Raw genomic sequence first — 144179 nt, forward strand, 5'->3', positions numbered from 1 at the left:
TCTTCCACCCTAAAATTACTGATCTGCCAGTAAAACAATGTTTTGCAGTTACATCACTTTGATCAAACACAAACCTGACATTATCTGCTTGCTTAATTTCTGACTTTTTCCTCTGGCACATTGCAGGAAATCTAACCTAACCAGCATCCTATGAAGATATAAGATAAAAGTTCCTTCCTATCTACTTTGCAAGCATTTCAGAATATAAACGTCAGATTAATGATTCTTTCACTCTAATAGTGCAAACTGCATGACTTTTTAAATTAAAGCTAGTAGTCATCTGTGTATTCTTCTGTTCAAGATCTAGAAATCATTGTATCTATCATCAAAAGTTAAAAGCAAGTGGGGCCTCTTAAAGTGTTTGTTTTCACTGAACTGATCTCTGTTGTATGAAGGTGTAATGAAAAGAAGTCTACAAATACATGCATGATATGTTTCAATAGTCAGTATAATCAAGCAGCCTTTGCATTCTGAAACTCCTTGAAAAGGAGTTGAACTATCTGATTTCATAGTCTGTACTAACTGCTCTGAAGGCTTTTCGGTGTATTGTTCATCCTTGGCAATTCATAATGGAAGACATCGGTATGGACAGGTAGTCATTTTTATTTTCTGTGGATTTGTGAGCAAACTAGTGTCCAAGAGCTAACATTCAAGAATTCAAATGATGTAATGTGCTACTCTTCCTGTACCATGTACTTGTTTCTGTGGTAGCTACACAAACGTCTTCAAGCTAATAGGTTATTGCTGCAGCTGGGAAACTGGCAGGAACATTTTCATATGGCTTTGATTTTAACATCAGTGGCCGCAAAGAAATGGATTGTTAGGTGCCAATTTTTGCTTCCTCAGCTGAAAGATAAGCTAACATATTATTGACATAGCATAAATCTCAGTCTCAAGCAAGATGCATCAAAATTAGTTATTGAATCTCGGGAAATAAAAACACATTCTTCACTGTCATAGCAAGATAAATTACCTGAAGACAGAGCTGGCGTGCAGAGGCCACCTTGTCAGTTTCTATATTTCCACATTTCTCTGAACACCTTAAAGCTTTATTTTATTTTTAAAGCAGTTTTGGAATAATTTCTAATATCTGTCTCTCTTGAGTGGTGTTTTGTGGAGACAGTTAGCAGTCACCAACCAAAGGAATTTCAGATAAATCACAGAGGTATCAGCAGTGTTATTATTCATTTGTCAGTGAAAAATAAGTTCACTTCTGGGGCACATCCACCTGAGGTTGGTGGATGACGTGCTTGGTGCAGGTAGAGCTTACTCCTAGGCTTTATGTCTTCTAAAAATATTTCATTTGTGACAAGTGTATGATTTCTAAAATCATCTTCAGATACCAAAAGATATGAAACATCGAGAGTACATTCACTCCCAATATTAGTCTACCTGTTTATGAAATGAACTTCTCCAGGAGTTTCCCTCTGTGTGTGTTTTTAGAAGCCAGCCTGAAGCGAGGAGTCACACTGAGGATTTTTATTTCCTATCAGTTAGCCTGTACCACCTCATGATAGAAACAGAACGTTGTGAAGGGGAGAGATTGTTTGTGATCTCTACACCAACTCATAATTTAAATAAAATGTCGTGGCTTTATCCTTCTGCTCAAATACAGGACAAATGAATGAAATACAGTTCTTTTACAAAGAAATTTATGTTTTCTTTAATGCTTGTTGAAGGGATAGACGAAAGAAGTGGGAAGGACAAAAAAATCTACTTTTAGGTGCTTGCTTTCACAAAGTGGTCTGCAAACATTAGCAGTGCTGCCTATGGATACAACCTGTGGAACCCCTGTGGTGCTAACAACAGTATGAATAGATATCTCACTTGATATCCTGCAGAAAGGGCAGAGTTTTTTCAGAATGCATCCTCCAGAATGGCTAAAAGCAAGAACAAGAAAGGATTATTTTGTTTGCCTCAGTGGTCCTCATCCATACTTGCTGAATGCCCATCTCTGTCAGCCTTTACAGAGTTTCAAGTAGGTCTTCATGGAACAGCATGCAATAGCCCTTAGGATTAGTTTCAGATAATCAATTTAACTTCTCTTGACTGGTCTTAGAAATCATGCCTTACAAACCATGGTTTCTCACTATGACAGTCTGCTGCTAGAGCAAAATATCTTGTGCACATCACTTCCATAGCTGATATGTTATAGTAAGACAGAATTGCATTTCAGGAACAACTAGCATTTACCTTTGAAAATTTCAGCTTGGATTAATAATGTCTGCTTCAGAATGCATAGCTAGTTCCTGGGAAGGATGGCCACGATAACTCTGTTAAGATGAAAAGGGCACATAAGTAACCTGTGAATTGAAATGAGTGGGAAGTTTTTGCAGAGCTACCTTTAAGGTCAAGATGCTCCCAGAACTGATCTCTAAAATAACTGGATTTTCAATCTGTGTAATTCCTATAAACTCGTATCTCATATTGTTGATGAAGTTGTTTTCCACTTCATGAAAGTTAGAAGATCACGGCACGTTACCAGTATCAGAAAGACTGCTCTATGTCAATTCTGAGGTACTGTTCAATTCTTAACCTTCCCTCTTGATTAATTTTTTTGCTGCCAAGTTATCTAGCTCCTTGAAAGTGCCAGTAGCTGAAGAGAGATTTGAAAGCAATATACATATGGCACTGCTTTGAGATTTTGTCCTTTTCCAACATGGATCACTGCAGAGGTACTGAACCAGAATTTTGAAAATTTACATCTTTAGAGGATGAAGGGAGATTACAGGCACTTTCTGAGAGATCTGAGAATGCTCATTTTTTCCTATTGCTATGATTTATGAACCTTCTTATTCTTAACAGATGTGTCCAGTTACACACAGGAAAAGTTTGACTTGCAAAAAGCATTTCTGTTTTGAACTTTTTTTTAATGCTTCATATATTTGCATGCAGAATGTGGCCTCTATATGAAAAGTTGCTCGTATTTTATTTTAAACACAGTTTTGGCCTGGAGTTGTCACCACCACAGACCACTGTACATTTTGGTAGAATGCAAGAATAGCAATGAAATTACTGGATTTGATGTAGACTTCCGAAAGAAAGATCTCTATTCAGAGAGGGAACTGAGGGGTGAAGTTACAAATACTACATCATTTTCTGTTCTGCCATGTCAGCTGTCTGCCCTGCTGACCCAGTTGCAGCCTTCACCCTTTGACATTTGCCAAAGGGTTGTTAAGCTAGCCAAATAACTAGAAGACTTCCAATTGGACATCTCCAGAATATCATCACAGATGCAAATGATAAAGATACACTTGGGGAGCATTAATCAAAGTTGAACTTATTCGCTAATTAGAACTTTAAATGTCTCAGAGCAGGAAACTAGTAAGGAGGTTCAGTGTTCTGCTTGCTCATATGAAGAGCCTTACACTTCATATGCGTAATTTAACCCTTAAATTAAGTAATTAGCTATGTTACCTGTTGGTATGTATATGCAGAATGCATATGCATTGTAAATAATCTATGGCAGTGTAAGAAATACTAAGATCTGTGTGTTCACACATCAAAAAGGACTGAAATGGAAACAGCCTAAGGCAGCCCTCTAGTAAATTTATTCAGCAGGACTGCAATGACTCTTCAGGCATAAAAGTTTATCTGCAGTAAGCACTGCAGAACCAGAGAAGTGCATGTATTTAATATGAAGCCGTATCTTCACAGTTATCAACATACTTGTGTAGCTGACTTGTCTCCTTCTAATGAGCACTAGTATGTGACTTCAGTAGGCACAGTTAACATCATTTCTGTGTTCAGTTTTGGGCTTACTGTGTTCAGTTTTGGGCTCCTCGCTGCAGGAAAGATGTTGAGGTCCTGGAGCGTGTGCAGAGAAGGGCAACAAAACTGATGAGGGGTCTGGAGCACAAGTCTTATGAGGAGCGGCTGAGGGAGCTGGGATTGTTCAGTGTGGAGAAGAGGAGGCTCAGGGGAGCCCTCACTGCACTCTACAACTTCCTGAAGGGAGGTTGTGGTGAGGAGGGGTTTGGCCTCTTCTCCCAGGCAACGAGCAGGGCACGGGGTAATGGCTGCAAGATGTATCAGAGGAGGTTTAGATCAGACATAAGGAAGAACTTGTTCTCTCAGAGAGTGGTCAGGCACTGGAATGGCTGCTCGGAGAGGTGGTGGAGTCGCCGTCCCTGGCAGTGTTCAAGAGGCGTCTGGATGAGGAGCTGCGTGATGTGATTTAGTGCTGGTGGTGGCAGTGGTGATGAGGAGATGGTTGGACTGGTTGTAGGTCTTTCCCAACCTTGTGATTCTATGATTCTATGATCATGGATAGCTAACAGTTACTGTTGAATGATATAAATTTCATTTCTGTGTTTTTCTTGGAATCTGCTGTTTGAAAGTATACGCACAAAGAGCAAAACGCAGATGCTTGATTCTATTAAATGTTGAAGCAGAAGCAAATCTTGAAGTCACAAAAGCCTTCATCTTGTGCTGAGGACCATTAGCACTATACAACATGGATTAGACCAGAGTCCAGTCCTGTGTAAGTGCTAAGCTCCAGGGCGTTTTACAGAGGCAAAAATCCCTCCAATTGTACACTCATCTAGAGTCCATTAGAAAGAATCTCCCATAGTTGTCAGTGTTCTGGTGGTGGAGGATAGGAGATCCAAAGAGAAATGTGTAGAGTTAGTAGCAAGGAGTTGGCATAGTGACAGAAAGGAACAGGTGACAAGACAGACGTAACTGCTAACAGGCACAAAACCTAAAAGTACTGTTAATTTTGAGAGAAAAACACAGAGTTATCCTTTTTCATATATTCAGAAATAGACTTTGTTTACTTGGGAGCTCCGTTTTTATGAACTATAAATGAGCTCTAGGAAACACAGTTTGTGTGAGACTTTAGGCAAGAGTTGGGAAGGCAATAATTATGTATGAGAACTCAAGAGCTTTCTGATAGGATCAACTGAGAGTTGAAGGCAATGTTCCCTGTACTTATCTTTTTTCACATTTAAGAATAGCTCCTGCTTTCTGGAACAAACTGTCTTGTGAAGCCTTCGTGTGCTACTGAGGCACTGTTTCTGCTTAGGGTAATCACATGAACTTCCAAGACAAAAGGATATCTTCACTAATACTAGCAATAACTGCGTTAGAATTTTAAGTGAATGTAATTGTGCTTTTGTCCCAAGAATTTATCCAAGTCCATAAGTGATTTTTTTTCAGAGGTCTGTGCCTCCATCCTAATGTGCCAGGATTTTTCTTTCCAGTGGTAGGGCATCCTGGCTTTGTCAGTCAAATACAAACTCACAATTCAGCTAATGAAGTAAGGCAGTGAAGTGCAGCACCATTTTATTGCCATCCAAGACCATGCGTAATGTTATGTCTGTTGCTTTGGACAATTCCCTCAAACCCAGGGGCCCAACTGCACAGGCTTGCTGAAGACCCAGAAGCAATACAAGCAAAGCTGCACACTGTGCATACAGATACTATACAGCCTGGGGGGGCTATTTTAGACTGTGCATGTAAGTCATAAGGAATTAACTGAAACTGAGCCAGAACACAAATGCAGTGCTGTGTCTGACATGCGATATAAACATTACAGGAGATCGTACGCATCAGTTTACTACATTTATTGCAGCTTGATGTGCTGCCCCAGGGCACAAAAGAAAGGAAGATAATGTATATTGTGACTGCCTAAGATGTCCTTCTAAGCCTCAGTTAACTATCATAAAAAAACTAGTATTGGAGGTTTGGCATTATGGAGTGTGAGCAAATCATTAATGTTGTTGAGCATCTCAGAATTCTGCCCAGGGAGTAGCTTTCAAAATGGATAGGCTAGAAGCAACAGAAAGTAAGGAGCATGAGACTGCAGGAAAAATCCTACTCAAAAAACTTTTATGGCAGTAATCAAACAGTTTTAAGAGAAGGATGCAGTGTGGACTATGACCAACATAGTATTCAGGGTCTTTTCATTGCACAGCTAAAGAACTCTATGCTAAATCTGACAATGAAAGTGATCTGAGTATTTGTCATCACATTTATTTTAAGTGAGATTACACTGTCCTATAACTGGCCATTAAAAACTAACTAAAGTGGAAAGCTGACTCAGCTTCATATCTACCCAGGAGAAAATATTAAATACTAATTAGAAAAAAAAAGCAAAATTTGAGATTATATTAAGAGGTACTTCAATTTTTTGAGAGAACGTGTTCAAATAGTGTCAACAACTTTAAGGACACAAGATTTCTTAATAAATTCTGCAAATATACAGAAATCAAAAGGAATCTTTATAACATCAGTTTTCCAGCACTAAAATGTCTCCTGCTCAAAATCTGAGCTGAATGGTAGCACAGAAGACACAAAGCTGTGTTAGATGCTACCACCAAAATAGCCGTGGTGTTACAATAGGAGCATTTGTGCTTAGCACTGGTTTGCTAAGACGTTAGCTAAGAGTTTCCTGCTGCCTTCTGTGATATCCAGCCATGGGTGCCTAATAGGTCAATATGCCTGTTTCCCTTCTAATTCAGGATTCTCTCATAGGAAAATCATCAGCTGACTGCCAGTTAAAATTCCATTTTCCAGACACTTTTATAAAAATATATTGCTATCTCGATTGCACAAAAGACAATCTTTGACTAAACTGATTTATATTGTAAAAGGCATGTAGAAATTCAGCTGCATTAAAGAATGCAATCCCATTTTTGATCAAGGAAAGATATCGAGTTCTGCATCTGTGGATCAATACTGACCTCTTACTGCACTGTGCAGCTTCTTTATATGTGGAATAGTCTGTAGTGACTTACTGTAAAGTGTCTTGTGGTTTACTGTGGGCTGCTGGATCAGACTAACTAGTCTGAATGAGTATGAAAGAGTCAACATTTTTAACTGTTGCACCTTTTCTTTCTGATGAGAAAGGAATTGGAAATTTTTATCCAAACATAGAAAGGGGAAGCTTTAAGATAATGAGATTTCATTAAGCAAAGTTGCTATGTGAAAGACTGGAGTGATAAGGGGAAATGGAGCTTTGTTCCCCATCTGGCATGTAACTAAACAAAGTAGCTACTTCCCTGGATGTGCTCCTATGAATAGCAAATTATTGGGGTTTTTTTGTTACTCTTTTGCAGAAGTGGAAAGGTCTTTTAATAACAAAAAATATTTTTGGAGTAGGTCAAGTGAGGATCCAGTGACTTGACAGATAATTACTGAAGGCTTCTTATCTAGATCCACTTCTGCTATACCCTTCCTCTTATTTACTTTATGAAAAGTGCTTAGCCATTTCTGTTATCATTCTGAGGTAACCTTTGGTTAGTCTGCAAGAAGCAAAATGACAGCGCTTTTCAGGAATGACTTGGGAGGGCTAATTTCAAGTTAGGAAGAAACTGTGCCTTCTAGTCTGGATGTACTAAATGGTCTGCATGAGATAAAAATTAATGATGCTTTCACAGAGAGATTGGATGTCACTCTTTATTACTCTTTATTGAGCTAAAATCACAAGAATAATATTAATACAAACATTGCACTATTTGCAGTATGTGAAAGGAAAGACTTGTGTGCAAACTACGCTGTAGAGTATCACTTCTAACTACCAGAAAATGAAGACTGGGAAGAGGTAGAGGTTTGCCTAATATCTGTTAAGTCCATACTGAATTCAGCAAGGCAGTTGTAGAGTTATGTCAGTTCAAGAGAGCCTGGAAGCTGGTACGATCTCACACTTTCTCGTCCTTCTTTCTATCTCACAAAATATTGTACCCAGATGCAGATAACTCCTTAAAATCAAATTTATTTATTTATTTTTAAAATCTCCTTTCTTGCTGCATCTGATGCTTTATTTGATTTATTATAGGCATAACAATTTGTAAAAAAAAAAAAAAAAAAAAAAAAAAAAAAAAAAAACTGCTTCCAGCTAGACAAAGGGGATCTAGAATTATGTGACATCTTGGACACGTACCAAGATAGGACTACTTTCATTTTGCTTGTGCTTTTGTAACTAAAGATAGGTTAGTTCAAGAGATACTGAGCAAGACATTGAATTTTTGTCTCTGACGTATATAAATTGGCAATAGGTTTGCTAAATTAATTGCAGTTATTTCATTTGTATCACAGGTGGCGTGGGATATCTGGCACAGCAGATACATATCCACTCACAAAGGTTAAGACTGTTTTTCAAATGGTAAAGATAAGGAGTGGACACTTCTTCCTGATATTTAGATAAGGATGTGCCACAAAAGAGGCTGGAACAGACAATTCCACCAAAGACAGAGGAAATAAACATCGTAAATATGCTGCGCGCTTCAATATTGGCATCATTTTCGGACTTGTGTGAGGTGAAAATGAATGTTTTTGATCTTCTATCAAAGGTTCACCTTGAAAATACAGATGAAAGATAAACGTCATTAGTCCACTCTGATCTCACTTCAGTGCTCTTTTTTTCCTGTGAATGTGCCCATCAGATCGTCTCGTTTTTTATTTCTTATTTTTTAATCTCATTTTCTGTTTATCTGAATAGCTGCTAAATTCTTTGATCTATTTTTGTTGGACTTGCAAGGAACTTCAGAACTTCTGCTGAAGAGAGACAGAGAGAAGCAGTGTGTTTCACCTCTGCTTTTTGTTGCTTACATATGGATACTGGAACCCTGTGTGTAGAGAATAAATGATATAAGGTATAACTGAACTCGTAATCTATAGTTAGTGTTCTACTTCAAGAAGTCATATTTTTGAAACATTGAAAGATACAGAAACTTTTAAATTCCAGGGGGCTAATGAGAGATCACTGCGAGTGCTGAGAGGAAAGGAGAGAGAAAAGCCATACAGCTAGGGTCCCAAAAAGAATTTACACTAATTTAGAGCCCTCCTAATTTTTATTTTAGGCCCCTCCTTCTGTAAAACGTTTGTATTCCCAACCATGACAAAAAACAGTCATATAACAAGTAGCCTGGAAACCCAGGAATAGGTTTCATGAAGAAAATCCTATTTTACAAATGTGTTTTCTTCCTGACCTTCATTCAGTGTCGATGAGTATTAATTATTGGGTTTCTTAAGTTTTGTGTCGTTGCTTTAGGTGACACTTTGTGATACACTTCCTTTAGCCACTGCACTTCTAAGTGATCTAAAGCTTCTTAAAAAACCATCCCACAGTATTAGATAAATGTACCTAACAAGGAGACTGAATTAGTCTGAGGTACTTGTGCATGCAGTATGATAAAGCTCAAATAAACAGATTCCAGCTCTACTTCACATAGTAGATTTTCTTTGTGTGGGTATGAGTTTATATATGTGCTATTCTGAACCTAGGAACTTATAAATCCAAATATCTTAACCCTGTAATGATAGAAAAAGCGCTGAAATGTCTTTCTTCCATAAGGAATAATTAAAAACAACAACAACAACCAAAACCAACCAACCAAACAAAAAAAAAACCCACATTTCTAACTCTACAGCTTCCCTAATATCCCTAGAGACAAGTTCTTCATTAGCACTGATATTAATTTTCTAGCAGCTCTTGGAGAAAGCATATTTGTCTCAAAAATCTCATCACTGCAGTTCTAGTAGAGCATTCTCAAGCTGTCATTATTTTGACCCTAAAATAAATGATCGGTCTTGACAAGAAGCCCTGTAATCAGGAGCAAATTACAACAGTGACACTACTTAACTCTTGTGTGTCATTTCTGCCCCTTTCACCTCTTCCCCTAGCAACTAATATTCCCATAGTTTTCTTTGGCGTGCATGATAGACTATTCATTATTTTCTGTTCTGAAATCCCCTATAGATTTTGGGGAAAAGTCTCATTTGCACTGCATGAATGTAAAATGAGCCATCAGCAGATCCACAGTTATCATCCACAACCACTTGCATCTGTAGATTGAAATTTATAGTTCTGTATGTATTGTGCAGTATATTAAGGTCAAAAGAGCATTACTTTGGCCATTGTTACTGCCACAGAAAAGTTAGTATTCTAACATCTCAGAGTGTTGAAAAGCATTTCAGTGAATCACAGACAGGTTCTTTCATTGGATAAACCTTAAGTCTCTACAATGTTGTTTTTTTTAAAATTTTTTTTCAGTTTGAAAGATAAGTGCAACAAGTAAATGAATGAGCATGTAGGAAAAAAATGAAAATTGCCTATTTCTTTTAAGCCTGCTCATTCAAATTAACATAGGTAATTTACAACAGAGTGGATAGACATGCCCCAGCCGTAGTCCACACAAGCAAGAAACACATCCTCCTAATGTAATATCACAGCTGCAGCAGATGCTCAAGAAGAAACTGTGGGAACCAATTGTACCTAAAATAATCTTGGTATAGCCTCCTGTTTTCTGAGTGTCAGCAATAGATAGGCATCTTCAGCAAGAGGCACATCCTGATCACAGTGTGTACCAGGTAGCAAGCCTATGTTGAGTGCATCTAACCCATTAGCCACTGGCATCTCCAAGCTGGGCACAGAAGAGAAGACAAAGGATGACAAAAGGGAAGATGAGTGTAGTACAAGACAGCTTCACAGTGAGAAGGAGCTAGAGACAGGAGGTGCTACTGGGCAGCCATGGGAGCACTTCACTGATGTGAGAATTGGAATCTGTACAAAGTTTTTTTTAGCTTTGAATCTCTGCTCTCTGCCAGCTTGACTTCAGAGCTGATGCAAACGCAGGGTGGGTGGCAGCCCGAGAGGAGATGCCAAAGGCCACTGAATCCAGGGTTGTACTGCAACAAATGAGAACAGCAGGACTTAGGGCTTCCTGTTGAGCTGTGCATGAGCCAGATGGAAGCACGCAGGAAGCAAAATTCTTATTTGCCATTGTATGCTGACCCACTGCTTATCGTTTTTAGGGCTGTGGCATCTTGCAAGACAGTCTCATTTTTCAGCTCCCTTAAGGTGTAAAAATTCAAACTTCAGGCTGTTGCAGGTAAGCCCAGTCAGTAAATAATAATAGTGTTGTAGCTGAGTCAACCGATCTAATTATTTCTTATTGCTTGATAGGAAGTTCAGACATCCACAGCTACTTACACAAGACATCACCTTTTTATTATTGGGAAAAAACGAGATATCTCTGGGTGCAGTTCTTCTTTTAGATGTTCACATACCATCAAGTAATCCTGTAACTTGAAATAATAGTAAATATTGAGGTGTAAAATCCTCTATGTTCTTTTTATGCAGTCATGGCAGTAAGAGATGATACATATTTGAAATATATAAATTGTGCCAGGGGAGGCTGAGATGGGGTATTAGGAAGAATTGGTCGAGTACTCCAATAGGCTGTGCTGGTAGGGGCCCCATCCCTGGAGATATTTAAAAGACTTGTGGATGTGGTTCAGTGACAGGGCTTGGTAGGTCAAACCTATGATGTGATAGATGTGGTGATCTCAAAGGTCTTTTCCAACCTTGATGATTGTGTGATTCTGTGATGCGCCGATTCTATATACTCAGTTCATTTGTGCTCTTGATGACAGATCTAGCTCTACTTCATGAGAATTTAGAGTTTACTGTTGGCTCATGTAATACACATCAGTTGCAGAAATGGTGTGCACAGTATCAGTAACATCTATAGCCTCTGTGCTTGACCACATTGTTGTGCTGGTAGAAGCAAAATCGTATGTTTTTCTTTCCTCTATTGTGCAATCTAGAGTTAAGATCTAATACTGTAAAATGTTTGCCAATTAGTATTGTTGTCCTCTGTCCTTTTCTGTCTAAATTCTCTCTCCAAATCCAAGCTTTCTGTCCTTTGGAAGAATGCAGAGGTTGGCACTGGCAAGTGAGCCACGTGGGTGCCACCTATTGCCTTCCAGATGTCATAGGACTATTTTCTTTTACATGACTGTCTAACCTATAAGGTGCACACAGTGACAATGAGAAACACAGACTTTAACTGATGGATAATTTTTACATTTAGTATTTACTACACAAGCACAATGGGTGCCATCCTGCTCTTCTTACATTCTTACAAGTATGTATGTTCTCTGACCTCAAAGATTATAGACTGTCGTATAGTAGTGCTATCTTGAGCTAAGGAACGTTGCTAAGAATGCTGCCTTGGGCTTTTTTTTCCCCTTCACACCCTACGCCTCCTCTCAGTTTTGCTGGTGCTTCCCGACATCTTTCCAGCTTATCAGTGTCTTCCACCTAATGCAGTGCATAGATCTCAGTGTGATTCCTTAAATTTAATAGATTAATAAGGAGAGATAGAGAACCCATCTTGTTTTATCAGCAGGAATTCAGATATAACCACCTCAGAAAGGACATGCAAATAGTTATGTAGCTGTCACACTCTTCTTCAAATGCAGGTTGACTTTGTTCTTTTCTCAGAATTAGGCTTTTTTTCCCCTCTTCTTATAAACACAATTCATAATTGCAATAGCTAGAGAACAATCCTAAAAAAAACTTAGTTTATCTCCAGAGAGTTGATATAAAAAATTAGTAATTTTTGTAATTAACTTCCTTTGCACTTAGTGGTGTTATTTTCTGTTGAAGTTAGTTTGTCTTGGAATTTTTGTGCGTTTTACTTCTCTTCATTGCTGTTTACATTGCTCCAATCATCATTTGCATCTTAATTAATTAGGATTTATTTTGATATTTTAATTTAGATCAACCATTACAAAATCCATTACATTTGAGAATTAACGTCAAGTTAGTGAATAGGAACATCTGGGAAGAATATAAAGAACATATAAATTATCTGCTTGTTTGTCTTCCAGTTTTGAGAAGAGTGAAACTGCAGAAAGAATACTCAAAGCAAGGACTTTAAAGAGCCAGATACTCTTTGCTTTAAAAATATCAGCTCTGGATTTATTATTGAGATAATTGGAATTGGCAGGGGGGAAAAATTGCAAGGGATTGCCTTAATAGCAATGAATTAGCTGTTTTTCTGGGATAATAACAGCTCTTGCTGTAAACACATTGCACAGAAGGGAAGTGAATGTTTAAGGCGAACAGTTGGAAGGAGAATTAGATTCAGAAGAAAAAAAAAGTGATTTTTTTAATCCTTAGGAGCAGCATTGCTCTGGATAAGTATTGGCAGGCAATACAGAGTAGAACAGAAGGAACATGGTAGAGATTCATATTCATTTACCATGGCTCAAATTAGCACTCAAAGATTGAGAAGTGATGCTGAGGTGGATGACAATAGGTGGAGGAGACTTTGCACAGCTAAAATGTCTTACCAGCTCAGCATCCAGTCTATTTACATCCAGCATCCATTTACAATATGAAAATTAATCTATGCTGAAATGACCCCATTGTGAACAACTGTTGGTCACTGAAAGCATTAATATGCATTGACACATTTCTGCTAATTAGAAAGCAACAAATAACCTGTTTACTCCAGCAGAATATGGCATGTCTTAAATCTGTGCATAGAGGCAGAAAAGAAAAGGTTAAAACATAAATCCTGGTCTTGACTGCATGGAAAAAAAATTTCAGCATACATTATGGTGTGACTTTAGATGAATAATGAAGGCAGAAAAATCATGTGCTTGTGGCTTTAACTGCCATATTTTGTTTTGGCTTATGCTGTGTTATTTTCAGAGAGCTTTTGGTATGCACAGCTGTGTGCGTTGGCCTCAGTGGTAATGATGCTAGGATAACTGACAGAGTCCTGTGGGCAAAACTTTGGTTTTCCTAGATCTGATTGATAAGGAATAGCTATGGCTTCGTGCTATTGGAACAGATCTTATCTAAACGGTGTCTGCTGGGACATATGGAAGTATCACTTGAATGCAACGTTGTGACCACTGCCATCAAGTCAAAATCAATCAATTAGGTGAATATCATTGGTGTATGCCCTTCCAATCCGGCAGTTGTAACTTTGCTGTGTGTACCCACAGACTTGTGCCTGTGAATGAGCAGTGACCTTCTGCATGAGAAGGTGACAGCTGGACATTAGTAAGGTTCAGTGAATCCAAAGGGGAAAAGAAACCTCCCCGTTTCCTCTGGCAAATAAATGCCACCATACACTCTGCTGCATATCTGCTTGAAGCCAGCTTATCCAAGCTTCCCAGTGTATTATGCCTATTTCACTAGATCAGCCCCCGCTCTTGCTCTCAACACTGCAGCATAAAGAAAGTGTCAGTTGTCAGCCTTAACTTTCCTGATTATTTTTTTCTTCCCTGTGAGCAAGTCATTACAGTATGTCTGATTATTAGAAACAAGGAACAAACATTTCCCCTCTGTGAAGAACAGGAAGCAATGTTTGGAAAACAATCAAGTCAATTCTCCATGGAAAAAAGAAAAAAAAAAAAAAGATGTAGCAACGGGAAAGAGGCTTGACCTTTTCCCAGCTAAAGAAAAACAAGAAAGAAAACCATTTTCATCTGAAGAGGAAATCATCTTATATATTCACCCACAGTGACCTCTTTCTGAAGATGCTTTTGATTATACAGTATATTTAAATATCAAGTATATCTGCAAAAGGAAACCAAAACGTTAGGAGGTTTGGACTAAGTATTTTGCTTTCATCTTGTGAGATCCTTGTTTACATCTGCCTGCCATTGAACATTAAGTTTTCAGCTGAGCATGAAAAACTGCACAAGATGCTAAGAGAGGTCACACATGGATGTGCGCTGCCACCTGCTCACAGCTGTGGTTTACATGGGGGAGTCAGCCTGGGAAATAGCAATAGCCAAAGCAAAGCGACTGCTCCGACCGCAGCCCGGCTGTGATCCTGGAAGCATCAACACTTCTCTTCTCTGCTTTGAGTTTTTCCTTTTCTTCTGGATTTCTGTGCAGATTTTTTAAAAATCTAAAGGGAAAAAAAAAAAAATGAAGAGAGGAGAGACAAACATGCATGGCGCTGGCACGTGGCCTGTGCATTGAGTATCTTTATCTCTTACCGTTTGTGGTCACACATTTGTCTGTCTCCTGCTTCATCCTGTCACACTCTGCGCTCCCAGTTTTGTGTTGTATCGCATAGATCTCCCATTTAGACTTGTAATTAATCCTTCAGTGTGGGGCAGCATGTAGTTCTGCTGCCCCAGCAGCTAGGGAGCCACAATATTGTTCCCAGTATGGCCTAAAGGGAGGAAGTAATCGATGCCAATCTTTAACCGATGAACAATACTTCCCTGTGTGTCAGCTCAGACATGTGGTTTCTGCATCTGGGAAACTAAAAACAAGGGTCAAATGTTCCCACTTGCACCCTGCACAGCAGAAATTTGATGGAATTTTGCTCTGCTCTGTGCTACACGACAGCTGCACTGACCCTCTCAGTACTGTCATACCACCATGCTCAGCTCATGCTCTCTGGCTCCAGAACAAGTGTCACCAAAGTCTCAGAGCATCGCTTTTCAGAAGAAAATGCGAGTTTACCAATTTATGCAGCAGTGATATTGCCGAAGCTGATGGTTTTAGTATCAGTTTTGTCATTTGCTGTGTATTTCCCAACTCATTGACTGCAAATAGAAACTCAGGGAAGGGAGATTTTTTGATTGGTTTTGTTTCATTTTTTGGGGTCTTTTTTTTTTTCATCAGGCTGAGAGCTTGTTGATTACTGTGTGTAGAATAACCTTTCTGGCACATTTCTTTACAACTACTGGTTGCGTTGTAGCTGTGCTTCAGATTTTACTCCCTCTAAAACCAGACAGTCTGTCAAATGAGCTCAGCAAATAATATGTTTACTGAATTTCATGAAGTATTAGAAAGCTATTATTCAAAGGAATGTTCTCAATGGTCCATTCAGCTCTGGTCAAGGCTCTGCCTTATGGGCTGCTGTTGACTAAATTTGCAAATCCTCCTACACATGCAGCAAAATACCAAGGCAACACAAGAACAAGTTAACTTTATAAATCTCATCACCTTCTCACTTTTCTTGAAACAAATCTGCTGTTGTCTTACTTGCAACGTTCCCCTTGGCCTATAGTGAAGTTTATTCCCAGCATATGCTCTGATACCACAGAGATCTTAGCATTTTCAGTTTATTTGCAAAATTAACACACTTAAAGCAATCAGGCTTGCAAGTTGCTTCTAAATTTATTTTTTTTTTTTTTATTATTCAGAAATCTGGTGTCTTGAAGCTGATTTCTACAGTGCAAAGACCAAGTTCTCTTAGTTGTCATCTGACTTTCAGCCAGAGCAAAATACTGAAAACTGTATCACAGATAATAAGCTACACTTTTATCATGAACTGGGGGAGTATCCAAGTAAGCTATAATTAGCATTTGTTAATCATGGAAATGGCTTAATTTCTCTTTTTGCATTCTATCCGTGTGTTAGCAAGTATTATAGACTGGATTCCACATACTTTGCAGGTCTTTTCTTTTTTCACTCGTTCCATTTATGTAGTTAAGAGTTCTGTTCCCTCCCAGCTCTTTGGGCTTTTTGCTGGTAATGTCCTTGGCTCTGTACAGCACTGCTTCTCAGCAGCTATAAACATCAGCGTGTTATCCACGGCGTTTTTCTCCTAGAAACAAACTGCAGCATCATACCAGGCACTCTGAAGAAGAAAGTTCCATCCCAGATGAAAGTAAGACAGACATAAAATATCTTGAAAGCGCCATTGCTTGCATTTGATGTGTTAGAGTTTTGAAGGCTAGCAGTGAGATCTGGAGAGGAGGGTTCTATGTTTGTAAGATTTACTAGCAGTGTGAATGGAGGCAACGTAGCAACCAGCCAGCAAACCCCAGAGAAAAGGGTGTTTTGGGTGTTTTAGGACTTAATGCTTGTCATGGGGCAAAACACTTAGCTGATGGTGGAGGAGAGAAAGCTGTGCCCTAAAGACGCTGCACAGAATTTCGAAGGTGAATTTGACAGTGAACTGATAAGCCTGAGTGACAAGCTGCCTACTAATGCTGTCCACAGTGGCAGAGGGACTATCTGCAAAGATTTGAGGAAAAAGATAAAGATCTTCATTAAACTTCAGCTGCTGGCAAGAAAACCATGAGATGGTATCAGAGAGAGGCCAGTCAAAACAAACCAGAGGCCTGGTCTTTCAAACCAGTTTAGATAACGCAGACAATGAGGAACTGTTTGAAACAATGGTGAACTTTCAAATTGTTTTTATAGTTTGTCTTGTATTTTTCCCAGAAGAACACCATGATAACTTGATGAGAAAAGTGGTGCACAACAGCAAAACGTGCATACATTTATGCATGTCCAAAGAACAAGGGATATAAGGGAAATGAACTTGTATATATTTGGTGCTACCTCCTAAGCAGGGATGACCCATTTCTGGGAGTTATATCAAATGCATGTCCTGATTTCCCTTAGTTTGCTGTTGGTCTCCTTCAGACGTACAGCATATCTAAATCATGCTTTTTAACATCTTCTCGCTGTCGTGACTGAAGATGCTTTTATCATAGAAGCACGACTTCACCTTAGAAGTGTTTCGATTGCAGCTGTTTCCAGCATTTTTCTTGTTTCCCCTGTCTTTCCCCATCTTAGACTGTGGCCCTGCTTGTCGTACAACTGAATGCTCCTGTCCCACTGCGTCTGCTTCATTTACGTGAAATTGTTCACTGGAATTACAAAGTCACTCCTTCAGGGTCCCCTTCTTTTTCCAGAAGAGCAGGAGACTCAGAGGCGTTGCTGATCACTTCTGCCAAAGTGAGTGAAAGTTTTCAAGGAGAAGCTTTATGGCGCTCATTTTCCAGTTGCTGACTTGACTCACCATGCTCCATTAAGACAGTCTGGTGTACTAAGCAAGCCTCAGAAATGGAAAATTGTGTCTTAAAGTAATTTAGACCCGAAAAAAGAAGATTAATTCCTATAGGATATGTGCTGGCACAGTTCCAGGCAGCTGGGCTTGCACAAAGCGGCCTTTTTTTTTTATTATTTCATAGATTCTGGCCAAGTTTTGTCCCTCTCTACAGAAATTGCCCCTATTATCCTGGAAATAAAAGTTCAGAAATTGAGCCTGAGCTGATCTGGAGGAAACATAAAAAAGGTCTTTGCTGTTACTTACCATCCAGTGCATGGTTATGGTCTGTTAGGATTCACTGGGAGTACTCTGCAAGTTTTCTACGTGCAACAGTTGCACAACAGCGCACAAAACGGACTCAGAATTTCCTAATATTCCCCAGTTTCATGCCAGTGAATAACAAAAAGAACTATTAGTGTGGTTTTCTGGGATGCAAGGCTAGGCTTGTAGCATCATCACATTACTTTTGTAAATGTTGGAACAAAAGTGAGGCTGCCCTGTGTCCTAAACAGAGATGCTCATCTTGCATTAGAAATGTATTCTGCACCAAAGCTTATTTTAGGAAAAAAAATCTCCTTGTGTTGAGTAGTCATAAGACTGAAGGGGTGAAGGTTCATTTAATTTTCAGTTAATGCTTTGGCTGTTCAGGGGGTTTTCTGTTTTGTTTTGTTTTTCACCGAAGTCAACTTGATAATGTTTATAAAGCTAGCTTAGAAAGCCCAAACACTGATTTCTGCATGGCTGAATTATGGAAAAACAAGCAAAACTAATGTAAGCTGCAATAGATACGACCCACTGTCCGTCCTCGTTTGTTTGTTTTTAATAGCCTGTCTTGAAAGTGTCACTCTATTTTTAAACATACTTCTTTTTAGCAATGGACTTTTAATGATATCAAAAATTTTATATACAAGAACATCACTAATTTCATCCTCAAAATTATATGTATTGCAAGACCCTCCTAGTTCTATCTTTATTTGTAGGAAACATGATCAACTGGGATTTAGGAATTGAGAAGAGGTCAAGGAAACATACAGTAACAAAGAAGAAAAGATACATATCTGACATATGGCTCCTCTTATTGTACTAAGCATCTTGATTCTTGAGGAAAGCAGTTTACAGAAATAGGTGATACTTATGAAGAAAATATTTGGTAGCGTTTGGAAAAAGGGAAAAAAATTAGCAAGTATCAGGCTGAAAATTTTAGTCACAACGACGAAGTTGTCTCTTGCAGTTCCAGCATAGCAAGTCAGTACAGTAGGCAATAGTCACCATTTTACGGGCTGTGAAGCAAAGAGTCCAATGATCATAAGAATTGGACACATGCAGTTGCACATACCTATCTGCTCTTTAGATATTTGCATAGAGACATTTGGGGCACCTGAAGTGGAAGAGACCCAAGCACTTCTACTGGAGGTGAAACCCAAACCCACAACCCCATGGCATAGCCAGGTCTTTCTGTTAACGTTTTGTATAGACATGCAATTACCTTTTTAACTACATGCATCCCGCTTTGGGGCAGAAGAAAAATATTATGGAAAAATAACAATCTGCAAACAAATCTGGAAATCTGTTTCTAAATAAGAGAAACACTGTGCTCCAACTGAATCCTGATTTGAATGCTCTGTGTTAAGGACAGTTTCCAAAATTCAAATAAGAAACAAGTAATGAAATGTAATATTTAAAATGCTCTAGTTTTTCACTCCATCACATTTCATGAATGTTTTTGTTTTTTTTTTTTTGATGTGAGTGAAATGTTTGAGAGTGTGAGAAACTTTGTATGTTTGAAGTACGAGCTCTATCAAAGCCTCAGGAAGCAGGCACATCGGAAAGGAGATACTTCTCTGTGGCTGTAGATAAACGGCCTGACAGATTAGATGTCTGCACCTCTGATGCTGGGCATTAGCACTGGTATTGCTAACTCCTGAGACTCCACATACTTGTGTCTGTTCTCAGAGCTGCAAAAAAAAAGTCAGTACTAGAAAGCTGCTGTGCGTAGAGATGTAGGAGAAGTAACCCAAAGAAAAGTAGATAAAGGACATTTTTGTTGCCAAGAGCCAGGTGAAGTAAACAGGGCTTCGTTAACAACCTTCTGGTCCTTGGGGACCTTTGTTTTGCAATCCAGCAGTCTCCAAAATGCTGGCAGGTGTCATCAGTTCCAGAATTTGGCTCTGAATTAGACTGGCGTAATTGAAGATTAATGTTCTGTGCTGAAAATTAACAACTGCTTCACATCTATCAGAGACTGAATTGAAATCGTCTTGTATTTTTACAAGTAAATTAAAGCAGTCTAATGGAGTTGCAGCTTCAGGAATTGCAAGTATCCACCTGAACATCCTGCGATGATGGTTGATTTGAAGCCACACTGTCATACACAGGCATATCGTCATTACCCAATTCATTGTCTTTTAAAACTGTTGTCAGCTAAGTCAGGATTAAGTCACACAATTTCAGAAATAGTTAGCAATAATACCATTAGATATATGAAGCATTTTCTGATCAGAATTTTAAAAAATGTGCCGCCTTCAGGGAGAAATCAAACGGAATCCAGCAGTTTCTGTGTGTCATACATCTACTAGAATGAATCTAAATGACAAAGTAAGTAATCTACATTTTAAGAACTTTAGTGTTTAGTGTCATTTTCTCACTTGATTTGATGTGTCAGCTAGGATTCTGTCTTCAGTAAAACAGAAATAAGATGAACTACAGGGAAGGTTTTATGAAAAGGCAGCATCAAAGCTGATTCTCACTTCTGCCCTCTGTTTCTTTTCTCTCCTGTTGTGCGCTTTAGAAAGTTTTGCTCTCAGGATTCTTCACAGTGCTTACGAATACATTTTCTATATTTATTTCGTAACAGACAGGAAGAAAGCTTTCACTTTTCATACTCATTTTGACCACTCTGAAAAAAATTAATTACTCAGTGCTTTCCAACATTTGTGTGTTGTAAGAAAACTGACCCACAAAAAATTGAGCCTTCCTCGAGAAAATTGCCCAGTTTCCAAAGGCATTTCGCTCATTCATCTTCATCATAATTACATTTAGACTCAGATTGCTGCATTATTTATACCTCCTTTTTTGTCTTTCGTGGTTGTTTTTTTTTTTTTCTGCTTTGATTGTCTGCTTGGAATCAATTTCTTAATTAACTTATCCAGCTGGGAAGTATAGAGTATTCTGACTCTCAAATAAGCCCTATTGCATGCCTCAGCCAATGGTTACCACACTCCCCAGGATTGCTGCCATGAGTCTAGAAGGAGGTTTCTACCAGATTCAAAATGAGGAATGGCCTTTCGATAAAGCATCCAAGCAGATTAGACTTCCTGTTTTAGCTGGGAGTGCATTCCAAGCCAAAATGATTTGGAGATTTTTTATTTTCTTCTGAAAATATTTTGTTCTACTCGAAGCATATTACTTTGCACCTCAAAATTGCAGCTGTATGTAATATGTACTATGTCCAGTTTAGGGGTTTTTGAACTGATTATGAAAACTTAATGTCTGCAGAGTTTTCCTCAGGCAAAATAATAATAATAATTATTATTATATTGCATATTTGTATTAATTCAGGAGTAAAGGAAAGCATTAATGTCCTTTCTCACAAATCATATTGATAATTTCATATCCTTCCACACAGGATGCTGATAAATTGATTTAAATGAAAAACAACTCTGAATTGTATTTGCGAAGTGTGTGGAAATAATACTTGGATTGTTTGTTAAATGAAAAGTATTGTTAATATAACATGAACCACAGGTGGAAATTTCACATGTGGATAAGAGTATAATGTGTTTGCTTGTCTGTACTCTTGCAAGAGCCTTGGACAGCACTCACAGAATGTCTCTGAGGGGTAGATTTTTGATCTGCCATTAATGGAAAGATGTGTCACACCATGCCCAACCTAGAAATTCACTATTACCTACTGTAATTCCCTCTACTTCTGGGGAATTATTGCTTAATTTAGCAAGTACAGAAAGAATGTATTTGGGGATTATTAAACTGAAGAATCTTACGCTAATGTTCCTGTAAAGAATTTGCTATTAAAAAACGATTGGTATGAATGAGAATCAGAGCCCCATTAGGAATACATCGAAAACTAATGTAGGCATTTCAGGGTTTCCATTTTTGTGAATTCATCCCCAGGGATGTATTAAAACAATGTTAGTATTTAGGGAGGAGCTGGAAAAATTGAGAGAACCTAGATACAGCCTCATATTACCCAGTCTTCCTCTAGCTATCTTCTTTCTGATTATATTCCTGGCCCCTTCTTTCCTCATCATTCATGATTTGAGAGTTGTGTCACAGAACATAGCACACTGACTAGGCAATCTCTTAATATAGACAGAAGAAAATGCTGGAAGTTGAACATCTATGCACAAACTGGAGGAAACCACTCTTTCCTACTGGGAACTGAGATCTGTGAGCTTTGCCAAAGTGGTCCTTTGAATCCAGAGAATCCTAATGGTTAGAATACAGCTGTGAGTTGAGAGCAAGTGGACTGAAGTTATCTTCTATTAAATAGTATTTGAATCTGGATAACCTAGACCTAGGCATCCTAGATTCAGATAGGGTTGAATTCAATAGACTGAATCTTCTTTACAAGGGAAGGAGCCACTGCAATTCCTTCTGATGAACGTATTCCAACTGACTCTCAAAAAAACAGCACCCAGTAGAAAGCTTTGTGGGTTTTGAGATGCAGAGGAATTAAATTCTTATCTCTACTATCATCGTTGTCCTTATTAAAAAGACATATGTGGATCTGCAGTGCAGCAAGCACAACTCAATAGGAAGACTGAAGGCTTAAGTTTACGGAAATTTCTGTAAAAAGAAAAAGCTTTTTCTCCACAGAAAAATATTGAAGTTGCATAATACACGCTACATTTCAGTCCAGAAGGCTTGACCAGATCTTGGTGATATTTCTGTGCCATCTGAGAAACAAGAAGCAAAGCCTGGGAATGCAATGAATAACCACAGAAGTTTCCCTGGTTTGAGCAACTTTGTTATGAAATTGAAATGTTCTCAGGAATAGGGCAAAATCTAGCAAAACTAGAGAAATTGCTGCAACACAATCATGTTGTAGCTCCAAGACTTGAAGCTGCTACAATGGCCCCAGGGAAAGAGTTTAGGGGAGAGGAGATTAGAGCTGACCATGTGAGAAACTTGGTCCACCAGTGAAAGTCATCCAAAGGGCAGGACTTTTCCAGGCTTCTGTCATCATATAGTGGCGGGACAACTCATACAAACTTTTGGTTGAGGAAATTACCTTGGTCTTCTGAAATATCCACCCAGTACTTAAAATGTGTAATAGCCCGGACACTGAGCTCTACAAGTTATTGTGGTAAAACTAAATGACTATCAGATCACGTTTTTAGATTTACGCTTATGGAGTACATTTTTCTCTGGTGATCTGAAGTCACTCCTGACAAGGCACATTTGCATAGCTTTTGGCGTGACTTCTCCCCACTGAAAGGGAAAAATGATTTATTTTTCCTTGCTAATTACAGTATTAACTATACTTAAAATCAAGGAAAGGAAACAGGCTGAAGAACTGGCCCTAAACTACATGTGGAAGGTAGGATGCCAGGAAGCATGGCACATGGAACACATGGAAGTTCTGTTTTTTTAAGAAAGGCAGCGACTGTGAATGCTTGAGGACATCTCCACTGGGTGGTAAAGCTGACAGCAGAAAATCAAAGAAATCTTAGTGCTAAGGCAACAGTTTAACAGAAAATATATGTCAGCTCTCCATGCCCAATGCAGATTATCGCTCAGATAAGACTGTGATAGAGGTTAAGAGTTCTTTCCCAGTACAGTGTTGATACTGCAAAGCTTTAATCTGTTGTTCTTTAGCTTTTTGGATCTCTTGCTTCAGAACACAAACACTAACAATTTGACAAAAGCTGTGTTTGCACATTACGTCCACTTTCAATCTAGCATTTCAAGTTCAAGTTTAGACATACGAGCGCGCAAAGCAAAATGAAGTGGAAAGCTATGATTTTAATGGGGATTTAATCTCTTTTGTTCTTTGACCTTTTGTGGCTCTCAGAATACATCAACACTTCTGTCGCATGAATTGTCTTGTTGGCATAGAACGTGCTGATGCAGCCAAGCAGGCATTCAAGTGCGATGAGAAGTTTTAAGTTTTTACAGCATTTTGCACTCTATCTAGCAGTAAGTACTCCATGCACTGCCTTGCATGGTATAAATCCTGTGCATGAGCACAGGCCTCAGCTGAGATCCCTTGCACTGTGATCCCTGCAACTGGATGGAGAGAGCCTCAGTTGGAAAGCAACTGTAGGAAGCAGCTGCTCAGTGCATTGGTTCTGGGGGAACACCAAGCCTACTGAGCATCTTCTCTGTAAAAGGCCAAAGGCAGAATGATACTTGAGCAAGTGCTCAATCAGCATCTCATAACAAAACCTTTTCAAGTCTGATTAGTAAGAAAATAACATGCTGCATTTTTAGTGCATATAATGGACATTTTTTACAGCTTAATTGGCGTATTTTATTTCCCCTTTCCTTTTATGCTCCAAAGCCTGTTCAGCTAAGTGGAACATCTACAGCGTAAGTACTGTTCACCTACAGTGGAAATCTCCTAGGTAAAAGTATAGAAAAAACTGAGTCACTAGGAAAGGAACCCACCACAGAAGCAATAAGCTGGAGACAGCAGCCTCCATGTGTGGTTAGCTGTGTGATGACAAGTCTTATATTCCCTAAGGCCAGACTCTTCAAAAGAACTGCGCTTCTGGGATTTCTCATCACAGGCTGTATCCCACTCATGCCCTCCTCTCAAAAATTCAGCTATGACTTAATGATACACTCCAAATAAATGAGATTTCCTTCAGGCAGTTGTGAATCCAAGCTGCAATAGCTACTCTGGATAGCAACAGATATATCAGATGTAATAGGAACATTATATGGAAGAAAAAGCTCTGAAGATAAAAAGAGATTACTTTTGTATTAGGAAGCTAAGAGATAGAACCAGTGCTTCACATCATTGAAGATCACCAAATGAAAAGTAGATGAGTACTTACAGACTATAAAAAAGACCTGCAGCTTGTAAGATTCAAGTGCAATATAAAAGCACGTGTGTCATCTTGGGAGTTTTTCATTTAAGTGCATCAGATCCAGAGGGAGGAGGATAAGTCAAACCTATTGCATGGAATCAGCATAATTCAGGAGTATCCTGGCAGTAGAAACCTAGAGAGCTTTCTGAGTTCAGTAGTATTCATGTTATAGGCAGAGACCTGTGCAGGAGAGTTACCAATGTGATGGTGAAAAGAGGGAGCAGAATGAATCTGGGGAGAGATCTGCTACTGCCCTGTGGGTCTGAGCATCAAATCGATGATAAAACGCTTCAGGTTCTTTCCTCACGTGGTGAAATTCTTAAGGATAGATCTTGTCATGGTTAGCAGGATAAATTCTTTTATTCTCCTTCAGCACGGTGCTTTCATCAGGCAGCTCTAGCTCCCCTTTCCGTACCATCAGTTCCCATGTTTACTGCAGCTATGCCACAGCTGTCTTCAGAGCACCCTTCAGTCAGTTCTCATTTTCACTTTTTGACTGAATGTTTCTTTCTTCCAGACATCTTGAGGCATGAAAAAAATTACATGGCCAGAAATGACCCTGCCTTAGGAATGTGATATATGCACGTCCATCTGAAAATTAAGACGTATGACTTGCTGTTGTTTCGGAATTCCCAGGGCAGAGGAGCTTGCTGGGCTGCCAGCTTTTGCCATCTGTCAGGCATAGTTCTCACACTTCATGAGGCTGGCTTTCACACTGGTGCTATTTTTCTCAACAGTTAATAAATACTAACCAAATCTCAAAGTGTTTCACATAGCTAGCTGAAGAATACCTCCGATAAGGCGCTCTTGTGTAGCTTAATAGACATCCAAGGAATGCCATGACAGGTTTTCAATCGAAGGAAATACAGATAATGCTTCTTGGCAGTGAATTCTGAAACTGTGTGATTAAATAAGTGAATGTACTGTAGAAAGCCAAAAAAGAAAATATTAAAATAGAACTTCTTTTTTTTTTTTTGAGAAATTCAGCCACCTATTTCAAGATGTGATTTAATTAAGTAATTGAATCTTTACAGCTAGTGCTGAATACAGATAGAGCAGTGCAGCACAGTGGCAAATAAATAAATAAATAAATCTGGCTTTCATGTGCATTTCTTCTCTTCAAGAATCACAAAATTTGTGGAACAGCTTATGGAAAACTACCATTAGGTTCTAGAAGATTGCCATCCATTTTCATTCTTTTCTTTCACTGGAGACTGCTTTGTTGAACCATCTTCATATATAGGAAGACAAGGGATTCCCTTCTGTGTCACACCCATAGGTCATCCAGCAGTACATGTACAGTACAAAGGGTCCCTTTCCCTTAGATTGCTCAGAATTCAGAATTGCTGTATTAGGAATGTTATAGGATTCAGGCTTGCCTAGTCTTTATGAAGCCCATATATAGAGAGAGACTTGCTGTTCCCACAAGTCTCTCATGGCATCAAGTTCAAGCAGCCCAGCTCCTGATGTGTAAATAGCTTTATTTTCTCTCTTTGAAAGAGAAACCGGTTTCATTGGGTACTTCACAACTCCTGTATTGCAGGATTTGCTGAAGAATTGCACCTTCTATGCTCACCCAATTGCTCATCTTCATGATTTTGTAAGCCTGAATTACCAATATCTCCAACCTTCTCTTCTCCAAACTAAAGAAATCCGTCTCTCCTTACAAGACAGCCTTTTCAGTCGCTGATCATTTCACTTGCTCCTCTCTACTGACTTTGACTTTTGGAGAAGAGGAGAACAGGCTGCACACACAATCCAAGATGCAGTCTCTCCAAAGTTTAAATAGTGCCCAAGTCTTTATGTAACCAACACTGAAGCTCATCTGCCAGGTTTGACCTATTCCGTCTCATGAGGCTCTTCTAGAGTTCTTCACCATTTGTTGTTGTTCATACACTGTGAAAACTCATTTCTTTAACACTGTCATTTTGAAAGACAGTTCAGGTATTTTCTGACAGATCAAAAGGAGAAAGTTCTACACTACTTTAATTATTGATCACACGTGTTTATATTTGGCTAGGTTAGGTCTTCCCATAGAGATACAGATGGAACAGGTAGACAGACTTCAGCTAAATCTTGTAAATCCTGCTTGGAGCCCACAGATATTAGATTTTACATGCCAGTTCCACATCTGTTCTATGTTTAAGGCAACTCTCCATCTTATTTGTTTGTCACTCTCCATAGGTCTCCTTCTGACCTTTGGTTTCAGTCCTCCAGCCTCTGAGAACATTGATTAGTCTAAGCGAACTGAACTGTTTTATCCAGAATGGAGCAACTCAACAAAACCACAGTGAATGTACACAAATGTATTTGAGATTATTTAGCCTGAAGCATGTGGTAACGTGTACAAATAAATAACGTTTCCATAAAACAAATCAAATTACTTTGTGTGGGAAAGAGAATGTTTAAAAATGTTTCTGCATCTTTGTGTTTCTCATTAGTCTCTCTTGGACAAGAAAAATGTAAACTTCAGAGACTGAAAGTTCCTGGGCTACTTTAACTCTGTGTGAGTCTCCATGCCGCAGAGGTTTCACCATCCTTCTGCTACTCCTGTACTTTCTCACTGTCTATTATAAAGGTTAGCAGTCATTGACGAATGCTTTTCTTCTGGCATCATAAAAGGGCACGGCCTTTTCTGCTCAATGCCTGCGTGAATAGGCATTGTCAGCATGGCTAAAGAATACAGTAACAGCAATGGTGCAGGATCCAGCAGCTCCGCAGCCACAGTGAATCAGCTAAGTTAGTTACAAGTCTCACGAGGAAACAGCTAGAAAATTTTTCCACAGGAAGAACTTCATAACACTTCTTGGATTGTGTCGTGTCGGATTGTTTCTCTGAAGACACAGTTTCAAGGACACAGCTTTTTTTAAAAGTGTCTAATGATCCACGTACTTCTTTAATATGCAGTATAGTTCTGTTACTGCAATTCAGAGGTCTGAAAACAAAACGTGATGAACACACCGTTTTATTTTATATATTCGAGGGCATCAGGTGACAACAGCAGCAGTCGAACAATTCACAGTTTGTGATAATGCCTTTAGTGTCACTACAAGAGGACAAACAGGTTGAATGTAAAATGCACAAGTTTCAGACGGAACCTCTGCATCTAATGTAAAAACACCTCAGATTTGATAGCGCTGTTGTCTGGCTGTTTAGCTTAGATAGCTGTTTTTCTTTACAATTGTAAATAGAAAACTTTTTACATTGCCTGGATATGTTAGCATGGGAAGAGTTAATGCTTTGAGAACAAAAGATGCTTCCATTATAATGCTTTGTTTAAACTTTGACCTGTATATACCCACAACTGAACTTACACTTTCAAACAGCACAATTCTACATGTAAACAACAAATTGAATACTCACTCTGTGAGTAGAACTGAGCCTTTTATTACAAAAAAGCTAAGGTATGTATAAGTTACATATATTCATATATGTTCTTATTCACATACACAAACGTGCTTTAAAGCATTCCCAGAATTGCTACTGGAAGCTTGTCCCTTAATGTCCCCTAAGCATGTATTTGCACTTTTGAAACTGTGGAATTTATCTTTCTTTAATGTAGTACGTGATAGAATGTATGGGGAAAAAAAAAAGGAAGAGAAAAAGAAAGAGACATTTCTCCCACAGCGCTCCACAAAAGTTTTCATGTTCTCAGCTTCTGAAAAGTCTTAAGATTATAAACTTGCTGGCAAGCTCCTGAGGAATTTCAAGGCATCTGTGCCTGTGCTACTTATTTTAAGCTCCGTCTTCCAATGTTATGAAATCAGCGAACCCTCCTGATTTTCTTAGTTACTCCATTTTATGTGGTTCTGGCTTTCAGGGAGATTCAAGAATGACATAATCTTCTTTTCCCACCCACAGATTTTGGACTGTTGCCGTTGGTTACACCCTTCCGAGTAATGCGCAGCAGGAATATTTGTCTGGTCCCATATGCCCTTAAATGGAAGGCAGCCCAGCAGAAATGACTAAAACCTACTTCCTTGGCTCTCAGTTGATCCCTACCATAGGTAGATCAAGGCTTCTTCCTTTTCTTTCTGTCTGTCAGTATTACTTAGGCTTCTGTGCAGGAATGTCAGTCCAAGTTCATGCTGTTTTATAAGGAAATGGACTGATTTCTCAGTATATATATATATCCTACTGAGAGGAGAGCCCATGTCTTGAATGTAGTAGCAGTGAATAAACAAACTACACAAAGTGCTTCTTCTGTATTTTTTACTGAAGCATTTACCCAAGTACACTCAAAAAGTACAGAATTCTTCGTTTTTGAAAGAAGAAAAGAAAATGAGAGAACTGGGCTTGTGTGTACTCATACACACTCTACCAATCATTCCTTGTACCAAACTCAAGTACAAAGATATATAACAGTATAAACGTCAGGAAGAAAAGACTCTTCCTGGAGTTTTGATCAACGTTATTGGATTAGGAGCATTTTGCAATCCCACTGCCAGCCTCCTCGAGCCTCTCCTGACTGTCTGAAGACAAGAGTGTTGGCAGGACTTGGAAATGGGGCATTTTTATGCAATATAGACAGCAATGCTCCCAGCTACACATAAAATAATACTAAGACATGATTATAAGGTGAGAACATGATGCAGCATACAGCACACCTCCTGGAGTGTGCTCATACTCAGAATTTCAGAGAAAGAAGTATTCCTTGGCCCTTGGAAAGGGACAGCTTATCCTGTTGTGCATATTCACTCTGAGTTTATCAGTCCCTGCAGGAGTTCTGAGAAGACTTGATACAGACTTCCTTTGAAGCCTAGACATCATTCTGTCCTGCAGATTACCTCTTCTCCAGGCTGAAAAAACCCAGTTCTCTCAACCTCTCCTCACAGGAGAGATGCTCCACATCTCTGCGTGTGTTGTCTTAGAACCAGAAGAGGAAAAACTAGGAAAGTTCCAGTCAGGGTTCTTTCATGATCGACTGCAGTGCTGTACGTTTCCTTGGCCCTCTTTGAAGTTCAGTGCAGCTGAGAGTCACATCCTTCATTCTTACCAGTGTGTGATAATCCAATAGAAAAGCATCTAGCAGGAAGAAAACTGATATAGGCTAGAAAAAAGGACAGATTGATTGTAACAGTCATCAGAGTGAAATTTGTGATAAATGCAACAGGAGTACCATGTGAAATGGATCCAGAGGACTATTTCTCTCTCTAGGCTCAGTGAAAATGCAAGCTACACTAATACTTTTGTTTCTGCAATAGAAATTATCTGGCTAATATAACATTTTAAGAACGGGATAATATGAAAACCCTATAAAATTCTACTTTGGTGTCATTAAAAAGTCCAAGGCACTTAAAAACATGTCCTCTAAAAGCAATTGGTAAGTTCTAGGAAATTTTTGAATGTATCTGCCCTTTACTGACAGAATAAAATAAAAGATTATTTAGATGGCCAAGCTCTTCAAATTTTATTAAGAGTCTTTAACTCTGCCTCCAATTAGATCTATTTCTTCAATTGGTAATAGATGTTATGATAATAAGGAAGAAAATCTGTTTTAGCTGCAGTGGAATCGCAGTTATTTAAGATAACTTCACCCATCCATATTTACATTTCAGTTTCTAATAATGAAAAATGTTACACAAGCATTTCCAAAAATATCTTTAAATGCTCTGCATCCTATATTAGTGGTGGTGTTTTCTTTTTCACTATACATGAAGAATAGATGAAAGCATTTAACTTCTGCTATTATCTCATGGTAAAAAAAGGATAGATGTTTATTTAAAAAAAAAAAAGTAAGAACCTTTCTAAACAGATAGGTAGAAGATATATTTTGGGATAGACTATAGCAGTTGATATTTTGCTCCTTGAACAGAATATTTTCTGGAATAGATCCAGGCTGAGAATCTAAAGTGCTTGTCCAAGCTTCTCAAACAACCTTACTTATGGGAATATTTGGGCCAAGTCATCAGCTGGAATCAAAATCGTCAGTCTCAATTTAAAACCAGAGCTTGGGTTGCTGGCAAGAGCTAAACAAGCAGCAGAAAGATTTTCAGTTCTGATTTTAACAACGTTTGCGTCACTATTAGATCTGCCTTTTGATAACATTCTAATAAACTGTGTCAAGAATGTTGCAAAAACAAACATTATACTTAATTTAGCAGCATATTTACACGAAGCCAGAGCTAAATTTCTAAAAATGAAATGGTGGTGCTAAAGGATGAGTCTGTGAGTAACACTCAGTTAATCAATAAGCAGAAATATCAGATGACCCAGTCAGAAAACAAACCAACCTGCACTGGAAATGATACATTGTAAAAAATGACTCATGACAAAGTGTGTTCCACATCAGACAGGTGAAAACTGTATTTGTCAAATTAATTATTATTGTTAAAGCCATGTTTCCCTCTCTCTGATTCTAAATTTTCCTCGTGTCCAATGGAAATATAGCTTAAAAGAGAGAAGTTCAGTCCTCAGATTTCAGAAGACCAAAATAAAACAAAATAATCATTTGGAAATGTTGGAATTGTAGTGTTCTTAATCAAACAGATGAATTCCTGTATGTTACAGCATGCAGATGTGATGGCAATTTTCACTGATGTACGAAGTGACTAAAATCTCTTCCCATTTAAATCTGCAGTAAAACATTACTGACTTGAATGAGGGAATCCAGACTAATGTGCTGAAAATCTTGTTGCTGATTTTCAAATGGTTTAGTAGGAGTGCTCGTGGTGCATACTTATTTCTGTATCGTTTGTTGTATTATTTGACATTTTTTTTATTTCACTGACGACCTAGAAGTGCATTGCGTTGAGCTGCAGCTGATGTTTAAGTGATGCTTTTAAGCCACGTAAGGCTTCTTATTCAAAAATACATTTGGAAGTCTGGAAAAATAAAAGTTAAATAAATCTATGAAATAAATGAATTTTACTCTCGATTTTTGCCCCACACGAGTTATTTTAAGGACTGTCTCTCAGAAGCTCATTCATTCATGGGCAGTATTTTGGCTCCGTGTGCATTTATGTAAGTAAGAAGAATTTTGGACCTCCTTTCTATGACATCAATAAGCTTTTCAATTCCTTTTCTGCCTCCTTGGCTCTCCCAGTATACTTTGTCAAGGAACAAAGACTGAAGCAACTTCTCCCGTAAACGCTGGCTCCTCAGCACTGAAACTGCAGACTCAGGGAATCTGGAGGAGCACAAAGAAAATCATCAGTTTTGCCGTCGCTTTGAATTGCAATATTCACGTTGTGGTTTAGCAATCAGTTCTACGAATACAGACCGTGACTCAGCAAATGAAGTCCACACATGCCTAATCATGCATGAGTTAACTGTATCTTTTACACAAGTAAGATTACTCACACATTTTTAGACACATCCTGTAAGTCGTTACACACTTCTTGGGCTGCTGCTATTATTCCAGTAACTTAGCGTCCCTTGCTTTTTGATTATGATATGGCAACTCATTTGACAAAATTATTAACTTAAAGCTTACTCATTGATTCCTTGCAGTATTTTGAAGTCGAGATTGTCCTCACTTCTGTCAAAGAAACCTTTATTGGCTATGAAGGCCAAGTGCCTTTGATCGTGCCTTCTCTGCACTATGTGCGTCAAGTCAACGGCATCCTGATCACTGCATCTCAGAGCCAGTCCTTGCTGCACACAGGAATCCTCCTTCAGAGGTTTGAATCCACAGCAGTGTCTGTCTAGCCGGTTATAGATCTAAAACCAAGCACAGCAGAGCGCTGAGTGAGAACAGCATCAAAGTATTTGGGGCATGGTGCCACTGTCAGACATTGCTCACTAGCACAGCTGGCAAGAGAACAAGCCCAGAAGAAGCATAATTAAAGGCAGCAGTGAAATGGCATTAACGACCTGGTCCACAGATTTCTCATACTGTTAAAAGCAATTTGCTAGACTGTGTATTGTATCCGTTTTATAGCCATGATTTGTTATGTCAGTAGAAATTCTTTGAAAATAATGGAACAATGCCACTTTGTAACTAGAATAACAATTGGGGAGTTTTTACCAAAGGCTGTAGGGTTTTTTTTACATGTCGTCTGTGGGAGCACAATAGAAATAGCATAGCCTGACAGACACAAAAGGCCTCAATTTTCTATCAGACATGCAAATTTTTTGCTCTTTTTAAAGATGGGTAAGGGGCAGAAGGCACCAAATGCAGGAATGAAGAGGAGATTTGTAACCACAGAGAAGCCTCTGCAAGCTGCCCTGTGATGCATACTTTAATGACATCAAGGTCTGGACTGTTGTTTCCCATGGGAACACTCACTCAGTCATCACACAGCACTTAGCTGGAGGAATACATCTGGTCTAACTATAGCAGTGTAAATGCTAAGCATCTCTCCTGAGCTAGTCATTTCTGGTCCTCACGTAAACAATGACAAGAACTAAGCACTCCCTGAGCAAAGGATGCCATTTTAGGCTAACTGTTGAGCATGGAAAGATACATCACGCTTCACAGGTACTCCTATTTCCTGCTGATTAGATAACAGTATTGCCTGAACCCTGAGTGCATGACTGGCCTTAATTGCCTTAAACAGTCTCACCTGGAACCTTCACACATTGCCCATGGGCCCAGGAGCCCTATTTAAGCTCAGGCTCAGCACTTCAGTCCTCTTTTTGGCCTTGCTGGAGGTGCACGTGCTTCTTGTCCTGTTACTTGGTGTTACTGGGTAGCTGCATAGGGGTTCTGGCTTGATGACCCTGTGCCGTGTGCTAAACACTGCCAGGCCTGCTTTGTGGTTGCCCTCAACTCCAGCCTTGGTTTCTCCTGGGGACTAATCCTATTCTTACTCATAGGTGTTTTGGGAGCAGGAGTGAGGTAAGATGCATTTAGACTTCATGAATAAACTAACTGATAGTAATTCTTTTTTTCTGCCCTTCTTGTTCACTATATAGTGTTAACCTTTAAAACTGCTCTAGGCGTGAAAATAATACTGCTCATGTAAGCACAAAGCCTTCTAAAATTAGTCTTATTTTTTGGCACCTCAGTGAAATGAAGTACTGTGACTTCTGATGGAGAACTGGTAAATGTTTGAAAGGTCTCCTGTTATTGTTCATCAAATGAAAGCCTGAGAGCTCTTTTTTCGTCTGAAGCGTGTAGCACTGCTGCCACTGGTCTTGGTGGGAGTGTTTATTGTCAACTGAGAAAATCCTGGGAGAAGAACTAGATTTCTTCCTCTCTTTTCTGCTGCGCAGCAATGAGCAGGAACAAAAGACTCTGTTGCTTGCAGCATCCTACCTCATTTCCCATATAATTCGTTGTCCAAAAGTGAAGGAGCAGCTTCAAGACTCCTCTTGTACGTAACCCTATTTCATCCTCACCACATTTCATTGCGTGTGTTAAATAGACAAGTAGATTGTGTTCTTACAGATAGCCTTCTGCATGCACTGCAACATTACAGCGTTAGAACAGAGCAAGGTGATAATCTGGAACTGATATTGGAACCTTAACAGCTTGCTACTGATTTTTGATATATATTTATGTATGCACAAGAAAATTGAAGAAGTCATTTTTATTTTTTGTGTCCTTACTCCACCTGAGTTCTTGAAAAAGGCAAGCAAAGGCCAAAAACAAGCATTTGTCAGCCTGCTCCTATGGTTTACAGTATTTGAATCCAGAGATTAGGAACCTCTTTAAGAGCACCAAAGGCATTTCTTTGATAGAATTATGTTTAACCTTTCACTGTAGTACTAAATGATTTATGAAGCGCTTTTTTACAGCAGTGTTCTGTAGTTTAGCAGACTAGGCTTTAAACTATTAAGGCTTTTTTTTTCTTGAACCAATTTAAGATTATTACATCTGAGGGCCTCTTTAACTATCTTGAACAGTCTCAGACCATCATGGTGCTTATGCTCCTCAAGTTCTGAGATGTTAGACTATCTCCATAGCACAGCCCCTGTAAGCACATTACACAGGTACCTTAGTTCTTCAAATTCCCTTTCTATTTTCTGAATTATTCATTCTTATTCAATCTTATATGCACAGAGGATAAAAATCCCATCTTAGAATAGAATGGTTTTTTTAACTGCCCTCTCCTTCTAGAAAACAGGAATTCCCTTAAGAAGTTTAAAACCTTGTCCTAGAAGATCTTAAAATTAAAAAACAGCACAGAACTGCTAAGAATTTTTAAACTGTTCAACAAGAAAACATTGGCATGAGAAAATTAACTGATGTATTCTGCTTTATTTCTGTTTGGGGTATATTGTGTTATGTTTAGAACCAAAATAATCCACGTGTGACTTTATGCTACTTTCTAAGAGTTTCTTGCTCATAGTAGAACTAAAGATGGAGTCTTTAAACAACCAACAGTATATTTTCAGAGGAAAATTTCATGCTCTGTTTAACAAGACTGCAAAAATGCAAGCATAGGAAGCATTTGTTAATCCTATAACAGACTTGAGAAGGGCAGAGATAGGCTATTCATAAGGCAGAATGACTGTTATATTTCAAGAAATGAAATTCTATTAAAAAGTTGAATGATATGAGCGCTCAATCGCAGTGTATAAAACTAGTGCTAAGTTCAATTTTAAATACCAATAGCTTTATAGACGTCAGTAATTGCTGCAGGAGGCAGGCAGAGACAATTGGAAGCAATGCTAAGCGAGGTATAAAATCAGCTGCCAGCCATATATAGTTAGTTCAGCTCAGTCCTTATTAATAGAGAGAGTGTATTAATGTCTTGCTGCGTAACTGTATTCACATCATGATACCACAGGACAAAGCCCTAGTGTGGTGCTGCTTGGAAAGCAAATGCTGATGTGCAATACCTAACTGAAAAACAGCAGCTATGGTCATTAAGTCTAAACATTAAATCAATGGTAAATTTGTAAAAAGTCAGGAAATTTACTTCTACAGCTCTTGTCTTGACCCCAATTTCACCTGACCAAAGCTAAGCAGCTGAACCCTTTCTTATCATAAGTGCTTTACAGCTGTGAACACTATCAAGAACCATGTGCAGAGAAACACTGCCTGCCTCAGAGGTGAAGTAATACAAAACATCTCTAAGTGGGTCAGCCTGGTTTCTGATCTTTCCTTGACTACGAGTCATTTTGAACATTTTAATCAAATGTAACCAGGAGCAAGTTCAGATTGTGCATTTAAAAAAAAAAAAAGAAGAATTTTCTAAGATCCCACGTGTGTTTCTGTGATTTTTGAGGCAGATATGTGTTCATTAAATGTCGTACCTGCAGAAGAAAATCGAAGACTGCCATCTTGGACCACTCATGGTGATGGATTTCAGTGCAGCCCCACTCATCTTTGGGAACTTTACCATTCTGCCAGCATTTCCGCTTCAGTAGTTGCTGATATTTTCCCCAGGTTAGTCTCACTGAAGAGTGAGTATTGTTATCGGTCGGACTCAGGGAAGAATCCCAGAGAATAACAGGGCAGGCTTGACCAGCTGAAAAAGGAGAAATAGGTTGTAGTTATACTGGGATGCTGTCAGACTGACTTTAGACATTGCCTAAGCATCCACGATCACAGATGTGGCAGAAAAAATGTTGCCACAGGCTGATGACTGAACATCCTTTGGTTTATGTGGTCTTAATCCGCATCTAAAACCAGACACCAAAAGAATGGAAGAAGCACAGACAGATGCCTTCAGTGTACAGAAAGCTGTTTTTTCCACTTGGAGGAGATTAACATAGTAAGTCATACACTAAACCAAAGTATTACAAAGTGCACAGGTAGATTAATACCCTAATGCTGCTGTGAACCAACGGTGACGTTTCTGCAGTGAACTGATGATGATTTACAAGAGCTTGAAAACTTCTCTCAAAGTGCATTTTCCCATATAATGGGCATAAAAAGATTATAAATCCTATACTCAAAGTGGATTTATTCTGTTATTTTTAGTATTGTGGGCTTATAATGTGTGATTTCACAGTCCTGAAGTGATGTATGAGAATACTGTAGTGTTAGCTTAGCATGAATAAACACCTTGACAATTTTATTATATTTTTTTCAGAGACTGATAGAACATGAGAGCTGCTTTGTATAGCAACTATTTTGACTTTTTTTTCCCCTCTATATTGAGAGCGTTCCACTTTCCTTTGAAATCACTAAGTCGAGTGTATTAGCACTGCTGAATCCAAGTTTTATAGTATTTAGTGGGAACATACCACTGAAAAAGTTTAAAATAAGCTAAGAGATTTTTCGCCCCGTATCTAATAACAGGCATGTGTGTCCTCTAAGGAAAATTGGACAGTTTCACTGCCAATGCAATGCTCCTGTTGCTGCCTTAAGCAGTCAAGGACCAAGAACTGACTGTGGTTTATTAAAACTTGAAAATAAAATCTTGTTTTGCAGGAAGACCGAAATATGATGCCTTGTTACAGAGAATGGGAATCACTTGATTGCAAGCCAGTTATTTACTAGCAGGTGTTGAGATGTGTGCAAAGCTCTAGAATTCATTTATATCCAACTTGAAGGTCTTAAACCTACATGCCAAACGTGCAATTCATGCAGTCTAAACTATCTGTCCTCTGTATGTACTTGGACATAAAGATGTATCTGAAAAGAAGCTCTCCTTTCCTCATGCAGGCAACGTGCTCCATGGCACCTTCTTCAGAGGCAACCTGGATTGATGTCAGAACAGCGAGGTAGAAGGTGCCAATGTGAATCCTCCATCTGTAAGCAGTGAGGATGGTTGATGGATCTCCACACAGCACCTTCTTCTGACTGATCACAGTAAGTAAGAAATTTTCTTTGTCAATAATTAGCAGTGAATTATATGTGAAGATCCACCACTGTACTGCCAACAAAACAGAAGTGCACCAAAAGTAATGACTCCTATTTTACTGTGTTGGTCCATGATGCCAGAGGAGGATGTTGGTGGTACAGCAGTAGAACCTTCCCGCCAATATTTCTTTATATTCTGTTGCCATGTGACAGATGGCAGCAGAGGGGCAGTCTAACAAAATGGCATCTGATGTGGAAGTGCATATATAGCACAGGTGTGCCACTGAATTCCTCCGTGTGGGAAAAACAGCATCCACTGACATTTATCAGTGCTTGCTGAACACTCAGGAGATTAACAGTGGATGTGAGCATGGTGAGGGCTGGATGGTGTGCTTCAGCAATGGTGACTGTGGGTCACCTCTGCTGGTAAGATTTTGTTGAGTGCAACATGCAGGCTCCTGTTCATCGCCATTGAAAACACACAGCTAGTGATGGTGACTGTTGAAAAAGAGAGTTTTGTAGCTGAGAATTTGTTCTATCAAGTAATGGTATTGTGCTCTTTGTATCTGTTGTAGTGTCCATGGAAATAAATAGGAGGCATTACTTTTGGAATGATTTAGGATGTTAGACTCCATGCACAATCATGTCGCAGTGTCTGCTCCAGTAAGAGAGACTAAGTAGAGAAAAATAAACTCTTTTCCACCACCAGAATGTACTTGATCTTCTCTATGCCATAACATATGCATACGAGGTAGTCCTCAAATCAAGGCAAACTGTGGCTCTTTAACTCCCCTCCTTGATTAGATCCTTGATTTGTCCTTTTTGAACCCCAAAAGTGCCCTTTTACTACGATCAGCATCACGCATCAGCATGTTTCCTTTGATGGGAGAGGAACAGTGCCGAGCACTCCCGTAAAATCAAGCTCCTTTTCTACTGAGATGCCTGAATGAGTGTTTAGGAGTTTAATTTCCTAATTCCTAGCCATTTCCCAATCTCCCTCACTCTGTCTCCATCACTGTAGATACTTAAGTCAGGTCAGCCATCAGCTAAGCCTCTTTTCCAAGGCTGCTGGAGAAGGTCTATAAAAACATTGAAAAATGGCACACATGCAAAAAAATATATAGTCAAAAAACCAGCTTCCTTCAGGATCAAATCTGATCTGTTTTTGGACCTTTGTCAGCAGCTTAAATAAGCAACTTGCAACTTTTTCAACAAATCAAATATGTAAACCGCCTTCTAACAAAACAAACATCTCCTTTCTACTCAAAGGGGGCATGATAAACAATGGTAATATTAATAATAGTATTATTATTGTATATATTATATAATATAAAATTATATATACAATATTAACAATAGTAATATACATAATAGTGATATACTTGAATAATATCTTAGTTTCCAATATGATTAAAAAAAAAATTAGAGAGCAAGGTTAAATACAGGAAATGTTTGCATTCCAGAGGAAATGAGAGTAGAAAAGATGAGCCAAAATAAAATGTTTCAACTCTGTAATCTAAATTGAATTATGGGAATACAAAACAGCAGCTTCGGTAAAGAGCAGCAACTTAAATTTTTGACACTAGCAGGAAAACACAAATTTGCTGAATTAAAGCAGATAAGGGGATGATTCACAGCTGTATGACTTGGCATGAACCCATAGAGATCTGCAGTTCTTCTGATTCAAACCTCCTGAGGATGGGGCTAGAGTTAACAGAGCAGTGGAAAACAAGGCCCAACCAAGAGCACCCAGTCTGATACAGCCAGACCTGAGGAGGTCCAGCACACCAGAATAAGTCCATTTGTCCTGGGTGGGCCTGTTCCCTAATCAGTTTTATATAGTAACACAAAGGGTTGCTGTTTTTCTGTTGCTGCAGCTGCACTGTGGCTCTAATTACCAAGAATGCCATGGTTGCCTGTTACTGAAGGACCTAAGGACTGAAAAAACTCCTGAGAAATTCACAGTGAGAGAAGGAAATACTAAGAGGGAGACAGGGAAACTTACTCGAAGCAGATTAACTTCATTTTCTTTTCACCTGCTGCTTTAGATCCATTTAACTAGTTGGCTACCTGAAGATGAAATGAGCTGGAAAACTGCATGAAGTAGGCTTTCAGAATTTGTACTGGAATCTGCTTCCCAATAATCTGTGTGGATTTTTCCAGCATCAAAATATTTCTACAAATTGATTTGGTCCTTAGAAGGCTCAGCTGTGGGGAATCCAAAGCTGAATACAGAAACCCCAGGTCACCACATTTGGCTGCCCCAAGGTACTCAGACCCTCTGTTCACAGTTAAGCAATGTAGCACTGCTTGGCTTCTTCTACATCAGCATTATCTCAGAGATCCACGTGCCGTGTCACTTCAAAATTGGACTGCATGCTGCTTCACCACACAGATGCTCTTGCTAATGTTATTCTTCTACCTTGTCTGCTAACTTACAGCAGACTAACTTTCAAAGAAAATACTTTTGAAGGTACCCAAGAGACCTTCAATAAGAAAGCAGGTATTTCAGGAGGTCCTTGGAGCCCTTTTCAAACTTATCACTGTTAGCTGCAATGCAGTGCGGTTTACTGCTGTCACATTTAAAAGGAACAGTTTAGTTGCCCACGTAACTTGGTATGGAAAGCTGAGGGAGTCTGACAGCAGCATTTGGACTTGAGAGTTTGTTTTAGATTATGTTCTGAGAAAAAATATAAAGTACAGAAGCAGAAAGGACATGATTTAGGCCATTTATTTATCCTACCTGTACACCTTATTTGCAAAATTTGACCTGTGTGCACATGGGCATTCAAATTAAGGAATACATCAAATGTGTATTAGTTAACCTCCAGAATATGGACTTACACACAAACATCTCTACTCAACAAGATACTGGAAATATACCTCTGGTACCCTTGGAGACATGTATGACATGATGGTGTAAGTTGTTCAGGCTGACAGAAGTAGCACGGATAAACTGAAGCACTTTAAAGCATTTTAAATGCATAAGGCAATGCGAGGTTTTTCTTGTTCATTGCCTTAAAATTAATGACATTCATAACACCTTTACCTGCTGTTGTGCAGCTTTTGGTGGAATGACAAATGCAGGCTGGTAGTGTAAGGTACAGTGGTGAAAAACCTATGGCTCTATTCATCATCCTGTAGAGGCCAGCAAAGCAAAACAAGTATTCCCAGTGAGCTATCTGTCTCATGAGTTATTCACCTATTTGCACTGAACTAGCCATGAAAGGTATTAGTCAAAGGAAGATCTTCTGGCACATTTCAGGAACAAAAAGCAGTTCTGGGCAAACAGTTGGCTCAGTCCCAGCTAACAGAGGTTCCACTGAATTGAATATACACGTGCGTAGTCTTCTCACAGGATCAAACATATTTAGCCAAATTTACCATAGAAAACTGTGGGTTAGAGAGTGGTTGTCAGCATGCTCAGGTCTTAGGCAAAGAGATGTAACAAAACTGTGCAGCAGTTGCTGTGTGTTAGTGAGGAAGGCTGAGTAAGAGCTCAGCATTATGGTAAGGTCCAAGGGACCCAATTCTCTCCGTTTGGCAATCAGCTGCAGGAAAGGAGCAAAGCCCTCCAGCTGTTATCGCTTCATCTGTGGCTCGGGGCACAGCAAACCCTGGCAGCTGCTGAGCTAGCATCTGTGCTGACGACCATACTTGGCTTGTATGGATTAAAGTTGGTCTGTGACTAAGATGTGCTACATAGCAAGAACACTTAAGGCTCTTCTGTTCTTCAGATTAGGATTATGAAATAATGAAGGCTCTCCATCCTGAGGTATGCCAGAACTTACACACACAAAGGGCCATTCTCTGCTTTCTTCCACAGCACCTGGAGTTTTATAGTTCTTGCTGTTTTACAGACAAATAATTTGTTTATAGGTGTCTTGGAGCTCACAGTGTGTTCATGCTATGTAGATAGCAATAGGAGTAATGAGTATCTACTTGTGTATGCCCAGAATTGTGCTCACTGCCTGTAACTTGAAAGGGCTTTGCCCACTTGTACACCCCAGGATATTTACATTAGGCCACTTAATTACAAAAATGAGAGAGTTATCATACCTGATTTGTCTATGCATGATGAAAAAATAACATAACCTTCCCCAAAAAAAGTTTTAGTTAACATCTAGGAGGGTCTACAATTAACTAAGAAATGAGAGGGCTATGAACAGAGAACTTGCATACAGTCTTTTGCTAGACTTTTAAAGAAAAACCCACCAGTGAGGGAACTGTGGGAATAAAGGAAACGCAATCTGTGTATGGGTTTATATGTGATTCTTTGAAACTGCTTGCGACAAAATGGAAGGCAGTTTTGAAAAGCCCGTTTTTTAAGATTTTACTGCTACATCAAACACGTCCTGTTGCATCACATCACAAGTGAGGCAAGCTAAAGGGATGTGTCATGGGGAGAGAGATGTCAGTTCAGAAATTGTGTACGTTTGTTCACAGTCTCTAATCATGTAGCGCTCCCTTTGTCATGTGAACAACCATGAATGACACAAGCTAGCCTGTAATAATCTTAGAAGTGCCCACCTCATCTTAAATGCATGCAAGCTACAGAAATGAGCTCGCTAATTGTTCACATTGTTTTTAAGAACACAGTTTTGTTAATTCTGTCAACGTGAAGATGGTTTCGAGATTATGCCAAATATAAGCATGCAAATAGTAGTGAGCTTAAGTACATATGAGGCATCTGAGCACCAGAATATTTTGAGGCTAAAGAAATGGAGAGACAAGGTACAGTAGCTGTTCCAAATCCTCCGTTCGCTCTTTGGCTGGAAAAAATGAAGTGGGACCAAAATAATGTTATTTCTCTTCTCATCACCTAGCAACGCTCTTCTTGCTATAGGAACGTAGCCAGCTATGTGGAAAGGAAAATAAAAGACAGCAGAATGACTCTGTCTGTCCCAGACAGTCCAAAACATACTGTAAGGTGACAGACGCCGTGCAACACAGTGTGCAATTAGCCTAATGGCTGTTCACAGAGACTTGCAGTCTGTCATCTCCGCAGCCGCGCTGTGCAGAATTCCTCAAACTGAACTACCTTAATTCCTCATGACAGCTCTATAGCGACGAATCTTGTGCCTAAAAATAAACTGGGCATAATGTATCTTCCATGCCCTGCAAGTATGAATAATATTCAGAAGCCACTGAACTGTTATTCCTAGAGATTCATTCACATTGTTGTACAGGCTGCCAAAAGGGACGTTTACAAAGCAGGAACAAATCAGAGATCACTAGGTCCTCTTCCTGCTATCAGATTTTAGAAAGCCATTCCTGTGTTACTTGTTTCTTTTTTTTTTAAGACTGGCTGAAACAGAAATATTTCCTTTAAGCTAATTTCAGCAGTAAGAAATGAACAGCAAAGACAAATAGCCAGCCACTTTAGCAATGATTCACTAAAATGCAACGTAGTCCTTTTGGGCTGTGATTTGTGACTGAACAAAAATAGCAATTAGGCTGCAGACGTTTAATAAGTAGCTATCTTAGATGTAGACTTCTAACTTGCATTGCATGTCTGAATCTATCTTTAATTTCTCTATGGGATAGCAAGCCAAAGTTTTCATTGAAAACTGTTTAAACCACTGGTGTTAACAGGCATATTGCAACAATTCCTGCAAGTATTTCTCTGTCTAGATAATATATAATATGTAATGAGCCTCAAAGCATCAAGCAGGATTCAATGAGACATAGTAGTTTTTTAAGTATGAGGGGAGAGAGGATAATATTAAAAAATAAGTAGTGCCCAGAGGCATTAGTAGCATGCAAGTAGCATCAAGCTTCTTCAGGAAGTCCTCCTACCTTTTTAAGTAGGTTGTTACCTGACAAAATACAAAGCCTTTAGCCTACCACCTGTTTGACAGATGAATTCTTGTGTTCCCTTCCAATAATATTTTATTAAAGTCAAATCTAAGAGATGAAAAAAATAAAAGGCAAATATCCAATGAATCAGAAGGAACCTTTTGGAATTTCTTTAGTCAGTCTGTACAATGCCATGCGACATACATGTGACTCTCTCTTTTTTATCATTACTAATTTTTTTTCCTGGACAGTGAATCATTAGTGCTCTCAGCAACTCAACTGGTTTTGTATTTATTCTAAATTTGGAAGTACTGCACCATTTGGACAGCACGATTACCTGACAGAAACTACAGACACGTCAGCTTTACACCCTTCTAACAGTGGGATTAGTTCTCGGACTAGCTGCTGTCCTGTGGTTAATGTGGGATGGGAGAGCTGAAAATCATAGGAATGCATTACCTTGGAAGAACGCCGATTTCCTGCTCACAGAAGGTAAGCTCCTGTTGAGCCCCAAGATCCTATCCAAGTGAAAGGCAAACACTTCACTCATGTCAAGGGGTCTTTTGATGATGCCGCAGTGCCCCTGATTACAGGCAGTTCCTGTGGTGCTGGGACCCCTCTCAAAGACTACCAGGACAGCTTTATGAGAAGGTAGTTCTTGGATGCTCTCTATCTGAGAATCTGCCAACATACGCATGCTTAGAATGTCTTCTTTGCTCAGCCACGAGGGAGAGCTCTCGCTGTAAATCCTGATGTTACTTTCTTCAGCCTGAGGCTGTGCCTTAATCCTCCCAGAAATTCCCCCAGGTCTCTGGTGTCCCCTTTCCCTGACTGCCATTTCTTTATGCTGGAGTATATCCAGTTGGTGGTTTTTTGCCTCCAGAGCTGTTGCTGCTCCTATGGCACCCACAGTGTGAATGTCCCTCCCTGGCTGCTGGAAGAAGATCTCTTTTTGGCCAGTGAAAGCGGCTTTTGGAAAGTGCTGCCCATAGTACAATGGGACTGCATGCTTCTTCCTGCTCTTTGGCTTCACCGTGCCTCGGATATTGGCAGGCTTGCTGCGCTTGGACCGTAGGGTGATATAAACCACGTTAGGTGGCACCAAGGTCCCATTGCCATCCAGATTGGGTTCCTGGAAGCTGGGTGGTGACAGGGTGCTGTCCAGTGGGATGCCCAGAAAAGAAGTTTGCGCTGCATCCTGGAGACTTCTGGAACTGATCGTTTCATATCCTCCTTTGTGCTGGGGTAAAACGTGGCCCACTTGACTGACGAGGAATCCCAGGTAGATCACACACGCAGTGCCCAACAGCAGATTCCTCCTTGTCCTCAGGCGCCTGCAAGTCCACAGCCTCAGTGTCCGTGGGGAGCACAGGCGACAAATAAACAAGTTTTTTATTTTACCTGGCTGATCAAAGAAGGTCATTTCTCTAGTGAATCTGCATGATGAAAACAGCATACAGTCTTCTGTACACTCCAGCCAGGATGCTGATGCATGATTTCCCTTCTCTGTTTTCTATTTCTCCTTTTCCAGAAAGCTTCCTGCATGGGTGATGGACAGAGACTATGGATATGCCTGGGAATGTGTTTAGTACTAAGGATGCTGACACTCCACGTCTGCAAGCCGTTGAATTCTTATCAGCCACCACAGGGCAAGTGATTGGTTTCAGAGAATGAATGGAGCCCGCTATGTAAGCAAAGTTTACTCACTTGTAGTCTAAAATATCTGAAGTTCTCCCTTGCAAACTGCAAAAAGAAAATGGTTAATAGTACCATTTCATTTCATTACACACATTCAGCATCCGTGGTTCTATATTTAAAGAGGCAGAAGTTCTAAATGAGACAATATGCATCTAGAAATGTTCCAGAATACATCTTTCACTTTCTAGTTACAATGTAAATTAAACACCAAAATCACAAAATACAGGCTCAAACTGTAATCTCAGCTAGCTGTCTTCCAACATTAGAAGAAAAGCTTATCAAATCCAAATTGTCATTTTTTTCTCATAAGACAGTCTTTACTAAAGCTCATGTTATGGAAATGCTGTAAATTACACACTACTAACAAGCAGTAACTGTAGTAGTTAAATATGCATATACTCAGTAATACAAAAACAAAGTAGCAGTAACAAATTTCCCTAGTTTAATGTAAATACAGTTCATATTACTTGTAAATCCACATTAAAAGTGAAAGATATTTAATTCTTTACACTCTTGTGAAGCCATAAAATAGGATCTAGCAATAGTTTTTCAAATAAAATCACAGTACCTTATATACCCTTTCAAAGAAACAAAGATAGAATAAGTGCATACAGTATACTTATTGCTATAAAAGGTATAAAACCTCTTACCTATTCAGCTTGACTCATCCTTTGTCCTGGTGAATTCCTTAGGTTAATAAAAATAACTTAGTAAAACTGACATTCTCAAAGAATGCTAGCCCATATTTCAGTTTTAAGTATAGTTCACATTTATGTACTTCATTACAAGCCAAATACTGTTTGGAACCGAACCGTGCTGTTAGGTTGTTTGCATACGAACTGCTATAAACTTACATGAACCTCACGTTATGGGAAAAAAAAAAAAAAAAGCCCTCTTCTATTTTAATTTCTGTAATGAAAAGTTCTGTGAACTAAGTGCCTTCCAAAAGTACATTCCATCCGTTTCTAACTCCTGAGGGCCCTCTAGTGCACTGCGCACAAATGAACAGAAGAGATCCCCATTTTTCCAGGGTTTTCTTTTTTGTAAGAAGGCCCTCTGCATTTTGAAATGTTTGACAATCATACGTTCTTGCGGGGAGAAACAAACAGTGGCTTTTAAAATGCTACCAATGTGCTACTAAACAGGAGGGTTTTCTATTTGAGCTTTCCAAAATGAGGACAGCACAGTCACTGTGCAGATAGGAGAGTCGAGGCAGTCAGAAGAGCTTGTGCAGAGCTGAGCAGTGAGACAGTGGTGAAGCTATGACTTCTGACTCCTTGTCTGGCATAAGCACAAAACAATAAAATGGATATGTTTGCTGCAATTAAACTAATAGGGACATTGCCTGTTCCTCAATTAACACCCTAGGGGGGATCAGACTGATTGAAGAATAGACTTATGTTTCACATGGGTCTAATTTGAGTTACAAAACTTTGTGAGTGGATTTTTTTCACTGACCACCACTTTTCTTTACTTAATTCAAAAAGCTCCGGACGAGTCTATATATAATAATATAATAATAATAATATAATATAATAAATATTATAAATATAATAATAATAATATAATAATAATATCAGTATAAATATGGCTAATCTTGCTTTAAATTGTTTACACTTTAAAAGGGTTGCATGATATGGACCTTCTCAAATCAGCCTTCCATGTTGGAGGGTCCTGCTGAAAGGTGGAATGGTCATTGAAGAGGTGCCAGCTTTGACCAAGAGAGAACATAAATGGGTCCTATGAACAGCCTCCTGTGTTCCACCTAAGAAAGAAACAAAGTGAGTGCTAAATATCAGCAAGTTATACTGGTAAAATCAGGGCACGGAGCATATTTGCACATACACATAAAGTCTTTTGAAATGCGTAAGACAGGTTTCTCTCTTTAAAGATAAATAATGGGAAGTGAACAGACCATTTAAACAAATCAGCATGAAGGTTGTAACCACTGTACTTCTTTCAACTATCTCAGCACGTTATTATTTTTTTCACCTTGCATTGCTAGTGCATGCTAGATATACTGCAACAGTATATCTGAATGTCCAGTTCCTGCATGCTGACTGTACAATTGCCTGTCCATGGCAATCAAGCAGTTGTGAAACGCTGCCTGTTCCAGTTACTAATATTTTTCCTTTGGCGTGGCATTTCTTTTAAATTCTGTAATCTACGCAATCTTTTTACAGGAATTCTTTAAAGATTATATGGTGGAAATTACAAAGGGATACGGGATTTTTCTTTCCTTCCTGAGTTCCTTTGTAGCCTAGAAGCTAAAATGTGCTGTACCCACTGATGTGCAGTGTTGATCACTGAAGTTTTTTTTTTTATGATTGCTGTGACTATGGCCATAGTATTTTCTTAATTTTTCATGTTCAGGAAAGAGAATTCTATCTTGTTAAGTTTATTGAAATGAACGGTTGCATGTGTTTAACTACATAGGATCCAGGTTGCATGTGTTCAACTACATAGAATTCAATATCTTGTTAACTGCACAGATATTTGCATCTAAATTTCTTTTCTGGATCTTTAAAAGATAACACATTCAGACATTGTTTATCTCAGTGCTTGTGTACAGCTCCAGTGCTATGGGCTTGTTTGGAAACAAACTTTCCTTTGTGTTTCAGGAAAGATAAAGACACGTTTGTTCTTTGGTAGAATTGTTCTTTCTTGTATAACTAATAACACAAAGATGCAGCAGGGCACAGAAGTGAGCTGAAAGGGTCATTTCTCTGTGTTCACAAAAAGTCTGGAGTATTTTTTTTGGAAGAATAGACTGAACTATGAGAGTTGTCTCCTCCAACACTGATCTCAATTGTTGCACCTATACATAGCTTACAAGTCAGTGTTTATTTCTTGCTGCAAACTATTTTCATGGTATTGCCATCAGTGTCCATTAAAGTCAGCTTCTTCTCATGTCACTTCTTTATATACCAATATTCCACAGCCAGTGTTATCTATTCCTAAGCCTAGGGGCACTGGAATATCAAACCTAATATTGGATTGGATGGAATGGAAAAGGGCAATGGATGGAAGAGAGGAAATTAGGAAGTAGTTTCCAGTTCTTTTCATTCCTAGACACAGAACAGCTGAATTTTTTGAACCTTTTTTGTCTTGTTATAACTGCTGAAACACAGCAGCAGCAGTGTGCTCATTTATAGAAGAAACCAGATCAGTTTGTGTTTGTCACAGGGGCAGATATTCACGTTGAAATGGCTGAGGAATGGTGCAGTGCTGGCTGTGCTAGGCCAACGGGCCTGCAGGAAGAAAAGGAGTCATTATTATAGTTAACATGGATTTTGGAACGCAGTGCTTGTGCTTGTGCTGGGCTTATGCTGTGTTTTTAAGGCTGTCAACGTGAGCTGGCATCTGGGAACTGTACTTTGAGAGGACAGAGATGTTTGCTTCGTTACTAAACATGCTGACTAATAAGTCTGTGCTTTAATTGCTGCGGGTCAAATCCTTACAGGGCAAACAGCGAGAAAGCTCCGTGATATACGCGTGAAATATTTCCTTTTTACGACTTGATTATTGAACAGTGCAGCAGTTTACGGCGGCCGCTCACCTCAGCCCGGGTGCATGGACGGATGCCCGCCGCGCAGCCGGGGACAGAGGGCGGAGGCGGGCCGACCCGGGGGGCGGGGCATGGCGGGCGGGAGGCCGGAGCGGCGGGGCGGCCGGTGAGGCGGTGCGGCGGGGTTGGGGTGGGCAGTGGGGCTGCGGGACGGGCGCCTGTCGGGGCCGTTGCTGTCGGCCTCCCCGCAAGCGGTGTCTGAGCGCTTGGCTTGCGGGAGCCCGGGGAAGCGCAGCCGCGCTCTGCTCGCTCGTGTTCCGCCTAATGGCGGCCTTGGGGCAATGGCAGCCTGCTGCTAGGAGGGCAGAGTCTGGCAGCGTGGTGAGCACGTTTTTCCGTGCTGCGTGCTTAGCGAAAGCGTTGCCTGTCTTTGGAAAGCGTGGTCGTAGGGAAGAGCAGAAACACTCAGCTCATCAGGAAAGGGCTTGGAGAATATGGCCTGTGAGGAGAGACTGAAGGAACTGGGGCTGTTCAGTCTGGGGAAGAGGAGGCTGAGGGGGGACGTCATTGCTCTCTTCAAATACCTGAAAGGTGCCTCCAGTGAGAGCGGGGTCGGTCTCTTCTCACAGGTGGCAGGACGAGGGAAAATGGCCTCAAGTTAAGCCAGGGTAAGTTTAGGTTGGATATGAGGAAACACTTCTTTACAGAAAGGGCTGTTAAGCACTGGAATGGGCTCCCCAAGAAGGCAGTTGAGTCCCCATCCCTGGATGTGTTTAAGAAGCGTTTGGATGTGGTGCTCAGGGATGTGATTTAGCAAAGGACTGTTAGAGTTAGGGTAGGATGGTCAGGTTGTGGTTGTACTCGATGATCTTTAAGGTCTTTTTCCAAACTGAGTGGTTCTATGAGCAGTGGGCCCGGTGTCACCTGAGCAAGCTGTTGTGTCACCAAGGAGCCAACAGGAGCCTCCTCAAATGAGGATGAGAATATCCATCCTGAATGGGAAATGTGGCATAGGAAAAATGTGCAAATTAGCAGTGTTAGATACAGCTTCTAAGCAAATCAAGTGAGCGTGAGCACTTTCAGATTGTGGCAGTCCTGTGGATCCAACTTGCAATGGCTTCTTGCTTACACAGCTGTTTGTAAGGACTGCACCGCTGTGTTACTCTTGCGGAGGGTGAAGGTAATAGTCACAGAATGGCTTGGACCTCAATGCCCACCCTGTCCCTACTCCCTGCTGTGGGCTGGTTGCCCAGGCTGTGCTCAGGCTGCCCAGGGCCTGGTTCACTCTGGCCTTGAGCATCTCCAGGGGTGGGTGTATGGGAACTGCTGAGTCACGGCCTGAACCTCTGATCACCTGAGGCGAGCCATGAGTCAGCCACAGGAGCACAGGTGAAGGCAATTCAGCTGTGCTTCCTGGCTGCAGCCCTCCTAGACCTATTGAAGAGCTGGCTACCAATGGGGAAGGATCTCTTCTGGAGATCGCCTCTGCTGGTGTTTTGTGGGTGGCGTATTCCTGAGGAAACAGTGAAAACAGAGAACACGAACTTTTAGTGAGATAGGCCATTGGAGTTACTGGGATAAAGCCAATGTATACAAACAAAACTATATTTCCTCTGTAGTTCAGAAACCCTGAAATACCTTTCAGCTACTTACAGAACTTCTTTTGGTAACTGCGACAACTGTCTGTGACTTGCAGATACAAGCACTGTGTTCTGACATCCTGGCAACTTCAGCTATAGCCCTGCTGTGCATTTGTTAGCTGTAAGCCATTGGAGGTGTGTAAGCTTATTCATCTGGCAATTACAGGATTGTAGACAACACAAGAGGTTTTTCAGGAGTCCTCTGAAACTCTCAGAACAAGACTAAGGTTATTGACCCGGTACGTGCAAACAAAAGTGCAGTTGACTTAGTGCTGTATGTCAGTACATTATTTGCTCTTGACACTGGATCATAGATTAATTTTAATTTAGAAGGGACCTCTGACAGTCATATAGTTCAACTCCCCACTTAAAGCAGTGCTGTCACTGAAGCTCATCCAGTTGCTCCAGGTCTTGTCCAGCTGAACTTGCTCTTGAACTCATTAAAATGGAGTTGGAAGTTGGCCCTGATGTTTAGCTAAATTTGGAGAGTAAGTACCCAAAACCTTGGAGAGCTGCAGAGTTTTTATCAGACTGAATGGAGCATGCTCCTCCTCAGTTAACTGAAATATGTGGGTTTTGTGTCATAGTTATAGTTCTACAGTTGTGCTATTGTCTTCAATGTGCATTTTTTAATATTTTTTTATATTTTATTATAAATATATATATTAGATACCATCTTGCCCTGCATCACACAGATTTTCTCCTAGTGGATATAAGAATGAAGTATTTTTAATGTGACATTTATATGTAATTAAAAAAATCAAAAAGGATGACAAGCCATTTTGAATTTGAAAGGTTCTTCATATTTTACGTGAATAATGACTTATTTATACTTATTTATCTAAAAACTGAAGAACTGAACCCTGCACTCAGAGAGATGCAATGTGATCAGCTTTATTTTTATGTCTTTAATAGCATAAAGGCTTTTCTTGTGGAAAAAGCCAGCCTTAGTGCCTTACGTGAAAGGCATTTAACATGCTATGAGTCAGTCCTGATGGCATGAAGCTAGCTGATGTAAGCCTGTATCTATTCTGATTTATTCTTGTGATGTCACAAGGTGTTTCTCAGCCTGCAAGTTCAGTCTTGGAAGAAATCTCAGCCTTATTATATCCACTGACAAAGTGGAAGTTTTCCCAGGCAAAACGTACTTTACAGAATCTTTAAGTATAGTGAAAATCGTCTGGTGGAGGTTATCTTCTAAATAGGTAAGGAAAGTGAAGAGTAAATGAGAACAAGAGAACTGAAATACCTGTGCCATTGTACCTTTGCAGTAAGTCTTCTAGATGTCATTTGTGGTTTTCTCAGAAGTATTTAATGAAAAAATGATCTTTCATGGAGAGAAACTAATTGGTAACAGTACTTGTGTGACTGAACTTTTCACTCGCTAATACAACTGATTAAATTCAGCCAGCACTGATGATTCTGCTGAAGCTTAGATAAAAGCACTATCTCAGCAGATGTGGTTCTCGGTGTTCTAAGGACTGCAGAGCAGCTGAGGCTAGAGGGTTAAGCAAGATGAAAGCACATGCTGTGGCTCAGCTCTTCCTTTTTCGCAGAGTACAGTTGCAGCACCCCTTAGCTGATTTGGCAAAATTTCCTCCATCCTTTTTTAGCTTCTTTCCTCCAGGCAGCACTTGGTCCACTACACTGGGGAGTTTCAGACTGCAGTGGGAAGTCATTACAATGAGAATAAGCAGCGTTACATCAACAACAGGATTGCGTACCTCTATAAATATGTCCCTTTATACTCAGAGTAATTGTTTGTTTTTAACAGTGGAAATCTCTCATTGAAAAAAGGAAGTCTAGAGGATAAACAACCACTAAATTACCTACTGCCAGTTAAATATCGTATTGCAGATTACAGTTCCAAGTGCTTTTCCTATTTGTTTCTTACATGTTTGATTTTCTTGGATAGTTATCTTCAGAGGCACTTTTTCTGTCAAATGCATATCAGAGGTGTATGGGACACTTCTGTTGAGTGTAACCTCAAGGTGAATCTCCATCCAAACGATCAAAAGAAGAGGTTGTTATGAGATGAAAAAAATCTGTGGCTTTCACTTGTAATTCTATGAAATGAAAGAAGAAACTGTTGAGGCAGCTTGTCCTGCTACTCAAAGGGAAAGATGAACCTTTATTCCTGCTTTATAGTAACCAGAGCAATTCTTGTGGCTTGCTAATAGTCTATGTGAAGCTCACTATGGCAGTCTGTTGAATCTCTGTGCCTATTCGTGACCTGTAGGCAGCGAGGTTGCAATTTACTGTAGCTTCTAGTAATAGTTTTATCTAATTTTCGAATCCCTGCTTTTTACACACCTGTGTGACCAGTTTGCCTGCAGGAGTAAGAATGTTACGATTCAGTGTCTCCCTAGGCAGCAAGTTCTCCCCTTACTCACAGATTCGAATCTTCTGCACTCATGGCATCGTGTTTTCAGCCACAATTTCTGTGAAGTTACAAAGTGCGCCGATTATTGCGTGCATCTGTTCTTAATTGGCCTGTGATTACAAATGTGTGGCATGGGATTCCATCGTATAGTTCCCAGTTCTTTCAGACTTCTCAGAGAGAAACGTTAGGGTCCTTTGAATTGCAGGTTTCTGAACTAGAATGGTATTTTTTATACTCACATATTTAATTCTGCTCTCTGATTTCAGAACCTTTCAAGACCTGCAGCACAAAAGAAAAGCTCTACAAAAAGAGACACCTTCAGAGCAAAAATGAGCTTTGAGAGAGCCTACAATGCCTTTAACATCAGCAATAGCACAGATCTAGCTATTGGATTTACCTCTTCCACAGTAGCTGTTCTTCTATTTGGGACAAATTTTGTGCCAGTTAAAAAATACGATACTGGTGATGGTAAACTTAACCTACATTTTTACTTTTATTACTTTTGCTAGTAGGAATAATATTTCACCTGCAAATGTGAATGTTTCTATAGATACATTTATAAGTATCAATGCAGCCTGGTTCAAACTTTCTTTCTGATGTTGGAGTATAAAGCAGTAAAGCATTAGTTCAGGATACAGTAAATCTCTTTTTAGCAGTAATGATGGTTCCATGAGCATCTTCCAGCAGAATGTGTAGTGTCCCCAGCATGGTAAAAGTAAAGACTCTCAAGTACATACATTTATATATGCATATTTTATATACATATAAATATATATTTATAATAACACTGTAAAAGGCTTTCGGAGTGTTGCCCTTTGGTTGTGGACCTGAGACCAATCAGAAAAGGATATTTTTATACTTATAATGAGTAATGCTAATAAGAGGAAACATCATTTCTATTTTCTTATAATTTCCTTAGAATGTTATCACTTTTATGATACTGGTTTCATGTTGTATTTGCACGTTTATGTGAAGCATAGTCAGTGACCAGCCCCCAGAGAAACGTATCTACAACTGTGTCCTTTTAATATCATCATGTGTATTACAGGCTTCTTTTTTTTTGTACCAAATGCAGTCCTAGAAAGACAAGGATAGTTTAAAGTAAAAGCCTTAGCTGGCATGAAGTTAAACAGTCTGCTTAGTTGCCCCTTCAGTGAAGGTTGATTTGTCCAAACTTTGTCATCCTCAGTGTATTAATGAGCTGGGCCCTGAAGGAGTTTTGTCTCCCTACTGGGGTGGTGGGAGAAGCTTTCAGTAACTTAATATCCTCTTTGTCAGAAAGCTATCAGAACTTTCATGCATTTGGGGATTGGGCCTGTGTAAACATTGCCCACCAATTTATTTTATTCTATTTTTTTTAATAAAGTGCATAGCACAGAATAGATTGACAGAAAGTGACCAGGTTTCATTTTTTTCGTGTACTATCTAAGCTAAAAGAGTACGTTCAGAGGCAAGAGACTCACACTTGCCATGTTCTGCCGTTTCTCTCTTGTGCACATTTGCTTTTTCCATAGGAATGTTCTTCCAATGGATTCTCTGTGCTTCCATATGGATAGTTTCTTTGGTGGTCAATTTAATCCAGAATTGCCCCCGCTTTTGGCCTTTGGCTATGGTAGGAGGCTTCCTGTGGGCTACAGGTAAGTGTTCCAGTCCTTGAGAAACAAAGTAATCCTAACTCATCACAAAAACAGCAATGAAACCATTTCCCTATATGAGGTAATGATTTGGCTTTTCTAGTCCTGCTATTAATGGAGCTTTACTTTTGGAGCAAGTATAATTGTGAATAGTAATACTGCATATGCTGGGTGGAGCTACTTAATGCCTCCAGCTTTTTATTTGATAAGCAGCAAATTCGCACCAAAAATAACTTCTAAAATGATGTTGAGGAAAAGTCTGTGATTTCAATGTATTTCTTTTTTAAAAAGTGCTGTTGCTACCAACCTGTAATTGCCTCAATTGCATCCCCTTCTGAACATTCTCAGACTAAACTGAATCTCAAACCTCAAACTAAGATATGCAAGACCACAGTCTGGTTTAGACCTGATTTCAATTTTGGTGTTGTGGGTCATTGATTTTTATTTATTTATTTTTTCTTTCTTTTTCAGGCAACATCACAGTTGTTCCTATTATTAAAACCATAGGCTTAGCTCTTGGTCTTTTGATATGGGCTTCTTTCAATTTGCTGACAGGCTGGGCAAGTTCCAGGTAAGCATTTTAAATCATACATTACTGATGTTTATCTTTCCTTGTTAACAGCTAGAGTGTAAGCACCACTGCCAATAAAAAGGATACTTAAAAGATCTTTTCTTTCAATGTGGAAAGTAGTCAGATTAATTATTTTATCTTTTTTTTGTTTCCTTTGCCTCAATAGCAAGAAAATGCCCAGTCATGTTTATTAACATAATTGAGTAAATAAATAATGTGGGTTTTTTACATAAAACTAGAGCACTTTCTTCTGCAGCATGGATTGATAAAACAATTCAAATTAACTTTGGCTTTTAAATACCCAGATTTAAAAAAAAAAATCAATTTCAATTAAGTTAAAGATTACTCTTGAATAAACGCGAATTTTTGCAAGCCAACTGAAACATCAATCCAATATTTCTAATGTAAACTTCAGCTGAATTATTTCTGCGTATAAAGATTTTCGAGACTAGATGATAGTACTTGGTGTGCAATCAGTGCAGCTAAGAATAAATAGTTAAATATTTCAGGTTTGGATGGTTTGGAATTGACCCAGAAGAGGTAGCAAGACCAGTCTTAAATTATATTGGAGCCGGACTTTCACTGTTAAGGTAAAAAGTAATGATTAATTTTTGTAACATTAAAAATGTATTTTAGAGCCACGGGAAAAATGCAACCAGCAGGCAAATGGATTGAACTATTTTTTGCAGTGTGATTTACCATAAAATTTTTGGGTTGTCCATACCTGTTTTCTTTTTGCTTCCATGCCTAGATTTCAGAACAGGAACACATTTTTATGCTGGTAGATGTGGTCAAGACAGATGTGTGGTGCACTCACTGTAGCAGCTTCCTGTCTACCTTCCCTCCAACAACTGCCAAACAGTGGCTTCCTTTGGGACCTTTGGAAGGACTTCTCATTTTATTATTAGTTTATTATTTGTTCATGTTTTGAGCTAAACATAGAGTAACGATGGTCTTTGTTAGGTAGCAGTTGTCTGCTTTCCAGCTGATTGGCCAGGGACGTTTTTCCAGGAGCAGAAGGGCAGCCCTGAATGCAATAGGCTTGCCATAGGCATGCTAAGCAATAGATGCACAAAATACCCCCCAAAAAATGCACAAAAGAAGAGAGTTAAGAACATGGGGGAAGTGGAGACCATCCTTGATTGCTGTGACTTTTTACTCATTAGCAGTGCATGGTTTTGAGAGGTTTTCACTGAACGTAGCAGTGCTACTATTTCTGCCTGATAAATTCATTCAGCTCACCAGCTGCTTCCTGCCTGTTCCTGAGATATGAGGAAAAAGTGATCAACAAGGGAAAAGATCCTTACTAGACTTGTTTTCCTGGCAAGCTGCACAAAGCATATGCATATTGCTCTGTAGAGCTCAGAAGCATGTGTTTCATTTTAGCCTCCTAGGTGGGACCTGTGCATATTTTCCTAGTCCCTCTGGAGGAAGCTGGCATCTTTTTGTGTCTCTCCATATGGCTTCAGCGGGAGATAAATCACTCCTCAAATGGAGGCTTTCTGTTTATGGCTACGAGAAAGAATTTGTAGAACATCAAATTATCTTGCTGAAAAATAATGGAAAAAAAAAAAAATCCAGAACCAGACTGATTACATATACTTACCTGATTTCTGAGAGCTGGGGGTAAATTAGAAATGTTCCCCTTTCTTCTTTCTTTCAATCAGTCAGTGCATTGGAGCACCGCTAAGCAATACCCCTTCCCCTCCTGCACGTGCATGAGACCCTGCAGGAGCAGTGTTCTCCCAATTGCACATGATAGAAGACTCAGAAAGACTTAATTTCCCTTGGGAACAAATCCAGTTCTGTGCAGGTTGAAGTTTTTCCATATAGAATTTCTGTGCAGATGTTTGACCATGTGTGGTGCTGTGCCAAAGGGACTGTTACCTACCACAGCTAATATTAGCATGTATCTGTAACCACACCACAGAAAGGAGGCATTTCAATAGCATTACATAGAAGAGAGAACATTAAAGACTAAAACAAGATCAATCTGGTTTACTTCTGCTGAAGTGGTTTGTTAAAACTATTCAAAGCAATTGCATTTAAAAAATGTATTGAATTGAGTCTGGGATAGTAATGACAATAAACTAGCATGCTTCCAAATACACCTTTTGTTTCTGGACACTAAACGTTATATCCTTGTGATCTGACTTGTAGTAATCATTGGTATGTTTTTCTTTTCTGAGTGCTGTCATATTTTTTTTTATCAAAACTGAAGTCCAAACATCTTCAGCTTCATTAGAAAGCACGCCATTACTCAGAGAGTCTGTAAGTACTCTATAGTTGTTACTTTACAGCAGTGAAAATATGTAACCATTTAAAAACAACAGCAAAAAACTGCATGAATGTTAACATACTTTGTTAAAGTTCATGGTAAACTACATAAAACTGTATAAATATGCATTGATTATATTTTATTTGTGTATTCAGTCAAACGTGAGCAACAGAAAAGGCTTTCCCAAATGTTCTTTCTCAGCTTTATTACTTTCTCAGCTTTATTACTTACAGGTACTTATTGCAGAGTTGCAGACAGCGTGTATTTCTTCCCTCTCTGAGAAGAGGAAGCTATTTTAATAGAGACTTAACTATAATAGCAGGAGAATGCTTAGTGGGAAGGTAATTGAGTGCTTAAGTGTTCTAGATTTTTGCCATGTTACAGAACCAGTCCCTGATCCACAGCACAGGACAAATTTTGGAAGGCAGACCTGCATTTGGATTTTAAAAATGCTTGTGAGTGCTCTGTAACATAGGAAAGCCAAAATCCATAGCCAATCATTTACAGACTTGGAGATGGATCCAATTATTACTGTTAGGTTCGTTCTTTTTTTTTTTTTCCTGAAATGATTTTTCTTTATTCAAAGTATTTGTGTAAATTCCTCTTCTTTTTCCTTCCATTATCATTTTCTCAGAGCAGAATTGCTGTATTAATATGATGTCTGAGATGCTGTTTTCTTTTTAAAGGGAAAAAAGCAGGACTGAGTAAAAACTCTACTTTTTCTACAGTCTGTTAATGCTTCTGAAGACACCTCTGATGTCTCATGGGTGACCAATCTTTCTCCAGTAAAAAAAAGATTTGTGTAAGTCATTAACAGAGAAAGTAATTAAACACACAATAAGAACATAATTTGTTAATTTGTTTTCCAGGCATAGTCATGCTCTAACAAACAATACACATGTCTGTATATGAATAGCTAAGCTAGTTGGATAATTTTCTTCTACGTTCAGTGTGTTTTACCCTACCAAAGAACAACATTTGCAAAGTAAACATCAAAAGCAATTAAGTAATTACAGAGCTGGTTTATATCATGTTGTTTATTGGCACCCAGCATAGAAGGATTCCATGCTTCCGGGTGTGGTTTCCAGATGAAAACACCTGCAAGAAGCATGGCAACCTGGTAACTAAACAGCAGAAATGGTCCAAGGTGGGATTGGTGGCTAGCAAGGGGACTGCTGACAGCTGAGGCCCCCGTCATCTGGAAGTGGAGAAGGGGTGCATTATCCTTGAAATCTTTATGTGGAAAACATTGGCTGCAAAGTGAAGCTGAGAGTGGGCGCATTTTTAACTGTATCTTTTGTTTTCTCCTAGCTTCACTTCTAAAGAAATATTGCTTGGTTGATGTGGTTAATACTGGTTGCAGGTTCTGGACACAAGAGTTGTCTGTATTACTTGGCCATGAGGTGCAGGAAAACTAAATAACTGTTTTGAACAAGTTCTGCTTTAAAAAAAAAGATGTGCTAACATACCATCTTTATGGCATTGCTGGCAATTTTCTTAGATGTTTTAGGTGTGTTACTCACTTCCCTAATTAACACCAGGCTGTTTTCTTTTTCCTGATTTTTGCTCTTTTTAAAGAGGATGTAGCCTAGCTGTCATAGCTGGAGTACTCTACGGTTCCAGTTTTGTACCAGTGCTTTACATCAAGGACCATGGAAGAAGAAATGGAACAATATATGCAAGAGCAAGTCAATTTGGTAAAGGCTAATAAGCCCTTCTGCTTTATGTCATTATTACACAGCAGTCTTCTGCTTTCATAAAGGCACAGGACAAAACTGTACTGCTGGAAGTGCAGTGACAAAACACAAGTTCTGCACCACCTTACGTGTTATCAAGTCTGTTGCCATCTAAATACTAGAGCTCCCTTTTTCCCAGAGGTGACTTACATTAAAGGAACAGTGAGAAACAACCCAGAAGATACCATGCTTATCTCACTTCACATCTTACCAAATGTAGCTAACATTTTCAAAGTACCAGATTCGTATGCCAGGAACATGAGGGACAAGAGCTCACTCAGCTGCCAAGTTAGTGCACTAGTAATGGGAAAGAAGACAGAACATAATTAATGAGCAGAAGAGATATACAGAAGTTTAAGTAATTAACGTCGTATTGCTTTTTAAATGGAAGGCTTTTGTTGAAGTGTAACAATGAACTTCATGTATTCCCAAACTAGACACAATGTGTTATTATTGTAGTTGCCTTTTCTGATGAGGACTTGCAGGTGGGAGGAGATGGAAATTACCTTGCTACATGCTTAACCACCTTGGGAATGTTTTATTTAGCACCTACCCAATCTGTAAAGGATTGTTGTTAGTGATTAGAGGGATCAAAATTGTGATGCATTCTTCAAGATAAGAAAGAAAGAAAAAAAAGGCCATGTTTATCTTCCCTGGTATCAGTTGGTGTGCAGTTATCTGTGCAGTCACATGGGCAGTTTTAAATGTATGACATGAAACGAAATGGCTATCTACAGGATTGCAAATGTAGATGGTTAAGAGAGGATGTGGTTATGTAAAACAACTCCCCATCACTTTTGTGGCCTCATTTAAGGGTTTTCTCAAGTTTTTTATAAATTAATTCAGTTGCTTGACTAACAGAGTTACAAAAAATAACTCGCAGGAATGCATAAAGGCTTGTGATAAATGCTGAAGTCAGTGCAACATTTAATTCATGTTTAAGAGGATGTGTATGACTAACCAAATCTATCCACAGTCAGACTGTTACGTTACTCATAACCACAATTTGAACCTGAATTGTTAGCAGTAGCATTTTATGTATTTTTGTCTGTAGGAATAGAATCAGTTAAATAAATGTAGTTAAGATTAATAGCTGGTATTTCAGGCTAATAGCAATTTCTCAATTTCTCTCTCAGACTTAGATTATGTTTTTGCACACTTCAGTGGAATATTTCTTACAAGTACCATCTACTTTTTGATCTACTGTGCAGTCAGGAAAAACAAACCTAATGTTTATCCCCAAGCCATACTACCAGGTATGTCATACTGTTCAATTAGTAGCTAATGACTGTTCTTTGTACTTCTTTGCAGTGACTACTGCAGTCTGTGTACTGGAGCTGTAGTTAGCCTTTGAAGTCTCTTCATTTGACTTTGGTTTGAAAGATACTCCTATTAGGTTAATTAAAGTTAGGACAAAACCTTAATTTTGCTCTGATCTGGAAAGTGACATTGCAAGTGGTGGATTTTCAAAAACTAACTCTGCCTTAGAGGATAACACACTGCCCAGGAAAGCTTGAACTTCAGTGATAATTTGCTACTTGAGTTGAGGTGGCTGATTTTATCCCTTGAGCTTTGGTCTGGGTTATCAGAGCTAGCTTGTTACTGTACTAAAATGTTCAGTTTTGCTATTATGCTGTAAATACAGATGTTTCACAAATGGCTGTCTATACTTCTCTGTACATGTTTTTGATCTGAATTTATTTTTCTAGGGTTTGTTTCTGGTTTGCTTTGGGCTGTAGCCAATTGCTGCTGGTTCATCGCCAATCACTATCTCAGTGCTGTGGTCAGCTTTCCAATAATTACTGCAGTAAGTATATAACGACAAAATCTCTGACTAGAATTGAAGTGAAAGTTCTTTTCCTGCTGTTTGTGGAATTAAGATGAAATTTTGGCACACCTAGGGCTTTTTTTTGCCTCTCTTGCTTGTCTGTGCTAGCCTTTGTTTTATTGGAAACTTTCATGACTATGACAAGCACCATTTTGGCCAGTGAAAAGTGGAGGAGTTGAAAGTAAGTGGAGCTGAAAGTCCAATTTAAAGTGGAGGAGTTGAAAGCAAGAGACTTCAAACTGTGTTGAAGCCAGTGCTCTGGAAACATAACTGTATCAATATGAAACAGTGAACTGAGGTGATCAAAGGCAGAGAAGTTACATTCTTTCATCTCACCAAGTGTATATTGCTCTGGATTTTTTTCTGTTGTTTTGCTTAATTCAGTCAAGTATTTTTTACCACAGTTCCTGAACACATTTAACAGCATTTGAATTGCTGAAAATAATTTTCTTATACCTAGGCAGGGAAAATGGCTGTTGGATTCCTGCTTATGGTGCTGTACCTTTCAAACTGTTAACATCCAGAAGTTGCATAAATTCCATCACTGTGTACAAATTTGCTGCTACTCTCTCAGGAGTCTACTGAATGGTACTGCAAAGCTGGATAACTTCTGGCAAATTGAAGTTTATAAGTATCAAAATCAATGTTCTGCTGAACAGCTCTATTTTGAAGAGGAAAAAAAAAAAACAACTAATGAAACAATAGGGATTAAAGTTTGCTTCAAGATGCAGTTAGTCAAAATGAACTCTGCAGTAGGCAATGAAAAAAAAAAAAAAAACTTGGCATCATTCTAATTACAAACTGAAGGATTAGTGGAAAGCAGCTTTAGTAACTTTGGTTATCAGCATACGTAAAGGGCAAGGATATAAAATCACTAAATGAAACATTTTAAAGACAGCACTGATGAGAAGCTGCCTGTCTTTCACTGCAGTTTTGGAATTGCTCCTTTACTTCACCCTGGAGGGAATTTCAGTTATTCACCACGTCCCTTTCACAATTTGTCTCATTTAAAAAATGCATTCCTCTGGCAATGTAAGTTATCTAGACAGTGAAATAGCACCTTAGTTATTATGTAAATAATACTTTGCAATTTCACTCAGAAATAGCATGTGCAAACACACTCAGCATTAGGTACTGTTGTCTCCTGGTATAAATTTTTGTCCTATTGAGTTTACTTAAGACAGGGAGAGGAAGATGACTGTCTAAACATCTGTCAGGTGTTTCAGAGAGCAGCTGTAATGGGAAGCATTTGCAGAGAGTTTCAGACATTTTCTTATCAGACGTGAGAATTCAGGTCATTGCACACAGAGGAGATAAACTGTATTACCAGGAACGTCTGGAAAGCATCATTGTGTGCCACTGTTTGCTGTTAGCTAGGAAACCTGGAAGACAACATCACAGACAAAACACTAGTTTTCCTGACCTGTCTTAACAGTCAGGCTTTGTGCTTTGTCCAGATCCCTGAAATACAGGAAATAACCTTAATTTTCCAGTGTCTTGATATCATACCGAGTGATAAAATCAAACTTTGTTGGACAGGTTAGTCGCAGTAGAGTAGAATATCCTTGATGGCTGCCAAAAAAAAACCCTGAATAATCCTCTGAAATGTGGTGATAGATGAAAGTCTGTAGTTTGGACATACTATTTGGAGACTCTAAAAGAACATGTAACAGCTAGTGCAGACTCCACAGTGTAATTCAGAAAGAAATTATGCCCTCTGTAAAAACAGTCTTTTACTTCTTTAGCCCTTCTTGATTATTTATTGTATCTTACCTCCTAGGGTAAGGTACAGTCACTTTGATGATGGTAATGCTTTTTCCATGAATGCTGTAATAATACAGGATGGAAATGCATAAACTTGCTGTCCAATTGAAATGCAAGCACCCTTAAAACAATAATGAGAATGTGGCACGTTTTAATGAAATGCTGTAATGTACAAATGAATCTTATTCTTCAGGGTCCTGGCCTTATTGCTGCAATGTGGGGAGTCCTTGTGTTTAAAGAAATCAAGGTAATCTTAGTAGGCCTTTTACCTAGTCTCTCTTGTGGTTGTCTGTAGCTTATAGAGCAGCATTACTTGATAAACAGCTGTCTCCCTTCAGTTTCTCCACCTTACAAGTATTGCATTATGAAGCTGACAGTCGGGTCGTGCACTAATAAGTTTTCCAGGAAAAATTAAGAACTCTGAACAAAGGAATGAAGATTGGAATTCCAGAGCTATGAGCAGCAGAGGGGGGTAAATAAAAGCTGTAGCATTGTCAAGAAATGGGATGCCAAACATAACCTTTATTTGAGCCAGTTCTTTCAGTGGGAGCAGGGAATTTAGCAGTTGTCCAAAGATCACATGGACTAATAAACCAGGATCAAATCCTCCAAAGGACCAAGCAGTGAGCATCCTTCTGATGGGCAATACAGAGATCCTTAAACTGATATGCACAGAACAGGCTAAGTTACTAGATGTTAACATAACACGGCTGAAATGATTTTTCTAATGGAATTTGAAGCATAGCAGTGTAGCCTAAGATTTCCTTAGCTATTCTGTACAAGATTCATGGTGTGTGTAATTTGCCATTACGGATGAGATTAGCTTTTCATGCAATGGATAGATTTGTTTTATCATAACATTAAACCCTATTTTTTTTTTTAGTTTCTTTTTTTTTTTTTTTTTTTGTGAAGAGAGATAAATTATGATGTATGTTTCTTTTTCTCTCCTTTCATCTATCCAGGGCCTGAAAAACTACGTATTACTCTCAGTAGCATTTTGCATCATTTTGGCTGGATCGCTCTCCACAGCTTTTTCTAAAGTTTGAAGATCTTCTTACCAGTAGATGGTGCTGCTGTCTTGTATAATCAAAAGCACAGCTGTGTGTGTCAACGACTATTTGCAAAATGCATGTCCAACATTTAGCATAACTTTTTTCAGGGAAGTTAAGAAAAAAAAAAAAGAAAACCTTTAGCAGGAAAGAAAATCTGGAAATGTTTATTTCCACATTTCAAGGATATCAAAGGATCTTATTAAATAAAGCCAGATGATTGAATAGTTAGTGATTTTGTTGGTTTAGGTATGAAACTTGCATCACCATAAATTCCAGTTCACTGCTGTGATGGTGGAGAAAGGGAATCAATATTCTGTGTGTGTTTACTAATTCATCTTATTCCAATGCTGTCTTACTGATTTGACTATATTATGTCTGGAAATACTTGTGTTTTGGAACATAAGATTCAAAGATGTGAAACTTGTTTCTTATTTAGAGGCATTATTCTTTAAAGATAACAATTCATATAAAAATATTCCAATCATTGCAGATTGGAAGTTTTGAAGGAAATGCAGAAAGAAAAAAAGAAGGTACTGAAAAATAAACTAGTGCTTGCTGCTACTGTCTTTGTTTAAATGCCATAACATTATGTAGAAATCATGACCATGGTATGAATTGTTGGGGTTTTTAGTGAGCTCTTGTTGAGTGGACTAAATCTGTCCAGAAAAGTTCAACACTCAGACTGCAGTCTTAGGGGGAAAAAAAAACAACAAGAAGAGCAGCAGTATGGCTATGTTTTCCATCTACTTTATAAGCTCTACTCATAGCATGTTGAGATTACATTGTAATTTCATTCAAGTTTTAGTCTGGAAAAATCACAGAATGGATTGGGTTGGGAGGAACCTTTAAAATTATCTAGTTCCCACTGCTGTGTAATCTGTCCCCAGCTGTGCTAGGAATAAACAAGCAGCATTGCTTGAACTAGGGGACGTAGTTTACCTCTAACCTTGACCACCTGTTTCCCATCTTCACTACATGAAGTAGTGTTGTAGGCCCTGTCTGTTTCTATAGTTTCCTCTTTTGTTTGGTGCTGTGAGTATCCTGAGTGGAGGTGTCTTGGGTTCAGAGTTTTGCTCTGTCTTGAGGGATGCTCGTAAGTTCGTGTGTGGTGTGGGCCCAGTATTTTTCTGCCAGATTGGATTGTAGGAAACATTTGAATCTACTAGGGCAGGAGCAACTTTGCACTTCCTCATTTCTGCAAAGCATTATTTGGCTTTCTGGAACAAACCCACATGCAATTTTGTACAGTCTTCCAGTCTGTATTGTAAAGCTATGAGACGTGACAACTTAATTGCTTATTGTTAGGGCAGCAATTACAATTCTTGTTTGGGAAGACTCAAATATTGGCTTTGTTAAATGTTTTTTTAGCACATTTCCTATTTGATTTGCCTTTTTGCCTTGCAAATGGGAAAATTAAAAAAAAAAATGAACAAACCACCATCTCTTTGCAGCTCTTATCTATTAAAAAGCCATTATGGTAATGCGTCAGGAGGTTTGGTTTAAACATGTATTTATTCCAAACTATCTTTTCAAGGTGGTCACGTGGAATATTATGAAGATAAGTATTCCACTGATTTTTGAGATGCTCCTGAAGTTTGGAATATGAAATACAGCTTTAATGTTTAAATGCTGAACCCACAGAGTTCTGTTTATAGAGCTGTTTATACACAACAGCCTGACAGCAAATGTTTAATGAGAGAATATTCTGCAGCTGATCTAAATGACCATGGCTCTGCTTATATCAGCAAAGTTCTGTGTTTTTGTATCAGTCAAACAACTGAATGGAATATTTCTTTTCACTGTTGTTGCTTAATTTTTTGTATGTGTAATTGAAAGAAAAATCAAGTAGGATCAAGATGGGAAAATGACACTTCTTGAAGAAAGTTATAATGTCGTATACGTGTCTGGGACTGTTGAATAATGCGTAAGAATATATTTGAGCTTGTTACAAGAATTTTTCTCTGGTGATCCTTAAAAGCAAACTAATCCTTCAAGTACAGGTTGACAGGGAGTTTCCAAATTAGATTTTTGTATGGGTGTGGTGTTTGCAACAAGGGTACTCAGCATCACCTGTTTAGAGCTCTCACACCTTGTTATTCCTTCCCTGTATTCATTATCAATTTGCTTTCCCAGGCTTGCAGCTCTTCTCCCATAATTCTTTTTATTCCTTCATATTCTTTGTAAAAATTGTTAATATCTAGAAAAATAGATACATTCACTCCCATGTCCTTTAAAGCAGCTAGTGAAATGCATTTACTATCTCTATATATGTTTCTGTGTTTTATCTACATTAGAAGTTTCTTTTTCAATCACAATTCAAGGTTGACTAAATATCAGTTCAACAGTCTGACCTGATCCCTGTGCATTTTTGCATCTGGAATGAAAATAAAATGATAGTCAAACAATGCATGCTAGCAATGAACGTCGTTTTTTATGTTGACCCCTTGCTTTCAAAAAGAAATTTAATGTAGTATTCCAGGATTATGCAATGACAGATGGATTCTACTTCAACTAAATATGTAATCTTCGTAGCAAGTGACTGTGAAGTGCAGTATTTTAGCTGAGGAGATGTTTCTCATGTTCTTGATGCTTACCACAAAATGTGTCTTAAAAATCTAAAAGATTTCTTCTCTTGAAAGGCTGAAGATTTGTGCTGCTTACTGCACCAAAGGGCCCGTTTGCAAGAGCAACCTGACGTTTTCCATTTGTGGACCAAGGGAAAATGGTGGCCTCTAACAGATGACTAATTTTTCCTTATTGACAGAGGGGAAGGGTACACTTGTTCAGGAGTTGCACAGCAAAAACTGCTCCCAGCAGTCCTACACATCTGAGCTTTGATCCTGGAAAAGGAAGAACCTCAGGAATGCAAAGGCCACAGGCTCCAGGATGCTTTGACTGTGGTTTCCAGTTGCTTTTGTGTGCAATTGCAAGGCTGGAATTTGTTGTGTAAAACCCTATCAGAGTTTGTATCCTCGAAGCATACTGTGCTATCAAGCTCAAAGGAACAGTTCAGGCTGTTGGCTTGTGGTGAGTCCCTAGAGATATATTTGCAGAGAGTATGTGTGCCCTCATCTTTAACTTCTGTTTCACATGTTTGTGTCTAGCATTTTTAAGTGCAGTAGTTGAAATTTAGTTCTTAAATCCCTAAAAAAGCTACTATTTTTAGGTAACAAAAGCTACTATTTATAGGTAACCAAAGCTACGTGGAACAAAAAATGTTTGAATATTTTTAGAGATTGGCAGCATTTTATATTATGTTTATAATACAAGCAAAAAACATTGAAAAATTCTAAGTTAAGCACTTGCAACTTGCAGTTCTAGCAACATAGACAGCATTTTCTTGCCTTTTGTGAGGCTATTCACCCTTAACACATATTGTGCTTTTCCAGCTTTTGCAGACATGGAAGTGAAGTGATTGCCTTCTGTTTTTCCTTCTCCACTGATTGCACTTACTGTACTTCAGTACCCATTGTATTCTTGTAACCTGGTGAGCAATGGTTGATTTGGTGAAGCGAGGGTATGTATGTGTGTCCATTTACACATGTACAATCACACTTGTTTTTTTGTGGTATCAATCCATTTTATTCTTTAGTACATCATACCTTTTATATTAAATCACTTTGGCAACTGCCAGTTTTTCCATATTGGCTGTACCTATTTTGGTGAAGTAAGCTTTAGCATCAAGAAAGACCTGATCTTAATAGACTTCCATCATTTAATTGGGCTTTCACTTGTGTTTCTCATAATGTGGTTTGTGTCAGTTTTAGATGCTGTCACAACTCAGCTGTTTGCTACTAACAGACATCTCATATATCAACTTTTGTGAGTTTTTATGTCCTTATGGGCAGAAAAATCAGCTACTTTAACTTATGTCACTGTTAAAATGCCTCCTGAGGAGCTTCTGGCCCCTTAGTGTAGCACATCGAGAAGTCTGTATCCTTGCTACTTTGCATCTAATTGTAGTTACAGATCTAAATCTTTCTTAAATCTAACCTGTTTTTCTTGTTGCTTTCCTTTCATAAGAAAATTAGCTCTAATTTTTAATTGAAGATAGATGCTTTGCAAATGTAAAATTTCATTGTTTTGGTAACCTTGGAAATCTGTTTATTGTCTGTGTCATTTAGTCTAATTTTCTTGCCCTTATGGGAAAGCTGCTGCTTCTGCAAGCTGTTTTCGCTATTAAGCGGAGCAAAGTGAAAGGACCTGCCCAGGAGATTCGGTTCCTAGGTGTAAAGTGGCAAGATGGGTGTTGTCACGTCCCAGCAGATGTTATCAACAAAATCACTGCTGCGTCTCCACTCTCTAGCAAGAGAGGCAATCTTTTCTGGGGGTGTAGTGGCCTTTTGAGAGAATGCATGTTCCAAATGATAGTCTTATTCTTAGCGCCCTTTCTCAGGTGATGTGGAAGAAGAATAATTTTTCATGGGGCCCTGAGCAGCAGCAGGCTTTTGAGTGAATCAAACAAGAGGTAACCTGTGCTGTGGCCCTGGGGCCGGTACAGATGGGACAGGGCGTAAAGAACATCCTCTACACTGCTGCTGGAGGGAAAGGTCCCACTTGGAGTCTGTGAGAAAGAACCTCTGGAGAGACCTGAGGCCAACTCCTGGGATTCTGGAGCATGCAGAGGGTCAAAGTGTGCTACTCTCCAACTGGAAAGGAGACCTTAACCACGTGTGAGGGGGTTCGGGCTGCTTCTGAAGTAACTGGCACTGAAACGCAGCTCCTTCTGGCACCTCAACTGCCGATGCTGAGCTGGATGTTTAAAGGAAATATTCCCTCCACCCATCATGCTACTGATGCCACTTGGAGTAAGTGGATTGTGCTGATTACACAATAAGCTTAGATGGGGAATCTCAGTCATCCAGGAGTTCTTAGAAGTCATGGACTGGCCTAAAGGTAAAAAGTTTGGAACATCAGCAGTAGAAGAGGTGTCACATGCTGAAGAGGCCTCACCATACAATGAACTACCAGAGAATGAAAAGAAATATGCCCTGTACACAGAATGGATCGTGTCATACTGTGGGGAAGCATCACAGATGGAAATCTGCTGTGTGGAGCGTCACACGACGAGTTGCAAAGACCACTGAAGGGAAAGGAGCATCAAGCCAATTTGCGGAGGTAAGGGCTGTCCAACTGGCCTTAGATGTTGCGGATCAGGAGAGGTGGCCAATGCTTTATTTTACACTGACTCATGGATGGTAGCAAATGCCTTATGAGGGTGGTTACAGCAGTGGGAGCAAAATAACTGGCAAAGAAGGGGTAAACCTATTTGGGCTGCTGAGCTGTGGAAAGACATTGCTGCCTGAACAAAGAATATTGATATAAAGTTGTGTCACGTGGATGCTCATGTGCCCAAGAGTCAGGCTACTGAAGAACAACAAAATAACCATCAGGTGGATTGAGCTGCCAAAATTGAGGTGGCAGAAATAGACTTGGACTGACAAAACAAGAGCGAATTACTTCTTCCTCAGTGGGCCCATGAGACCTCAGGCCATCGAGGAAGAGAGATGCAATGCTGTTTATCTTGCTCCACCGCTTCTGCTCTGAACAGTTTTTCTTGTATTCTCACAATGCAACATATAAGTGGGCTAGAGACCGAGGGGTGGACTTAACTATGGATGCTATTGCACAGGTTATTTATGACTCTGAAACATTTGCCATAATTAAACAAGCCAAGAGGATGAAACCTCTCTGGGGGGAAGGGCAACGGCAAAAAAAAAATATTGTATCACCTTGCCACAATCTCACAGTGGTGTTATGTGATTACCATGGTGGAGGCAACCACTGAGGTGCTTGAAACACCATATTGGGTCTCGAGAAACAAGTCCTGTGGTGATATGGCACTCCAGAAAGAATTGAATCAGATAATGGGGCTCATTTCAAAAATCTCCTTGTAAGTTCTTGTGCCAGAGATTGTGGCATTGAGTGGATTTATCACATCCCCTATCTTGCGCCAGCTTCTGGTAAAACTGAATGATACACTGGGTTGTTAAAAACCACGTTGAAAGCAATTGGTGGTGGAACATTTAAGCATTGGGGAAAACATTTTGCAGAAGCCACCTGGCTGGTCAACACTAGAGGATCGGTCGGTTGAGATGGAGACGTTGAGGGAGATAAGGTCCTTGTGGTACACATTAAGAGCATGTTGGGAAAAGCTGTTTGGGTCCTTCCAGCTTCTGGAAAGGGTAAACCTCTCCGTGGAACTGTTACTGCACAGGGATCTGGGTGCACTTGATGGGTGATGCAGAAAGATGGGGATGTTTAGTGTGTACCAAGGGAATTTGATGCTGGGAGAGGGCAATCAGTGATTCTATGCATATATATGTATATGGATCTGTGTGTGTAACGCATTTTAATTACTGCTTGTTTGTATATATGTATGGATAATAAGTGATGTGGAATAAGGGGTGGAATGTCACGGTTTTATAGTTTCTGTTATCCGTATTCCACATCATAGCATCATGTGAAGCACAGGAATTAGAGAGTTAGTACTCCAGTTCTGTGGACTGACAACTTTCTGGATACCCAGCTCTCAGAAGAGAAGAATACTCACCCCAGAGAACTCTGCTTTCTGCATTCAGGTATCATATTTATTAAATTATCTTTCCTCCTCAGATTCTTGCCGCTGTTCTGTTTTTAGGCCCAGCTCCCATCTCCCTACCCTTCCCCCTTTGCCAGGGCGTGGATCTGTGGGTCTCCTGCCCTATTTCTCACAGATCTGCACCAAACCAGCCTGTGAATCATCAACATCCCCCCCTTCTCTCCCCTTCTTGGGCCTGTGGACTTCCCTCTATCATGGACACGATAGAGCTAGATAACCCCGTGACACAAGTAAACTCTCAGATGCTTTAAAAAATGGCTTTACATATGATTTTGATCATATCTTAATATTAAATATTGCATATTAAGCACTGTCTGGTGTAGAGAATTTGTGTTTGTGGTTAGAGCTGTTTAAGTGATTGTTGTGTGAAGTTTAATGCTCTCTATCATTTTTAAGTCTTTTTAAAAAGTCTGCATGACCATTGGAGCTGAAAAGACAAGAAAATATCTGCTTCTGGTTTTCCACAAGATCTGCCCTGCCCAGGATTTGGAGATCTTTTATATTATCTTGGTGAAGGAAAACAGCAAGATTGGACTCCATTAGATGGATAATGAGGTGTTGCACTGTGAAATCACTTCTGAAAAATTTAAAGGATGAAAACATTTCAGAAGCCGTAGCTTTTTGTTTAGTGACAATTTGCTCATGGAAAAAGATTCAGAATATCAAATTTTACAGCTGCCATTCAAGCACAGGAAAGGATGTCATCAGTCCAAGATACTGGTATGTCTATACAGTACAGTAAGCCTAACTGTGCAAATATCAGTATGCATATATATAGGCACGTAGGATACACTTAATTTAGATACATAGCAACTAAGGAGGAGCATAAGTCATTGCAAGTAGCTGCCTCAAAATGTCAACTTTGTGGTCAGCATGTTTGAAATTAATAAACAGTAAATTATGGAATCCTTAGAGTTGTAAGGGACCTTTAAGGTCAGCTGGTCCAACTCCCCTACAAGGAGATCTTGCAACAGCAGTATTCCACTGTACAACTTCAGCCCTCCTAGTCTCAAAAATAGATGTACAGTGGCATTTTTAGAAGTCATAAATACTGTAACCTTGTAACCTTGTACCCAATAATTTGTTATTTAATTAGAACTCCTCGTCCTGAATTAGAGAACCAACATGGAAAAAATGTGCCAGTAAATTATTGTGAATAAGGAATGACTACTCGCTGTGTTGTAATGCAAGAACAACTGACCACAGAGCAAAGTTATCTGAGCAAAGATTTAAAAGAAAGTGATTTTTCAAAGAAAGCCTAGTCTTCAATTTGAAATTTCCTAGTAGGTGTTGTGTAGGTGAGTATTGTAAATAAGCACTCTGAGACAGATCATTGGCAGGCTTCGTTTACTGTGCTTTGTGTATTGAACATTTGATACTCATTAAGACGGTAGTGTAAATTTTGTGTCTGGATCACTTTTATTGGGCATTCAGAAAGAGCCTCTGGTTGATATTATAATGAGTATTTCAAGAAGGCGTGTGCAATTCAAACTGTGCCTATGAACTATTACCCTACTTGTTCCTATAGCATCTGCTGTGGCCTCTTTCCTGTTTCTTACTGAAGAGTCAAGTTGCTTCAAGGGGGAAAAGCTGTCTGTGGACATTTGTTGAGGCAGGTGGAGAGCTCTTTAGCCTTAGTGGCTTTTCTCCCTACTTTGAGACAGTGGTCCAAATGTAAGCTTGTGTTCGCTTGTGATGGCAAGCCTCAGTTACTGGACAAACTCCAGAAAGCATGAAAAAGATTACTAAGAAAAGCAGGAGAAACAAACTTTTAATTAAGATATGGAATACAAGCAGGAATTCAATAAGTGCGGATGACAAATCGAGCCAAGAGGAAGCAGTAATAAAATTATAAAGCAGTGAAGCTGAAGTGAGAGTTTCTCATTATCCAGGTTGAGAGAACTTTCAGCAAATTGATCAGAATCAGGCATATTGCATCAATTAGACTTGTCTTGTAGGGACTGCATCATGCTGGAGGTTAATGGGATGGAATAGTAACTGAGGATCTGCCCCTTACAGCCCCACACAGCCCTGCATCGGATGCCAGAGGAAGCGCGACCTCCGCTGCTGCTGTCTGACAGCAGTGCAGTGTTCCCCTCCATGGCTGCAATGTGTCATCAGCACGTTATTTTCCTAGTTACTCAGGTAATAATTCCATTATTTCTCCTCGTGTCTGTTCTCAAAAACAGGACCTGGCACAACTTCCCATTATTTTGTAGATTTCCTTTAGATATCTGTAGGCACTCAGGCTGGCTAATAATGTTTAAACCTATTAAGGGAGGGACACAGAACAAAAGCAAAACAGTATTTTAGTCCTTTTATGACTGCTTGAATGACAATCAGAAGCAAATTTAATTTTTTTAGAAAAAATATTCTTAAATGCAACTGAAAACATTAATTCAAATTCTAATAATATTTGTCAGTTTTATAATGGGATTAAATGCTTTACTTGCTTACCCAGAAAAGAATAATTCCAGTTAAATTAAGTATATTCCTTAACAAAGATTGCACAACTAATCCATATACCACTGGTCTATTCATTAGGCAGCATTTCATGTCATTCCTGTGACATCAGAAACAAAGCAGTGACCAAGGAAGAAAATAATTCTACTTCTGCTGCTATGTTCCAAAATGCTGCTTATTTAAACTCACAAAAGGCTATGCGTGATAAACGCATCATTCACCATTCATTTGCTACCCTGCCATTTCTTTCAACTCCGAATCTGCATCTTCTGCATGAATTCTGTATTCTGGGGAAGCTGTCTGGCAGATTTTTAAATGTCTCGAGCCGCAAACAATTCCTACAGACAGCAAATATCAAAGAATTGTTTGAGTTCAGAGGGATCCTTAAGGGCCATTTGGTCCAACTCCCTTGCAATGGACAAGGACACCTACAGCTACATCAGGTGCTCAGGGCCCCATCCAACCTGACATTGAGCATCTCCAGGGTTGGTGCATCCAACGTATGTGTGTATGTACCATACTGATGGCAGTACAGAGAATCTTTCTACTTCTATTTCTTTCTAAAATTTCCAGAATCTTTTCTACCATTTTAAAATAAGATTTAGAAGCACATCCTTCAGATGGAGGAGTTTCACAGGAGGTGGCCTGGTGTGGATGAGCAGCTTGAGGTACATCAAGCTGCAGCTACAGCAGCATGCTAATCCAGCCATTAACCACAGGGCTGAGATAGGACAGTCCTGACAGGAGGCTCAGGTGGACAAAACACATGTGCCTAAGCAGTTCCTGGGTGGTGGACAGAAATGTGGGAGGAGGAGAATATAATTCCCTGGGAAAGGGCCTTAAGGATGCTCTCAAAACAGCTTGACAGGCAGAAGCTGGTTGATTTTAAATAGCAGCAGCATGCTTTGGTCAGGTAATGATAAAAATGTCTCTCCTAGTAGCAGAGATGTCTTAAGCTTTTCAGTAAAGCACAGCAGTAAAGCTGGCCTGTTCCTGAAGCCATGCCTCTGACCCCACTGCTGACAGAACCCTGGCGTTGTGAAGAAGCCAGAGCAGCTTGTATGATCACTGTCTGTTCCTGAGCTGGATCTTAACAGCATTTGTTAATTAGCCTGGAGCAAAATAAGACCTGAGTGATGTGCTGTATATTTATGTAAAGTGTGCTTGTAAAGCATCTTCATGTTGTCTCTGTACTTAGTGATGACCCTGTTACTTGCAACTCTCTCTAAAGCTCTTGCTTGCTCTGCTGATCTCACTACTCTCTTCTCTGCTTACCTCTGAAATAGTTCAGCAGGAAGGATCTTCTGCAAAGGAGAGGTGTTCCTTGGGCTGGGTGACAAGAACTAAACCTTCCTGGGACAGCTTGTCCTCCCATGCTTTAGTCAGGTAAATTCTCAGTGAAACTGGGTTAAGAAGCAAACAATTATTAGTAATTCAAACATGTTTAATCTCCAGTTATGTAAACTCTATTGGAAACGATTTACTGAATAACATGGGTTAACAATCAATCGGGCTGTGGCCCAAGTGTATATTACTTATAGCCAGAGGTCTGGTTATTCAGAAAAATAACTTGCATATTTTCAATTATTAGTCAGTCTTGCCCTCTCAGAAGAATTATTTTAATTATTCTCCACAAAATACAGGCATTGTGGAATGTACACCCATCTTCTGCCAGAGCTGTTTTACAAACCTCATGTGTTTTCTGCCCTCACCCCCACCTCCATTATGAAACAAGGCCAATAGTTTTTAGCTGTCATATCATCACTAGAATTAATCAGTAGAATTACTTGTGTATTATCTATTTGAATATCATTAGAATACACGTACACATATATGGGCAGCCTCTGGTATTGCTGTCAGCATTCATTTAGAGTTATGTCACACATGCTTGAGCATGCAGTAGCAAGGAAGGGGCATGTAAATATGCACAGAGGAATAATCACAGGAGGGCTAATGGTAATATCAATCATTAAAGTGGAAATAATATGAGATATTTAACAAATGACTTTGTTATATTGTTTAGAAAATCTGATGCAATCTGAATTGTTACACAAAACCACAAAAATTTAAACCTGTAACACTGCAGCTATGAGCAAGTCTGTTTAGCACGTCCTGTTTAATAGAATATAATTTATTTTTTACGACGTTAAGGGAGTGTAACAGCAGGGAGACCAGCGCAATGGGAAAACGTTACAAAACAAAGAAGAGAAATGCTCACCCGTCTCCAAGGATCTGGGCTCACAGTTAGAAACTCCACAGAGAAGGGATCACCAACAAGAAACCCTTCCAGAGTGGCAGTCAGCCCTTAAATGAGGTCTTAAGAGAGGTGAAGCCAAGCTACACCCTTCCCAGTCACTCAGGTGAATTGCTTTCATCTATGCTCCCAGGGCTGAGCAGGTCTTGTCTCCAATGGTTCAGGCCATGACTCAGCAGTTCCCATGCACTCCATCCCTTAAAGCCATGAGCCAGTGGTTAGCCCAGCTGGAGGGTTAGCCCTAATACATGGATCCAGTGCACCACAACACTTGTACAATTGCCCATTGTGGTTCAGGTTGACATAATGCAAGATGACCCATGATTGGTTCGTGGTTGAAGTCCATGTTCTTTCATGGACCAGTGCTCGATGGTGTTACTGGAGGCATACAGTAGCTTGGGACCACGAAAGGCTCAGCTCACATTCCATCAGTCCCATATATTCCTTCATCAGGTATCATGTTGATCTAACAGTGATAGTGGAGCGTCTTTATGTCATGTTGTTCTTTCTGATGTTCCTGTGGGCTCAAAGAGACTCATGGAGAGTATATAGATGTTTCCAGAAGTGGAAGGTTCACCTTCCATGGCAAGATACAGGCCATGTTCCTGTCCTGGGTTTACACTTCTGCTTGCGCTGGGGCATGTCCCAGCTGTCTATACCATATCCTTTGGCCTGATATCTGAGGCTGCATACCTGTATTGGGTACCAAAGGGGGAGTCCAGATTTGCCACAGGGATGTGATTAAGGTTCCCTTAGTGATGAAAACCGGAGTGTTGACAGTGATATCTGCAAGCCATGTACCTATTACTTACTAGGGGAGTTACTGATCCCCCAACCTCCAGTAATCTTCCCCAAGGTGCAAGGAGGCCACACCACTTCAGTCCTACTTGCACCTTCCAAAGCCATTCTATTTTATGGGCTCTCTGGGCTCTAGGTTTTCTGGGGCAAGGAACAGTAGATTATTTTCATTGCCTTTTGGTGTCTTACCTGACAACCCGTGCCAGTAATTTGGATCCTCAGCAGGGAGGCCCATGTTGTCTGTAGCATCTTCATGGCACTGGATTTGCTGTCTCCAGGCCTTTCGTTCAGGTCCAGCAGGGTTTCACAGAGACCCTTTGGCCGCCTCTGCAGGAATGAGAGCCTGTCTTCAGGGCAGCCTTAAGAATACTGTTACAGCATTCAGAAAGGTCTGCCCCCATCAGATTATATGGCAGATGGAATCGCCATTCAGTGTTGTTTTCTTCTGTCCAGCACTGTACTATTGTACCAATAAAATGAGTTCCTTGGTCACACTCAGTGGCTTGAAGTATTCTGTAGGCAGCCATCATCTTGCTTTTTTTTAGATTCCCATTAACCTCCAGCATGATGCAGTCCCTACAAGGCAAGTCTAAAAAAACAGCCTTGATGGTGTATGTCTGGTTCACTCTAGGCACTGGATAGGCTTGCAAACAAACTGTGGTCAATAGCTGTTTTCTTCATGATTTTATTTCTATCTCTTATTTTAATTTGATTTATGGTGTGGAGAATCAGATACAAATTTATGAACTGGTGAGTTGATGGGGTCATCAGTGAAACTGTGTGGGGCAGCTTTTGCTTTCTTCCATTGCAGGGATGGGCAAGTTCTGCATTAAAAAAATGCATTGCAAGATGTGTTCTGTCCATTGTAAAAACTTATAGCCAGGTAAGTAACACAGGAGTTGTAGCGCGGGGTATGAAAAGAGAAGCAGAATTTAGTAGCTAACAGAGCTGTTGTTCTGTTTCAATTTGTGCACCTTCCATCAACATCCCAAACCAGATCCCTCCCCTGTTGGCTAGCAATACTGAAGTGACACGGAAAGCCAAGTATTTTATTGCCATCACACAGTTTTTCACTTCCAAAAATGTTTATTTTCAAGGATGAATAACTCCAGAATATTTTGTACAGCTTTTTCATTAAGGCGAAATGTCAGGGCAGAGTATTATTTAAACCAAACACAAAGAAGAAAATTCCTGGAACACTACACTCTTTTCTAACATGATATAAAACAGCATTTGCTTGATGTAACTTAAATTGTATAGAAAGCTTGCTTTGCCAAAGTTATTTATAGAGCTTGATATTATTATTGTCTTTGGCTTTGTATTTAAAGCTTAGTTCACTGACATCATCACCACATGGTCCTTTGATGAAAATACTTCAAGGTCTTCCAACTGCATAGTCTTAAAGCTTTTTACCTTTGTATGTGTCATGGTCTCACAAAGCTGAATTTCATTTAGACGTTTGTTTCAAAAACATTTTCCTGGAATTCCTAAGACAGTAATTTAAAGTGAATTTTCATTTGTTGTTTCTTTCTTTCTGCTTTCAGTTCCAAGCAAATAGAGGTGTGTATCTACTGTGAACATTACAGTCGGTGAGTTTTTATAACTTAAGAGCAACGACTTTTCTTGTGTGCTCATCGTATGTTTTCAAACATGAACATCAACCTGAGAAACATCAAACAAGCAGAAAGTACTCAGGCCCTACCATGGCCATCAGGACTCTTAAAAACAGAGAACTATTTGCAGCTTTTTGCCAAGGAAACATCACACTGATAATTTGGATGGTTTTGCACAGTGAAAAACAAAACAAAACCTTTGTCTTTCTCCAGTAGAATTCGTAGCCTTTCTTTTTTTTTTTCAGTCTCTTTCTGTTTGCTAGTTGTTACAAGCACAAATCAGTATAGTCAGATAAATACTTTGGTCCACGTTCCTAAGTAGACTGCTTCTGTGGCACTGAAGATAGGGTTCTCTGCCAAACTCTAACGTAATTCCTTCTCTATTCAGTCAGTAAATTGGTGTGATTATATAAAGTATGGGTTCTCCATCAAGTAAGAAAAAAGCTGAAGATTTGTTGAGTTTCAACCACGGAGTTTCAGCCCCACACTTTGCAGTGTTTTGAGTTCAGCTCACTGGCTGGGATTCTCGTAAATATTGTGATTGGGAAAATGAATGTCTGAACAGTGCTCAGTTGTAGAACTGCAGAGTAATTTACTACCAGCATCAGTTAGTTACTTCTGGGAAGGTGCCATGTTGTTAGGAGGGGCACATGGGTTGGAACAGACTGGCCCCACGTGAGGGGGAGCAAGGTTGTCATTTAGTGAAGTGAAAAAGACAGCAGCTTTGGCTTGTAACTGTAGTGATCGGAAGACAGGTCTGTTAAACAAAGCTGGCCTTGGGGATGAGTAAATTGTTCATTAAGGCACCTGGTGCTGACACTCCCAAGATCAGTGCTGCTGCAGATGTAGATAAGGAATGGCTGGGGGGTGCAGCTTTGTAAGCTCCTTGTAGGTTTGCTTTTGCAAGCATTAATTTGTTTGTTATTTCTTTTCATATTTAGGCACAGACCTGTGTTTAGTTAACCTCAAAGAGTACAATAACAATTCCCACTTTTGTGGTGTGAGGATTGGGGCTAGGCAGCACCACCATTAGAAGTGAGGGATCCTCATCACCGTATCACCCTGCGCATATCTCCTGCCTGGATGGTGGACCAATGGTGAGCAAAGCTTTTCTTGTTTTAATTGATGCTTACGGCATAAAGACTGGGGAGGATGAAGGGAGTGTTGAAAACTGCAGTAAAAGATCCTAGTTTTGTCAAGTGAGAGTGAGTTTGGTTTGAGGCAGCTCAAAGCTCCAGTTGAACTCCAGGCTTATTTCTGTAGGTGGCAGTGAGTTGTCTCACATGCAGACCTAACTTTGGAGGGGATAAGGTCAAAGTTCTATTCTCTTGATGACAGTCAAACCTCTCCTTGTCTTTGAAGACTGCTTCAAAAGAAATGCCTTTTTTGCTTACTTGGCCCATGACATCAGAGGCAAATGTTACTGGTATGGCAGTAGAGGTTGAACCTACCTGCCAATATTCTGTTACATGTTATTTCTGCATGACAGATGGCACCACAGGGGCAGTGTGACAAAATGATATCTGACATGGAGGAGTGATGGAGCAAAGGTGTGGCATTGAATTCCACCATGCAGATATAATGGCATCCATTGATGTTTTCTGAATGTTGATGGAGACCAAAAAGTGAACGTGAGCGCAGTGAGGCTGTGGATGGTGAATTTCAGCAATGACACCTTCATAGGAGCTGTGAAAAAGTGGGTTCTCTTTGCTGGTGCGGATTTTCACAGTCATGGCATGCAGGCTCTGCTTACTTGCTGGCAAAAATGCATAGCTAATGATTGTGGCTATGGTCAAAAACAGCATCTCATAGTTGAGGATTTACTCTATCAGTATTATTGTGCTTTTTATATCTGTTGTATTTTTCATGGAAACAAATAGGAGGCATTGCTTTTGGAGCAACTTACGTACCTTTGCTGAGTACAAGCCTTGGCTCATGTTGCCTCCATTCTGTGTGGGCCCAGAAGCCAAATGGCCTAGGCTCTAAATGCTTCTCACTTCAAGGGGGATTGAGGCAAAACTCTCTTGTGGGTGCCCCTCACATCTCCTCGGTGTGCTGACCTCAGGTTTGTACTCCCTCACCAGGAAAGGTCAGAAACAAACTAGGAAAATGGCTCAAGCCTCCTCCTGCTTAGGACCCATATGCTAACAAGTAGAGTGAAAAACTGAAGAGTAAAAACAGGGACAGACAATGGGTTCTACTTGCCCCCCAGCAGAATGGCTGTACCAGGGCCCAAACATATCAACAGCTTCCAGATATAGGGGAGCCTTATACCTGGTTAAATTAACTTGTCTTTAATATAAATAAGCTGAAACAGATGGATGCATGATTTTCATGGGACAGTAAGGTAAATGACGCCAGCAAAAATTTGCTTGAGCTATCTCGTAGTACAATCATTCAGAAGTGGGTGAACAACTTGAAAAGATGAAATCAGGTGAAAATGAAAGTAAGTGTCTTTGTAAACTTGAGTTTGCAGCATCTAAATCTCTATACCAAAGCTTAGTATCCTGGTCCTCTGGTGCTGTCGGATGCTCTGACTGATAACCAGGCAAGGCTTAAGTCTCTACGTTTCCAAATAGGTGAAAAATCAGGAGAAAAAGGAATAACCCCGAGTGAAATGGAACAACTGTTTTTAGAAATAGATAAGTAGAAGCAGAAGGAGGCATTTTAAAGACTTGTTACGATGGAAGTTTGTTTGTCACTAAAGGGAAGAGTGCAGAGCAGCTTCAAGCTAACACTCAGCAGTGATAATTCATGACCCAGGAACAGCTCGTGACATCTCTTCACAGACAGACTCCTTGTAGAACTGCTTATGGCAGCAGGACTCTGCCCAATGGATTGTTCACTAATTTTATTTAAGCACATGCTTGTGTCTAATTTGCTTCAATAGGTACAATAAAAATTCCCCAACGCTTCATAAGGACAGTGGAATTTCCTCAATTGTGTTTGAGAGTTTTAGGTTTCTCCTTTGTGAAGAGATGTGATTTCTTAGATTTCAGTCTCCTGTTATGAGATATTGAGATGAAATTAAGTCTGATGCTTAACTAAAGTTATATTAAGAAGGTCATAAATTGGACTTGTACAAATGTTTTTGCAGGTCTGCTTTTGCTCTAAGAACATTTGTAATGAAATAGCAGGGCAGTTTCTCCCACACAACGAGTGAAAGCAAATTCCTTATGAAATTAATGTGGAAATAATTCAACAGTACCATTCTAAGTGTTTATCTAAAAGGCTGATCCCTATCTGTTTAAATTCCGTAGTGTTACACAAAAAGATTTGCATCTTTGCAGTTTTATTTATGATGCTGTAATGGGAGCACACAAATAACAGTATGATATGCTGTGAACTCTTTCGTCTCTCGAGCAGCAGATAAGTAAGTGGGACCTGTGGTGGATCAACCAGGTGCCAAGCAGGACACGTGGCGCTTTGGAGAGGAGATTGTTTCTCAAACAGGTTACTGCTTTGATCATTTCTAGTGGAAAATCTGTGCCTACAAATATCATTTCATTCAGTCAGTGAATATCTTTGACCCTAAAGGTTGTTCTCTATACGTTGCCTAGAATTTTCTGTTTAGGAAGTAGTAAAAAATACTTTCAAAGTAATTCCTCACTTGTCCTCTTTGGCGCATCTTTCTGTATAGTATCTCAGACTGGAATGATGTGGAGCTGAGCTTAAAATGGCACGGTGATGCATAAATTTCTTAGTTCCAAATTTCCAAGTTGTTGGAATCCCTTCTTCAGCTCTATAGACACGTCATGCATGACTGTTCCAAGAGATTAGCTAGACCCTTTCTACTTGGAAGGCTGAAGACTAGAAACAAAAGATATCTCCCACCATTGGTATGATTTATCTTTGGTTTCAAATGTTGCTTGGAGAATGGCCACTTAATCAACTGCTTGTGCTACTTACTACACTAAAGAACTTGGTGTTCAATTTTACTGTGTGTGACAAGGACAAGCAATTTGTGTAATCATTACACTGGGAATGCTACTAGGCAGGTAAATTTGCAAGAGAATATTACAGTCATGCCTACATTCAGGCACACGTGTAGCGCTTCAGTCTACAGACACAGGCTGTTGATTTTCAGAGGAAATAAAATGCAGGGCAATTTCTCGATGTCAAACATGGCAGCCTTTCATGACAGATTACTCACTCACATTTATAGTATAATATAATGCAGTACAGAAAGCAGAATGTAACCAAAAGCTTTTCTTCTGTGATCTGTTATCTGATAGGCATGCTGGGATCATAGAGGGAAAGAAGAACGATGACAAAAAATAGGTGTGCTGCAGAGAGCTTGAATAATAGACACAAAGTGTTAATCATGCTCAATATCATGCTGAAAAATCAAACTGTACCAAAGGACTGACAAGAAGGTACAATCACAAATTGGTAACTTCACTTGAATTTATAGTCCAATATTTGCAAGCATCAGATTTGCATGCAAATCTGGAAAGATCTAGGAAACTAAAGCTTTGTCAGAGACCAAGAGCAGTGACCATCAATGTCTGTGTAACAGAGGATTATGCTATCTGTGATGCATTCTCGTCTGTTGCTAAAAACTGTAAAAAAAAATAATTCAACTTCATAAAAGGGACATTACATTAACTGAATACTGCTGTATTTTGGTAGGTAAGGAAAAGCTCTGTGTTTAAGGATAAATTTTTCTTCTTAAAGCTAGAGGGGGCATATTTTAGCACCTTGACCATCATTTTCAGTTCCTATCTTGTCATTAGAAAACCTTCTTGAACCTTCTGTCCTGCCTTTCCTCTTGCAGTCTAAATTCATCATGCTATTTTTTGTTGCTGTTGTTGTTGTTACCTTGCCTTTTTAACCACTTAGTTCCATCCCAGGTTATACTTAATCCCCTCCAGTACTGAGCTTCTGGCTTTCTGCTGCAAACGTCAGGAAACAGAGAACATAAAGATACTGTGAATGCAGAGTAGAGTTGTTTCATAAGGTAGATCTCATGAGACAAATTCCCAGAGTTCTGTGAGACACTTCTCTATTCCTTAAAAACCTGCTTTTTATTAATATTTTCAGTTGTTGCATGCACATTTCCAAACAGGGAATACACTACAGGGCAAGCTGTTTGCAACTTTGTAAGCTGACTCACCAGGTTTCTGTGTTAACCAACGTAAGACTTCTATTATGTGCAAAATTGACTTGGATTCTTTGCTTTGAATACCTTTAAAAATGCTGGCATTCACCCATACCATCCATTTGCTTATGTGTTCCCATACAACGGAATGATCTTTCTGAATAAAATTCATTTCCTCAATTAAACTGTTGACTCGTCAATCCGACTTCATGTTCAAATTATGAATATACTCAGCCTATGTTTTATGTCTTAATTTTAGGAGTGTGATCTGGATTTAGGCTATGCTGAAGTCTCAACCAGCTTCAACAGCATAATTCAGCTAGAACAAAACAAAACTGAGAGGCGTAAGTACGTTTGTTCTATAGAAAACTGTGAGCATAAGTAGTTCAGAGGTGAGGCTTTCCCAAAACACTTCTACAATCGCAAAAACCTCTATGGTACTTTTTTCCATATTGACTACTTCTATAGACTTTCAAAAGTGCACACTACTTAGAACTGGAAATGGGGACTCTGTGTGTTTTGTTTCTTGACAGAAGTCAAGTTTCTTGACAAAACCATCAACAGTTTTGTAGGTTGTTTTTTCTTTTTCGCCGCTCGTAGCTACTTCTGCAATTGTTGACCTCAATTGACCAACAGCAAATCAGTTAATTAAAGATTAGTGTTGTTAGAGTTTTTGGATGACATATTTTCTCCTCCGAAGCCAAATTAAAGCGCTGGCAAATATTAGAGATCCACACTGAGCTGGGCAGCTAAAGGGAAGTGAGAAATATGAGGGCCTCTTTACTGATGTTACGAGCTCATGAGTGTCTGCAATCAGCACCTTTTACCTTTTCTTTACTGAAGAGCGGTGCACATGGGTCAAAAAAGGCAAAATTCAGGAAGCAATATAATGCTGACAGCAAAGTGGAGTTCAGTGTAATTTCACGAGGTAATTTGAAGATTTTTTGTTGGAGAGTCCAGAAAGCTTATGAAGAGGCAGATGGAGCAGTTTGTGAGAAGCAAGAGAAAGGAGGACACCAAACAAAAGAGGGGAAAGCAAGAGAGCCGAAGAGAGGAAGGAACAGTAGCTGTGCAACAGGAAAGAAGAGATGTGAGATTGGGTGAGGAAGTCAGAGGAGGGCGAGAGTAACTGGAGCCAACAAAGAGATGAAAGGACAATAATTAGAGTACAAAGTAGAAAATTAGGAATGGAAGGTAAGAAAAAGGTGTCAGGCTATAGGGGGAAAGAGCCTTATAAAGAGAAAGAAGAGGGAGAAGATGAGAAAGGAGAAGATGATGAGCAGAAGGGATGAGGGAACTGTGCAGGAGCATTTAGAAGCACTGGTGGGATGCTTCTTTGGGCTTAATGCTGTAAAGTGGTGCACGTGTGCATGAGTGTTCGACAGCATGGGTGAAACAATCAGCATAAACCTGCTTGCTCTGTAAGTCTGCTTAAGTTCTCTACCTGCTGTTAGAATCAGAGAAAAAGGCCCATCTAGATGGGAAATCACATTCAGAGTTGCAGGTGCAAGTGCCAAAAGACACAGCTTTGTCCTTGCCACCCTCGTACCACCTTGGGCTGCCAGGGATGTCCAGTATCTGAGACAGGACACCTCCCAGTCAGCTTATGTTCATTCTCTGAAGTAATCCAGCAAAGAAGAAAGGGGGGAAAAAAATAAAGAGGGGAAAAGCAGAACAAGGAAAAAAAAAAGAAAGAAAGAAAAAAAAAAAACTACTTAGAAATGATGTGAAAAAGAATCATCTTTGCAGTCTTAGCAGTTTTTATATTATTTAATTAGAACAGCAGTATTTCCGTAGATGGAGACAGAAATGGACACTGCACTGGGAATGGGCAGATGTGAGCATTTCTCAGAGCATCCATTTAGAGGAGGTCAAGCTTCAGAGGGCCCCACGTCTCCCAGTGGTTTCAGTGTTTCTCCAGGCTGGTGGTTACCACAGTGACATAACTGTTTTGTTGTGCTTCACCAGGGAAATAAACGATTTGCTCTCAGCAAATCCCAGTCATCCACCTTCTATTCTTTTCTGTGTCAACATCTCCTCTTTCCTTTCATGATTTGAAAGTTGTTTTGAATTAAATTGAAGAAATAAATATTTCATGAATATTTTAATTCAATCTCGCAGAGGAGTACATAAAGCAAGAACCCCCCAAATGCATCTCAGGTTACATCTTCAGGTTAGATTTGAAGAACATGAGGCAGATTCACGATTGAGAATTCTAATGGCTTCCTTCACAGCAGTTAGTTTTCAGACTTGTATTATACAAAGTAGAGGCTTGTGCTGTTAAGGTTAGTGAGGCATCTCAAGGATGAACAAAACTTTTATTCTCTTATCCCACTGCATCTTTCCCTCCTTTCTTTTTTAATCCTTTTTTTTCCAAGCCTTTGTTTTCTACAGTATCCTTTTTAATTTTTAACCTCTATAGCTGAGAGCTGTCATAAAGCATTATTAAAACTCAATACACTAAGCAAGCAAGCAAGTACTATTTTACAACCTTAAAACTATCTGTGTGGGGCAGAACGATGGGCTCAATCACAGGCAAGTCAAGCAAGAGATGTTTCCCCATTTCTTCTGCTTTTGTTACCCTTTGCTTAGCCTACAGAATTTTTACTTCTGGTAGTTCCCTAATAACACTGTTGTTGCTGTTACAACTATTTATGTGCATGCTCATACTTTGAAGGAAAATTAGTCTAAAGGGGACTTCTGTCAAAGAGATTGTATCAACTGAAGGATTATTTTCCTTTACGCTTTGAAATGATTTTGGCTTTGAAATAGTCTTATCGTTATACTAAAGATAATGGTGCAGACTAAGTCACAGTCTGATTAGTCAAAGCAACTTAATTAATCTTCAAATGCATATTCTCACATCCTGTGAATCTCAGCACAATTCAAGCATTAGTCATTGCCGTTCAGTAAAAGGCAAAATGAACAACATGAAGATTTGAGAAGTACGAAAAGTGCTTTGAAAGTGCATCATTTGTGGGATCGGAAAGGTTGAGCCTCCAGATGACCAACTTCACAGCAGCGTAACGTGGCTGCAGCTGACAGCTGCTCTGTGGCTGATATGAGTGGGCACAGTCCAAACCCAGCTGGCAGGTTTCTGTGCAGTAATTCCCACCCCGTGGCACACAGCTGTACTTTACTTGGGTAATTCAGTCTGCAGGCCAGAGATCAATCTAAGAACAGTGGGGTGAGAGCATCGGCAGGACAATGTGTGCTGCCTTCCCTATGATGCTTTTATTTTCTTTTTTTGGAGCTTAAAAACGCACAAAAATTTGCCAGGGAACTCTGAGATAGATATCTCTCTTCCTTCCCCTTTAGCTGAGTATATTAAGTTCAATGTCCATTACATAAATATCCATTTGCCCTAAACAGGGGCATTTCTACCAATGCTTGCTCTTTTGTTTCGTCTTAGAATCTTTTTACTGTTTTAAAGAGATACCATCCATTCACTATTAAAAAAAAAAACACACACACAATTTTATAAGCTCTGCATTTGAGTAAACCATCCCTTAAAAAGAAAGCGTCTGTGTTAAGAAGCTGATTGCAAAATATTTTTTCTTCCCTAGCATCTTTAAAAATGTAGCAGTTTTTTGTGATGGCTTTAACTAGCTAACAGGAATTGTTCACGCTCAGCTTTGATGGACTCCTTTCTAGGAAGGCAGATTGCAACTAGGACATATTTTAGCGAAACTGCGTCATAGAATTTTCCATAGCAACATGCCATGACGTTGCTGCTGTGGAATTATGATCACTGTGCCTCACAGACAAAACGAAACAACACTGAGCAGATTGGTTTTTTCACAAACGTACTCTGTTTCGTAGTTTATTTTTTCCTATGTGCAGCTCTTTCTATAGCAAACATTCTGCTGCAAGTGTTTGGCATTGGTGGAAGATGTGCGCGTTCTGAGAGCCATGAAGTTATGTGAATCGACTGTTAATGCAGCCGTTCCTTTAATACATGAAATCAGCTTTCTCTATCAGCAACTAGAAAAGAGTTAATTAGATTCTAATCCACCTGTAGAGCTAATAAAGCCCTTAGTTGTTGCACCTGACAAAAGACCTGCTGCTTCTCAAGCCTTTATAAAGCATTGCTGCAGTTAGGAAGGTTGCTCTTATTTGCTGATGCCTATTGAAACAAGTTGCATGGCCTTATCTCCTGGATGTTTTACATGTCTTCTGATGATTGGTAGGTGTTGTTTCAAAGGTATTTTTAATGATCTTAAGTTATATGGTGCTATTTCTTTGGCTGAATTCTAAGACTGAGTTATTTCAGCCATGGTATCCCTTTTAAAGTTATTAGGAACTTTCTATGTTTTGTTTCTGTATTACAAACAGGCTGAAAAAAGTTTTTGAAGTCTAGAATCTTATGATTATCATGAAGAGAAATCAGGTCTATCAGCATACAAATTGAGATTGCATTAATACTGAAAGCATTTTCAAGTCTGAAAGGAGCCATTGCTACATAGTTATTATGTTTCATTAGAAATAAAGAGAAACATGGAAATAAAATGCAGCAAATACATATCTCTTTGCAGAATAGAACTCGGTTGAAAATCAGTCGTTGCAGAACACGGTTTTAAAGCACCTTTGGTTGGAAGGATACAGTGGAAGAAAAATGTGACTCTAAGAGGACAGCCTTCGGGAAGGGTGAGCTAAACAAGAGTCAGCAATAAGTTTTCAGTGTCAATTTGTGCCACTTATGTAACGGGATATATTTGTTGTGCAATTTGTTGTGTAATTTCTGCAGAATGTTCTTTCACATCTAGACTGTTCTGAAGATCTAGGGAAGACAGCTAATAGGCTTCATCACTATGAGTTGTTGCAATTCTTTTGAATATAGAGCTTTCTTTTCCTTTCTTTGCCTTCTGTCTAATCAGGTATTTTCAAACATAAGTAGTAGAAAACCCGGATTTTAAAATCCAGCAGCTTTTGTGAGTAGTAAGATTAAAATTACTGTGTGATTTCAGCAGATGAACAAGGAATATAAAAAAAAAATCCTGGATGTGACTTGAAAGCACTTTAGGAATCAGGTTATGTAAAGATTGTAGATAGATTTCTTCCCTTCCTTTCTGAAATACCTGGTGCTGTCTCCAGAGGAGCAAGTAAGAACTTGTAACATAGGTTTATATCAATTTTTATGATTGTATAGTATGGTCACAGTTTCTTCTTCAACGGAACTTATCCCACTTGGTAAATGTTGTTCTCCAACTGCTCGAAATCTCTTCTTGTGCACGTGTTCAGCCTTGAAAATTGAGCTGAGGATAAGTCACGAAACACCCAAGCCTTTGCATCTTTCTCAGTCTGCTTTGCATCAGGTGTAGTTGAATTCCTTCCATGTGGATCCTTTCATGGCACAAGAATCAAATCTCTGAGATGCAGAAGGAACTCGGGTTGGAACGGTGTGTGGGGAACTGTTTGAAGGTGACCTCCAAATTTACAAAGGGATTTTCACTGCGGCAACAGTAAAGAAGTGCAGCTCTCTGTTAGGGATCCATTAAGAATGCATAGCACAGAGATTCTCCACGTCTGGCAGAATTGTACCTTAGTTTATGATTATTTTTATTTTATTTTTATTTTTTGTTGATGGTAGTTTGGGTATTTATTTAAAAATCAAGAACTGAATGCTTCTTAAACTGTTGGATTTGACTTCAGAAGCCAATGTGATCAATCCAGTTTGGCAACTCGGAGGATGTACACGTGAGCTTTTCTAGGAATCAAAGTGCAAGAAAATGTTTGTTCTGCATTTGAGTTCTCCTTCTATTAACCTTACAGTGCCATCCCACAGCCCTTGACTGGAAGGTGTTCTAGCTGTTGTTTGCCCTTAGTTTTGGGGAAATGACTGATCACAGTGAAGAAGACAGCAAAGTTTTGGTTTAGGATAAAGAAATGACTTTAGCCTAGAAGAGACTGTCGTGGGAGTTTCTTTAGACAGTTTTCATTTATTACTGTGGTTTTTGTTGTACAATGCAGAACAACTTCTGTAACAGTGAATTGCTGTGTTTAAACTGAGAGACCACCTAGTTTCATCTACACAATCCTGCCAAAGTGGAAGCTGGCACAGTCTGTATAAAATTGATAGGGAATTTTAGGAAATAGATAAAGAGCAAATACGAAAAACTGGAAATTGTATTTGCGTATTTATAAAAACATTTGTTCTCACCAATGCATTGGATTTATGGCTGTTAAATCAGCTAAAACAACCTTGTCTTAGCAGTTGTAGTGGAACATTTCTCAAGATTTTTAAACAGTTGTAACTGAAATACTGGTGCCAACACAGCCATCTAAACACTGACAGTAAAGGTAACCACAGACTTCCTCTCCTATTGCTTAGTTTCTAGCACAAAGCTCACATTTTCAGCAAGGTTGTGTTACCCAGGCAGACAACTCTTTTTCTCTACAAATGCTTTTTCATTTGTTGTCAACTGAGTAAACAAATGTGTCATGTTTGTATAGAATAAGGGTGCATTCTGTTCTGTTGGTTACCAAGACAAACACAGGACAGAAGAATCCCTCAAAGAGTCCCCTGTTTGGATGAAAGCCCAGGAACACAAGAACTCATCTTCAAAAGCACTATCAGACTTTGGACTCTATGGTACTTAAAAGCTAAGTCATAATTCCCACCAACAGATATCATCCAAAGACTAAGAATGACTGAATGGCTAAGGGAAAAAACATCAATGCTTCCATCCCTGCATACTGACTGGAATACATAAGGAGACATAAAGGTATCACAGTCCCTGGAGGTGTTCAACCAATATTTAGGCATTGTACTGAGGGGCTTGATTAAGTGGGAAATATTAGTGATAGGTAGATGATTGACTGGATGATTTTAGAGGTCTTTTCCAACCTTGGTGATTCTGTGATTCTATCGTTATTTAAGTGCTCTGCACTTAAGGGCATATTAAATACTCAGGGCGTATTAAATAAGGCAGCATTTTTATTTTTTAAGCTCTAATCTCAGCCTTTCTATTCAGTCTGAAGAGATTCAGATTGCTTCTTTTTAGAGTGAACTCAAGAGACTACACCAAGGGTGTAGTCCAGGCTGTAGGCTTTGTACAAGCGTTTCTTGCAAGGCTATATTTCCCTTTCTCGAGGGAAGTGTAATAAAATGGCCAATTGCTAACAAAGTATTACTTGGCACATACTCTTCCTTACATCTAGGTTGCCTCTAGTTAAAGGATGTGTTACCCTGGTCATTGCCCCCCTCTTCCTCTCCTCTTACAGTAGTCATCAAAAGGGTCTCAGCAGAACAAGGAGAGAAAGAAAACTCAGAGATCTTTGCTCCCACATTTTTGTGCTTGGCTTTGACACAGGTAAATCAGAACTGTGCAGTCTGTTGGATGTTCTATGACACTTGTGGAAGCTTGGAGTTCTTTGTGATACATCTCTGCTTTGCTGTAGCCAATAGAGAAATTGCAGTGCTCTCAACAATCTGGGAACAGAGTTGTTTTAACTTAAGGTGACCATACACCTTGAACTCTATATTTCAGTGGCTGATAAGGGTGCATAACTAACTTAGTATGTGAAAACCAAAGTCAGACTGTTCAGTGCTCTTCTTGACCCCAATTTTAATTTATTCTAGTTCTACTGTGCAAAATTATTCTTCAACTCTCTCAGGTAAAATTAGCACAAGTTTTTTGAAGTTGAATCCAGGTTTCCAGGTTCTCATTCACCATTGAAAAAATAGGAAAAATCCAGATAGCCAAAAAAAAAAAACCCGAAAAAAAAACCATAAACAGTGATTACAAAAAAGAAAAAACACCTGAGAGTACTGAAACTCCAGTTAAATTTCTGTTCAGTGTTTCATGCATCAGACTAATACAGTCCTACTTTGTATTCGCTTATGTTGTTACAAGTACTGCAACAGGTAACTTAGTGAGTTTTGTCCATTGCTTTCCATATTTGCTTTTGTTTACTTTTACCTGTAAGCTTTCCATTGCACTACAGAAAACATTTGAGAAGCACTTTGTTGTTCCGTCGCGTGTCCTGTCAAGTTCTGACCTTCCATAAAGAATATTAGAAAGATGCAAATGAGAAACATAGTCTTAATCAGCGGTTTAGTACATCAAAGAAATGTTTGCTATGCTGAAGATAACACAAACTATGTTAGGTTGTGAGTTAGGTATGAAGCCAAAGCATCAGTTCATGCCTTCACATAACGACATGGGTTAGACCTCACTGTGCTCACATCCACTGCCTGATTCCATAAACATTCAGCAAGCATGGATGGCTGTCAGTGGGTGCCATTTGTTTCCACATGGAGGAATTCAGTGATGCACCTTTGCTCTAGATACGTTTCCATGTCAGACATCATTTGTCTGGCTTCCCCTTTGCAGCCATCTGTCACACAAAAAACAACATGTAATGGAATCCTGGTGCAGAGGTTCAACCTCTACTGCTCTTCCACACTATCTGCCTCTGATGTCATGGGCCAGTGTAATAAAATAGGAGGTATTACTTTCAAAGCAACCCTCGCAGCTACAAAATGAAAGCATTATTCAGGAATGTAAGCATTAATTGATGCATAAATATTAATTTAAGACATCAGAAGAATTTCTTGGTTCGAGAAGCCTAAGTGTACTTGCCAGAAAAATATTATTTGCTTCTGAGTTAAGTTGCTGGGCCCTGTGTGTTATCTAACGCTGGAACTGACCCACTGCTTTTTACACTGCTGTTGAATTAGAAATATATTAACTCTATAAGGGAATAGGTGTTTTATAAAATATTTTCCAGGGAAAATATATCTTCCTTGTTGCTAAAAAATATCGTCAGTAATGTTGCCTAAAGAAGCTTTACTCGCATTCTGGAAAAGTAGTATGATTCCATCTTCTGTTCTTCCTTTGCTTGGCACCAACAAAGTCATTTGTTTCAAGATGTACTCAACACAGGTCTTGGTTTTGCTGCAGTTAGATTATTGATTTATTTCCTTTTTTTCCGAGCTAGAAAAATTTGTCTGAGGAAATACCAAGGATGTGAAAACAACAAAGTAAAAAATGAAATCTTTATCTAGCAAAAGCATGTCGAGGGTGATTTAGCTAACAAATATTTTAGTTTAAATCTTTCTTCTGTCACATTTTAATCAGTCCCTTCTGCTTAAAAAAATATAAATACCGCTGTTTGTTATCACAGAGAAGAGAATATTGGCAATGTTAGGGCTCAGCTGTAAGACCCATCAAAGCAAGAAAAGTTTAGCTAAGATAAAGCAGCTTCTTACTTCAGAGATGTTGATTTCAGAGTGTTAGGTGTTGTGAGGGTTCATCAATCTATTTCATGTACAATCTGTAAGGTTTGAAGTATTGGTGAATAGAGCAACCTGGGCAAACCTTAGTAATAGCTTTGTCTTTTTAGGAGAAAGAGACTTTTCTCCCCTATCTTTCTCTGGCCTCCCCCTTATTTTATTTTTTTGTGACATCCTGCACTTACTCTAGCAAAGGTTGGACACTCGTCTTTCATTCTTTTGAGTGAAGTCAAGAAAGCATAGCCCACAGGTGATTGGGCAAGGCTGTAGAAAAGCAGGATCCAAGGTTTGGTTAACCCTACTCTACTGTTGTGTTTGCTAGAAGAATCTGGGTGATGATTTCTTGGTGCTGCTATGAGAAAGTAACAGATCTGTATCTGTCCAGAGCTCCACTTGAAACATAAACAAGTATTTCAAGTTCTTTTGTCCAAGAGGCCTCTCTGGAAGGAAGTCTTTTAAGGGATAGTCCAGAAGGACTTCAAAGGAAGAGTGAGGAATTGCTGGTCAAGGCGCTTTGATCTCCAAGTGCAGAAGTACGTCATAATGTTTTACTTTGATGTCAAACATCAAGATAAGCCAAGAATTACAGTAGCAAGTGGAACTTACTTGCAACTTGGCCAGAGAATAACTGGGTCAGCAGCTAGACCTTGCTTGTGCTATTCTCTGTGTGACACAGTGTAAAATAAGCATGGAATAAAGCTGAAGACTTTTGCTCCAAAATCTCACTGAAGCGAGTAGGCCTTGAATCCCCAACTTCTTTTGTTTTAATTTGCTAAAATAATCTCTTATTTTTCTGTACATTTCTTTTGGGACATGTCAACAGTAAGATTTTAGTTCTAGTCAGGAGTAAAGTAAATCTCCCTGTTGTCCCTGTTGACAAAACAAGTTAGTCTTGAAATGTACAAACTGGATTCCTTTTGCAGTACACTTAATGCATGTCAGTCTTGTTCTGCTCACATGTCCATGTTTGTCCATGGCTATGGTGTTTTTTAATGCAGATATGGTCTTAATTTTGTGAGAACCTGAGCTCTGGTTGGTTTGGATGTTTGCTTTTCACTTCAAGGATACTCTGTCAGGATAACAACTCCAGTGCTTGGCACTATTTGTGCTAAAACCTTTTCTTCAGAAAGATGTGAATGCGGGGAGTAAAGTATACTACTTTTTGCCTACTCTTGGCAATGGAGAAGCACGTTTGATTTCCATATCTTTTCATTTAAGTAGCAAAATCTTTAACTATAGTCTCAACCATGTGTCAGCAGTAACTAGACAATTTTAGCTGTGAATGTAAGATAGAAGAGGAATTGCTCAAGAACATATGTACATCATAAGATGCACCGATAAAAGTAATAAAATATGTATCATCAGATTCCCAATATATATATATCAACATAATTCATTATTTGTACTAGTGATGCATCAATCCAGCTCAATTCATAGTGTGAGATCTAAGGTGAGAGTAAACTTTGGCACATATAGGGTCAAGGTTTTCCAGAATATGTATTCTAATATGAGAAGAGAGTAAAGACTGCTTTAAACAGATGTTGATATATACACTTGAGTGAAAAGGAAACACAAAATTATCTTAGACTGAGATTTCTAGGAATTATTGCACTTTAAAAAAAAAACTAAGTGAGAGGGGAAGGCACCCAAAATATTGGGAAGATTGTCTTCTGCTTTATTACTGCATGTTAATCTGATGAGAAAGGTAAAATACATGTACTAGATCTTGATTCTTCAGTATTGTGAATGTTAACAACAGCAACAAAAAGCAGCATCATTGATCTCAAGGGTTTGGCTTCAGAGGATAAGTTATTTTTTGCATAAACAGCAAGAGTAAAATAATAGTTTTCTAAAGGAGGCCTTGCAGTACCTAGAAGCTAGCTTGACTATTTTTTATTTATTTTTTTTCCCCCTCTGGAGCTATATAACATTATTATTTACAAGTGAATTTTCTTTTCTGGTAGATAAATAACTGACTACCCGTCAGATTCACACAGGAGAAAAATTATCAGCTTAATTTTCCTTCCTTTGATCTGTGGGCTGTCTCCAAGCTGTCCTGATCCCAGCCCTGTTCATTTCATTTGACAGCTGGCTTCAGCAGGCTTGTTCCAGGGCAGATGTAGCTCAGTGACACTGTCGCATCAAAGGCTCTCCTCCACAAGCCAGAGATGGAAGGCCACAGCATAATGCTGACTCTGCTGGCTGCCTGCTTCCCTGGGAGGCTTCTTAACTAGGAGAGAACTCCAAAAACAGAATAAACAATCTTCTGTTTTCCATCTGCCAGTACGTCGATTAATAATCAATTGTTGGAGGGAAAACATTAGTTTGTGCTCTGAAGTACTTGCCGTGGAGAAATGCTTTTCAGAATCCGGCCCATTTCAGAGGCATTTCCACATTTCAGAGTGGAAGATAATTACTGGATAGTAAACTTCAATTTGCTGTAAGTTATTTATATCTGAGGAACTCCATGAGGCGAAACTATTGAATGCTTCCTGAAGTGATTTTGCGATGCAGGGAAGGGTCAATGTGTAGGAAATACCTTGGTGCTAGATTAGAAGAGAGATCACTCTGCAGTTCATTCCTGTTGCTGGCATGCAACTGGGGTAGTAGATACATGAATAGGAGGACTGTTTTGAAGTACGGCAGGACAGCTTCAAAAAAATGACCTTGCAGATAGAGAATATTGCAAATATTGCAAATATTGCTGTCTTGAGAAATAAATATCAGAGCAATAAGCAATATATTTTTCGTTAGATTATTTTTTGTTTATTCCCTCCTTTCGAAGCAGAAGCTAGCAGTTTGTTTTCCAGAGGTCTGAAAGGTTAATCAAGACGTGAAGAACAGCTAAAAAACCTAAAAATGACAAGTGCCTGGGGATGCAGCAAAGTACCAAAGCATGTGACTGTGTTTTCCAAATTACTGGATACTGTGTCTTTGTACACAAAAGTAACTGTTTTAGTTTAAACAATGCATCGCCTTTTGCACAAAGGGAATTGTCACTAGATGCAAAGGAAATAATTATCTCTGAAGTACTAAAAGAATATGATATGATCAGCAGCCAGGTTTTTAGTGAGCCACTGTAGTACAACAGGCAGCAATGTCCTTTCTTGTTGAAAGCGTGCTCCTGTCCATGCACAGAGACAGGCAAATTATTTTCAGAGTTGACAAACCATGAGAGTAATTTCTGCTTAAGAGGACACTCAGCAGATTAATGGTAGAGTGTATTTAGCAGTGGTTATATAACTCCTCGTCAGCTCACAAGACTAGGAGCAATATCTAAGTTGTTAAAGGTCAAAATTCGTATTTCAAACTACCCTTTATTTCCTCAAGTAGCTTTTTCTAGGACTTTCCTGAGGCATTAAAAAGAGGGGCTTCCAATACTTGCTGGGAAATCCTTAGGGCAGATTTGCAACTCAACATTTCAGGACCTGGTAAGATGGGGCTGTGTACAACCTCATGTAAAGGGATTTGGAATTAGGTGGTCCTTAAGGTCCTTTCCAACCCAAGCCTTTCTATGATAACAACTGGAAACATTTAAGATGTAATTTTTCTCATATCCTGTGGGACCAGAGGAGTTTTCAAGGTTTAGGTTAAAGTTCCTGACTCTCAAATTTTTCTTTTCGATGGATTAATGAGTTGCTTAGGCTTTTCATGATGCTTGACACAGAAAAATCAGGGTGTATTTCACATATTGTTGATACAGTCCCAAGAAGAAAATAGTATATTAAAAATCTGGATGATCATTCCAGAAAGCTGACTATCATGTCTCTGTATCAAAAGATGCTTAGTTTTGGAACCTTCTGATTTCCAGCATGCTCTTGCTATTGGTAATAAGTCCGGGGATACCTTGATTTATTTTTAATTATTTTTTATTTTATTTTTATAAAAATTTCTATTTGCTTTTGATTTAATTTGTTTCTACTATTCTCTTTTTAGCTCCTTCTGGTCTCATAGTTCCAAAAAATGTAACAACTTGGAGAAGCTGGCTTGCAAAAGCATAAGTTTGACGTCTTACGTTCTCCTGCTATTTTTTTCAAATATTTTTGATCACTTTTTAATCTACAATTAAATGATGGGAACAGACTGCTTTACTGGCAAATACAAATTTAGTGAAAGGCCTTCTAAATCATGTTCTGATTACAGACTTTGATCTGCTTAGTAAGCCAGGTTTCTGTTACATACTGTACTCTGCTTTCCATTCACTTGATTCCTTCAGACCAGTTAGTGTTCCTGGAATCCAAGCCAATCCCCAGATAATCAGACTGAGATTTTTTTTTTTTTTGGCTGTTGGCCTTTGCATGGCTGACAATGAAACCATTTAAACAGAAAGTGTTTTCCACGCAGTTCATTTCATGATGGAAACCAGATTTATTGCTTATATGACCTGACCCTCACAGTTGGGCCCAATTTGGTTAATTTTTTCAAGTATTGTACATCCTAGGGCAGCATGTCCTGTGATATAGTAAATGATCTGCCCTATTTTTAAGGTATATATCAGAACAGCATTTAATTAAAATGCATGTATATTCTGTGTAAGGGAACAACAGAAATGAGGCCAAGCCTGGATCCCAGGGAAATTATCTGTGCTAACCAAAAGTCATTTTCCCTCCACACTGTGCAACTATTTCTTTTATTAAACTTATTATAACCATTTTCACCTTTGATGTTCTGCATCTCGTTGGCTGATATTTCGTTAGATGTTATTCATCCAAGTAAGAAATATGTTTCTGTTTCAGGGCAAGTTACTGGCACTGCTAAATAATTTATTCCAGTTTTAAACTAAGTGCATTTAAAATGTGTTAAATGGACAAACCAGGAAATGAAACTCTCCTGTGAACTTCATCCACAGAACAAAATTTGCACAAGCAATAGATGGCGCAGCTCCTTTTTCTCACCCTGAGCCTGCACTTATTAAGTGAGATGGTGGCCCATTTGTTACACCCCAGAAGTTCTTCCTGCAACCTCTTCATCCAGAATCTTGACCCGTGTCCTCTTTGGTTTCCAATAGTTTTAATGATATGTCACTTTGAATGTCCTTATATCTATTATGGCCGTGGAAGTTTATCTTGAGTTTAGTTTGGGTAAAAATCTAATCTCGGAGGATGATTCTTTTCTTTCTCCCAGTTAGGATGGTGGTGGTAGGGAATTGGTTTCAAAAAGACTTGGTAAAGAAATTTGATGTAGTTCCCTCACCATGTCCTTTACTCTAAATTGCAGAGGTAAGGAGATTTGAAGCATGGACTGTTGGATGGATTGGGAATTGGCTGGGCGCAGCCACAGGGCTGTGATCAATGGTTCTGTGTCAAGTGGAGGCCGGTCACAAGCGGTGTCCCTCAGGGGTCGGTCTTGGGACCGGTGCTCTTCAGCATCTTCATCTATGACAGATGATGGCATCGAGTGCAGCCTCAGCAAGTTTGCAGATGGCCCCAAGCTGAGCGGTGCAGTCAATGCATTGGAGGGAAGGGAAGCATCCAGAGGGACCTGGGCAGGATGGAGAAGTGGCCATGTGAACCTAATGAGGTTCAACGAGGCCAAGTGCAGGGTGCTGCATTGGGTCGGGGCAACCCCAGGTATTGATACAGACTGGGGGAAGATCTCCTTGAGAGCAGCCCTGCGCAGAAGGACTTGGGGTCGTGGTGGACGAGAAGCTGGCCATGAGGCAGCAGTGTGCGCCTGCAGCCCGGAAGGCCAGCTGTGTTGTGGGCTGCATGGAAAAGGGGCGGCCAGCAGGAGAGGGAGGTGATCGTCCCCCTCTGCTCGGCTCTTGTGAGGCCCCATCTGCAGCGCTGCGTCCAGGCCTGGGGCCCCAGCACAGGAAGGACGTGGAGCTCTGGGAGCGGGGCCAGAGGAGGCACTGAGATGAGCAGAGGGCTGGAGCAGCTCTGTGTGAGGAAAGGCTGAGGGAACTGGGCTTGTTGAGCTTGGAGAAGAGAAGGCTGCGGGGAGACCTCATGGTGGTCTTCCAATGCTTGAAGGGAGCGTATAAACAGGAGGATGAATGGCTATATACAAGGGAAAATTGTGATAGAACAAAGGGGAATGGTTTTAAACTGAGACGGGAGGTTTAGGTTGGATGTTAGGAGGAAGTTTTTCACCCAGTTGGGTGATGAGGCACTGGCACAGGTTGCCCAAGGAGGCCGTGGATGCCCCATCCCTGCAGGCATTCAAGGCCAGGCTGGATGTGGCTCTGGGCAGCCTGGGCTGCTGGTTGGTGACCTGCACACAGCAGGGGGTTGGGACTGGATGAGTGTTGTGGTCCTTTTCAACCCAGGCCATTCTATGATGATTCTATGAAAATTTTTTAACACTTGAATCTTGGCATGTGGGATAGACTTCATAACGGACTTCTTAATTTCTCTTGCAAGCACTGTTAGAAGTAATGCATTTTCTTTGGACTAACATTTTTCACTGTTATATTATCACATGCAATAATGTTATACTGTCATTTCCAAAGATGTAACAAGTACATCTGGACTATAATTAAGTTTCTTGCCGTTTCTAACAGACAATGATCCACAACTTTTTTGTGGAAAAAAAAAGAAGAAAGTAGAAACTTTCTCCTCTTATCTGTTCCAAAAGTGCGTATGACCACCATTAGCTCATTTGTTCTCATCCCAGTACTTTTCTTTCTTCATTTTTTAACCCAGAGGACATATCTACAGGGATTAAATTTATACTCATTTAGAATCCATTTTTTTCCTGTGCAAAATTATCTGAATTTTTTCTGTCTAGTTATATGAACAGACTTTGTATACCTTCTGCTAATTGTCCTTTTAGTGCTTCCTTACTTACACTGAAGTTTTAAAAATTATTGCCCAGGAAGACATATGGGGTTTCAGGTTAACATTTTTAGTGTTATTTTTACAGCAGAAGAGATCTCTCTCTTCATGGGGTCTGTGAACAGAAAAGTGGACAGCTAAGGATTAACAGACCACTTCATGTCCTAAACTGGACTCATTAATCTTAACAGAGCTGAAAGAAGTTAAGGAGGGGACATAGCAGCTTTTTAGAAGCTGAGCTGGGGAAAAAAAAAACTGCCTTGCAATACTTCAGATGCTTCACCCTTCTAAGACTATAACCTTGCAGGAGCAGGGGATCTTCTGCTAAAATATGACCACTGAAATATGCTGCCCTAGCTAGGGTCAATTTGAGAAGGAGTAAACTGAGTAATATGCAGCAAAGTCTGAAAGCTGAACCAAAGCATCTTCAGGGTTTGAGGGTGTTCTGGAGCTGAGCTGTGGCCCCGAAGAGGGTGAAGCTCTTAGTGTCTGAAGTGAAAGAGCAACTCAGCAAGGATGATAAATATGCAGAAAATACATATAAGAGGATAGTGTGATTTTTGATGTTTAATATCCTTTACTTTTTTTTAAGTACAATTAAACTAGCATATCACAGGGGATCCCTTGTGACAGAGTTGAAATTGAAACTGAACGTGAACGTGTTTAGTCTCTTCTATGAGTAAGTCACCGTGCCATAAATATTTTTCCTATAAGAATAATTTCTTAAATAAGCAAAACAAGACTGAATGATCTTAGTCTCAGACCACAGTGTCCCAGCCAAAATCTAACTCACACTGTTAGCACTGACACTTTCCCTGTGTCTTGCAGTGGAAGCGACAAACTTCTTAATTTGTCTTAAAGACCTTGTGGGTCCTGCTAAAATCTGCTATGTAACATGCCAAAGAGGCACCTCTGATGAATGGTTGACGTAGCTATTGCATGCTGCCTTCTGATAGGGGACAAGCTCTTTGGGAGGCATTGCATAGAATGTAAAATGGTATTTACTTGTTCTTGGAGTAAACAAAAAATCTTTATGCAGCATTTGTATTATTTCCATAGAGAAATTTATCCCAAAGTCATTAGCACGTGGTACATTGGATCATGCTCTAGATTGAAGCTGAAAGCTCAGTGGCCGTTTGTATTTCTGTCATCTCTTTTGTTTATATTTCTGTTAAGAAAATGTCACAGATTTGGTAGTAGAAGTGCCTAGTTCTCTTCAATGCCACAGCTGTGCTGTTTTGATTACTTTAAGTAAAGCGTTTCATTACTTTAAGTAAAATCTACAATTCCACCAAAAAAAAAAAAAAAAAGAAAAGCCAAAAAAACCCCAGTCTGTGTACCTGCTTATTCTCAACATTCAGGATAGCCTTGGTAGGAGGCAACATTCAAATAAAAAGCACCATATCAATGACAAAAACTGGGTGTAAAATGTCGGCTCATGCTGAAGAAATAATGTGATTATTGATGCTTCACTTATGAAAATGGTTAAGTTTTTCTTGTTCTCTTGTAAGGAAACTGTCACAGCTGGGCTCTCAGCTTGACTTAGTTCATTTAAGTTGCTCTAAGGGAATTTTGCTCTGTGAATCAGAAGAGGACTGACAAATTCTTGGAGATAATAAGAGGTAATATACAGACAGGGCAAGTAGCAGGAGATAGGCTAACCAGCAGCTAATCCTTCCACACACTCCCACACCTCACTAGCAGGTCTCCAGATTGCTGCAACAATAAGGAAAAAAAAAAAGTGTGTGTATATGTGTGTATATATATACCTGTGAGTGGATCCTGTTCCAGCTGAATGTCTCTGTGGACAAGGAGGTGGCACCAGGCATGTCTTCTGATGTTTGCGTCTTCAGATAGTGTCGCCTGTTCTTTTTTTCTGCTTGATGCTCCCTATCCACGCTGTAGTTTGTGTTCTGAGAGCACTAACAGCTCTCCAACATTTTGACCTTTTTTTTTTTCCTGAGGAGAAAGCTCATTTCTGAAGAGCCAACAACAAATACTTCTGTAATCTAAATAATTCCTTTCCAAGACTCTTTTCCATTATTTTTCCAAAAGAAAATAAACTGTCATCTTGCCTTGTAAACCTCTCATCATTCTGATCATTCTCCTAGAGTTTCTATTTGTCTTTTCTCTAAGAACACATTTCAAACTGAGTGTTGTCTTGCCGACTGAGATTCCACCATTGTAACTAAAAGAATAACCCCTTACTGATGTACTTACTAAATACCCTGCAGTGCCATGTTGTCTTTCCTGCAACAATGTTAGCTAGCTGAATAACTGATTTTCTTTTTTTGGTTCCCAGTGACAGCAAAATTATTTTCTGCCATACTGCTTCATCTGTGCTTCTGTCTCCTAAAAGTATAGCTTTAGTTCCTCTTTCAGCTTCCACCTTTTATTTCTGGGCCATCTGTTTGACATACCAATACCATGTTGATCCTCTTCTTTAGAGCTTCTGCAAAACCATTCAAAACATCTGCCTGCTTGTTCTGTACGTGTGCATCTCTTCCCTTCTTCCCACAGGACAGCTAACCACACTTGCTTCGGTTTATGATGAGACACAGACAATGAAATTCTCCAAGTCTTTCTTCCTGGCTGTAGGAATGTCAGAGAGACTTGTATGATGCCTTCCTGCAGTCAGCTGTCTAGTTTGTGGTAGAACATTTTGCTTGTTCCCCTTTCTTTCCCAGGATGCAGGAGGCATGAGAATTCATTAAGGCATAAAAGACACAGAAGGGGAAATGACTTCAAAGGCAGCATTTAACCAGAGAAGTAGTGTGCTTTGTCTCAGAAACTTTTTCTCTTTTGTGTGATACTTCAAATAATTAAGAATTCATGGAAGAAAATCACAGTGTCCTTGAAAGTTTATTTATTAACCTTGATAGCATTTCAATGGTTAGTATCTCCTGATATCTTCTGGATTTGCCAATAAAATCCTTGAACAATGTTAATACATAAGGACTTGCTCCCAGCAGAGAGGTTGCAACAAGTAATACTTTGTTCTTTTGTGTTCAGAAATCACTTTATTAGGAATTTCTGTAGGTCACTTCACTTGTTTCATGGTTAAAGATACAAAAGGCAATTCTACAGTGCTTAAATGGAAGCTATTACCTAAGCTAACACTACTGCTCTGAGGGTGTGAGTAATTGTCAAAACCTAACTGAGTTTATGTTGGAGCTGAGATTGATGTAAAGCAGAAGAGAATTGAGAGGAAAAACTCCTGCTCTTATCAAAGTCTGTTTCAACCATTTATACTCTCAGCTGGGTCATAAAGATTAATACAGTCCTCATACAGCACACTCTTGGGTGATGTGTCTTTGTTCCTGAGGCTTCTGTGAAGCCTCCATGTGATACTATTAGAGTTGCATGAGCTTACGGTATATCGGATATACATAGAAGGCTCTTTTGGTTTGGTCTCCCTATAATTGACACAAACAATCTTCAATGTAGTGATGAATAGAGTTAGGGTGACCATCTGGGAGTCTCACATCTCTTTTTTTTCCACTGACATTTTTGCCAAATCAGCTGCAGTTTTGGAATCTTAGCTGAAAGAAGAATGTTGTGCCTTTATGGATTCCACCATTCTTGCATGATGATGGCTGAATGTAAACAGTCCAAGCTTCTGTTTGTCAAATGAAGAACACGCTTAGTTTTACTGCCTTACAAAACCGAAATTATTTAATTAATTCAAAATGCTCATCCACGAGTGCTCAAAATTCTTTAAATGAGAAATGTAACTTTTTTTTAACCTAGCTCATCTTTTTTTTAAAAAAAAGAGAAGTAGGAAAACTTAAATACTTTAAAATTTGCCTGCATTTCTGTTTTAAGTGCAAATTTAATGAGATTTCCCCTTTTCTGTGGATTGTATTTCTCCTGTATTGAAACTTAAAAGCAAGAGTTGAAGCCTTATTAGTTCAACTTGTTTGCTATTAGTCAGTCATAAAGTTTCACACTCAGTGTACTGAGTCTGTTGCTGAACTCCAGGCAATTTAATGTTCTCTTTAACAGTTTTGTGTGGCTGATGATTTAATAGCTAAAATAACCCCATCAGAATTCTTGCCTTTAATGTTCCAGCTTGAAAATTTACCATTCTTTAGTGGATTAAAGAGGACAGCATGTTTTCTTGTACTTTGTCAAACATCTCATCAGACCAACACCACTGAATTTTCCCAAATCTTAAACTATGAAAGCACCATCATCTGCTTTGTTTCAAAATCTTTTTGTAGGTTTTAGCATAGAGGACAGTTTCCTGGAAAAATGAATGTGAAGCCTTAGCATGCTGTGCTCTATTAAAGTCCAGTTTAAACTCCATTGTGGTTAATGGGGATAGTTTTCTGCTACCTTTGACAGGAACTGGTGCATGTAAGGACTTACTGTCCCACCGCTGTGAATGACGGCTGAAAAAGTAGTCATTTCTGTTGCCTATTCTATGTCATGAAATGAAGTCAGAAATTTCCCTCTGCTGGAAAGTAAGGGTCTCTGTTACTGTGTTTGACTGGTGGCAATAGAATCCCCACAGAATATTACGTGTTGTGAGATGACAAAGTGCTCTTATTACAGGATCACCGTAGCTGCTCCAAAAACAGCACAGTTCCATTTGTTTAGTTCCCTCTCTCTCTTGAAATGGAGGAAATGCAATGCTATTTTTAGTTTACTTCAACTTTGCAAGGATCTGACAAAGTTCACTGAGGGGAATTAAAAATAAAGGCAGCTCCAGAAGGATTTACTATTCCTAGCAATTTGTACTCCTTCCAGCATGTTTTGGCACGCCGCTGGTAAGAACCCAATCAGTATATTGTACAAAGACAAAAATCTTCTGAAGCAGTTACTCGACAAATGGGGTGGCTCAGGAAGACAGACCGACCCTAAGCTGTGCAAGAGAAGAGTGTTCTTTCCAGTAAAATTAGTAAAAATGGCAAATAGCTAAAGGCTGTAAAGATAGGCTTGTAACAGAACCATGGTTAGGCGAGCATCTGTCTTTGTTGTAATGGTCTGGTGATTCCTACAGCAAGAAGGAGAGGCAGCTGGTCCAGCTGTGGGATTCTTCTGCACTTCCCACAGCTGTCTCTCAGCATCTTGCTTGGTTTTCTGGTTAGAACAGTAGTCCGCTGTGAATGTTATGCCTCGCATTTTCCTCCTATATCTCTAAGCACTGGAAAATAGCAATTTTCCAAGTATTTAAAATGTAGGCCTCGAAATTCTGAATTTGTCTAGTTTCCAAGGAAATGCCACAGGTTTCTAGAGACAGATGAGGCTGGACAGTTTCCCTAAACTCAGCCGTTCTTTTGTTCACGTTCATCTTCCTGACAAATGCCAGAGCTTCAGTGACCTTTCTTTTTCTCCAGTCAGAAAGAGATGTGACAACAAAGGGTTGACTCGATATGCATTAATAAATAATGCATTTCCTAATAAAACTGTTTAATAACCTCGACTAGAAGTGATAAACTGCACACAGGTGTTCTTTTTAAATGGCAAGTGCTGTATGTTAACTCCTCAGGCACTTTTTAATTATATTCTGTTACCTTGAGGAAGAAAGTGTCATTTGATTTTATTCTATGTTTAACTTAACAGTGAATTATCTTAGATGAGTTAAGCAGCAGTTCTAAGTCCCTAGTTCTAAGAAAATGAGAAAGGTATTAAGATCATGTCTACAGCATTTTAATGGGTAGATATAAATATAATGATCACTCTAGGTCCAGGAACCATCAAAGGAAACACACATCAAGTAAGTGAAGTTCATAAGGCTCAGATAAAAATCCCTTTCAAATAGTCTACATATATAAATATACGTTCTTAAATAGGCTTAGATACGCACAAGGAAAATAGATTCAGCTCTGCCTTATGATCATGAAGCATCATGGAACGTGTATAAATAGCAAGTAATTTCAGTATCTATTTATCTAACGTCAGTAACCCAATAAGACAATAAACACATGCTTAGCAGCGTTAGTAGCACAGACAGTGGGTGTTAAGGGACTTCTTTTTCTCTTCTGTCTTGAGGTACTTCTGCAACATACAGTGGGTAAATATTTGGTTTCAGAAAGAGAAAAGAAAATGTTTTATTTCCATTTATTTATCCAGGAAAGCGTGTTTGGAACATTTTTCTTGGAACGTTATGCAATGGATTACTTCTGGTCATGATTACATCTGCTTATTCAAGTCATAGATGGAAAATATATATAGAAGAATCCTCTGTCACTCACACCTTGACTTTTCAAATGAGTTGTATTCTGGGGCATTATGAAGGTGCAGCTGACCTGATTTGGTCAGGACAACTTCCTACACGAAACCCCAAGAAGCCCTAATGGTTCTACAGGTGCATCTGCATTGCAGTAATATGAAGAATGTTTCCTGGCAACTCAGTGCTGTTTGAAGAATGAGATCATAGGCACCTGAGATACATGCCATAGAAAAACTGAGAGTAATAAATGCATTTTCTCAGCATAGTTGCCTTGGAAGAACTTAGGTGTAACAGGGAGCTAATACCTTAGTTATTTTGCTGTTGCTGAGGTCATCTTTTGTTCTGCTGTAAATGCTTGATTCCTGTTCGTTTTGTAGTCCGAGGCAAAGTGGTGTGTTGTATTTCAGTCAGAGGAGTATTTTCCTGCTCTGAATGAGGAAGCTCCCACACAGTGCACATCTGCAGAACTACAAGCACGTGTGTATTTCAGCAGTGCCTGGAACTACACAGCCAGTTAGGGCCATGAATCAGAAGGGCACCCTCCCCTTCACGTGCAGATTTCCTTGAAATTTCTTCATACACTTTGGGCAATTTTGAAGATTTGGAAGTAGGGAACACCAAAATTTGACTTCGGTTAGTCGCTGTTCACAGTCTCAGACCTTCACAAAAGCCTAAAGGAGTTTTCTTAAGGAAACTAAAGAATCGTGTTTCATAGCTGAAACACACATTAATTATATACATGTATTAAAAAAAAAAAAAGCAAAACAACTTTACTTTTGTACTATTTTAAATACTATTTTAATTACGGTACTATTTTATTCCTTCTGAAAATAACAAGTAGTAGCCTATAATTCTTACTGTTTGAATGTAGCTTATATTGACAGTTCCTGCATCCCTTTGTATAATTTGCTTTATAATTAGTCTATTTGCATACCATTTCTCTCTATTAAATACTCGATTATAAACTGTCATGCTAAATGAACAATCCCAAGAGATTATTATTAAGCAGTAATATCCAAAAGAGAGACTGCCAAAATCTCCATGTCCCCCTATGTCTCAAGTCTTACGTGTGTATAGTTCTTTTATTATTCACTTTATTTTGAAATACTGATGAAACACTACAGCTCAGAAGAAAGCTTATAAGGAAAGCCCTGAAAAAAAAATTCACTAAATGTTTCTTAAGCCTTCATTATCTCCTTTTGATTTCTCAAAGACCTGGAAGGAAGCTTTTTGATTATCTGGCCGCTGTTTCTTATGCTACAAACGACAAAGAACTCAATAGAATCCATTCCATAGACATCAGTTCCCATGTTTCTACTTATCATTCACACCCCCGATTCCTTTTGGTGATAGTTTGGTACCCTCCAAATAATTGCACAGTGTTATTTCCATTTATGTCTTTCTGTACTTCTTGTTAGTCATGTATTTTCATGTTGGCATCATCTGTTCTCCTCATTCTTTTATGGGGACTTCCATCCCCTGCTCATCCACCAAGTATTTTAAGAAAGCAGCCACACATTCTTTCTTTCTGTTTCTTTCTGTCATGTATTAGGCTGGTAAGTAGGATTTTCCATTTATCTAATGTCAGTAACCCAATAAGACAATAAGCACATGCTTAGCAGTGTTAGCAGCACAGACAGTGGGTGTTAAGGGACTTGTTCTCTTTTTCTCTTCTGTCTTGAGGTACTTTTGCAACAGTCTTTTTCCATTTTCCTAATCATGCTAGCAAGGTTTTTTTCTGTGTCTCTGAATCTGAATAATTTGGAATGGCACCCAGGGTATTAAAAGAGCTCTGAACAGATCCTCTCTAAGTGTATTAATATTTTCCTAATAGAAATAATTTCTCTGAAAAGTGTTTGTTTGTTTGTTTGTTTTTAAAGGAAATGAAGGAAAAAAGCTATAATTTAATTTGCTTTGTCAAGGCTGCACTGTTCAATGTTAACAGGAGAACCATGCTCCTATTTTGCTTTAAAGTGGTCAGAGCATGCACAAGCTAAACTCCACAGTGATATTTTTCAGTTCACTTATTTGAACAGATTTTAAACATTCTCCAAAGCTGTGCTGTTAATATTTGGGCAAAAATATATATGTGTGTGTGTGTGTGTATGTATGCATGCATGTATTTTATTACTCAAATCCTTCATTTCAATCTGTCAACCAAAGAACTTCATTGTATTGTTTTTGGAAAGGATGATCCTCATGTCAGCAAAGTTGAACATGATTTTAGTAGCTGTAGCTTATAGCATGCCTGAAACTGGTCACAGATTTATTCCAAGAATGGTCAAAGTAACAAGTTTATGTGTTTGAAAATGCTGAAATTGTTGGTAGGGAAAAGACAGCAGAGCAGGGAAGCCAATGAGAGTGGCATTCTGATGTAAATCTTGTCATAGGACGTTTTAGGACTATAGAAGTTGTCAGCTATATTTAAAGAAATTAAGAAAAAAATAATAAGAAAAAGAAAAAAAAAATCTCTCTAGGAAATAACAACCACCAACTGATTTGTTCTCTCCTGAGTGTGTAGTTGACTTTCTCTTAAAAGCTAAGTTGCTTTGGAAACTTCCAGATAACCTTCTTTTTATTTATTACCAACTTCATACTTTTCAAATGCAGCTTTTATCCACCTATAAATTGCCCAGTGGCCTCACAAGCAACTCCAGGGACACAGAGTTATTCCATTTTCTGTAGCAGACGTAGCATGGTGTAGCAGAACACATTGTCTCTAACATAAGATTAAGTGAAACTGGTTACTCTCCTGTATGGGCATTTTCTTTTAGCCTGACCAGTGCCTGGCCAAGTGGATGACTGTGAGTAAATCAATGATTTCTGAAGTGGTACCTCAGGGTTTGCTGCCCCTCAGCAGGGCATTGCAGTCTGTGGCACCTCCTCACTGGGCATCTTAGCAGACAGCTGAACCTTGGTGTAATTGGAAGTGGCACTGCTGATGCTGGGGGATATTTTTGGCAGAAGACGTAGGAGAGAGCTTAACAGAAAATGAAGAATTGTTCAAAGTGTGAAGTGCTGTCGATAAAGTCATGAAATGTAGGATCTAGGGAGTCAGAGGAGTGATGAGGTAAAGGACTAAGAGCAGGTAGCGAGAGTTAGATATGGTAGACATAAGGCACAGAAAAATAACTTAGAGTATTCAAGGTTTAGACAAAATAAATGAAAATGCAACAAAGGAGGAATTTAGCCAAAGGTTTCAAAGATAGAGTGAACCTACCACCAACAGATGTTACAGCAGAGCATCATTTTGAAGGAAAAACTGGTAGGGAAGCAGAGATTAACAGAGAAGGTTCTCAGTGTGAAGCAGAAGCAAAGGAAACAGTTCAAGAGATGGATGTTTACTTTACAGGAAGGAGGCTTGCCTTAGTGAGAACAGGTGAGTGACAGAGGCAGAAGCATCACTGCAGGAGAGGACAGCAGAGTAGCTGTGTCTGAGGAGTAACAGGCGTTCTGTGAGAAGGAAACGGGCAGGCTGGGGCGAGGGCACTGCTGGCTGAGTGTTCTGTTTGACCCCATCCATGAGGCACAGAAGGCAGGGGTGGGAGGAAGGGACATGGGGAAGGGGAGGCAGCAGAGAACGGTTAGTGGTAAAAATGTGGAAGAGGGTTACATGAAGTAGCAAAATGGCTTTAGAAAGGAAGGGAAGAGAATGAGGAAAAGAGGAAATACTGATCTTGATGGTAGAATAGCATTCCTATAAATGACCTGGCCTGAGAACTGTAGGAGAGCTATGAGAACACTCTGCACCCTACTGTATTGGAGTGAGAGGGAGCTGAATAAAGGGAAACTCGTGAAATAAGTAAGCTTTTTTTTTTTTTAAATTCAAAGCACTGAATTGTAATGGTGCAATTAAATGTTGCTCACTAGATATCTTGTGCATGTCTCGTCTTCCTTATCTATAAACCATTTTTTTAGCCAGCTATTAACTCGTGACACTGTTAGATACTGAGAAGTATTATGGAAAGGGAAAAGGAGACGACTTTTCTACCATGCTGCTGCCAATAGTCTGTTTAAGGCTTGCTTGCTGACATTATGAATTGCAAGCTGCCAGATAGCAGCTGTGCCTTGTCTTTTTGCTTCCTCCCTCCCCTCTCCCCTTCTTCTTAAGGTTGGCAACCACGCAGCTAACAGACACAGCAGAAGGATTTGATTACAGAGGTCACAGTGTTTTTTGCACCACCTTACTAGTTTTCATCTCTAAGAAGGTCCAGGGGGCGCTGCAGGAATTCGGTACCTTATAATGTAGTGGACCCATTGCTAGTTGTTCTGTACCTAGGCATTTAATGGGCATTGAGAGAGTCAGTTAGGCTGTGCTTTGTATTTTACTATTTGTGGGGAACAGAAAGTTTGAATTCTAAGTACTTGTGTACTTATTACGTTGCCATTACCTCATACTTCAAATCATGTGAAATGTAGTTGCTGAGGTACACATTTTTTTAATGCTAAGATGTTCCATTCTCAGTGGAACTAAGAGAAAAGGAAGAGAAAATTAAATAGTTATCTTCAAAAGTGCACCTTGCACTGAGCCAATATGTGACCTGCAACCTAGCCTGGGTGAGCTGCTGAATACAAATAACATCAATTGCTTAGTATCTGCTTCTTAAATTAGAAAAAAAAATACATAAGGGAATATATGCAAATAAATGTGATACTAGTGTATGGTTTGTGGATGAATGGTGTAATATATGTGTAGTCATAGCAATAGTCTTATGTCCTGAAATCGTAGTACTCATGCGTTGCCCCAGCTGAAAAGGGGTTTGAGCATATAGCTAAATATGAGCATTAGAATATGCATTATGCAAAAATGTTTTCAGGTAAGTATTTGTTGCAGCCCTCCACCTTGCCTACGCTTCAGCTGGGATCTATGTCAATCTTTCCTTCCTTTTAGAAGCCATCTTTAGGCAGTGTGTTACCAGCCCTTTCTCATTACCAGTTTTTCCTATACTGCTAGGCTGAATCAGGTGCAAGCAACAGGAATTAAACTGTCTTGGAAGAACACAGGTATGGCTGATGTACAAATAAATAGCACAGGACAATTGTGGCCATGGCTTCACAGAATGGCCTGGGTTGGAAGGGTCATGAATCTCCAACCCCCTGTCACAGGTAGGGCTACCAACCTCCACATTTAATACTAGACCAGGCTTCAATGAGTCAAGATGAGATCTTCTGGAAAAAGCTGTGATCAGTACCATTTGTTAGTGGAGTATGGGGAGGAATTTGCTGCACTTTCCTAAGCAACAACCTTCATTCAGATAGAACTTGAAGAAAGATAATGATTTTTGATTCAATATGAAGATAAAGAAGAAAAGTGTAGTTTTCAGATGCTCAAAATACCTCATTATGAATCTTTTGTTATGATTCATTTCTGTTACCAGAAGTTATTCTGTTTAGATGTTGGGCACTGTGAATTAGGCAGGCATCAGAGATTGGAAGTGGAAGATAGTCACTAAATCATATGTATGGGCTTTGTCAGTTGCATAAACAGCCTGGAGAAGAGGAGGCTCATTGCTCTCTATAACTTCCTGAAGGGAGGTTGTAGTGAGCTGGGGGTCGGCCTCTTCTCTTGTGTCATTAGTGATAGGACCAGGGGGAATGGTTTCAAGCTACGGCAGGGGAGATTCAGGCTGGACATGAGGAAGTATTACTTTTCAGAAAGGGTGGTCAGGCACTGGAATGGATGCACAGGGAGGTGGTGGAATCACCGAGCCTGGGGGTGTTCAAGGAAAGGCTGGATGTTGCGTTGAGGGACATGGTTTAGTAGGAGCTATTGGGAATAGGTGAACGGTTGGACTGGATGATCTTTTAGGTCTTTTCCAACCTTGGTGATTCTATGTTCTATAAGATAGCAATTGTACAGACAATATAACAGGAGTTGCTCCAATAAATTGTATTGCAAGGAATGATGGTGCCACGCTGGAAGAAATAAAGATCAGGAAACAGTTTCCTTTTCCTGTCCAAGAATTGCCAATGTGCTTTTTCTTCCCCAGTGGGTTTGCCTACACATCAATGTACACACACAAAAAAAACCTTGGTTTAAAAATGAATTATGCAAATTAATGCTCTAATCTTGCATTCGTGTCTTTCATGGGTCTAGCATTTCACGTCCTGCTTCATGCTTTCTCTGTGGTCTGAGATAATTTTGTTACTTACATATCAAGCATATCTTACTGTTATTTAACACACACTTTTAACTAAGCACAAGAATGCTTTATTTATTTTAGATCTCTGCAATACTAAAAATATGTAAATAAATCTTAGTGCAGGTTTCCTCTTTCTAGACATTGACCTTGCTGCCCAGACTAAAGAAGTGCTTGGTTAGCTTAATGACAGACTATTACTCAAATCTATAACAAAAAGAAGAAACATGAGCTTTAATCTGACTTTACAGCAGCTATATAAAAAGTGTAGATGTGGAGAAAGAATAGGATTGTCTGTGAAACTCAAGTAAATCTTAAAACAAGGGCATTTTCACATTAATTCAGAAGTTAAATTACATGAATAGTTTCATCTGATCATTTTTAATCTGTAAGAGGTGGATGTTTATATTAGTTATCACGTGAAATTGAATTTGCTAACATTTTTAATGTGATTGGTAGGTAACATCAGATGCTGAATTTTTATACCCCTACAGTTTGTATTTTATTTGAGGCTCAGTAAAATTCTTCATAAACAGTGTTTTCAGTGTTACTGTTGTAATAACACGCTCAGACGTGTGGTATTCCGTATTTATAAAACAGCTAAATATTCTGTCATTCCCTATTAAAAATAGAGGGCAAGTTCATGGAGAATTTTTAAAAGCAGTCAAATGCTAAAATCCCAAAAGAGTCCGTGTGTATCTTGTTGGGTTTTTTTAACTATCACTTTCTGCAGGATGAAGAGAGAAATCATGTAGACCAGCTGCAGCTGCTACCACTGGTCTCTCCAGCTGGTTAACGCATAAGGATTTTAATCATGGGCCTCAGGACAGAATCACAGTGAGTTGATTTTTGATCAGGCAGAAATTCCATAGTATGTGCAGAGGCAAGAATAGGTTGTACTAATGAAGAAGGTTCTGTGGAAAACAGGGATGTCTGTAGCAGTAAAGGAAAAAAATACCACCAAAATCTATTTATTGAGATGGTAATAGAATTATAGACATAATCTTATAGAAATTCATGAAATTCCTTGTTGGAATATTCTGAAATTATAATTCCAGAGAGACAGCAAAACCTAATCAAACTTTTTTTTTCAAATTTCTGCCAGAACCAGAGCAAATGGAGCTGTTAAAGTCTGAGTCCATGAATCCCATAATAGTGACAAATAAATCCATGATTGCCTCTCTCGGTGCTGACTGGCCAGGATACCTAAGGAGAGACAACATAATGATTTTTCTTGATAACTTTTCTTTAGTTTTCAAATCAATCAACTGAGGAAAGTGTCTACCTAGGGGAGTGCTGGGCTTTAGAAAGAAGAGTTTAAACAAAAAAAAATCTGTTTTGCTGTTTTACAGTATTGTATTATCGCCCATCTATGTTCTAGCTAGAACTTCACACTGCCAAATGTGATTGCAGGATCAAAGTCAGAATTGTTTAACTCTCTTTGCAGTAAAGGCAAATTGCACAAGATGTGATCTTCTTCATTCTTCTATCCTTTAGATTTAAAATGTCCAGAATCTCCAGAGAACTCGCTGCAGCTTTTTAAGCTAAACATTTTCTTATTTAAGTCACAGTGTCCCTTGGCCTTTATTACCTGCAGAACCCAATATTGTTTTAAGAGAACCTAATCATGTTGCCACAGCATGTTCTCCTGGGAAGCAGTTGGCACTAATGTGAGAATGACACTTACCACCCTCCTGCTTTTTTTCCAACCACTAATTTACACTGGGGGAAGCAATGGAAAGCTGAACAGCAAACAAGAATAAAGCACCTGCACCTGGTGGAAGCGGTGTTTGCAACACAAAAATGATTGCTCACCATTCCATCCAGAGCTGCAGACTTCAGAGTAACCAAGCGTGTTTTTCACTAACTCTTTAATGGCTCCCTCCTCTCTGAATCTTAATTGAGAGTCAAAGTAATGTTTTAAATACAAACACTTCTGAGAAACAGCATTAAATAATAAGCACACACGTCTTTTATCAAAGTTTATAGAATTAAATGAAGTATATAAGCCTGAATATTTTTCATTGTGCTGGGTTTTTTTTTACTTTATTGACTGAAGGTTACCTCACTGAGGGATGAAAGCACAAAAGCAGATAAAATTGTGTACCCAACAGCCAATTATTCTTAAAGAGAAAATATGAAAGAAAGCACTGTTCCTCTTACATTGTTATTACTTGTATTGAAATGACTGTGCCTAACCAAATATTTTAATACTCAAATTTGAATGTTATGCTACTGTTTGTACTGTTCAAACTTTAAAGATAACTTAATTCTTTTTTTTTTTTTTTTTTTTTTTTAAGCAATATTCTTAATTTAAAAGTAGTTCTGGGCAAGAGCTGGTATCGTTTCCAACAGAAGGAGACTGTAATGTATCCTATTTCCTCAGGACAATTTTGTTCCAGGAAAATACATCTGACATGTGAGAATGGATGCCATAGGTGGAGAGAATGAAAAAGGAAGAAATATCATCATAGGAATGCCAAGGTGGTTGTTTTCATCAAGGAGATTAACTTGAGCCACGGTGAAAGCAGTCTGGAAGTCATTAATGTGCGATGTTACCAACAGTATTTGGTGAGTGTGAGTAAAAATGTAAACACAGTTAAACTTTACTTTACACTGTTCAGCACTTTCTGGTACTTTGTAATGGCTGTCTAAGGCTTCTGGGAGGCACATATAGAAGGTAAACTTTAAGTAAGCTCTTGCAGTTCCCTATAGACAGCTGAGGAGTCCAAGAATCCTTGAATAATGCTTGTAAATGCCGCATGAGATTTCCTTTACAAACATCTATAGTAGGTCTAAATTAGATGTGAATCACCTTTCTTGGTTGCATTAATTTGCATTATTTTTTGACAGGAGGAGCTACTGATTTGTCAGCACAAAAAAATCGTCTTCTGTTTGTTACCCTACTTGGCTATAGGGATGTTAGGGTACCATAGAACCCCAGGGAGCAGCAGCACAGTGCTGTGTCAGGGGAAAGTCAGGAGGAGCTTGAGAAAAAGGTTCTCAGGCTGAGGGCTGTGGGCATGACCCCAGGCAGCTCAAACAGCGTTTGGACAATGCTCTCCAGCCGTATGGAGTATTTGCTGCACTCTCATGAAAGTCACTGAACAGTGTATGACAGCAGTCTGAGGAAAACTAGCTTCTGAGTACTGGCAAATGTCTTCAGCGTGGCATGCTGCGTCTTTCACAGTGTCCATCTCCTCATAGTACGTGAGGCTGGGAAACCTGTGTCTGATATGATAATATAGGCTTTAATGTCTCAAGGTGGCACAGGAAACAAGAGATGCAGCTGTCCGTGCCACATAGGGAGATTTTGAATGATCAGCTTCTATGCCACACTTGGTTTTGCTGATTTTGAGCATTGTACTAATATCCTCCAGAGCTTTAAGGTGTCTGTTGGGTGTCTTTGTTATGCTCCTACAGAGGGGAAACTGCTAATCCGAGCAGGACATTTATAGCTGGTAAATTTTATAGGCTACATTGAAGAGCAGCTTATATCTTTGCAGACTAAAATCCCAATTTAAATCTAACTCTCTGGTTGTTAGCTTAGAAGCATGGAGTCACATTTAATTGGTTTGCATTGATTGTTTGAAAGTGCTTATTCATTTAATACAGTGTTTTGACAAAGCAGTAGACTTCTGCTTCCTTTCAATAAATGGAAAGAAAGGTAATTACTGACAGAATGCTAGCCAACTTTTTCACTTCTCTATGGATGTACAAAAAAGTGCGTTTGTATACTCTAGTTTTTAAGCTATGAACAAACTGCAACCTAAAAAATGAACACACAACAGAAAAGTGTAACTTGTTTCTTCCTTATGAGGTGCTTCATATTTCTGCATCCCAAGGAAATACCACTGGTTCTGAACTGAGTTAACAGCAGAACCTAGAGAATGAAAGAATGGAAGGCCACAGTATCTCCTAGGTTCATCAAGCATTTATAAAATATTTGCAGAAATGTGGATAAATAAAATAGCTCTTCTATCTGTATAGAACATTTTCAAATCAGTGTCCCATTATTAGTGCAGTGTTCAACTAAAAACTGCTTTGTCAGTTTAATCAGCACCTGAATACTCTGCAAATGGCATCTCCCAAAATGGGGAGGAAATACATAACAATTTTTTTTTTTTTAAATTCATGTAACCACTGAAATAATACCACTCAATTGCTTGGACTTCCTTCAGTCTTGAGAACCATTTCAGACGAGGGAAAGAGAAAAATGAACTGATCTGGGCATTGCCACTCATTCATCTTTGGATCAACTGCTACACTCCTGAGCTCTGCTGTTAGAAAACAAAACAGGTCTGCTGACTGTTTCCAGGGAAAGTAACCCCTCCTTTGAAGTCCCAAGCTCTAACTTAGCAAGCACTTCTTCATACAGTATCTTCACTGTAATATATCCCAAGTTTTATACTTAAGACTTATGCAAGGGAAAATAGACTTCCTGTTGCTTCAATGGTCGGTTAATAGGAATTTTCAGAGTTCCTAACCCGGTAAGTTCTGCTTCTGTGCAAACTTTCAATAGTAGTACTCACTTGATTAATGTTGTTTGTTCTATTTTTACACCAGCTTTGCCTGCTGGCTCCAGATAAATTACACACTGACACCTTAAGTTGTGTACCTATCTTTCTCTATTTCTTCTTCACACTTTTAATTGACGTCTCCATTGAACTATTGATAATAATATCCACTAAGCTGTGGACTGTACTGAATTTTTTCTCATTACGTTATGAAACTTGCAGTTCTACATGTGTCACATACTGGGTTGGACCTTTGAAAAAGAAAAGGACATTTCTTGCTAAAAAATATGGAGTTCTTAGAGGTATTATTGTTGTGGCTTTGCTCTTTGAAATAAAGGAACAGTATTTTTCTGTATTCTCACTGGCATCTGCATAGTATCTGTGGATGAATGTGATTCTACATTATAGTATCTGCCATGCCACAATGACGTAGAGCACTTGGCAAATGTTATGTGACATTGTAAGATTTTAAAAGCGTGTAATAATCTAAACAAGATGCCCAAATCTTGGCTAAAGTATAGTCAAAGTAATTGGGTAATGATTAATAATATGCAGTCTCTGTTCTGATATGTGATCTAGAGTTCTGCCACTGACCCAAATGAGAAAGCGGATTTAAGCCGTTAATTAGTCATGTGGGGAAGTGAGAAGAAATTAACAGATTTTACATTCACATGCACTAGCAGGAGGGAGGAAGAAATATCATACAGTCAATTTGACAGAAGCTTCCCCCAAAAGGGGCACGAATTTTGAGTATGTTGACTAAGGAACAACTTCTGTGGTACTTCCTATGGTAATGTATTCCGCTGGTTAATTGTCCTCGCTGTTAGAAAGCCACACATTATTTCCACTTTGCATTTGTCTGTCTTTCAGCTCTTCACTGCTGCTTTGCATCATATCTTCCTATGTTATATTAAACAGCCCATTCGTATCAAGCTAAAGCAACCACATGAAAGTGTTTATAAACCATAATCAAGTTACCTTTTGATCTCTATTTTGATAGAGTATGACTCACTAAAGATCTTTAATTATTTTTAGTATTTTTGCAGCATATTTTCCTAGTTTTTAACTCCCCTTTCCACAGATATTAATTTAAACGAAGGAATAGTAAAATTGGTCATGTATTCATGAACTCGTCTGTCTCCAAAGATAACCATTAACCTCTCTAATCAGCTTGGCTAGAAGTTCAAGGCAATTTAGAACAAAGATTGTTGGGCAGGACTGTAGGAATGTATCTGACTTATTTATATATTCTTCAAACTGTAATTTAATGTCTTGGCCATAGATCTTGCCCTTTTTGTTTGTCAGGCACTTGATCTCCTTGCACTTTTGAGGGAAAAAGTCATTAAATACTTCAACTGCAATTGTGCAAAGAGCCTTGACGTTACATTTACCACAAAGCACGGTCCCAAACCTGTCCTTTATTTTCAGTTATGTGCCCAATAATTTCTTGTTCTTCTTGATGCCCCTTGCTAGTTGCACCTCACTTAATCCCCTTGGCTAAGCAGATTTTGGGCCTCATGCCTGATCTATACTTTTGAAATCATCTTCAGCAATCTGATTTCGTTTCCTTTTCTAGTACAGTCCAGTTTTATATGAGAGAGTAACAAAATTAATTTGTTATTCCTCTGCCTTTCTCCCCCCCCACAGTTGCGTAGCTTACACTTTAACTCTAAACACTTCCATCTCTGAAGAGTTGCCAGATTTTTTCAGCTTTTCTTTTTTTTTTTTTTATTTCAAATCATTATCCCAGGAGAGTCCACCTACAAAACCTCTGATTTATGAAGTCTGCTTTTTTGAAGCTTGCTATTTTTATTCTGTACTGCACCAGCTTTCCAAGCCCTAGCTTCCTTGCAGCTGTATTTTCTCCAAACATGTCAAAAGTTTCAGATTTGTTATTGTTAAATTACTTACAGATGCTGTAAAGGAGTAATCGCAGTCGTACATGTGATCAACACGCAGGGAACAACGTCTGCCTAAAGGTGGTAGCTTCTTTGTCAAAGTATGTTGTGTTATTTGTTATTTCATTCCATGAGGAAATGAACAGAAGAAACCTGACCTCAAATGCAAAACTGCATGTCATTGCAGCATAGTTGTGACATGAAAACTACGTGTGCTGTCCCATGGCTAAAACCATATGAACGGAGCTAAATGGGAATCTTATGCCAAAAGAAACACAAAATTCACTTAAAGTAAAACAAACAAAAAAAATCGTATTAAAAAAACTAACAAGTAGTGCGTCCCATCTAATGACTTTTTTGGGGATAGGGAGCAATGGAGATGAGGAAAGAGGGCTGGAGAAGAGTGATGAAGGGACAAAGGGATTGAAAAATGGTTGAAGTAGTGAGTGAGGGAAGGAGGAAGAAATAAATGAATGGATGAAGAGATGGAGAAGTGGGTGAAGAGGAGGAGTGGAGGAGAAATGGAGGATGGTTGGAGGGCTGTGGAACCCTTCCAGCAGGACCACTAATCTAACTACTGCTCCTTCTCTTTCCCCAGCACCGTCCTGCTCATCCAAACACCCACAGAGGCTGTGTGCCACCATCGCAAACCCTGTCCCCAACCCCAATATTATCCCCAAACAATTCCTCACCAATGCCACCTGCTAAGCCCTGGGTGTGGGCCATGGCTGCACCTTTGACCACCTTCAGCATGATTTCTCAGGCTTCTGCCTCTACATTTTGACTGAACACTGCTTCAGAAACAAGAGCCCCAGATTCTTCTGTGTCCGCATCCAGGGCAGCCCTGGCAGTGTCATTGGTGCCAAAGTCCATGTCTTCCACATGGTGAAGGAGCTGGAGCCTGGGCGGGTGCTGGTGAGTAGCCCTTGGGATGAATAAGGGAAGAGGGGCAGTGCTGAGTAAAGATATCAAATGGTCTTCAGAAGGGTGGCAGGTGGAACATGGAGCCCATGGAGTGCCCCAAGAACTCAGGAACACAGGGAGAGAACCCAACATTCCAAGGGGGACACAGCATTCTGCGTGGGATCCTGGCACCCAAAAAGGGACTGAGGGCTTGTTTGTTTGTTTGTTTGTTAATATTTTGTAAAAAAAGGCAAACGCAAGAAACTGTGCTTGAATACGGGAAGCTTGTGGCTTGGTGTGCTGAAACCTTCCTCCAAAGAGATGCTCTTCAATTATTTCTTGTCGTCTTTCTGCCAGAAGCTGACACGAGCCTTCCTCTGAACAGCGGCCCTGCAGAAAGTCTGGAGAGCCAGACAGAGGTTGAGAAGGCAGCAGAGAGAGGTACAGACACTGAACAGGCATCTGGGTTTGAGGCGCTGCCTTTCTACTCACACGTTCTGATTGTTCTCTCCTGGACTGTTCTCTGCAGGTGACATCCCATCTTCCTCCCATGGCCCGGCTGCGCAAAAGCGCAAGCGATGTGAGGAGAAGGCCAAAGCAAGCGAGTTGCCTCTCAAGAAGAGAGTCAAGGGTGAGCACCAGGAGCTTGTTGCAGTGCCTCAGCACAATCATGCTGCCACTCAGCGTTGTTGTGTGTCATAGTTTTCCTTGCCCTGGACTATTGCTGAGTGCAGCTCGTGGGTTTCTTTGTTCCTTTCGATGCGCTGTTGGTAGAGATGGCTGTGTGCAAAACACTGCTGAGAATCCTGGACATGGCAATGTAATTCTGCTGGCCAAAGGTATTTAGCTTTGTTGTGGGTTGGGTTGTGGGAATGATAGGAGAACGGGGATTTCTCTTGAGGCAGAGCAAGACCTTATCAGCAACCTCTTCCTTTTACTTCAGCTGGACGCAAGGTGTTCCTCAGGTCTGCTGATTGGAAATCCACCTTCCCCAGGAAGCAGACTCTGAAGCGGAAGGCAGCGGACATGGAACCATCTGCTGCTGAGGACACCGATGAGCCCCCAGCCCGAAAACTGCCTATGGTAAGAGCAGCAGCAACAGCAGCAGTGCATACGGAAGGTTTACACTGCACTTGAAGTCAAGGTAGACGTTTCAAGTGTTCTGCAGGTCTGTTGTTTCCTTTGAAGGCAGCAGACGTCTCACAGGGTACTTGTGGAAGACCTCTATTTTGGGTAGATGTAGAGCAAGGATTATGTAAGACTCTGTGATTCAACAATTCTCAGATTGCTCTGTGGTGTGAAGGATTTTGTCCACGAATGCTGCGCTGTTAAAAGCACCCAAGGTCATTGTAACCTTCAAGAGAACGCTTTCTTCAGGGAGCCCCGTGCTTCTGTATTTGGGTTCAGGCTCAGCAGTGCCCAGGGGAGGGAGGAGCAGTCCTCAAAGATCATCCAGTGTTCCAGCTGTCCTGCTGTGGCCAGGGCTGCCAGCCACGAGATCTGACAGCCTGAAACCCATCCAGCCTGGCCTTGAATGCCAGGGGCTCTCATTTTCTCCTTGTGGTTTTCTACGTGGTACAGAATTATGACTGGAATATTTGTAACTGGAGGACAGTATGAAACATGATCTTCAGCCTTCTCACTCTTGGAAGAGAACAATGTTGATGACCCAGAGCTATGCCATTACTACCTCCTGACAAGGCCCTTGCCCAAAGTGCTGGGACACAGATTTCTGGACACAACAGGAGAAATTGCTGGCTGTGAGCACAGATAGCCCCTCTAAGGATGGCTGGACTTCCCAATAGGGAACAACTGGGGATTCTGCTCTCCTTTTACCTGCTTGAAAGACATCGGTCTCAACGGGTGCTCCGTGTCTCCGGTACTGCAGGATTCACAGGTCAGTGATGGTTGAGTTTTACTCTGTTGCACATGGGGGCAATACTCTAAAGCAAGTGGCTGGAAGAAGGGATAAAAACAAATGTGCTTTTCCTTCGATGGTTTCATGAAGAAACGCATCAGTCTTGTAGGGAAAAGCTATTTCAGGGGGAATTAGTGATAGTAAGTGCTGCTCATGCCAGCCCTGGCTCAGGAGAGTCCATAAGGCACAACCTTTTCCTCAGCATTTGTGTTAGCACAAATATTAAAAGTGCTGAGGGCATGAGATGACACACGAAATCCTTGACTCAAAACAGGGACATGGACAGCCCTCATACTGAATGCCTTCTGCTCAGGAAGTTGGATTTATACTCAACATTGTTTGTATTTAATTAATTACACTAAAACTATTTCAGCACGCAGTCATCGATTCATCTTTTGTAATAAAGAAATAGAAGGCTGTGTGAGCTGATAAATACAGATCTGGAAGAAGGCAGCTCTACTGCAAGGGCATTGAAATGATGCCTGAGTAAAGCAGATATAGACCAGAAAGATAGTAATTATTTCTTAGAGCTGAGTCCACGAGTTTCTGATTATTTGTTTACCATTTGGGGGCAATTATAAGATCAATAAAGAAAGATAACTGTTAATTTATATTTTCTCATAAGTCTGAAGATAAAAGATGAATAGAAATGTAGGTAGTAAAAAAAAATGTACACTGATCAAAACCTGTAGAAAAATACCATTTATTTTAAGCACTTTATAAAGGCTAAAGCCAGAAAGGGTGCTAGATTACTGAAATCATATAGCTTGTATGTGAGCAAAATGCTGTATTACGTCTTCTGGGTCACTGCAGATGTGGCCTGTAATGTTTAAGTGAAAGCACCTGAAACTTTTATTTCACTCTGCTTCAACAGCATACAGAAACTAGGCATTCATCTGCCTGAGCACATCGAAGACTTAATTTCAGAGCACACCTATGCACCAAAATAGTGTCAGCATCCATACAAAGCATAATGATGGCTCCTGCTGCTTTCTTTAACATAAGCATATGTCAGCACTGACCAGTACCGATCGTATTGCTTTCTTTCATGCCACAGACCAACATTTAAAGCTTTTAAGCAGGATGCAGAAGATTCGGTTCAGTTCTCTCATATCATAGAGGAGCTTACAAGGGATCAAGGGGAAGATACTGAACTGTTTCCCTTATTGGAGGTACATTTTGGGACCAAAAATAATGCCGAACTGAGGCAGAAAGGAGAGCACGAGTTGCAACACGCCACTACAATGCTAGTGGTTGCCTAGGGTTTTCTAGGGTTTTTGTGAAGATTTTTTTTCTTGAATTAACACAGAAATCAGCATCAGATTAAAAAGAAAAAAAAAAAAAAGGAAAAAGAACCCTTAAATGTAATATTTAGTTATTGTACTATTCATAAAAACTATAATTTATATTCTTAATAGCGTCAGAACGTTGGAGATAATTGGAATAAAGTATCACCAAGGGGAAAACAGTATGTCGTGTTAGTCATCCAAACGGGTGGAGAAAATACCATATAGTTTTGCTTTAATTGCTGATTATGTAAAACTATCAGTCTTTCTAGCCCAGCAGTTTCAGTTCTATTTAAATATAAAATCTGAAAATAAGTAAGAAAGAATTAGAGATCATAACGTCCTGTGGTTTAACCCTTCATTCTGCATGATTGCTTTGAAAGTATTTTCTCCACTTGTATCATGAACAGTGCTTTTGAATTGTATGATTAAATCGAAATCAATTCCTCATGTTGGCTCAAACTGCTCTTAGAAATAATGATTTTTTTTATGAGCAACTTGGTGGAAAGAGAAGTTCACCTAAATAAATAAAATAAATCTCTTCTCATGTCAACTTCTTCACCACAGGCAATCAGAGTAACAGCTGTTTCGACGACCAACATCTCCTCTGGCTCTAACAAGCAATTTTCATTTTATGCTTCTCAAAGACAGCAGTATTAGATACAGATAAATGCTGTACTTCCTTAGCCAATTGAATCAAATGTGGCTGTATGCAAAAGTACAAATCTAAACGCAAGCCCAAACAATGAATTTAGAGCCACAGTGTATTTAGGTCCTGAATATTTAGTAGCAAAATGATATTTTATTGGTCACCTGCAATTATATAGCAATGACCTTGGGATTTCTGAATTTCACAGCTCTCCCTCTGCCCTTTCAGTTCTGTTTTCTGGAGGCTGTTCCAGAAACACAAAATCAGGACTGTAATTTAAGCTGTTACATAGAAGCTGTGGGATTAGAACCAGACCTACTTTACAAAAGGCTGGTTCATTTTACAGAATTGTATTCACAATAATCCAGAAGCAAACTGTGGATATGGATTTTCTTACAGATAATTTCTCATTTCAGTGGCTCCTTCTTTAACGTGGGCTCCACATCCCTCCATGGGTGAATAGTCTTGACTCTTTATGTTTGCATAGGGTTAAATGGAAGTGACGCAGATGGCATTTTCAGTTGTTCATAGCAACATGTTTTGGTTTTTCCCTTTTGCTTAGAAGAAATATGCATAATCATAAATTTAGTGGTAGATGGATATTGACTTCAGCTGAATCTTAGTGCATATAGAAGCTACTGACATTTAGACAGTTGATGGGAGTTGAACAGGGTTTTTCACAGTGGCCTTCAAAAGCAGTGCCTTCCTTATGCTTGCTTTACATGGACCCAAATATTCCCTCCATGATCTCTACCTTGCTAGGACTGGCCATCCTGGTACCACACGAGTATTTCTCTCCAACTTTGAAATTGGCTTTGACAGTTCTCTAACACAGAGTCCTCATAGTTGAGTTATCGAAGCCTTTGTTTTGCCTTCTCCATGGTTTATATACTCCATGTTTTTAGAGTTCACTCTCTCAAAGCATGGCTTAACTGGTACCATCTCATGTTAGAACATCACTTGTGAATGTTCTATGAATCTCACATCTTCCAATATTGTTTATTCAGCTCTTTGCATTTGAGAAATTTGTCTTCAGCTAAAACCTGAAGGATTGCATCACAGCTGGGAAGTGAACTCCTTTAGCATCAGGAAGAGGCAAGGGCAGGGACCAGAAAGCTCTGGAAACAGCGCCTTGGGAAAATAAGAGGTGCAAGAAGAATCCTGTTCATTGGGAGGATAGATTAACTGACTGAGTACTGATGTTTTTGTCTAAGTAGCTTCTTCCCCTTTGTTGTCCTGGACCAATCTTACTCTCTGCTGACCTTCTCCTGTGGCACTACAGCCAGATTTTGTACGATTACTTTAGCTTAAAATAAGCATGGCAGAACTGGTATCTGCCAGTTTCTGTTCTGAGGCACCTATTGAACATATATATATGCTGGAGAAAAAAAAAATAATCTGTGTTATCCTGTAATAAACCCCTCCAAGAGTAAACATCAAGTTCAGATCATTTCTCCAACAGAGGAAGGTCTCTTCCCTTCCTCCAGAAGCCAATGCCTGTAATCCCAGCTCAGCTGCAGCTGTGCTGATAAGAGATGTGGAGGGAGAAATGAGAATTCAGAAGGTAGTGCTGCAGAGGTCTTTCTGTGGTTAGCCTGGACTGTTAGGCCCGGTGCCCTAAGCTCTTTGGATTTTGGAAGGTAAGTCCTATTAAATCTCTGCAGCTGTGCAACGGGGAACATGTTGTCTTATGAAAAGATAACATTCTCTTTCAATACTGATCGAGCCACAAGTGTCTGAGATAAATAAAAGCACTGAGTACAGCTTGTGGTTTGGGAAGATGTAGATGGGGTACTCTCTGCTTATGCCACTTGCATACTCTTGCACTTTTCCTAGGGAGTTCTTTAGCTTACCTCTCTCCAAATTTAGGGAAGTGTTACATGAAGATTGTATCCTCCAAAGATAACAGTCACTTGTAAAACATAAACATCTTATTCTCAATCACAGTATCTGCAAAGCATGCTGATGGGGGCTTTAAAAGCAACGTAAAGTAATTACAATTTAGCCAATTAAGCTCATTTGCATAATGAAATGATTGGGATTGTAGGATTGACATGCATAATGAATTTACATGTTAAATGCTGTGTTCTGAAGTTTTGCCTGTATATTAACTGTTCATTTTGCTGTAATACAGAACCTAAGGGCTGTCCATCAAATAGCTGAGAAAGCAGAAGGTTCCCTTTCTTCCTATACACGAGCCATACATTCTCTGCGACTGGATGGCCCCGTTGCTTTCAGCATTTCACTGGGGAAGTGGAGCAGTTGACAACAGGTGACAGTATTTTAATCTAAAGATTTCCTTTGCCTAATGAGCAGCTCTTAGGTTTATGAAATCACCATTGACATAGTTATTGTCTCGTCAGTCCTTAATTTAGTATGCAACACAACATCTCTTAATTAAAGCAAGCAAAATTCCCACATTAGAAAAGAGTAAAAAATAACTCTTAGGTAGGTCTGTACTACTTAGTACTTGGAGCAGTGTAGTAGCAGGTAGAGTTTATATGCATTTACCTCCTCCCCATAGATTAAAACATAGCAGTATCCACCTTTTATCCACCAATTGCTTCCACCTGTACTGGAGAATCTGCTTGGCGTTTATCAGCTGTAATGTATGTATGCCACACTCAGAGTTTGAGATAAAATATTTGTTAACCTCCAAGGGCGAAGCTGCAGCCTGTGGATAAGCACACCTTATTCTCCAAGCTGAAAATAAATTCTACTTTATTTCCACAGTAGCGATGATTTACAGGTTGGTATTTTTTTTAATTGTGATATTTACAAAGGTTATACACAGATATGATTCGTTTGCTTGTATGAGGTTCCTTCTATACAGCATCAAATGTGAACTGTAGAAAATACCACTACAAAGTGGTAATTTTTTTCAAGAAATGTTTATCTGAAAGAGCTTCCAAGTTAGGATTATTTTATTCTATCCCCTGTGTACTTAATTAGATTTCTGGTGCTCACATGAGGTGACACTTCCCAGTAAAATAATAATTGTGCTTATTTGGATTTAGTTCATGAATATTTTCTGATAGTTTGTGGTACAGTGTGTTTGGGTCTTTTTTCTCCATTTATCTGACAAATAGCAGAGTTTCAAGGCTCTGAAATCTTAGACCAACACTGTATACCTGTCAAGACAAAGTCAAACTGCTAGCCTGTATAAGTAGGCAGAAAATGTTAAATAGTACCTTTTGTTTTGGAATGCTTTCAGTTTAAGATGAGGTAAAGGAAACATCATAACCCATACTGTGGGTTTCTCTGATGTTCTTGGAATTTAATTACAGAATTAAGTAGTAATGTCAGCACATGATGACCATCCTACTGAAGCTGAATGTCTTCTTTAGCAGTACTATGTTATTCTAATATGTTATTTCCTCACTCTAAAAGGAATTAACATGTAAAGACTATTGTTTTCTTGAAAACAGAACTCTAGAACACCAGTATTTATAACTTTTTATGCTTTAGACATAAGAACAGTTCTTACTGTGCACAAAAATGTGTAGATGTTTTGCAGTAAGCCAAGGCTGAACCATTTTTTAAAAGCCAATAATGTCCTATTTAATGTTCTGATAATGAGCTTCCTTCTGATTCTTTCGCTCTGTATTTCAAAGCATTCTTGCTTTTGTCTAACTGTAGCTCCTTGGTTTGAATATAATTACACTGAGGGAACGGGTGCCTCTCTTACGGTTCTCTCCTAAAGACCAGAAAGTTCTGTTGCTTTATGTGTTCTTATTGAGAATGTAGATGAAGTTTAGAAGAGGGAAGATCTCAGTGGATTTTCCATAGAGTCAGCAACAGAATTAACTCTAATGAGTGTACTTGCTAAAGGTCTTTGAAAGAAAGGAAAGCATTAGCTGGCAGTGACAATTCCCGCTGGGGAAGAGCTTCAGAAAACGTGTGGGTGATACGTCTTGCATTTTGTGATATATGTATATATTTTTTTCCCTGTTTACTTTGAGCTAGAGAATCTTGAAGCTCTTGTAGCAGAGCAGGCTGTTTCTGAAGAAAGAGCTCTCTTGTTTCGTTGTGTTATTATGTGAAAGTATCCTATTCCCAAAGCACGTAAATTCCAATCTCAAATGGAGGTGACTAGATGAGAAGGCCGAAGAGGAAGCTGTGCTAAAGAGCTTCTCTGGAAGTTTTCTCTAGAACCTATCTCATCCTGCAGTAAAGCTGTAGAGCTTTTATTTTATTTTTTCCCAAGCATGTTTACTGAAAGTGTATTTGTCGTTCTTCATGCTCAGATTCTTCCTCTAATTTTCACACCTTGGAAGCCCATTTTGCACAGCTCAGACATTAGCCATAGTCTGTCTAAGTGTCAAGCTTTGAAAGGTTGTTTGTGGCTTTATTTGAAATGCTTCAAAAGTAGTTTTCACCTTATAAAATAAATCTTCTATAGCTCCCTAACCCATTTTTATTCAGGCACTGCCTCATACTAGCATTGGCACAGTGGATGCCAACAGTTTTTTGGGGGGCTTCCATAAGCAAGAACCTTCTGGTTTACCCCCTGTATTTTGTCATCTTTTTAGGTTAGAAACAAGATGACTGACAGCTTGTAATATCTATTTTGCAGACAACTTTGCCATAGCAACAATGCAGGCTTTGCTCTTGCCTATGGTGTAGATTTTTCCCGGTCTCTAAATATGCCTTTTCATGCAGGTGTTCATGCATGCGTACGCTTCCTTAGTCTGAGATGCTTTCTTCCCAACAACCCAGCTGTGGCTGGTGCCATGTTACCAGCATGGCCTGAGCCATCCTCACAAACTCTTAGAAACACCGAGATTTTTTAAAACAAAATAAATATTCAGAATCTCTTTCAGGACAGATAAAATTTAAGTCCTCCCCTTGAGTTCATCTCAGCGTAGTGGCTCTATCTGAAATATATCTTACTGGTGACCATTAGCCTTCACAAGGTTGGAAAAGATTTTAAAAACCGCATGTGTGTGTATGTGGTTGAGTTAAGGTGATACCTGCTGGATCTACTGGAAGCTGCCAAGCCAAGGGGCAGAGGGGAACTTTCAAAGCACTTAAATAAGGAGAGAATCTGAAAAAAACTTACTTCCATATAGCATATAATTCTGAACGTCTCTCTTTGTTCTCTCAGATTAGTTCTTTCAGCTATGGCCGCGATGTGTAAAAATAGTGGCGTGCTGTTATTGGAAATAAATTACATTGTGCGTTTTTCTGCATTTCAGAGAGGGGCCGGATGGGTAGAAAGGGCTGTGTTTACATGTTTCACTTCCCCTTACTCGAGAAGCCACCAGCTTTTATCTAAACCATACAAAATATTTAGTTTCAGGCAGAGTTGCCTTAATAAAATTGTACTTTTCAGGCTTCTTGCAGTATCACAACTTTAAAAAAGGGAAAAAAAAAACCAAAAAAACAGCAAAACCTGGACTATTGATGACAATGATGACAGTTCTCTGGATCTGGCTGTGTTTTGTGCAGCAGCAGCTCTCCCCAGGGTGGACCTGTGTCCATGCACAGAGCCCAGCCTTCTCCTGCCACTGAGCAGAGCAGCCCCGGTGCGTGCGGCAGAGCTGAGGAGCTGGTGTGTCCCCCTGAAACTTTCTCCCCTATCTCTGCTGTGGGGTGTGTTCGTGTGCCAAGGAGGGGGAGAGAGAGACCCAGTGCAAAGGAGAGCAAGCAGGGAAGCCAAGGGAGAGAAGGGAGCTTGTTTCATGCACTGCTGAAGGCTGTCAGAGGCAGAGCACAGCAGCAGCTCACTGGTGGGGTGCAATTTAAGGGACAACGCTTATTGACTTTATTCACTGAATTGCTGAAGGACAGATATGACATCTGACTGGTGCGTCTATATATTCTTGCTTATTGGAACAAAGGGTGAGTACATCTGTCTCCTTTTCTTTGAGCATTGCAAAGCATACAGCTAATAAACTTAAGTAGCAGATTTTGAACTACAGTATCTCAGTGCTGTTTTATGCTTCGCGATGGCAATTATTCTTTTATGGAACCTGAGTGTAATACAGTCTCTCAATGTTAGTAGCTACGCTCTGAGATCAACTGATTTTTTTGTTTAATGCTTTGAGAGTTGCTAATACTAATTATGAGCCAGAATGCAAATAAAAGGAACGGTTTAAGCTGCAAGCAGGCTTGCTGTAAATATTTCATGAAGGTACCTGTAGAACCAGCTCCTTTTACCTGCCTTGAAATCCACATTTTAGACTTCGTTCAGTAGTTTGCCACAATACTGCACAGTGCTATTGGAACTGATTGTTCCTAAAAAGTAGATCGTGCTCGGGTAGCAGAAATCATGCCGCCTGATTCAGCATGTGGTGTTCAAGTAGCAGGAAAGGTGAAGATTGAATTAAATTCAAGTTTCCCCTCAGATGCAAAACACTTCAGTAAGGTGGGAGTTCCACCTTCCTTCCTGCTTGCTTTAGTAACGTTTTCCTCATTCCAGCTGAGTACCATGTGTGTAGGTGCTGCTTTTACTCAGGTTAAGCTGCCCCTGTGCAGCTGCTGACACAGATCTGCACATGGGATTGTTGTAATGGCTATCATTTCCTTTGATTCTGGTTTTTTTTATGTTAAACACTTCTTGTTGTTGCAGTAGTAAACGTGAAAGTAATGCTTCGGTAATTTTGTAGGGTAGTGAATAGAGTAAGGCTGAATTCTTTTGTATGGAACAACAGCTGGCTCTCTGCTGCTTTTAAATTAAGCCTGTTTCAGTTTTCCTGTGCATACTAAGCCACGTAACAAAGGATATATAAGGGACGTTGCTCTCATTAAGAGTAGGAAATACAGCCCTATTTATTGTCGTATTTATGGTAGCAAAGCTCAGTTAACTGTGGGAAAACTCTAAGTGGTTCTATAATGTTTTGGAGGAATACATGATATGAGTGCTGCAAGTGTGGGGGAAAAAGAAACCAGCAATGTTAATTTATTAGGAATTAAGCAGGCTGTGGTAATGAGATCTTAACAAGCCTGTGAGAAAAGTATGGCTTCATATGTGTCTGCATTCTCCATGAGCAGCCCTCCTATATTTAAAGACAGTACTTCAAGTTATGCAGAATATAAACTGCAGAATTTCAAACAAATTAAGCCTTTCACATTCTTGTTGCTATAGCAAAGCAGGAAAATGTTGAGACATTCATACAAGACGTGCAAATTATTGTTGGTATCATTTCTGTTGCCTTACATTCACCTCCGCTGTAGAATTTATAAAATTTAATGAAATATTTTAAAGCATTTTGCAGAATGGGATTGGAGATGGGGTCTGTGAATGACTACAGGCCTTCCAATGCCGTGCTTTTGACAGCCGTTCCATTCTTAGGTACTCATTGTCTCCCCATCCCTGGCATAATACAGCCATAGGAGAAAATCACATGGCTTATCTAGATGTGATAGATGAGCAGCGGCTGCAGATCAGATTGTGCATGCCTACGCCCTCTGCAACCTGTTAGGGCTCTGTTTTGCACTCCTCTCATTTAGTGCCACTTCTCCTGAACTCACTCAAGGCACAGTCTGTGGCTCCATTGCCCTCCAGAGCTTTGGCCAGCTGTCTGCATTGTAACCTCACTCACACACTTCTTCCGCATGATGGATTCAAATCCTGCTCCAGTCTCTAGCTGATTTTAAAACACACTCTTCTGAAGGAATTACAGTTGTGTTTGGAATCTGAATTTGTTTGTTATGGGCTGCTAGAAGTTAGGGAATGTATTTATTCATTTTCTTAATTTCCTCAACTCACAGATGCTCCTAAAAGAGTTAAATGAGAAACAGGAATCCCTCAAAAGTTCCTCTTGCCTGACCCACCCATATCCATTCCATTATTTTAACATTCACTAGCTACAGTTGCACCTAAATAATTTCAACTGTCGATTCACCTTATTCCAAGTTCTTCATGAACTCTTTTTATGTGAAAACTTTTCATTTTTTTCATCATAAAAAGAACTAAGGAAAAAAAAAACAAAAACCAGTAAACAACTGGTGGAAATGTAGCTTTATATATACCAGTAAATCTTGGCAACTGCCTGACTGCAGTATAATCTCATGCAGGCTATTTTATACCGTGTGGAGGATTTTCTTTGAAAACATCTGTACTGTGATCTTCGAGTGTAAAAGTATCAATGGTAACACGATGACCCTGAAGGGTCGGGTTCTGGAGCTGACAGCATCCCGTGGGTACTTAGGATGAATGTTTGCCCGAGTGCTTGCTCGCCTACTGACCCTCAGAGGCTGCTTAGGCACATGGCTGGCCCTGCACTGGGTGCTGCTGCATTTTCCCTGTTGTTAAAGCCATCAGCTGTAATGATCATAGTGCGGGTATTTGTCTCTAGAGTCACTTTGACTTACCACCTGGGGACAAATGCTGCTTCAACCTCCTAAGCTTGCCATTTCACAGACAGACCTTCTCACAATCCATTTATCAACTAAGAAAAGCTGAAGAACATCAGTGTCTAAAACTACTCAAAGTGGGATCCCTTACTGTCTTAAACCTGTGTCTGTCTGTACAATCTGTGCCCCTACCTCAAGTCTCCCAGTCCTATTTCTTCTCATCCCTGTAACTCCCTCTCTTCTTTATGTCCTTTTTCTTTTCCCCTTCCTTTCCTTAGCCTCGTTTCAAAATGACAAGGGAAGCTTTCTTAAGGCCATCTGAAACTTGTTAGCCCATCTTGCTCTTCCTGCACATGACGGCTGTTTTCAAGGCCAAGATCTCTTGTAACAAATGCTTTCTGTCAAATGTGGGACAGAGACCAACCCAAATCATCTGCAGAAGTGTATACTTACAATAATGCAGGATAGTGCTCTTGGTTACATTTTATGTAACATATTTTGAGATTGCTTCCAGATTTATGAACGGGAAAGTGAAATTGCTCAACCACTGCATGAGCTCTTATCACTCTGCAATAAGAATTTTTGGTTTAATTTCTCTTTGCTTTCGCTTGTGCACCTTATGTATCGATATGTGCAACAAAATGCAAGATCCTTACAGCAAATCAGGGATGAAGGCTAGATTTCCTGAGACAGGCTTCCTTTACTTTCAGTTAGTGATGGTGACAAGTTTATGCACTGACCAAGTAAAGCTCTGAAAGTCAGAGCGTTATCGTCTGCACAGGCTGTCTGCATCCACCTTTGGGCAAGGCTGCTTCTGCCCCTTTGGTAATAAAGCTCAGGGCTTCCTGATTTGCAAACCTATCTTAACTCTTATAGCAACTCCACCAGGCTTTAGCTGCTTGCTCTGACACGTAACGTGCCATATGGACTTCATTTCTTTTCCACCTTGAATTAAAAGACACTTGTGTAAAGCTACCAAAAGCACTGGAACTTTCCAGAAGAAGAGGAATTGGCAATTCACATGTTGAATAATTCTGGAAATCTTATATTAATCAAACACTTCTTGCTTGGAATCAGATGCTTGAAATTTGTTGACAAAGAGAATAATCTTGAACCAAAGTGTAGTTTCAGCTCTCTGTACAAAGCTTAGATAACTGACGTGCCTGCTATGAAGATTTCTGCAACTAACCAATAGAAATTTCAATATTCTGTGCTTCCTGAGTGAAGTCCAAATTTGAATGTAGTAATTTTCCATGCAAAGCAAATTGCCGGTGCGCCATCAGCACAGTATGAGGGAGGATACCAAATCCTTTTATGCCCACAGGTATTTTCTCTGATGCTTTGTAATCGCTTGGAATGTAAATTTTTTTTTTTTTAATATTTCTTTTCCTTGGTGCTTAAAGGAGAAAAGGCCATTTCTTAAAAGAATAAGAGCATCTGCAAAGTTTCTCTGCAAAATCCCTGTGTTGGAGAGAGAGTGCTCTTATGAGCTGCCCTGCTAGACCACAAGAGCTTATTCAAGCTGAGTTATACTTATGTACAACTCATGTGAAAAATTTCTTAAAAATCACCTATTTCCAACAGACTTTCTTCAACCCTAGAGACCAATGTGGAGTACATCAGAACTGTCACCAGTGATCTCAGAGAGGGTTTCTTGGTAACGCTGTATCCCCTATTCTTTGAAGCCATCAAATCAGGCATCACCACTTCAAACAGCATTTTGGGGTTATGAGAAGCTGAGGTTGTGTGTGAAAAGCAGAAAGTTGAAAATGTATTGGAAAGGACTGAGCAAGTAGAGATTAAAAGGAGGAGGTGGGACAAGAGAGAAGAGACTTAGAAAAGGAAATGGAAATCAGAAAAGCTGTAAATCTCAGAAGGCACAAACTGACAAAAAGGCTGTGTAAAAGGGAGCTGGCAGGGAATAGTGAATTAAAGGATGAGGAGCTCAGAGAGGAAACCAGACTGCCTGGAGAGTAAGCTGAGAGAATGGTGATCCCATGCTGTCAGGAGGAGATGAGTGGAGGAGAAGTAGGTAGTGGTGCTAGGCAAGAGGAAGTGGAAGTGGGATAAGCAGTTGTGGCCAAGTACAGGAAAAAAAGGATCTGTGCTTGCTGAGGTGAGCGGTCTTTTACAAAGCTGGAAAGGAAGCTCAAGATCTCTCACTGCAAAATGTCTCCACCTCCTGCGTAACATCTCTGATCAGGGGCTGGTAATTAAAGCTTTCAGGTCTGGAGAGCTAAAGGTTGTGAACCGGTGATGTGACAGGGTGTCATCTTATGAATTGTGGAAGGAAAATTGATTTCCTCTTTAAGAGTCCAGGATGTTATCTGTATCAAACAGCATTATCAATTTTGCAAATGCTGTTTGCATCATCTTGGTACTTATGTTTACTTTATCTTACGTACCCATAGTACATTTTCTTCACACTGTAACTTCCTGAGAATTTGTTCTTTGCGGACTGCATTTGTAGAATGAGTCAGAAATGAGCGCAGTCAATTATGTTGTCTGTGTGAGTACTTATTAATTTGTGGCAGAAGATAAAGATAAATTATGATTGAGGCTGAGGATTACCAAATGATGTTCCTGGGATGAAGGCGACTGAACTCTGCTTTGGAAAACTGATTTCTCTTCCTGCATCTTGCTCCACAGGGATTCTCTAAATGGCTTCATAAATAGATAATAATTATATGTTGGGTGTTCAAGTTGTCAGCTTGATAATCCTGATGCACTGGTGAATATTTCACATCATTTCAGTGAAATGTGTGAAAGCTGTGCTTTAAGTAATCTAGGAAGCTGATTCTAAAAATTAAAATTAAGAGAAACATTTACTATGTTGCATCAAGCTCTCTGTCTGAATAAAAATTCCTTATTCTAAACCGCAATCTCAAGTCTATGGGGACTTGAAAAAAGAAAGTCTGATTATTGTAGATAACATTCTCTAATTATTGTAGATTTAATACTGTAACTTAAAAGTGGGTAGATAGCAGACTAAGCAGCAGGATGCCAGTAATCTGTTGGAAGGGTCATCAAAGTGAAGGGAAAGCATCCACAGCATTATGTGGATGTGCATTTGCAGAAACGTATGAAATTTAAACGTATGTGACAGCATTGCAAAGTACACTAATAACTGATGTTTGCACTTGGTTCCTATCGTAGGGGAGGAAAAAACATATGAGGCGCAGCTTTGAAAGTGTGTTATAAGCCAAGCCAGCAAGACAATGTGTGATACGAAGAAGTGGCTTTGTATATTCTAAGAAGTAAGACAAAAGTAATGTTCATTACCCATTGTGCTTGTCCCTCAGTGCTTGTGAGGGATCCAGTGTGCACTTGGCCTGTATGACACGTCAGTACAGATACAAGGAAGCATGGCTCCTTAGGAAAAGCATGGATCTGGAAGAGGCTCCTCAGCAATCAGCTGTGGCCTGGGGGGGAAACTGGCCCTGGGATACAGACTTGTTCCTGCATAGCACACACTGGGGCAGGAAGTGGCCAGGCAGTGAGGAGGGAGAGCCCTCTGATACTGTGGATGAGTGCGTGTGAAACAACTGAGTAGAGCTTATCCAGAGAGGGCACTGAGTCACCCAGCCCTCTATATCACAGGCCCCTGCCCTTCCCCCTGTGTGTCCAATAGCAATCCTGAAGGCTTTGCTCAGTCAGAGTGTTTCTTTCTGAAGTAACAGATGTGGCCCAGCCGAGATCAAGTACAACTACAGCATGGCAATCAAAGGGGCAGAGGCCATCAGACAGCTAAGGGTGGAACCATCAAAGGAGGACACCGCCTCTTCCTCCTTCGTTCTGCAGAGGAAACTCTGAAATTCACTTGATCTGGGTGAAGAGACTTTCTCTGACTAGATGTGGTTGTCAACGCAGTGCTGAACGTGGGAGTGGGAGAAAATGCACAATGCTTAGAAAGTGAGGGTTTTGTTGAGTTGGTGTTGTTAGGTTTGGTCTAGTTTTGGTTTTTTTGTGGTTTTCTTGCATTTGTTTTGGGCTAGCAAATCCTTAAATAATTTCAGGTTCACCGTTCTGAAATTACAGTTTAATAAGAAGCTTTGGAGTAGTTGAGTTAGACCAGCACCACTTCAGAATCAGCTACTGAGAACATAACTGCATGAAGACCTGGCCACAACACAGAGCTAAGGTTTGTGCTGTATGCCAGGGGGTAGGAAAAGATGAATTTGTATTAGTGAGACTAAAACCCGTGTGATTGTGGGTAAAATGTTTTGGATAGACTGACTAGTGGCATTGCAGATGACAAAGATGATTGCGTTTTTAAGTGTTGGTTTGAGAATGCCCATCTACCATGGGAGTAAACTTACCTATATTGCGTTCTAGTCTCCAATTCCATGCTATGCCACTTAAAATAACTCTTGTCCGGTTTCACCTAGGAACTATAGACACTGTTTTCTTGTATTCAGATAATGTGGCAAGCCTCTTGTCTCTTGGTATTTTCTTCAGTTTTCAAAGCCCATTATATAAGAACGTTAGTTTCAAAGTGTTTCTCAACTCGTTCCTTTCAAATTCCTATTGCGCCTGGTTTGAAAATAGCATGAAATGTTGCTTTATCTCTCATATACGTTTTCAGCATCATGGAGAAAGAACAAAGCCACTTCCTTCTTTCCAAATTCATGTCAGAAATGAATATTGGGCAGTTTGGCTTTTCTACGCTCCTAAGGCTTATGTGTAAGTTATGTGAGGTTTTTTTTTTTCCTGATATATTTTAGAAAAAACTGTTATATTTTACTAAGTGCTTATGGTTTCTCTAGCAATCATATCTAGACTTTTTATCATTGTTATATGTATGAGGGTTTTCTTTGTTTATTTTAAATCTTTTATTTACGTACTCACCACTGCTTTCATATCATTTTCTAGTCAGGTAGGTTTCTTGCCCAGAGAAATAGCTCTGAAATCTGCAGAATTTAAGAGAGATTTTAAAGTATTGCCCGGTTAGAAAGGTTTTGATTTTACTAATCAGTCATGTCAGCAGCTGTTTTAAGTGCTAGAATGTGATCTCCTAAATTAAAAATACACTATTCTTGATACAGCTGTTATATTCAATCTATAAAACTAAAATATGGACAGAGTGAGATACCTAGTAAAACGAAAGCGCACCGCTGAGAGATTATCTCTTGATTGAAATAATGCTGGGTGTTTATTATGATGCATTTTAGGATTGAGATTTCAGCAATTACTCTCCAGATGTGTCCAACAGTATTCTCTATATTGGGAAGCTTTAGGAGTGAAAATACTATGTCTTCTCTGGATAGATGATATGTGATAATATAAGTCAAACACACTTACCATTTTCCAGCTGAAAATAGCAATAAAATAGTACCACTTGATGAGTAGCATCAAGTAATTTCCCTGCTTGTGGCCTTTCTGATTTCTTTCATGTTTTTGTTGCAGCTGTGCCCTAGGACTATGCTACAAGTGCATCTTGTTCATCTCAGAGATAACTTCCTACTTCCCTGCATGCATGGACACATGAGTACATGCATACACAGACTTCTGTGTATGGCAGTGTTCCATGAAAATAAACTATAAGTTTCCTTCGTGGAAACTTAAGAGTTCTATTATAAATGCCTGTTGTTTGTTAATCTGAATAGATGAGTTTCCACTAATCCCTGTTTTACTTTGGCTTGACTATACAATGGCTCGTGGGTGACCGAGTTACACTGAATAACAAGTCTGAGGTGAGCTCCTTCCTCATCACCATCACTTTGTATTGAAATTCTGAGTGCTGGTCATCCAGATGTCACAAGTGGTTGTTGCTTAAGGGACACCAATTTATCAATAAGTAACGGTTCTTGATCTTCTTGGCTTAAGCACATCTCAAATTATTTGATTGCTGAGATAAACAATCATTAACTGTTATAAATGAGGTGTTACAAAAGGGGGGAGGAAGGGGAAGTGATTGATTTCTTCCCTCTTCAGGCCTTGGAGAACCAGCCCAAGCCTCCTCCTTGATGACTGTGAGGAAGGATTTGTCTCTGACAGAGGATTTTTCCCTGTTTCAGATGGCTAGTTAATGCCTTTCTGGGCCTTCCAGGTGGGGTGGTACTGCCTGGTCTGGTATTACTCTTTAATACATCTACACTACTGCCTTCATTGTTAGCCCAGGCCATGCATTTCATATGTCTAGCCTTAGACGTGGTATTGCAACAATATGAAATAAAAACTGGTGACGCCAACAGAGAAATGCCCATTAAAAAAATAAATAAATAAAAATGCTAGGTCAAATGAAAACCTACCTTAATATAATGGAAAATGTGTCAGAATACAGGGAGAGAGAGCTTATTTTTAACAAAAGTAATAGTCAGACATCACTGTAATTCTGCATATTTGAGGAAAGAAAGAAGAGGGGAAGGGGGGTAGCACAGGGGTTTGTTCCTGCTCAGTAATTTGCGTTCTGTCAGATATCACTGAACGTTCATCTGGGAGTGCCTTCCAAAATTTGTGTTTCCAGACAAAACTCTCTATACTACGTATGGAAATTTTCTCAGGCAGCAGTAGGTTTTTAAGATCTCTTCTATGCATCAGAATCATTTTATCCTAAGTTCGGTGGAACAAAAAAGCAAATTAATAAAAGATGTACAAATCCTCTGGCAAGGTACCATTGCTGAATTGCTCTGCTTACGATTTCTGGCCTCAGAGCAGATTTATCTGGCAGTTAGACAAAGAGGATCTTCCAGTGCTATAGCCAGATTAATTAGACTGAATTATCTGGAGCATAACTGATAAATAACTTAAGTAATGTTGCTATGAGATCGGAGTCTCTATTTTGCAAAAGTGCATATTTTGTGCTTTGGAAACTTCCTAGTACGAAAGCATTTTCATACACATAGCAAAACATGAAGATACAATATGAAATTAAAATTCAAGATTGGCATGCCATAATAGACAGTCAAATAGATGCATCTTTTTTGCTAAATCCTCGTGTTTAGTGGAGCAAATGTTTTACATGCTATTTAAACTTATGACTGTAGTCATAAGTACTACACGTTCCTAGAATTACAGCTGATATGGTCAAGTAAGTGTAAACGTGGTGCTTTGTGAAAATTGTAATTCTGGTATTGCAACAGTCAATATATAAAAACTGGCCAGGGCATTAGAAATGAAATTGTTGCAACCATTTGAGCTTATGAATAAATTAGACATCAGATTTGAACAATTAGCAATGGAAAAGAGGAGCAAATTGCAGAAAAGGCAACAATGGTGATAACAGTTGAATTAATATTCCTGAGGAGATCTTGTATGGATGTGGAAATCTTTCAAGCCAGTGATGCCTCCAGGATTAGTATTATACTGTCTTTCAGCACTTGAACATGGAGTGCATTGGCCTACAATTTTTGCCCTGGGTGGTTACTCCAAATGAACATATTAACAGCATTCAACTGTGTAAATTGTTCCTTATTCTTGTATAAAAAATAGAATCTGTTCTCAATAATTACTTATTGACAGCTTTTTTTATGTTAATAACTATAACTTTAATAGAATGACATTCTCACTGGCAGAAATCGCTAGTAAGGTTTTCTTAATCAACTTTATTAGAGCCTTTTTAAAATTAGGTGCTGAAAGTATTTCCAGTTTTCATGAGAAATCTGCAGCAAGTCAAATAAGTGTCAAAAGTTAATTTTGCATTCTCATCCAGGAGCTGGATTAATTTCATCGCACTTTTTATTTGCCCCAAAATGTTCTTTTGAATGGGAATAAGCTAATTTGGAACAAATAGCTAAATATCATTCATTTCTAGATGTTATTGCAATGCACAAATTCAGATAATGGTTCATTTAAAAGACAAACAGCTGTTGTTTTTGCACAGTCATCTTTTTTCCTGCCAAATAGTGATTTAAATGCTTCTGATTACATCTCATCAGCCACTTGTCATTGCCATTCTTTATCACTCACCCATTTTTTTAAGCTAAAGAAATTCAGTTATAAACTTGTTCTATAACCTTATTCTAATTATTTGCCTTTGAAAACAAAGGTTACAATCCCATGAGCTCACCTCCTCTATATCACACTAAAGGTTTTTGGAAGCCAGTTCATGGGCCCTTCAAATATCTTTCAGCAGAGAAAAAACATTTTTATCTCCTGTCATTTTGAGGTGTTCAGGTTAGTACAAAAATGACAGGCAAAATCCATTTTAACTTGAAAGTTTTCTTTGACTATTTTAGTCGAGGAAAACATTCATTTTCAAAACAGCTATTTCAGAAGGAAATTTGCAATCCTCTCTTGATCTAATCTATTTGCCACTGCGTCTAGAGGTACTGTAGCAATTTGAAAAGTTATGGGGTGAAAAAGTCTTAGGATGTGATAAATTCACGATGGTCTCTAAGGCTTTTGTAAGTAAAATAGCTTTGCATGATAGTAAGTACAGGGTGGATTCTTTGGTACCAAGATAGTTGTAATCTTTTAAACTTGTAATCTTCTCACTTTTAAAAGAAAACATTGAATTTCATCAACTTCTGAGCTTTCAAACTGAGAAGCAATTCAAAGCGAAGAAAAACATTAGGTTGCTTAGCTGATGGTATTTGAGAATCATTTTGGACTCCTGACAGCGTGTCTTCATCTGGTTGTAATTTTGCAAAATACAGCAATATTTACTTGACATTATGGTATGCCCTTACTTGAACCCACAGTAATACATCTGAGACTCATGTGACGAGCAGGTACCAAGCAGCGAGTCATGATTAGCTTAATTGCACTGTCTAATCAGCCCAGTCTTGTTTTCATTACTGCATAATATTCACTTGTTTTATGACAGCTACATGTGACTGCATGAACGAGTTGTTCTTCCCGTGCATCTCTCTTTCTTGGCTTCTCAAAAACTACTTGTGAGCCATTGCCTGCTCCCAAGAGCTCATGAGGCTTTGTTGCTTCTCGAGGGGTTTTTTTTGTGTTTGTTTGCTTTGTTGAGGGTTGGTTGTTTGTTTCTGGTGTTTTTAAGAGAATGCACATAAGTAGTGAGTTTCATCAATCAGTTTATCTTGATGGAAAGCTGTGCTCTACTGGGAGCGTCTTGTTCTTCGGCTTTCCCTGATGTGTTCTCTTGAGTGCTCCTTACGAGAGCTTAAAGGGCTGACATGTCCTTTCCACATTATTTCTGCATCCCTAGAGAAGTCAGGCTTACCTTGCACTAGACATCAAGCCAATTTCAGTTATTCCTTTAAGAAAGGAAGACTTGGGCAGTGTTAAATTAGTCTCACGTTTTAAATAACAATAGGAAAAGAGTTTTCTGCATTCTCCAAGACAAAGATTACAGACACTGTAGAAAGAAGTGCCTTGAAGCAGCAAGTCTGGACAAGCTTTTAAGGCGTACAGCATGAATTCTTGTTCTCTTATTGAAAGTTTGAGAGCAATTGAGTTTGTGATCTTCCCCCCCCCCCATCAAGTGCCCAATAGTCAGGAACAGATCCTGATTTGCAGAATCATGAACACGTGCTGGATGTGTATAAAATACCCATATAAAACAAAAACATATAAAAGAGGCTTGTCTTTGAATATTGACACATGTATGCAGCAGTGGCCTAACATATGGGTTAAGGAAAGGAGAACAAAATAATCTGTTCCTTTTTTAGATTTAGCACCAATGTGAGATGGTTAGTGACACTATTAAATAACCATTCAGCAGTAATTTTGGAGTTACTTATCAGGAAATTTAGGTGCTGGAAAGGGCAGCACAAATGAAACATGAGATATGAGAAGAGTGGTTCAGTTTTTTCATATTGGAAGAACAGTAACAGGTAGGAACGTTGACACCTTTGATACTGCGTGACATGACATGACATGATAGGTCATTTTCTTGACATGATGAACTCCAGAGTCAGAACAGTCTGCATTCACAAAACAGGAAGTGCAGATTTTTTTTGTTTGTTTGTTTCTGTTGATGCAGCTCTTTTTTCTTTTGCTCCTACATAGGAAACACTATTTTATGTTCCTTAATCCTGTAGAGAAACATTTGAATATTGTCTAGCATTTTACAGTGGGTTTTACTTTCTTATCTCCTCCCTTCCTTTGTCAACTTGAACAAATAATTCCCAAGAGGTTTCCCACTCATAAATCCCCTATGATCTGTATGGTCCAAACTTCTCTCTCCTTTTTTTGCGTAAACAAAACGTTGTTAACAAGTCAGCAGACAAAGACCTGCGCTTTCAGGGATTTCAGTCTGATAAATCTCTGGTGTATAGTGTACAAGGCATAACAAAATACAGAGATTTTGAGGTTGGTTTTTTTGTTTGTTTCATTTCTACTCGGTTCTTGCATATTGGTGTTTCTTACCAGGTACCTCAGTTGCTCAGATTGTGAGAGATTACTGCCTTGATTGTCTGTGATTTCTGTGACTTCAGGCATTAAGGACCACATGTGTTTCTGTGATGCTGTATTTGTTTATTTATATCATCAGCCTGCTTAAGACTTTTTCTAATTATTTTTAAATGGAATAAATTAAAACCAAAAACACTGTTAGTATGAGCACAGAGCAGCAGAGAACAACACACGAGCAGATTCAGCCTGGGATTAAAATGTAGCTTTATCATCAGTACCTCTCTATCCCTGTTGTACCTATAGAGACCTAAAGCAAAAGTGCACTTGAGTCTTTACGTCAGTTACAGAGTGGTGCATAGAAGTCAATCAAGTTTTTGAAATCAGAAAATCATACAGTGGTTGTTAGCTGGAATATACGGCTGGACACCTCTGATAGCAAAGAGGGATTCTGTGCCTATGGGAACAAACAAAATATTGATCCCAGAATTTCTTCCACCTGCCACTCCTACATTTCTGTTTACGAAAGTTGTAAATGTTATCGAGGGTTGAACAGGTGAAAGTTCTCAAAGAGCTATGGGTTTGAAGTATTTAACTCACTTACAGGTGATTCCCTTAGTTTAGGAGAAAACAAGGACAAAAATAGTGTTGTATAAAAACATTCCCATTCTTAACCATATAAAGCTTCATAGAAGAATCATGTTTTGTCTTATGACTGTAACCTTGAAAAAAAATTTGCTTGTGCAGATACTGTAGGGCCATTTACAAGACAAGTATCCCTTTACATATAGTAAAGATTGTATAGCCTTTCAAGTGCCCTACGAAGCAATGAAAATTAAATTAGAACTTTCATCCTTTCACTACAGCATCCACCAAATCAAAGGTGACCTATAAAGATTATCTGGCGTATTTCGAAAGTACTTCAAAAATGAAATTAGCAGTCCTTTGCAGAATGCCACTGCATGAAGCCTTGGGTGTGGGAAGAGCCCCAGGTAGCATTGTGAGCTGGTGACACTTCCCTCTCTTTTTGTTACATGGGAAACAGAATCAATTGCATTCCAGTGCAATTTTAAACTCTGTTGTCTGCTAATGGAAAGAAGTTGGTATTGAAAGGAAATTCGAGCTAGCACTCTGTAAAAGTGCTACACTACAAAAGCTCTCCGTAGATCAGTTGCACTTGTCCTGTAAAACTGTTGACAGTGGCAGAATTTGTCCCTGAGGAGTCTGGTAAGGCATTGTGCATCTGTAAACGTGGGGAGCTGAAGCTGCTGTCAAATTGAGAGCACAGGACTGGTAGAATCCAGTTGCTAACTCCTCCAGCTGCCATGGCTGACCTTCATCAGCATTTTGCTTCATTTCTTCCACGAGTTCCCTGGGTTCTTTGAGTAGATTTCCTATAAGCTGTGGACTTAAATGCACAGATCCTGTTTTCCATAAACTTCAACAAATTCTGAACCAGGCCTCCAAAGATTTTGAGCAGGATTTGTGGCTGTGCCTCTGTGCCTTGGTCATTCTTTGGCAAAGCTGTGTCACAGGCTTGAGCTTACTGTCATTGTTCTTTGATCCTTGAGCAGTTTATATCCAGTAATTGCTTTAAAATTAGAATATGTTTAGAAGTATGTCATGCTGACTTTGTATAAAAAGGATTTATCCACCTGGGTCTCAAATTGCAGTACAAATTAATATAGTCCATATCTATATAGCTTATCTGGATTATTGCTGTAGTAAATTAATTTTTAGCGCAAAGCAAAATTATCCTTTTAAATATTGGCCTTAGGTCATTTCTCTTGTTTGATTAGCATTTGCATTTGTTACTAGGATGCATGGGAAGGAATTACCTGGTCTCTTTATATCAAAGCAAATTTTAATTATCTCACTGTATAAAAGGTCTTTTTTTGCCAGGAGTGTTTAATATTCTCTTGTAATTGCACGTCCCATGAACTGGCATGTGTTTATGACTTGATATTCACACTCAAATGAAAATGAATATTTATAAAAACATAGTCTCAGTGATCTGCATACTTCTAGGAGCATATCTTAAAGTAAGCATATTTCTTCTGTCTCTATTTAGTCGTTCGTGACACTTTGGAAGATCCTGTTTCCAGAGGCAGTGCCGCCTGCCCCTTGGGCTACTTTCCCTGTGGCAATATCACCAAGTGCTTGCCCCAACAACTTCACTGTAACGGTGAGGATGACTGTGGGAATCATGCTGATGAAGACAACTGTGGTATGTTGTTAAGGCTTTTCTTTGTTTCTGGCTGTCACTGAAACCCATGCACTGTTTGCACCAAGTGGAGAGTTACAGAGCAGAAGCCGTTTGAATGTTATGTGTTTTCGGAGGACGTAGCAGATATTGGCTTTCCCTGATAAAGCCTTTCAACAAGCCATTTGCTAGGAAGAAAGGGCTACATTTGCATATCATAGAAGTTTATCCAGTTTTATCGTTTTTGCTTTTCATTTTGATGTGTACCTGTGTGTGTGAACTAGGAAAGGCCCCTGCTGCACACAGATGGACCTACATGCTGACCTATGATGCTTGACGTAACTGTTAAAGCTGGTTGGGAAGCAGAATTTAAACTAATTTTCAAAGTTGGCCAGAAATCTTTCACGTCCTAAAACAGGAGAAAAAAAAACAGAGCCATGCTTGTATGAGTTCTGCAAGCTGCAAGGCTGCCAGATTTTGGAAATGTAGATATCTGAGGAAATGCACACAGGCTGCTGCTGCCTGTTGTTGCAGACCTTGTCACTCTGCCTCCATCTCCATGGAGTGAAGATGCCAGCCAGGCACGCTGCCATCAGAACAGAGCATGGAGGCAAAAAATGAAAACTATATATACACACTAATGTTTCTGAAAGGTATAATTTGAAACAAAATATGGTAAGCGTATTTTTCATTAACAATCTCAGCAAAATCATTGAGAGATTGAAACCATGTTTGCTTTCACTCCATATTTTCAGAGCTCAAAATTGTGCCTGCATGCAGTACCTTATTTCTCTGCCTATGAAATTCTACCATATGAAAATTACTTTTGGCTCTAATCCCATTTAACAGACCTGTGCCGCCTTCTAGATTGATGTCACTTCCACCATTTCATTGCCGATGATTTAAATCTTGAAGAAAATTGACTCTTGTTCTATTGTTCTTCTGTGTATAAGTTGCCTCTTAAACAGTTGATGCATGTTCCATTTCTGTAAAGTACAGAAAGTCTATTGTGCAAGGATTTGCTAAAAGTGTACAGATCGATCAAGTGGGGATTTGGACACACACAGTTTTGCAACAGGATATGCAGGACAACAGAGCCTGCAAAGCAATTCGGCTGCAGTATAGAATCCATTTCCAAGTACAACAATGAGCTAGAGACCATTTCTGAGCTATAAAGGATGATAAGTCTTTGTATCAGCTCTCTGAGAAATTAGTGTTTTCTTCTTGCATCATAACCCAATATTCTCAAAATGCATACCTTGTATAATGCACTGTGCTCATATTCAGCTCTAAAACTGATACAGCAGTCAAATTTTATTGTTTGACTAAAAGAAGAGTAATTATGTTGCCTGAGAACTTGAAATGTTCTCTTGGGGTTTCTGTAACATTCCTACATTGAAGTATGCGTGGAAATCATTGTTGAGTAGGATTTTGTCCAACCATTCATCTTGCTTAAAATCAAAGGAAGTGTCACCAATTAGTTCCCAAGACAGGGATGCTATCCAGCTATTTCTTTATGCTGCAGTTTCCCAGGGCTATTTCAGTGTGCCTGCCATTACACCAGGAGTTATAGCTAGTTCTTTATACCCTTTTTTTTAATGTACAGTTGAAATCATTGCTCCTGGTTACAGAAAAGCAATTCAAAATTAAATTACTTCACTGAAGTAATTGTTTTGTGCAGCACCATAGGACCTTTTATCCACAAGGTACCCCAATTAAGTAACTCAACTTTTAAATTCTTGCACACTTCTATCTTGCATAAATTTGAGTAAGACTTTTGAGGTGGTCAGTCTACCACATTCAAGCCAGCACATGTGGTGGGGATGGGAAAAAATAGTGTGGGCCCTAAAAGGAATTCAGACATATAAGATAAATGCTTCTCAGGTACAGCTAGCTAGAACAACTGCTCCACCAATTATGTCTTCAGTAATT

General features: G+C 39.3%; 3 protein-coding genes and 1 long non-coding RNA gene across 23 annotated transcripts in view; 3 read left to right on the forward strand and 1 right to left on the reverse strand.

Moving 5' to 3' along the window:
* Positions 1–28805: 28805 nt before the first annotated feature.
* On the reverse strand, positions 28806–45601 carry GASK1B (golgi associated kinase 1B). The gene is made up of 5 exons (XM_042870820.1): positions 45401–45601; positions 43512–44795; positions 35759–35973; positions 32046–32272; positions 28806–31739 (listed from the first exon to the last, which is right to left on the reverse strand). Exons 2-5 carry the CDS (start codon positions 44506–44508, stop codon positions 31532–31534), a joined length of 1647 nt encoding a protein of 548 aa, XP_042726754.1. The 5' UTR covers positions 44509–44795; positions 45401–45601; the 3' UTR covers positions 28806–31531.
* Positions 33177–65562, forward strand: TMEM144 (transmembrane protein 144). 9 transcript variants are annotated; one of them, XM_042870823.1, is made up of 18 exons: positions 33177–33392; positions 35735–35891; positions 37116–37262; positions 39302–39521; positions 43304–43544; positions 44584–44740; positions 46376–46531; positions 52548–52749; positions 53796–53918; positions 54387–54486; positions 54996–55076; positions 56676–56757; positions 57493–57566; positions 58343–58461; positions 59637–59756; positions 60210–60307; positions 62286–62339; positions 63055–65562. In XM_042870823.1, exons 8-18 carry the CDS (start codon positions 52611–52613, stop codon positions 63136–63138), a joined length of 1074 nt encoding a protein of 357 aa, XP_042726757.1. In that variant the 5' UTR covers positions 33177–33392; positions 35735–35891; positions 37116–37262; positions 39302–39521; positions 43304–43544; positions 44584–44740; positions 46376–46531; positions 52548–52610; the 3' UTR covers positions 63139–65562. The 9 variants fall into 9 exon arrangements, with proteins under 9 accessions (XP_042726757.1, XP_042726756.1, XP_042726755.1 ...); XM_042870822.1 differs by lacking the exon at positions 39302–39521 and having other exon boundaries at positions 35731–35891; XM_042870821.1 differs by lacking the exon at positions 39302–39521.
* Positions 65563–67890: 2328 nt separating this feature from the next.
* LOC122179754 lies at positions 67891–118184 on the forward strand. 7 transcript variants are annotated; one of them, XR_006178813.1, is made up of 16 exons: positions 67891–68262; positions 69602–69725; positions 70142–70465; positions 71765–71890; positions 73495–73594; positions 74360–74568; positions 76072–76143; positions 76805–76849; positions 77815–77970; positions 82234–82318; positions 86510–86621; positions 112696–112880; positions 116740–116805; positions 117323–117639; positions 117985–118068; positions 118157–118184. It is a non-coding gene; the product is annotated as an uncharacterized LOC122179754 (long non-coding RNA). The 7 variants fall into 7 exon arrangements; XR_006178814.1 differs by lacking the exon at positions 82234–82318 and adding an exon at positions 111043–111146; XR_006178811.1 differs by lacking the exon at positions 82234–82318.
* Positions 118185–127015: 8831 nt separating this feature from the next.
* The window catches only part of RXFP1 (relaxin family peptide receptor 1), a 45864-nt gene continuing 28700 nt past the window's right edge, over positions 127016–144179 (forward strand). For 2 of the 6 annotated variants that reach the window (XM_042870832.1, XM_042870834.1), the window contains exons 1-2: positions 127018–127324; positions 142116–142271. In XM_042870832.1, coding sequence (XP_042726766.1) covers positions 127276–127324; positions 142116–142271 — 205 coding nt within the window. In that variant the 5' untranslated portion in view covers positions 127018–127275. Of the gene's footprint in view, positions 127325–142115; positions 142272–144179 lie in introns of all 6 variants that reach the window. The other 4 variants (XM_042870836.1, XM_042870835.1, XM_042870833.1 and 1 more) reach the window with 4 other exon arrangements.

This window comes from Lagopus leucura, unplaced genomic scaffold (assembly GCF_019238085.1).
Source record: "Lagopus leucura isolate 7727_CA_CO unplaced genomic scaffold, USGS_WTPT01 Super-Scaffold_100004, whole genome shotgun sequence".
Taxonomy (NCBI): Eukaryota; Metazoa; Chordata; class Aves; order Galliformes; family Phasianidae; genus Lagopus; species Lagopus leucura.

What these genes read in the sequence shown, in the direction of transcription:
- TMEM144 (XM_042870822.1), top strand. Translation starts at nt 52,611, where the DNA reads ATGAGCTTTGAGAGAGCCTACAATGCCTTTAACATCAGCAATAGCACA. An exon ending in GCCGGACTTTCACTGTTAAG is followed by an intron (nt 55,077 to 56,675) that starts GTAAAAAGTAAT and finishes TTCTTTTCTGAG; the next exon opens with TGCTGTCATATTTTTTTTTA. An exon ending in CGCCATTACTCAGAGAGTCT is followed by an intron (nt 56,758 to 57,492) that starts GTAAGTACTCTA and finishes CTTTTTCTACAG; the next exon opens with TCTGTTAATGCTTCTGAAGA.
- GASK1B (XM_042870820.1), bottom strand. Translation starts at nt 44,508, where the DNA reads ATGCTGTTTTCATCATGCAGATTCACTAGAGAAATGACCTTCTTTGAT. An exon ending in GAAATCGGCGTTCTTCCAAG is followed by an intron (nt 35,974 to 43,511) that starts GTAATGCATTCC and finishes CTCCTTTTTCAG; the next exon opens with CTGGTCAAGCCTGCCCTGTT. An exon ending in ATACTGCAAGGAATCAATGA is followed by an intron (nt 31,740 to 32,045) that starts GTAAGCTTTAAG and finishes GTGCTCCTCCAG; the next exon opens with ATTCCCTGAGTCTGCAGTTT.